At 39.8% G+C, this 144,179-nt stretch overlaps 3 long non-coding RNA genes and 1 pseudogene across 4 annotated transcripts; 2 read left to right on the top strand and 2 right to left on the bottom strand.

The window, feature by feature from the left end:
- Positions 1 to 23,971: 23,971 nt before the first annotated feature.
- LOC134739195 (uncharacterized) lies at positions 23,972 to 40,398 on the bottom strand. Its single transcript, XR_010125775.1, has 3 exons — positions 39,891 to 40,398; positions 30,959 to 31,003; positions 23,972 to 24,024 (listed from the first exon to the last, which is right to left on the bottom strand). It is a non-coding gene; the product is annotated as an uncharacterized LOC134739195 (long non-coding RNA).
- On the top strand, positions 35,180 to 36,870 carry LOC129032653 (uncharacterized). Of its 2 annotated transcripts, none has more exons than XR_008501425.1 (3): positions 35,180 to 35,263; positions 35,595 to 35,658; positions 36,544 to 36,870. It is a non-coding gene; the product is annotated as an uncharacterized LOC129032653 (long non-coding RNA). The 2 variants fall into 2 exon arrangements; XR_008501426.1 differs by lacking the exon at positions 35,180 to 35,263 and adding an exon at positions 35,361 to 35,490.
- On the top strand, positions 38,417 to 38,556 carry LOC129034484 (U2 spliceosomal RNA; annotated as a pseudogene).
- Positions 40,399 to 61,788: 21,390 nt separating the features above from the next.
- On the bottom strand, positions 61,789 to 93,157 carry LOC129032654 (uncharacterized). Its single transcript, XR_008501427.1, has 3 exons — positions 93,020 to 93,157; positions 63,298 to 63,354; positions 61,789 to 62,041 (listed from the first exon to the last, which is right to left on the bottom strand). It is a non-coding gene; the product is annotated as an uncharacterized LOC129032654 (long non-coding RNA).
- Positions 93,158 to 144,179: the final 51,022 nt, after the last annotated feature.

Below are 144,179 nucleotides of genomic sequence, written 5' to 3' on the forward strand. Positions count from 1 at the left end.
ATGATTGCTGGAGTTCCAGCAGCCACTTGTGATCATATGGCAACCATAAGGAGTGAAGCCAGTGCTAAGGATGATGGAGCAGAGGAACAAAAGGACCTAGGCCCCTGGCAACAAGGTAAAGCTTTCTTGTGAACCCAAGACTGTCACCTTCCACATGTTAAGTGCAGAAAAACAGACTTCTAATTTGCTGGGGTCATTAGGGTTTTGGTTAGTGGCAGCCAGATGCAATTCTAAATGACACCAATGGCTATTAGTTCCTTGCTGCCAATCCTGAACACAGTTTCACATATCTTATTACAAATTCTACCAAATATTCCCATGGATGTTGTGAGCAGTGGCTGCATCATGTGCTATCCATATGAAACACTCTTCAAAGAACCATAGAAGATAACGCAGTTTCTGTACCATCTGCAGCTTCTTAGTTCAGTGCTGGTAGATGTGACCCAGGAGGCTTGTGATGGGTTAGTCCTCCTCCTTGTCCTCCTCATCCTTCTCGTCCTCCTCCTCCTCCCATTTTCTTTCTCTTTACAAGGAGGGAGGGCAGATCCACATGACCAGTGGTATGCCAGGCCTAGATTAACTTCTTGAGTTATTGCCAACATCTAGAGAAACAACACTTTTCATCCTAAGGCTACTGAGCATGGTGTATTTATACAGGAAGTACAGATTACAAACTAATTTTGCTCTAATCCCCCACTTCATATTGAAAGACCTACCTTAAATTCAACTTCAAAATCTCAATAAATGTCCCAACTGCCCTTCTTACTCTGAGACAACATCAGGCTCTGTCAAGGTAGCATTCTTTTTTGTTTTTGTTTGTTTGTTTGTTTGTTTTGAGACAGAGTCTCGCTCTGTTGCCCAGGCTGAAGTGCAGTGGCTCAATCTTGGCTCACTGCAAACTCCGCCTCCCGGGATCAAGTGATTCTCATGCCTCAACCTCCCAAGCACCTGGAATTACAGGTGCATGCCACCACACCTGGCTGATTTTTACATTTTTAGTAGAGACAGGGTTACATCATATTGGCCAGGCTGGTTTCAATCTCATGGCCTCAAGTGATCCACCCACCTCAGCCTCCCAAAGTGCTAGAATTACAAGTGTGAGCCACCGTGCCTGGCCAAGGTAGCATTCTCTTTTACCATAGTAAGCAACAAACTCAAGCGTTATCAACAAGTTGTTTTGGGGATATTGTGGGAAGCAGCATTCAAAAAGATAAAGACTAAAAGGAAGTAGGCAAAAATTAAATCCATTATTGAGTGACAACAATGCGACTTTTTCTATAAAAGGCATTGACTTGGGTACAACTGGGAAAAATAACGTTAGATAACTGTATGAAATTGTTAATTTTCTTAAGTGCAATTATGGCATTTGAATGAATGCCCTCATTCCTCTTAGAAGAAGTGTGCTTAAGCATTTGGGGTGAAGTGTCACATCTGCAACTTCCTTTCAAATCAACAAGAAAAATATATATAAATATTTTCAAGAATATAGAAAGAAAGAACTCGAATATGGCACATTTGCATACATAGGGAGAGAAGGAGAGGAGAGAGTGAACAAATATGACATATACGGGGGAAGGAGAGAGACAATGCAAATATAGCAATATGTGAACAATTGTTGAAAACTAGGTGGAGGATATATGTTTTACAATTTCACCTTTTCCTTATGTGTGAAAATATTGAGGTAATAAAACAGTTGAGGGAAAAAGAGGTTGAGGGGGAGAAAATAGCCTCATTCTCCACATGGAGATCAAGTAATTTTGTTGTTTATTTTAGAGACAAAAAAGATTAACCTTTTCTCTAAATAGAGACTAAATAACTTTGTTACTTATTTCTCTAGCCTTTTCTCATGAGCGGAGGCATTTCGAGTTAATCACCAAGGATACAAACTGTAATAATTTCAACTTTAACCAGAAGGATTATTTTTTTAATGACCCTTTTCAGGACTGGTATGTAGTTACACAAACTGTGTCCCATTGACATAGGCACCTTTGGAAGATCACCCCAGGAGCTGTCAAGAAGGATGACCAATGCATCCCAGTTTGCCCAGTGCTGGTCCCAGGTCCAGCACTGACAATCCCACCTCTACGGTTGGTCTCCCCATGTGCACTGCAGAGGGCCCTGGCTGTGTTTTACAATGTTGAACAATGGTGCAAAATTTAGCCCCAAAAGTGACATCAATAGCAGGGACATTCCTCAGGAACCACGACTTAGCCTTTATTGGACAAAAACTGAGGAAGGCCTCTCAAAGCCTCCAATATATGGAGAACAAAAGGCCAACACCAGGAGCCCCACTGGTGAAACTTATTGTTGATACTGCTGCCTTTCTGTGGTTCAAAGAGGAGTATGTTCTCCTCTTAGTACTTATAAACAATTCCATCTTCCCTCATCCTTACCTGCCTCCAACCCTGGGAATAATGTAAGATACCTGGAGAAGTTAAGCCATTTGCCCAAGGTCCCAGAGCTTTTAAGGGCAGGGGCAGGATTTGAGACCAGGTTTGTCTGAGTTCCTACTTCTAATCACTTCATTCACTTTCAGCTCATCACATTCATAAGCAATGAGTTCACCTTGCTGGTTTTACCCTCCCAAGGAGAGTCTGCATTTTTATAGGAATTCATAAAGACAGAAACCCCTATGGGACCCCAAGAAAGGAATGTGGCATTTCCAGCAGTACAGAGCCATGGGAACCTCCATGCCACTGTCAGATGGGCATTCCACACATGGCACAGTTCCTGTGACAGAGTGGTTGAGAGCCACACTTTACTGTGAGATGAACTTGGGTTTAGAAGCTGGCTTTGCCTCCAGAAGCAGTGACCTTGGACAAGACATTGAAACCTCCCTAAACCATAGTTTCCCCATGTGTAAAAGGGGGATAATAATAGTACCTATATCATAAGATTGTTGTGAATTTAAACCAAATAGATAGTCCACTTAGAGTGGAGCCTGGACCACTGTAAGGGGATCTGTAGAAGAACACTCCTTCTAAGATGTCTGCAATACTGAGTGCAAACTGTGGGTTCCATTTTCTTCATAAGATAAATGAACCCGTTTAATTTTCTTTATAAGTTAAACTAACACATTTAATGTACATGCACTTTATTGAAGCCAAGTCTCACAGGGTTTAAACTGAGAGTGGGGTAATATTTTTAACATTCCAATATTTTTAAATTAGAGTTTTAAAATTCAGTCTTTGAGTCTTTTGAAAGAACTTAAGGGTGATCAAATATAATTCTGAATATTCTTTCTAGTATCCTGTTGTCTCTCCTCTCTGTTTTAATGAACCAGCCTTTCAGTAGCTCACCCCAAACCCTGCCCTCATCCCCAACCCAGCATCTCTGAGTCATTCTCTCCCAGCGCAGATGTTGACCACCCCTTCTCTCCTCCCCTTCCCAGCCTCCTCCCCATTCCCTTCCCGCTCCTCCTCCTCCAGGTTCTTTAGCTCCATCCTCCATCGTCCATCCTCTGATTTTACAGGGTAAGAGTGTAAGAGTTATATATATTTCTGAGAAACATACTGATGTATGTGGATGTGAAATAACATGACATTTGGGATCTGTTTTCAAATACTTTGGAGAATAAAAAGGATAAATGAAATATATGTCGCAAAATCTTGACAATTGTTGAATCTGTAGTGAGAAGTGTGATTTTTGTTTTTAACTATTCTCCATGCTTTTGTGGAAGTCAGAAAATTTTCACAATAAAAGAAAATTAAGTCTTGGAATCAGTGTGGCAGAAAGACTCTCCACAAAGTGGGAGGTGAGAAAGGGGAGACGCAGGAGAGAAGCAAGCAGCTCGCTGGTTCAGTAGACGCTTAAGAAGCAGGGGGAGGAAGGACACTTGCTGCCATTTCAACATTAATCTATTTTGCCTGAAAGGGTCTGGAAAACCTCCCAAACAATAACCTGTGGTTGCCCCTGGTGAGTGAGTTTGTGGAAAAGACAGAAGGTCTGACTTTTTACTTAGTACACTAACGTAATAGTATTTATTTTTTAAAAAAAAGCAATTAAAAGAAAAGCTTTTGCACTGTATCATGAAGTCTATCTCCTGTAACTTCTACACACTTGGTCTAGTCCATCATCAATCAAGAGCTCTTCAAATAATTGAAGATTATTATGGAACCCCGTTTTGAATGAGGAACATTTAATGGACACATGAGGTCCGAGGACCTTGCTTTTAAATTCTACTTAATAACATATGCTTTGAATGTTACACATGTTCAGTAAATACTTTAATGTAATCATTACTCTTTTCAGGGAATATTTTTCTAGCTTGGTTGTTACCTTCTTAAAATGTGATTCTAAAAATTGAATAGAACACTTTATATCAATGGTTCTTAACTTAGGGTGGTGGGGGCGGCAGCGGGGGCGGTGATTTTGCCTCCCAGAGAACATTAGGTGATGTCTGGAGACATCCTTGATGGTCATGACTTGAATGGTGGGGATGGTAAAGTCTACTAGTGGACAGAGGCCAGGGATCCTAGAAGGTGCAGGACAGCCCCCACAATGAAGAATTACCTGTGAAGTGTCATTAGTACCAAGGGTTAGGAACTCTGCCTTATGTTCATCTCCGTCCACAGTCCAGTAAAACCATTGTATTTTAAGATCAGGACACTTTCTAAAATGCAATCCATTTTGCTGCCCATTTTCATGATTCTATCACATTCTTGCTTCACATCACACTTGATGCTGAACACAACCTTCCCCCACAAGGAATGACCCTGGGCCTCCTCCACCACCCTACACATATAACATGGATTCTTTGAACCAAAATGAAAGCTTCCTTTCTTTCCTTAAATACCACCTTGATTTCATTCAGTGGGAATTATTTTCCACATGGGATATAAGTTTTTCCTTCATGCTTTGAAGCCATAAATAATTAGATAAGCAGTCTTATGGTACCGTGTTAAAACTGACAGAAAAGTATTGACTAGAAAAGGGCCAAAGTTATGTGTTTTGTGACATATCAAAAATGACCCTCAGCAGATGGACACAGACATGAGTCACTCCGTTGCATGCACTGTGTCCAACCAGAATTGACAGGAAAACTGCCATTCAAGTGAGGGACCGTCTCACTGGTAATGGTATATGCTGTAGACGGAATTGTGTTCCTCCAAAATGTCATATGTTGAAGCCCTAACCCCCAGTGTCATGGTATTTGGAGATGGGGTATTTGGGAGCTAATTAGGTTTAGAAGAGGGCATGAGAGTGGGGCCCCCATGATGAGATTAGTGCCCTTATAAGAGACGAATGGGCAGCAAAATGAATTGCATTTTAGAGAGTGTCCTGATCTTAGTGCCCACTAAGAGACCAAAGAACTTGCTTCCTCTCTCTTGCTGCCGTGTGAGGATACAGGAAGAAGGTGGTCATCTGTAAGTCAGGAAGGGAGCCCTCACCAAGAACTAAATCTGCCGGTACCTTGATCTTGGACTTCCCAGTCTCCAGAACTGTGAGAAATAAATGTCTGTTGTTTAAGCCACCCTTTCTATGGTACTTTTTTTTAATAGTAGCTAAGCTGATTAAGACAGTAGTCTTTGGCACTCTGGAAACATTTTCCTGTTTCTGCCATTTGTAGATCTAATAACCCTATGAAAATGTGCAACCTAAGATTTCTTCACAGGGCACTTCTCACTCGTTTAAATTTCAGGAAAGGTCCTCTCCATGGTTACCTTGTCTGTTTGTAGTATCTCATTGAATCCATGCTACTGTTGATACAAGACACACCATTATTTTGTAGCTATGAAAGAAAAAGAGATGCTTCCCAATGTCGTGATATTAAGAGACGTACAAAAAAATCTCAATTTTAAAGTTGTTGAAATTTTTTATGTGTATTTTGGAATTGAGGAACATAATGGCCCTGAGTACAAGTTGTGGCTCTAGGAGGCAGATAGAAACAAATATTTTTAGATCATTATATTTGTCCTAAAGCTGAATCTCCTAATCCTACTCTAGTTCACATTTAGAGTTGCCCTTTCCTTGGTGGTGTGAATGGGGCAGAGAGATCACTGTGATATCCCCAACTGTTGGGGGAAAGGACTGTTGCTGGGCCATGAAAGTACTGCCTAGTGAAGTTTCAACGCGCTACTCATCTTGCTTTCTGGACAGACCGATGCTATGAGAGTTGTCTCTGTCTGACTAGTGCATTTAATGAAATAGGGACCTTCTCATTCCTGGCTTAAAGCAGAAGTGTGCTGTTGTAAGTAGCTACAAAAGGAAGAGTCTGGAAATAAGGGAGCAGAGGTGATTCATGATGAATGGGAACCAGCACAGAGCTGTTATATATTGTAAACCTCCCAGAACAATCCACACCAGAAACTGAGCTCAGAAGCTGCATTATCCCCCAGATTCTGTCAGGTAGGAACTCACACTCAGATCCAGAATCTAAATTAACAGAAGCTCAGAGGTTCTCTGTCCTGGAGGGAAGCACATCTTGAGAATGAATTCATTCTGCTGCTACTGGGAAAGCAGTGAGGCTTCCTGCTCAGTTTTCTTCTGACACAGTTAAAAACCAATTCATGATTCTGAGGCCCTATGTGCTGAGGAAGCCTCTGCATTTGCTGGTGAGCTGTTCTATTCTCAGCTTCCCTGCAGGGGCCTGTAGGAAGCAGGGATTCCCAGGAGGAAAACCCTCCCGAGGCTTTGCTGCAATTGGAGCCTCAGGAAGCAGGTTAATTTTTGAGAATTCTCCTTCTAGAGTCTCTCACAAAAGAATCTAGTTGGTGCTATTTTGAGAGGCCCAGGCTGGACCCAAGGATCTTTCTTCCCTGCTGTTCAGGCCCCCTCAGGTCGAGTGGGCAAGGTCCTCCCACCTGCAGCAAGAGGGAGCAGTCTCACTTCTGAGCCCTCATTTTGGGTGGCAGCGGCCTCTCGCTTTCTGAGAAGCACACTGCACCACACCATTTCACCCTCGGGGCAGCAAAAGAAATCAACATCATTAAAGCCTCACATCTTCTAAACCCCCAGCTTCACCTTGACACTAACAACACTGGCAGCTACAAAAATCCGTGCTCGGGGCTTCCTTCTGCTTCCAGAGCTCTGTTGTGCACACGCAATCTCACAGCTTTGCCTCCACACACGTCTCTGCCGGGAAGCTGCCCATGGCACGAGGCAAGGGGACCCTCTGCAGTGGATTGTTCCTTTGCCATCACCACTTAGGGGTTTTTGTATCTTTAATTTCATTATAATATTGTCATCTTACCAAACAAGCCAAAAACCTGCAATAGAAGCATTTTAACAACGTCTCTCTTCTCAGTGTAACAATCCCCAAAGATAAATCTAGGAGAGCATTTAAGGTGGGCAGGCAGGGAAGAAGGCACCACAGTCATAATAGCACTTGAACGTCACACTGCAGCTGGCCAGCAGCATCGATCGCTGGGGGTCATTTTGGAAATTTGGGGGAGAACTTTGAATTTTATCATGACAGGAAAGGGGGCTCCTGGCCTTTAGTGGATGGGCTCCTGTTCCAAACAAGAATTTTCCTGCATTGTGGATGACGTATGAATGTAACAATAGATGTTCATGTGAATGACAGGCCTTTATATGTACACAAAACCCAGATTGAGCACAAAATATTTTTTGCAAGTTTTTAACTGACATTTTTGGAAATACAGCTAGCATGTAAATGCACAGAAGGTTATACTTTGTTTTGTACAGAATTTTACCGGGGGTGTTCACTATTTTGGAAAAATCACACAGTGAGTTTGAGATCTTGAGTCAGTCGGTTTGTGTACCTGTAACCTTCCCTGTTGTTCAATGTGCAACTACAAACATCTGACTCCTTCATGTCTTCTAGTGTGATTGTGCCTGGGCACTTACGTGTTGAAATATATATTTATATATATATATAAAAAATATATATTAATATATATAAAATATATATTAATATATATAATATATATTTATATATTAAAATATATATATATTTTTATATATATATAATATATATATATTTCAGAAACTACTTCCCTTTTACTTCTTATAATATAATTAAGACACTACATTGGTATTTTAAAAGTATGTGTAGAAGTAGATTGAAGCAGAAATGCTCCCTCATAAGTAGCTACAAAAGAACAAGTCTGGAAATAAGGGAGCAGAGGTGATTCATGATGAATGGGAACCAGCACAGAGCTCAAATATATTGCAAACCTTCCAGAACAATCCACACCAGGAACTGAATTACTGATTAAGCAAACTTAATCTTGAATTTTACCTTGAGATAGAAAAGAAGTTATCCATTTTCTATTGTATAGAACAAATCACTGCAAATTTGGTGGTTTAAAAACCACACAAATTCATTATCTCCAGTTCCTGGGGTCCAGCATCCAACACAGCTTTAGCTGGGTCCTCTGCTCAGGACTCACAAGGCTAAATTAGTTAAGGTGTTCACTGGCTGTGTCCTCATCTGGAGATTAACTAAGAAAAGATCTTCTTCCAAGCTCACTCAGGTTATTGGCAATGTTTAGCTCCCTATGGTTGTAGGACTGAGGGTCCTGATTCCTTACTGGCTGTCACCAGGGGCTGCTCTCAGCATCTGGGAGCTGCCTGTCTGCATGTCCTTCCAGGGGGCCACTTCTGTAGACACTCCCACAACATGGTAGTTTGTTTTGTCCCAGCCAGATGAAAGCATCTAATACTTCACTTTCTTACAAAGGTCAGGCCCACTCGAGATCATGTCCTTTTTCATTAACTCACAGTCAATTGATTAGTAACCTAATCATGGGAGTGGTACTGTGGCTGTCATATTCATGTTCCTGCCTACACTCAAGGGGAGGGGATTAGGGGATTATACGGGGCGAGTACATAGGGTGGGGTCAGAATCTTAAGGGCCATCTTAGGATCCTGCCCACCATAAGCTGCAAACAAACATCTATTATCAACGGGGGCATTGAATCTCACAGAACTGAGGAACATTGCATGCTACCAAAGGAGTTTTTCACATACATTTATCTTACTTAAGCTACAAAGCCACCTCTTAAGGTAGGTAATTAATTTTTTATCTACCTTCCCCGAAGCCAGTGTGGATTACCGCTTAGGCAAACTTAAAAAATGCTTAGGGCACCAGCACAGCGGGAGCACCAAAAAAGAAAAAGAGAAAATCTGTTTCAATAAACTCATCTGGAATTTGCAAAATCTAAAGATTTAAGGGAATAAAGCTATTATAATGCTAGAGTGTGTGGAAATTTTTGGTTTTAATATTTTAGCATTTTTAATTAAAAAAAATCTCCTCATTGCTTATCGCCTCTAAATTAATTCACCCCACTCTTCCATTTTACAGCTAATATTCATTTAGCAATTACTATGTGCCTAGCATTATTTTAAGAATTTTACACAAAATAATCCAATCCTAACAAAAACCCAATGGGGTAAGTTGTATTGTTCCCACTTTGCAGGTGAGGAAGACAAAGTGACTGGGCTCAGTAACTCGCCCGAGTCACAGAGTCAAAGCAGGAGCTGGACCCAGACAGTCCAGAGCTCATGCTCGTACACACTTCACTTCGCTATCCTGAATGAAAAAACCAAGACTCCAGGAGGGCTGCAGCTTTGTCCAAGGTGTCATGACTTGCCCACAGCCACCCTCTTGGCAAATGACCCACTAAACTCCACCTCCGGCTCTTCTACCTCCAGAGCCTGTGTCTGTATGTCTTCCTTTTGGAGCTTTCTTTCTTGTTATTCTTTATGTTTCAATTTTTAAAATTATAGTCAAATATACACAACGTGAATTTTGGCCATTTTAACCATTTTAAGTGTCTATTCAGTGGTGTTAATTACATTCACAGTGTTGTGCAATCATTACCATTATCCATTTCCAAAAAATGTTTCATCAACACAAGCAGAAATGCTGTACCCATTAAGCAGTAATTATCTATTCCTACTTTCTTCAACCCCTGGTAACCACTAATCTACTTTCTGTCTCTATGAATTTGCCTGTTCTAGATATTTCATGTACGTGGAATCATATATTTGTCCTTTTGTGGCTGACTTATTTCACCTAGTATAATGTCTTCAAAGTGTACTCATATTGTAGCATCTATCAGAACTTTATTTGTTTTATGGCTGAATAATATTCCATTGTATGGTATATCACATTTTGTTTATCCATTTATCTGTTGATGGACACAGGTTGTTTCCTTCCACTTTTTGGCTATTGCAAATAATGCTGCAATGAACATTGGCACACAAGTATCTGTTTGAGTCTGCCTTTCTTTTCTTTTCTTTTCTTTTCTTCTTCTTGCTTGATTGCTTGCTTGCTTGCTTTGTTGCAAGACAGAGTCTTGCTCTGTCACCGGGGCTGGAGTGTAGTGGCCCTATCATATCTCACTGCAGCCTCAACCTCCTGGACTCTTAAGCAATTCTGCTACCTCGGGCTTCCAAGTAGCTAGGTCTTCAGGTGCACAACACCATGCTGTGCTAACTTTTTGTCTTTTAGTTTTTTTGTAGAGATGAGGTCTTGTTATGCTGCCCAGGCTGGTCTCAAACTCCTGGGCTCAAGAAATGCTCCTGCCTCGGCCTTCCAAAGTGTTGGAATTACAGGCACGAGCCACTGTGCCCTGCCTGTTTGGGTTTCTATTTTCAATTTTTGGGGGTATATACCTAGACATGGAATTGCTGGGTTATATAAAAATTATTCTTTCTTTCTTTCTTTTTTTTTTTTTGTGAGTCTCCCTCTGTCACCCAGGCTGGAGTACAGTGGCACGATCCCAACTCACTGCAACCTCTGCTTCCCAGGTTCAAGCCATTCTTGTGCCTTAGCTTCCCAAGTAGCTGGGATTACAGGCATGCACCGCCATGCCTGGCTAATTTTTTTTGTATATTTAGTAGAGATTGGGTTTTGCCATGTTGGCCAGGCTGGTCTTGAACTCCTGGCTTCCCACAGTGGCTCTACCGCTTTACATTCCCACCAGCAATTACAAGAGTTCTGATTTCTCCACATACTTGACAACATGTTATTTTTTGACTTATTGATAACAGCCATCTTAATGGATATGAAACACCATCTCATTGCAGTTTCCATTTACATTTTCTTCCCTTTTTTTTTGAGATGGAGTCTCCCTCTGTCGCTCAGGCTGGAGTCAAGTGGCTGGATCTTGGCTCACTGCAACCTCCACCTCCCAGGTCCAAGCAATTCTTCTGTCTCAGCCTCCCAAATAGGTGGGATTACAGGTGCGAGCCACCACATCCCACTAATTTTTTTGTATTTTTAGTAGAGATGGGGTTTCGCCACGTTGGCCAGGCTGGTCTCGAACTCCTGACATCAAGTGATCCACCCGCCTTGGCCTCCCAAAATGCTGGGATTACAAGCATGAGCCACTGCACCCGGCCTACAGTTTCTTAATGACTAATGATGTTGAGCATCTTTTCGTGTGCTTAATCACCATTCGTATATCTTCTTTGGAGAAATGTCTATCCAAGTCCTTTTCTCATTTTTTGATTGGGTTGTTTATCTTTTTGTTGTTGAATTGCAGGAGTTCCATATCCTGGGGGTTTCTTGACGGATAATTTCCAATCCCCAACCACACACCTGTCAGGAAGTCTTAAAGATCCAGGTGGAGACCAACAGTCCTTTTGTAGGAGCCAGGATGCTGGATGCAGAAGATGGTGGTAGATGAGGAGGGAAGGGAAAGGCATCTAACACTCACCTACCCCTGCCCTAAATCCAGGTACCCTCTTCCACTGAAGAAAAACCCACATTCTGCTTGTGGATGCTCATTACTTTTATCCACAGAAGCTCTGTTAACCTACCCACCACAGGCATGGAGGCCACTGACCTTCATCCCCAGTCACAGCTGCAGCAGAGTGGCAGGAATTCAAGGAAGGAGGAGCATGTGGTGTGGGAGAAGGAAGGGAAGAGGACCTGCACTAGGAGAGGATGTTTCCTCTCAGACAAGCTCCACGGGTGAGGAGGCAAAGCCTGCAAGGAAGAGACAGCTTATAGGAGAAATGACAGTGATGCGGGGAGTGGGAGATGGGAGGGGGAAGGAGGGAGGATGGGAGGGTTGGGTGAGAAAAAAATCAGGAAAGGATGAGGGGGTGAATATCAGAAAGGGGCAGGCAGCTGTAGCCAGATCAGGGGAGAAAGGCTTCCTGGTGCCCCCACACTAAGGAGAGAGCTGCAGACCTCTGTTTTAATGAGTTGCAATCTCACTTTGCCCCAGGCCATCTCTCACACTCCCCTTCCTCTCTGGCTTGTGGTCAGCAATAAGCATTCTTCCTTCATTGTCTATTCATCAGGCTACAGACGGGAGGCTAAGAGGAGAACACAAACACTTATTTGTACCACAAGAAAAGGGGGAGCCAGGAGGCCTGACCCTAATTCTCAGCAGTTAGGGACACACCGGAATAGCAGTGACAGAGAGAGGGCAAGTTTAGTGAGATCCATGCAACACCTGCCTTGTGGAGGGGAAGCAGGGCTGACAGTGGCGTGGCGTTGAGCTAAGTTTAGCTGCCTGTGTGATCTCTGCCAACACTCAGGGATGTGGGAGGGGCTTGGGGCAGGCCTCCACAAGCCTTTCCAGGGACCTCTTACTTCCTTAAATCCCACCAAAACTCAAGGACGGACTCCAACATCAACATAGTCACTGGCTTTTGAGCAGTCTTTTCCAAACAGCTGTTGTGCAATTTACCATGTGGCATTATAGACAGGCTACCCCGCTGAGACTGAAAATGAAATCTTGGCCCAGATCCTCCAGCCTGCAGCACCCTGTGGTGAAAGGGGTGTCTCTGCCATCACAGAGAATGAAAATGGGCTACAGCCAGGCAGTGTGAGGGAGCTGGGGACAGCAGACTGGCTCCCGACCATCCTGGTCACCTAACAGCCTTTTCTCTGATGGCAGCAAAACAGGAGCTTTTAAAGAAAAGAACCAGTGTTGATGAGAAAAAGCTTAGGTTTCTATAATGAAATCAGATGTCCTTTTAGTAAAAGAGCTTCGACGTGAAGATTAAGTTAAAGGAAACAAGCATAACCCTTATATCGATGTTCCCATTTATGCAGCCCCATGGGGATGATGCTGTGGTAATGTGACCAATTTTGTAGCTGCCTGGACAGGTGTGTAGAATAATAATAATGAGAATGATTCCTGTACTGTCTCAGGTTCACTACATAAGTCATTACCACGTGAGGAAAGGGTCCGTCACTCAGAAGATGGTGGGATGTGCTAAGCTGGAGACTCTCAGGACGGAGAAACAGGGTTTGGCTGCTGAAGAGAGGGTGGTGGTCAGGCTGGTGGGGAAGCACATGTCCATGAGGGAGGCAGTATTGGGAGGAGGCCCAGCAAGAGGCCACAGGAGGGAGGCCACAGACAGAGGCACAGTGTTTCTGCCCTGGCAATCCTGTGGGTTACCCAGGCACTAGCTGTCCTCTAGGAGGATTACAGCAGCCACAGGGTTCCAGGAAAGAGGCCAGAAGGAAAGAACCTCTGTGCATACAGATGGTGCCAGTTTTCTGCTGATTTCCCAGTGCCCAGCATGGAATCTGGCATAGTAGGCCTCAATGTAGACGTGTTTAATGGAGGAGTCACTGAGCGAATATGAAGGAGATGCTAGCAAGAATCAAGCAATGATCCTCTCCTAGAGGGATGGGGAAACCAGCTTAGGATCCAGATACAGCCTCAGAGAAAGGGAACAAGTGCAGGTGTTTGGGGAGGTAGGGAGGTGGCTTCTGTGATGGCTAGCAGTGACTGTTGCCTTCTTACATTCATGCCCTTGGGAAATCTCCTCCCCTTGAATATGGTCTGAACTTACTGGCCCGTTTGTAAGAAACAGAGTATAAGAGAAGTAATGAGATATCACACAAAAGATTAGGTCACACATGTAGCAGCTTTCACCTTGGGGACTTTTTCTTCTCTCTTACTTGCTCACTCTGAGGGAAGCCAGCTGTCATGTGATAAGCTGCCCTATGGAAAGACTCCTGTGGGAAGAGACTAAAGGAAGGCTCCAGCCAAAGCCAGCCAGGACCTGAGGTCCCCAGTCCAACAGCCCACAAGGAACTAAATCCTGCCAACAGCCACATGAGTGAGCCTAGAAGATAGTCCTCCCCCAATCAAGTCTTCAGATAAGACAGCAGCCCCACTGACCACAGCTTGACTGCAATCTCTTGAGAGGTCTTAAGCCAGAGACACCCAGCTGGGTCACACTTGATTCCTGACCCATAGAAACTATGAGATGGTAAATATCTGTTAATTTTGAGACGCTAAATTCTGGGGTAATATTTACACAGTAGGGGTTTATAAACAAATGAGAGGTATGAAGCTACAGCTAATTGAACATGGAAGCAGCCCACTCACAAAACGAATTTCATGCTGACTCACCAAGGCACTAAGCCAGTGCTTCTGAAATTCTGCAGAATTCTCCACCTGCAAATATAGACGAACACATAAGGATGGAAAGATGCAGGTTATTTCAACATGAGAACTTTAAAATCCACATGAGTGTCATTCCTTTCAAAGTGGTCACCTTGGCTGAGAGTACATTTATTCTAGTAACACTATTGTTTCAACCACAACGGGAACGATTCTTAGATATTCCAGTGTAAGTAGCAAAGAGGTCGTTGGCAACAATTCAATAGTAACAGATACTGTAAAACAGGAACACTACGACATCTTTCTTTCTTTCTTTTTCTTTCTTTTCTTTCTTTCTTTCTTTTTCTTCCTTCCTTCCTTTCTTTCTCTTTCTCTCTCTCTTTTTTCTTTTTTTTTTTTTTTGATGGAGTCTCGCTTGTTGCCCAGGCTGGAGTGCAGTGGCATGATCTTGGCTCACTGCAGCCTCCACCCACCAGGTTCAAGCGATTCTCCTGCCTCAGCCTCCCGAGTAGCTGGGATTACAGGCACACACCACTAAATCCAGCTGATTTTTGTATTTGAAGAAGAGACAGGGTTTCACCGTGTTGGCCAGGCTGCTCTCAAACTCCTGACCTCAAGTGATCCCCCTGCCTTAGCCTGCCAAAGAGCTGGGGTTACAGGCATGAGCCACCGCACCTGGCCTAAGACATCCACTTTCTGTAGCTGCGGCTAACCCCAGTGAGCTCCAAGGGAGTGTGGCCCCAGGTACAAAGTCAGCAGAGGGCATCTGATACCTATGGAGCTGTGGCTTGAGATCACCTTCTGCTCTACTCCCTGAGGAGCTAGTTGAGTGTGTGTGAGTGGAGAAGACTCCTTGGGCCCAAACTAGAAGAGAGTTTCCCAGCTATAGACTGTATGCAGCAGTACACATGGAGTGTTCCAATAGGTTACTAGTGTACCCCCAATACCCTGATTTCCAAATTCGAAAGCCTGGGGCATTACATGCTGGAGTTGATTGTTGCATACTGGTGAGTTAGAGGCAATGAAGGAAGTGTCCCCCAACCCTCAACCTGAGCAGCTTCATAGCTTTAGAGTACAGTACTGCCTGTCTAGATCAGGGATCTAGGCAGTTGCCAGAGGAGTCTGGCTCCAGGGACCCAAGGTGTGACCAACAGAGAATGAGGGGACAGAAAACCTCCAGGCTTCCTAATCTCTGTCTTGTATTCCTGGGATACTTCTGGCTATTTGCTGCAAGGCAAGCACTCTGACGGTACATGCTCCTTCTGCAAATTAGAGTCCCTTATTTTGAAATGCTTAACCTGAAAATATTCCATTGGATTCAAAATCCATTCCCTTTTCACAGGAAATGTCAACATTCCCTTTGTCAATGAAACAAGAAGAAAAGTTTAATTCTCTTTTGTTACAATTTCAAATGTAACTTTTTGAATGGTTGTAAAACTGGTCTTAAAATTGGTATCCCCTTCCGATACAAAGTCAGTGATGGTGACTATCAAAACCTTGAAGAACTTATCATTTAAGGGTCTTGAGGAATTGTTACAAATCGTTACAGTTTTACAGTTGTAAAACTTGTCTTAAAATTCATATCCCCTTCTGATACAAAGTCAGTGATGGTGACATACAAATTATGTCCATGGAAGCAAACTCAAGCTTCTCATTAAAAGTGTTAGAAGATTTTCTTTGGAAGTTTCATACAAATTCAATAGTCACCATTATATAGGAAAATATAATGAAATTTTTCTCCAACTCTCCTACAGATGCCTCCAAATATCTTTCAGTTCTAGCTTTTACACGAATAGTGGCCTTTTCTATGTAATTATGATATGCAAAATGTTGGGAAGGAATGGGAAGGTATAAAAGTTTCACTTCCCCAGGCTGCCGCAGGCATCTCTAACCACATCAGCTGCCTGGGCCCAGGGTAGCTAAGAGGGCATCCAACAGGCAGCTGGGGCGTTCAACCTCTTCTCCCACCAAACAGACAGCTCCAGCCCCTAACGCCAAGGCCATTTGCTGTTTGTCCCTCACTGCTTCTCCTGGCACCACAGCCTCCAATGGAGGTGGGGAGTCTTCATCCTCTGAGGGTGGATTAATTTCCAGAAGAGCTTTGCATCACCCACAGCTAAATTCAAATGAATAAAACACATTTTAATATACAGCTAATAACATCTGGAATCCCAAAGAGGCATGACATAAATTGATTTTTTATTATTATTATTTTTCCTAAATGGACTCTGGGGGCAAATTTCCTCAGCCAAATGCTTTGGGTTTGCTTATAATAGTCCTGTTGGTCCCCGTGGTTTGTAGGAAAAGTGTCAATTAGATTTATGAGAACTAAGATGCTTAATTAAAAACATTCTCATTGTTTTATAGCTGTGCCTCCTCAGATACACAAAACAAGTTCTCTCAATAGAGGCTTCCAAGAGGCAACTAAATCAGTTTTACTATTGTTTCTCATGAAGTTCTAACAATGAAGCTTATGGTTCATTAATGGCATCAGTCATTTAAGGGATTATCTTCATAAGGGAGTAAAAATGGTATCTTAATGGTGTCAGCCAAGAGTCATCACAAAACATCGACACTCCCTGCTATTAATTCACTTCTATTCCATTTCAAGCTAAAGGTAGTGTGCTCAACCCTCAGCAGGCCTGCAGAATTCTTAGGAGAAACAGTAAAGAAGGAACAATGGGGGCAGGGCCCCACTGCAAAGGCAAGGCTGGGAACACGCTGCCTCTTCCCAGAACTCCAGGGAAATGTCAAGATTTTCCTACTGCTTTGTTCGCTCCTTGTTTGGTTTTTCCAGTTTGTTTAAAATATATGTTTATTCATTCTTAATTATGAAAAAAACATATGCTTGTTCCCCCACAAAACGGAGCAGTCTAAACGAGGAAAGTCCTCCACCCATTTATTTTTTAATATTAAATTTAATTAAAATTTGATCTCCCCTCTGTTTTACTCCATATTTCTGGTTTTCCTCATGCTCTCTGTCTGTCCTGCTCCCCGAGGCCTCCTGGTTGTGCACTCGGGCTCTCAGCCCAGATTTCTTTTGTGGGTTCAGTTGAGCCTCGGGGTCTCGGCGGCCGGCGGCTCCCCGCGGCACTGGCTCCCTCTTGTGGCTCTCTGCGGTCACTGCACACCCGCTGAACGGCGGTCTCTTCCAGCGAGCCCTGGCCTGGGGAGAGCAAATCCGGGGACAGCGAGAGGGACAATCCTAACGCTGCCAGGAGTCAGTAAAGATTCTCCCTCTAACCCAGAAGCCGGCCCCAGGGAGCATTTCGGGTCTCCTCATACATGTTAGGGCTCCTCTGACCCCTGTCGTTCCTTAGATTTCTCAGGTGTTCCCTTCTGTGAGGATTTTCAAGAAGCATCAAGAGTGCAGCCTTCAGGGTCCAAGGAGCGCGGGCGAGAGGGACGGAGAAAGTGTGTGTGTGTGTGTGTGTGTGTGTGTGTGTGAGAGAGAGAGAGAGAGATGGGAGAGTGTGTGTGTGTATGTGTGTCGGAGAGAGAGATGGGGAGACTGTGTGTGTACGCGAGAGAGATGGGAGAGTGTGTGAGTGTGTGTGTGAGAGAGATGGGGAGAGTGTGTGTGTGTACGAGAGAGAGATGGGAGAGTATGTGTGAGAGAGATATGGGAGAGTGTGTGTATGTGTGTGAGAGAGAGATGGGAGAGTGTGTGTGAGACAGAGACAGAGAGATGGGGAGAGTGTGTGTATGAGAGAGGGGAGACTGTGTGTGAGAGAGAGATGGGAGAGTGTGTGTGTGTGTGAGAGAGAGATGGGGAGAGTGCGTGTGTGAGTGTGTGTGAGAGATTGGGAGAGTGTGTGTGTGTGAGAAAGAGATGGGGAGAGTGTGTGTGTATGTGTGTGAGACAGATGGGGAGAGTATGTGAGTGTGTGTGTGTGAGAGAAAGATGGGGAGAGTGTGTGTGTTGGGGACAGTGTGTGTGTGTCAGTATGTGTGTGAGAAAGAGATGGGGAGAGTGTGTGTGAGAAAGAGATGGGGAGAGTGTGTGTGAGAGAGATGGGGAGGGTGCATGTGTGTGTGTGAGAGATGGGGAGAGAGTGTGTGTGTGAGAGATGGGGAAAGTGTGTGTGTGTGTGTGAGAGAGAGAGAGATGGAGAGAGTGCCTGTGTGTACAAGAGAGATGGGAGATTGTGTGTGAGAGAGATGGGAGTGTGTGTGTGACAGAGATGGGGAGAGTGCATGTGTGTACGAGAGAGATGGAAGAGTGTGTGTGAGAGAGAGATGGGACAGTGTGTGTGAGAGAGAGAGATGGGGAGAGTGCGTGTGTGAGTGTGTATGTGTGTGTGAGAAAGAGATGGGGACAGTGTGTGTAAGAGAGACACAGAGAGATGGGGAGAGTGTGTGTGTGAGAAAGAGGTGGGGAATGTGTGTATGAGAGAGAGATGGGCAGAGTATGTGTGTGAATGTGTGTGAGAGAGACAGAGAATGTGTGAGACAGTGTGTGTGTGAGAGACAGACTGTGTGTGTGTAGTGTGTGTGTGCATCTGTGTTGGTGTGTGTTGTGTGCAAGTGTACTTGGGAAGAGAGACAAGAAAGAAGAGTTGATAGCGGCTGCCTCACGGCTTCCCAAGTCCTTTGGGGGGATTTAAAAATTCATTTGCTTAACAAACAGATATGAAGCATCCAGAATATGCTAGCACTGGCGATGCCAGAATAAACCAGATATGCTCCTGCTACTAAGGTGCTCCTTTTATAATTAATGGAAGGAGAGCGTTTAGAAATGCTGGCCTAGGAAGCAGCGCTGAATGACAGAGTATCAGAAGCTCTGAGAGTGAATTCCTCCAACGCCACCCAGTATGGTGACCTTTGAGCAGGACACTTAACCTTCCTAAGTCCAATTTTCTCATCTGTAAGATGAAGACAAAAATACTCACCCTCGTCTGTCTTCACTGCGCTGTTAGGAGGGTCAGCTAGTCTGATACATGTGAAAGTGCTCTGAAAATCACATGCAAATGCAAACTGATGCTGTATTTTCAATACAATTTGAGGGATCCTACCAAAAAAAAAATACCTCAAAATGACTCACAGCGTGTCACTGCAGTTCTCACCCAAAGAGTCACACGGTGAGGAATCTTCTTAACTGGGATAAGGCGTTGTTACCGGGAGAGCACAGTGTTAATCCACAGAAGGTAGTTTGCGGATTAAGCCCTCCATAGGCCACTCCTCCTGGGCAGGGGAGTCTCCTAGCTCTCCAGCTGAAACCCTGCTTCCTGAACATTGCGCTCGCCCAACAGCTCCAGCACCCAAGATCGCACGGCCTCTACCCTCTCTTTCCCTAAGAGATTTTCCAAGTGCTGTCCCCATTTGGGCTGGCTGTGCTCTGGACTGTTTTTTTTTTTTTTTTTTTTCACAGCTATTACCACTGGGGGGGTTCAGGGAAGATGATCCTTAGCTCAGTCTAAGGATGATAGAAGATTATCCTTGTATCTTGTATGGTACAAGATCGTAGTGGAGGCTGACAATGCCGGGTCCATATCTCCTTGGCACTCACCTCTGAATACCAATAGTTCCTTATGTGAACACATAATTTTTCTCTGCTGAGGGCTGTTTTGGGCTTCCAACAAATTAATGCCCCCATAAGCAGCCCTTAAGCAATGACAGATGAGGTGCAGCTGGATAAATACACCAACTTCCCCCTCCCTCAGGGCAGTGATTAACTCTGAGGAAGGCTGCCCAGTTCCCCAGTGGGTCTAAGCCCAGGTGCCCCACTTGCCTGAAAACATGCTCTTTATTGGCTTCCTACCTTCTCTGTCTCTACTAATGCTTCCTGGGTCCCCTTGCAAATAAACTACTTGCATTCAAATCCTTGCATTGTGATCTAATTGGAGAGAACCCAGCCTCAGACAGCTGGGGCTAGAAGTGGTCCTGGGAAGCAGAAGCTGGGGATGGGATTGTGGAATCGGATCACTCACCAGCCCAATGGTCACAAGACCCCATAGTTGGTGTTGAGTGGAGTTTTGAAAGATTCTGTAAGATTCTCATCATACTCATTTTGCAGTTGAGTTCTGTAAGATCCTCATATGCAGTGAACTGAGATGGAGTCCTCTGGAAGGAGACACATCAGCTTATGCAATAGCTCTGGCACTTGAGCAATATGGTAGCAAAAGTCTGTAGAGATGGTTAGTTGTCTTTAGCTGTAATTGGAACCGCGAAAGAAGAAAATGACAGGTTCAGATCAGCCAACCATCCACTTAGAACATAGTGTGGATGCCAGAAGGCTTCCAGGGAAGCATTTTAAAAACCTTCATCTCCTGCAGCTGGAAGGCAGATCAGGAAAAAAAAAACAGGTCCAGGCCCTCTTTTTCAGAGTGTTCTAGTAACAAAGGAAGTTGAATTCACAGCCCATGTGTATCTCCTATGGGAAGTGAGGTCCCTGATAAGAAAGGAATAGGGCCCTGATACCCAAGATGGGGAGCCTGGGGTGATGTTCCTGAGAACTTGAACCCCCAGATTCCCAGGAACCACTGGACTGGCAGAAGTTAGCCCCTCTTAATTGCTAGAGGAGATGATTAGACAAAGACCTCCCCTGAGTCAGGTACCTTCCCAGACAATGTTTGCTGTCCTGAAGATCTGCTCCTGCCTCTCCCCTTTGCTGTAGATCAATTATGGTCAAGTCTCAGTAAGGTTCAGGCAGGGAAGCAGCATCCCTGCAAGGGAGGAAAACCACAGGACCTGGGTAATAAATACTGGCAGGGACTGGGAGAACATGAATGGGAATGGATCTTGACAGTGTTGAGTCAGCGTTGGCAGGGACAGAAAATAAGGCTGGAAAAGGAAGAGCTTAGTGACTGAGGATTAATATCCTGGTAAAAGCAAAGAGAATTCTCCCTTTACTACAGTAATGAGGCGTCCACTAGTTAGGGAGGCATCAGTGTCCCTGAGAAGCTCTGCAGTGGTACTTTTGCAGGAGATGCTGCCTTAGAATTGGGCTTCATACTCATTTATGAGCCTCTATTTTTTTAGGTCTGAAGATTCTACAGCAGAGAGCATTTCTACTTTAAAAGAATGGGAATGCGACCATGCTGGAATACCAAAGTCCAGGTGGAGGCACTGAACCATCAGAGGCAAGGTGGAAGGAATTGTCATAATGGGAAGCACAGCAGAAAGACAACCCTGAGCCTTGACCTGCGGGGACCCATCGGGGTGGCTGATAGACCATGGTGTATCTGCAGGTGAGATCACAGGCAGCCAGTGAGGGCCTGGTCTGACTTATGTCACTGAAAAGATCAAGAGCAAGTGGGCAGAAGGCTGGTGTCAGCTGCTACAATAAAAATCACAATCCCTCACCCAGTTTCTGCATGTGAGTCAGCTCTAAGATCCAGGACTCATTGATTGAAGGGGAGGCCAGGTCCCTTTGATGAAGGATGCTGCAACAAACCACACCAAATATCTGTGGTAGCTCTTCTCCCAATCCTCCCCAGAGACTCCCTTAGCCATTTACCTGAGTAATTCTACACCGGAGAAAGGAGAACCCCTAGATCTTTCAAAGACTATTAGACGTAGAATCTGAGTGGATATGAATGACAGTTGACCCAAGCACCACCATGGCCCCCTGTTAGAGTGCAACATACAGAACCTTGTGATAAATGGCCCATGTCAGTCTCAAAATGGGCCTCATGGGTCCATGAACCACACAGTGGTCATTCCCCCACTCCAAAGGTATGCTGGTAAACCAGCTCTCCAAAAAGAAAGAGGAAAAAAAAAAAAAAAGGAGGGGGAGAAAAAAGCCCTGATTTTCGCACATAGCACTGGCCAATTTCCAGTCCCCAACATGAAGTCATTGAACCTGAAGTAGGAAAAAGCGGCCTTAGTCCCAAGTGTAGAAAGAGGATGGATCTATTAAACGACCAGCAGAACTCACTTGGGAGTTGGTCAGAAATGCAGAATCTCGGGCTCATCCTAGGGTATGAACCAGAACCTGCATTTTAACAAGATCCCAGGAAATTCATATGCACTTAAAAGATGAGAAGCCCCTGCTCCAGAACTATCCACAGATCCCCAAAGAGCCTCTATTTTTTTAGGTCTGAAGATTCTACAGCAGAGAGCATTTCTATTTTAAATGAATGAAGCTGTGACTTTCTCCAATATAGTTATCACTATCCCCATCATTGTCGTCATTACTGACTGTCATCATTACCATCCCCGAGCAGGATCCATTAGACACCTATTTGTTTCATTGTCCGTTTTTTATATTTTAAAAAAAGCCCATACTAAGCTGACAATGTCTTTCTTCCCCTAGCTGAGAGCATTTTGACAGATATTTTTTCAAAGTAATCAGAGTTCTTTTTTTTTTTTTTTCCCCTTGGCTGGTTTCATCCTTTGGCAGGGTTCTACAACTTATTTGCTTTCACTTAGTTTATATCACCGTCCCTGGCAATCTCCACTTTCCCCGACTCCGCAGTTCACTCCTCATCTACCCCAATGCAGCCAGCTCTTCCCTCCCGGCCCCTCCACCTTACACGAAGGTTTCTGCTATTGTCAGAACAGCCAAAGACAACAATGCTTCAACTGGCAGGAAACAGTCTTCACCCTCTCAGGATTTCCTATTATGTGATGTGCAGTCTTTTCCAGAAACACAATTGCATCTAAAAAAAGAAACTGCCTGGATTTACCTTCATCTCAACACAATGAGTCCATGGCCACCGTAGCCTTGAACAAGGGCCAAACACTCCGAAGCGCAGAGACTCAGAATCAATGGAGGTGAAGGAAGCTGCTTCCCAGGGACTTCCAAGCAAGGGTAGGCAGCTCTTTGCTTATTCCCCATTCTTTTGTTATGTCGTTTGATTTTGCCAGTGAAGCTTGGGTAAGAGGAAGGAAAGAGGAAGAGAGGGCCCATGGACCAAGAGGAAGGAATGGAGGGGAAGGGGCTCAGGACGATCAGGAGGTGGGAGCCATAACTGTGGGGTGGAGGGGATGACTCGAAAGAAAAGGAAAAGTGGCAGGTGAGTTGTTGAATGAGGAAGGATGAACTGGAGAAGGAAGAAAGGAGAGCGGAGGTTTCACCATGATTTTTAGCTGTCTCTACATAGCTGGAATGATAGGGACCTCATAGCTGGGTCATGGTTTTCTGAAGTGGAGAATGAAGAGAGTTTCAATGTCAGTGCCAGGTCTGGCAGTTGTTTATTTCCTTCTTTACACCCCATCCCCCACCCCCACCCCCACCCCTAGTAGCATACCTACCTCTGGGAAGAGAAGTTCTCACCTCTATTCTCATTCCCTTCTCTGTGTAGGGAGAGTGCAGGAGAGTGGATGATGGAGGAGGTAAAAACAGTATCTTCAGAACTAGCGAGGATTTAGGTGTCTGTCCCAGTAATCTGAGACAAGAGAAAATAAAATGCAATTAAGTTGTGGGGAAGTAAATGCAGTTAAATAGCATGAGGCAACTGTTTCAGAAGAAATCCAGGCCTGAAAATAAAGACCTGGATTGGATACTGGGAGGAAGTGATCCTGTAAGAGAGATGGGGAGTTTTCAATGGTGAAGCTAGCAGGAGACAATGTGAAAAACATTTCTAATGACCTGGAAATTCAGGGAAAAACAGAGAACTGGTGAGAATCCAGGAGGCATGTGAGTTTGATGTTACCTGAAGAGGAATCTGCAGAAGGCAGCATGTCCTCCTGGGCCTCCAACTCTCACAATTCAGAGGTGAGCAGCCTCAGGCTCTAACCCCAGCTCTTCTTTCCTTGCTTCACCTCTCTAAGCCTTAGTTGGGTTCCCCATCTGTAAAACCCAGACAATAACACCCATCTCATAAGGTGTTTGCGAGGATTACATGAGATGTAAATGAGAAGTTCCACTTCCCATACATTCTCTTCAGGGAATTTATGGGCAGAGTCAAGATTCAGGAGGTGGTAAGAAAATAGTTTTGACCTGAAGTTAGGCATTGGACCAGAGCGAAAAGGAAATGCCAAGAGGCCAGAAGTAGAGTTCAGATCAGACCTGGAATTAAAGATAGGTGAATTTAAAAATTATTAAGACCCTAAGGATCTACACTAGGTAAGAAGAGGGAAAGTGGTGGCAGTGGGGTGGGAGCCAGGTTTTTGTGCACATTTTGCCTTGGGGCCTCACCAAACAGGGGATGTGGGAAGTTTCTCCCACTAGAAGCCTTCCAACCTAATGTAGGAAGATGGATAGAATTAGATTATCACCATTTTGCAACCCCTAATGAATAATGAACCTAGCCACTGATCATTATGCCAGTTATTAATTTATTGCCTCTCAGCACCACATCCACCCTTCAGTAACTGCTCTGTGATAATGGACTGGACTCTTCAAGCATTTCTCCTCTACAGTGAGATCGATGTGAAGCTTTGTCGGTAGAGGGCGCTGGAGGGACACTGCAGGGAGAAGGGGGCTTTTCTTCCTGGTTCCAGGGTACTGACCTTTGTTTTTTCTTGCTCCAGCTGCATGGTCTGTCAACAGTGTGTGTGTGAGTCACCCAGTGGTGCTCTGCCCCAGCCACATACCCAGAATGTACAGTCCCTCAGTGACCTCAGAGCCCCAGACTCGGCCCAGTGAACCTCACCTCAGTCCTTGGGATGTGGATTAACATCCGCAGTGGAGTCTCAACTCTTCCTGGGCACTGCTTTCCAGCGTCAGCTGGCCTGCACCCCAGGATGTTGTTTCCGTGGGCCCACCCAACATGAGCATTGCACACCAGACCCTCCACCCATTGTACACATGAGGTCTCACCTTCCAGACTTAACGCACCTGCACCCACTGGTTTCTTTCCTGCTGGCCTGGAAGCTGTGAACCGGCTCTGGCTGGACAGCCCAGTGAACTTAACTGCTATCTAGTGGGCCGCAAGCTTGCCTACTCCAATAATGTTGGAACCGCAGCCTTGGGGAAGAGCCCACCCCTTCCAGGTTTGCTTTTCCTTGGCTACTCTCCCTTAGACATAGGGTACTCTTCAGAAGTCTCTTTATGTCTTCATAGGTACTCTCTTATCTTATTGTATTCGTTCATTCTCACACTGCTAATAAAGACATATCTGAGACTGGGTAGTTTATAAATGAAAGAGGTTTAATTGACTCACAGTTCCGCATTGCTGGGGAGGCCTCAGGATGCTTACAGTCACAGTGGAAGGCAAAAGAGAAGCAGGCACCTTCTTCACACGGTGGCAGGACAGAGTGAGTGCAAGCAGGGGAGATGGCAGATGCTTATAAAACCATCAGATCTCGAGATAACTCACTTACTATCACAAGAACAGCATGGGGGAAACCACCCCCATGATCCAATTACCTCCACTTGGTCACTCTCTTGACACGTGGGGATTATGGGGATTATAATTCAAGATGAGATTTTGGGTGGGGACACAGCTAAATCGTATCACTTATCTTAATTGTTCTTTTTATGAAACTTCCAGTATTTGAATTAATGAATGGCTTCTGTTTCTTGAATGGATCCACAACAACACAATCACGAATGGCTGCTCACTTCACAAAGAGACAGCCAGAACTATGTGGCCTTGTTGGAAATGTACAACACAATCTTTCAAGTATTCTTGTCAAGACATCAGCCCTGAGTCTGATCAAGCCTTAGATCTAACTAAAAGTATGCAAGAAATACATGGAGCATGGAAACATGTTAAATGACACCATGAGTATAATCAGAAAGTCCACCCTGTGGGAAACTCCATAGGGAAAATAACCAGAATTCTTCAACAAATGAGGGAAATAATTTATAAATTCAGAGACTTAATAGGCACTAATTAAAATCTATGGACTTTGCTAAAGGCATCACACTACCTGAATTTAAAACATACTACAAAACCGAAACAGCATAGTATCAGCATGAAGACAGACACGTAGACCGCTGGAACAGAATAGAGAACCCAGGAATAAATTCACATATTTACAGCTAACTGACTTTCAACAAGGCACCAAACATTTACTGGGGAAAAAACAACCGCTTCAATAAATGGTGCTGGGAAAACCGGATATCCATATGCCAAAAAATGAAAGTAGACCTGGATCTCTCACCAGACAAAATTCAAATCAAAATGGATTAAAGACTTAAATGTAAGATTTGAAACTATGAAACTGCTAGAAGAAAACACTGGGGAAACTCTACAGGACATTGTTCTAGCCAAAGATTTTCTTGGGTAAGATCTCAAAAGCAGAAGCAACCAAAGCAAAAATAGACAAATGGGACTACATCAAGCTAAAAAGCTTTTGCAGAGCAAGGAAACAACCAATGGAGTGAAGACACAACCTATAGAATGAGAGAAAATATTTGCAAACTATTCATTTGACAAGGGGTTAATAACCAGAATATATAAGGAGCTCAAACAACTTAATAGCAAAGATGTATATATATTATTTTAAAAATGAGTGAATCATCCGAATAGATACTTCTCAAAAAAAAATACAAATGGCAAACAAGTATATGAAAAAAATGCTCAACATCACTAATCATCAGGAAAATGCAAATCAAAACCACAACGGGATATCGTTTCACTTCAGTTAAAATAGCTGTTATCAAAAAGCTGTTATCTTTTTGATAACAGGAATACTGTTATGGAATACTATTCGGCCATAAAAAGAATAAAATCCTGGCTGAGTGCAATGGCTCACACCTGTAATCCCAGCTACTCAGGAGGCCGAGGCAGGAGAATTGCTTGACCCTGGAGGCAAAGGTTGCAGTGAGACAAGATTGTGGCACTGCACTCCAGTCTGGATGACAGAGCAAGACTGCGTCTCAAAAAAAAAAAAAAGAATAAAATCCTGTCACTTGAAACAACATAGATGGAGCTGAAAGTCATTATGTTAAGTGAAATAAGCCAGTCAAGGAGCTAATCAGGTGGTTCTTATGGAGGTAGAGATTAGAAAGATCAGACTGCGGGTGCAGGGGATGAAGAGAGGTTGGTTAATGGGTGAAAAAAATACAGTTAGAAGGAATAAGTACTAGTTTTTGATATCACAGCAGGGTGACTATAGTTAACAATCATTTATTGTATATTTCAAAATAACTAGAAGAGAAGATTTGCAACGTTCCCAACACAAAGAAGTGATAAATATTTGAGGTGATGGATATTCTAAATAACCTGATTTGATCATTACACGTCATATGCATGTATCGAAATGTCACATGTAGCCTATGAATATGTACTGTTGTTACATATCAATAACAAATGAATAAAATTTATGGTCCTTAGATCTTGATTCAAACAAATTTTTAAAAAAAGATTTATGAGGCAATGGAAAAAATGTAAACACTGGCTAAATATTTGGTGCTATCAAGGCAATTATTTTTAAAAATGTAAGAGCTAATGAAGAAAATATGAACACTGAATATTTATATCAAGAGAGTTATCTTTCTAAGTGATGATAAGATTGTAGATATTTTTAAGAGTTTTAGTCTTTTACATTTACTTAGTAAAATATTAACAAATGAAATAATGTAATAGGGATTTGCTTCAAAATAATCCTTGCCTGGGATAGAAGTAGGTGGGAGAATATATTGGCCATGAGTAGATATATTGAAGCCAGATGGTGAGTACATGGATTTTTTTTTAAATTTTGATGCTCTTACAAATTGACTAAAAAAAAAAAAAAAAAAAAAAAAAAAAAAAAGCAACCTAACTGAAAAATGAGCAAAGGGTATAAATAGGCAATTCAAAAAGCATGTGTAAAAGTGCTCACCCTAGATAGCAATGAAAAAACAATGAAAGATCAGTAAGAATGTGGAGAAACAGGTATTCCCTCTGGTATTACCATATTGATGGACAATTTTTTTTTTTTTTTTTTGAGATGGAGTCTCACTCTGTCGCCCAGGCTGGAGTGCAGTGGTGCAATCTCAGCTCACTACAAGCTCTGCCTCCCGAGTTCATGCCATTCTCTTGCCTCAGCCTCCCGAGTAGCTGGGACTACAGGCGCCCGCCACCACGACCGGCTAATTTTTTGTATTTTTTAGTAGAGACGGGGTTTCACCATGTTAGCCAGGATGGTCTCGATCTCCTGACCTTGTGATCCACCTGCCTCGGCCTCCCAAAGTGCTGGGATTACAGGCGTGAGCCACTGCGCCTGGCCATTGATGGACAATTTGACAAAAATTTTTTAAAAGATAAAATTTTCATTTTCCTAAACCCAACAGTTTAGCTTCTAGATATCTATATTAGAGAAACAGTCAAATATGTAGACAAAAATATGAGCTTATTGCAGCATTTTTTAGAGTAGTGAAACTTTACAGGCAAACTAAATATCCATCAATGAAGGAGTGGTTCACAAAAAGAAGTAAACAAAACATGGTGTATTCACACAATGGATCCTTTGCAGCAGTTAAAAAGAAACCCTATGCGGGCCAATGTGGTAAAGAATCCAAGATATTGTTCCATGGAAAAAGCATGTTGCAGAGTAATATGTTCCGTTTGATCCCTTTTCTGTAAAAATAAAACTAAACTAAAACATGTAAATAAACCCCTCTAAAAATGAGATACTTGTAATATGTATACATAATTTTGTGTGTCTATACATGTACCATACACTGTGTAATTCTGCTTTATTTTTCATAAGAATATCTTCATACTGCTTGTATAATTTTCTTTTACTTTGTGTTTACTGAATTTTGTAACAAATAAATCATTAGTAATCTGTCCAAGAACAGTTTCCAAAGCATGGCAGAAGGCCAGCTGTGATGAACTGAGGTCCCTACCTGACCTGACCAGCCTGGCCTTGTTAGTATATTGGTAACAAGATTTAAGATCTAAAAGCCTCAAATATTTAAAAGGATTTTCTCAGAAAAAGGAGGGAGGGTTTCCTCAAATGCTTCTTGCCATCAGATTTTAGGGCCAGAAGGATTTTAGAGGCCAATTGGTCCAATTGCTGACTTTTAAGGAAGCTAAAGTTGAGGTCCAGAGAAGCTAGTTTTCCAAGGCCCCCAGACTATTTGGCATTTTTTTTTAAAGGTCTCTTGGCCAGGCGTGGTGGCTCACGCCTGTAATCCCAGCACTTTGGGAAGCCGAGATGGGTGGATCATGAGGTTAGGAGATTGAGACCATCCTGGCCAACACGGTGAAACCCTGTCTGTACTAAAAATACAAAAAAAAAAAAAAAAATTAGCCGGGTGTGGTGGTGGGCGCCTGTAGTTCCAGCTACTCGGGAGGCTGAGACAGGAGAATGGCGTGAACCCGGGAGGTGGAGCTTGCAGTGAGCCAAGATCGTGCCACTGCACTCCAGCCCGGGCGACAGAGTGACACTCCGTCTCAAAAAAAAAAAATAACAAAAAATAAAAAATATAAAAGGTATCTTGCTAAATACCAAAAGGGACAGCCAGAAGAGTATGTCCAGGGGACCTCTGAAAATGTGAGAACTATGAAGAAGTAACTAGGGATTTATATGTTCAAGACAAGCATCTACATGAGAATTCCTGCAAAGTTGCTGACAGTCATGTATGAGTGACAAGCATCAGCAATCATCCACCACCGGAATCAGGAAAATGAATCATCCCAGGCTTTGTTCTTTGTAGAACAGTGCATTTTCCTCTGGCCTCCCCTCTTCTATATCAGGGGATTGTTTCAACTGCAGTCACTGGGCTGAAGGACCCACTAAATTTGGCCTGATTCCTGTCTTGGCAGGCTGCCGTGGCAAGGGTGATGGAGAAGTGTTTACAAGTGTCAGATCCCAGGAACATTTTCTTTGTTCTGTCTGACAAAGCCCAGAGTCAGATAGGCAGAGTGGTGAAAAGAGCTCTGGGCAAGCAGTCAGCCAGCCTGGGGTCTGGTCTTGGTTCCATCACGAACCCAGCTGTGTGAGCTTGAGCCAGTCATTTGAGGTTTTCTGAACATGCAAAGTAAATGGGCTAGCTGTGATTCCCTCAGCCCTTGTGTCTAGGGAAATTGTTTTGGAATGAAAGTAGCTTTTGGCCTGAGTACCCATTTTCAGAATATATTCTCTGAAGCAGAGTGAGAAAGAAGTGCAAGTTCATAGCTATGATTGGCATAGAACTGAGGCCAGATACTAACAAAGAAAAAGGTCGACACTGACATTCCATCTCTAGGGAGAACAAATAGATTCATCCTTGAAGCCAACTATTGTGGTGGCGGCCTGGAGTACTGTGTTGAAAAGGATTTGAGCTAAACCTAAGCTCAAAGGAGTTCTGTGATCCATTAATAATGTCTGCTACAGGTAAGGGAGCTAGAACAAGGTAAGAGTACACCAGATTTTTGCTACTCCTGCACCCAATTACCACATTTAGGTTCCTATAGCCATGAACCCATGAACCTAATGCAAAGTAGGAAATTGCATGTGATGAAATCTCTATAAAGAAAATTTCAGGAAGCAGGCTTATTTAGGATATAATTAACAAGTAAGAGAGCAGCAAATCGGGATGCCTGAATTCTGTTCTTTGGACCATCATTGGATAATAATCTTGGACAAACCAACAACATGTTGGAATCCCTACATTCTGGCTCTGTTATGGCCTGAGGCATGGTAAGGAAGGCACTGAAGGGTCTTTGCAAGTGGGGGTGGTATATGGACAAGCCCTGGTGATCCTGTAGCCACAGAAAGTGCTTCTCGGGGGCAGTTTGGTGCAGTTTGGTCTTATTTTAATTAATGCTGTAATTTTATGGGATTTTAAAAACATATAGTGAATTATATACTTTCCACTGTGACATGTTGAAAAGGGCAGCAAAAAGTAATCAAAAGAAAATTACCTATATTCTTATCATTCAGATCCAACATTTGACACCTTGTATTTCCTGGAAACAAAGATAATTTGATGTAAATGTTTTCCTTCATAAGTAGTAAATGTACTTTTTTTCTCTCACGTTAGGAAAGTAAATCACAAACCAGAACTGGGATACATAAAAAATTCACAAAAATAATTATACTTTAATAAAATTAATTTATAACTACAAGTCATTATTACTGAGTGGTGAGCCAGGGCCAGGTTAAGGTAATGCTCTTCATGCCATCATCACTTCTAAGTTTGCATATACAGTTGAGGCAAACCAGGGTCCTTTTTGAAATGACGTGCAAAAATGAGTAAGGACCAGAAAGTAACAGTAAAGATACATAAACTGTTTTTAAAAAATTGGGATTAACATTGCTACATCATCTATTCAATAAAATAAAATAAAAATCACTTGCAAATGCAAAGGCAAGTCATAGGATTCCTTTCAAAGGGTGAGGGGTGGAGCAGTGTTGTATACTGTACTGGTTAAGCCCAGTGGCTCTGAAGTCAGACTGGCTGGAATTAGTTGGCTTCCCCAACTAATGAGGATAATAGTGCTACCAACCTCATAGGATGGTTGTGAGGAGTAATTGGATTAGCACATTTTTGGACTGTGCCTAGCACATAGTAAGGACTCAATAAATCTTGCTATTAAGATGCACCCTTTTGGGCCAAACATGATGAAGACCATTACTGTCTCATGGTCTTACCCTTTTCATCCCAGTGTGCCATTTTGACTTAAGTTAGATGAGTCTAACACAAATTCATTTATTTATGGTTCAGATGTTACAGGTGATCACTCATGAAAACCCTTTGTGGGAGGTCTTTGGGAGTGGAGAAATCTGAGGCTCCAGGACTTGAAAATCATTTGCCCAATATTATGGAGCTCACGAGTGGAGAGATCTGAATCTATCATGTTCCTCCTTGCTCCCTCCGTTTTGTCCCTTTCTTCTCCTTTCTCAGCATCACTGAGGTGCACCAAATCTGCCTTTGCCCATGCTGTTCCTCGGGTGTCCTCTGCTCCCCACTGCTCATCTAAACCCCTGTGTGGTATGAGTGCAATAGGAAAGGAGAGAAAGGAGCAACTAGCACAGGCTGAAATCATGAAGAAACGAAAGGAGGTGTAAGCTGGACCTTGGAGGATGTGTGGGATGTAGGATTTGGCTAAGTGTAAAGTGGAGAAATTGGGCTTGGACTTGAAGAGGGATGGGAAGAGTTGATGGATGCCGGCAGTGACCAAAATAGGCCATTGACCTGTAGAAGGTGGGATGTTAACTTGGCTACACAAGTCTAGGTCTTATTATGGAAAAACAAATGACGTGCCTGCCCTCAAGCAATTATCTAACTGGGGACTTAGAAACAAAAAAAAATAATAATTTCTCTTTAATAATTCCTCATGCCCAGGCACAATACTGGGCACAGCATAGTTTCCAAAATTCAATACCAGACTGATTGGCTGCCATTCTTCTTAACTCAGTTGAGAGACTCCAAACCTTTCCATCTGCTGGCTCCTTCTTTGTATACTAAGGCCACATTTTCCATTTGCCTTCAAACAGTTTAACATTTTTGCTGCATTACTGAGGCCATTTTAATTTATCACTTTGTTTTAAAGCACTGCACCATCCAAAAATAGCACAAAATTACTCATTCTATTCAAGGGTAGATGGTACTGCAGCCTTATATGAGACATGTAATCTTTCACTGATTGGGCCAGTGTGAACACAGGCCTGGTTTTCAGAGTTCTAACAGTCCCGGATGGGAGCTGCTTGTTTTTTTGAAGCAAGTTTTAAGCTTTTTGCCACCAGAGCCACTGAAGAATGCCTGACCAGCCACAGAGAGAAGCTATGCAGCTGGGTTCTGAATTCCTTCCTTGTCTAGAGATCCAGGCTGAAATATTTTAGAAAGAGTTGATTTACCAAACTTTCTTTCTCCTGGTTTTCCACAATGTCATTTCATGTACCTATTTTTAAAATGTTTAGTTTTACATTGGATTTTGTGTTTTAAGCCTATAAAAAACTTGATTTAGGATTTCACTGGAGCCTGGCAGAATAATCTAAAGGGAGAATTTCTTGAGAAATGGAAATCAGTACTGGTTTTTCCAAAAGTTTTGTTGGGATTATTTGTGATTGCTCGTATTTTTATAGTGAGTACAGCCCCTCCTTCCCCTTGCCTTCTGCCTCTGTTTTGTATGCATGACAGCCTCATTCTGGTGGCCTGTCTTAAAAATCACCATAATGGAATATATATGAGGATTAGGCACAGAAATGTCAGGCCTTATTAAATTTCAGTAGTCAAACTCGCTTTTGTGTTTCCCATTACCTCTCTGGTCTTTGAGACTTTCCAGAGAGGAAGAATTCTCCATGTCCCATAGGAAATGTACCCCCTCCCCCAGTTTTAGCAGAACCTTGCCTGTTGTCAGTCATTATTGGAAGACTATGATGTTTTCCACCTTCACTGACTTTTAAAAAATTCTCTTGCAAAGAAGACCTTTGGGTGATTCATGCAATCAAATTCTGTTAGGGAGGAGAAAGTCTAGCTGTCAGTGGTATTATTAAATGCCCGGTGTAAAACCACAGAATCTGGGCATTCATACCCCCACTCCCCAAGGAGCTCAGTGAGCTTTGGATGCGTTACTTTCCTTTATTCATCCTCACAAGGGAACTCGAAGAGGAAGAGGGGGGCCAGGCTTCTTTGAACAATCTTCCTAGCATTTGTAGCTGCTGTAGTATACGTGGTACAGTAGTTCCCCCATCGTAATCCACAGTTTTGCTTTCTGTGGTTTCAGTTACCTGCAGGACACTATTATAAGATATTTTAAGAAAGAGAGAGAGACCACATACACATAAATTTTATTGGAGTATATTGTTATAAACGTTCTATTTTATTTTTAGTTATTGCTGCCAATCTCTTACTGTGCCTAGTGTATAAATTAAACTTTATCATAGGTATGTATAGGAAAATATATAGTCTGTATAAAGTTCTGTACTACCTGCAGTTTCAGGCATAATCCTGCAGATAATGGGGGCTGCTGTATATACATTGTTTTTCACTCCAGGTGCCTCCAACTAAGTAGAAGTGTGGAGACTCGACAAGGTTTAGAAGGAACCTAAAATAGCTATTAAAGGTAGAGCCACCAGATCAGCGCAGCTGTCAGGGTTTGAAGGCACCCCTGCTTTCGGAGCTGGCAAAGACCTAAGGAATCCACCGCAAGGAGAGAAGGAGGGGGCATGGACACACACAGGTGATTTAGGAGCCTGAGGATACACCTCACTCCCAGGCAAGCTCTCCCACCCTCTGCCGCCAAGGAGAGTGCTGGCACATCTCTCTGGCAGTCTTCCACCTGAAAGAGCTAATCTGCCAGTCATTGCACACTCATCTTCCTGTGGGCTGCCAGGAAGAATCTGGGTCAGTGGGAGTTTACAGCTGTAGGAGCAGCCAGACCAGGTCATGAACTATGGTTCATCTACTTTGCAGAAAAGATTTAATGAATCCTTTAAGGCTATGTTGCCTCTCCCAGGGGTATTTGCATTTATAAAAGAACCAATGAATAAAACCATTGTTTTATATGGGAAATTGGCAAATCAAGTGGAGGAGGCATTTAAGGCCTAGTACATCCCTCACCTAGCCATAGATTATACCAGAAGTGTGGTCGATAACTACTGTACCTATTCAACTTGCAGGGCATAGGAACAGCATGGAGACCGGCACGGAGGAGGGCTGAATTCTCAGAGGGCTGCCGCCAACTCAACAGTGAGGGGCTCAGACCCTTCACCTCTGTGGGTGTCAGTGTGCTTCTCTGTAGAATGAAGGGTAGGAAGAAGAACCAGTCCACACCACTCCTTCCACCACCTCCTCTCCTCATCCCTCTTCCTTCTCTTTCACTGTTGGGGCAGCTGTGTGGATATCAGAGTTCAGCTGTACAAGCCAGAGTGGGAAGTTTTGGCTGATTGTCAGTTTTCTTCCGAATTTCTCTACAGGTTGAGTTAGGGAGCAGCAAGCTGGTGGCAGGGAGGAACCAGTGTTTGTTGTGCTTTCCATAAAATGAGATCCATCTCTTCCAAGCCACCCTTTTCTCCGGTACTGACTAGCTGATCTCCAAGATACCTGATGGTCTAGTTTCAGGATTAGCCCTGTGGTCTGACCCACTGGCTACTCCAGATGGACCTGTCTCCAGGCTCTTCTGTGCGCTTGGCCTTCCCTCTGGGCAGAAATGCACCAGGGAAAGGACATAACTAAACCGGTTGTATCAGAGCAGCCTGCCTGAGACAGATCAAGCAGGGCACAGGTAAAAATGTTAACGAAAATTAAAAATAGAACCTGCAGAACAGGTATTGCTATTTTTCAGTTGGCAGAAGCCTGCTGCCAATATCAGAGTGATCCCTACCAATGTGATGAGTGTGGGGAAAGCCATAGAAAGGACCGGTGAGTGCTGGCGTGATGTGTGTTATTTTAACGTTTCTGAAATCCTGTTCTTAGTCTGCACACCTTGTCCGAGGCTCCGATGTTATCCAGGTGACTCATCATTTAATGCTGTTGGCTTCAACATGGATTTAATGGTAATTAAACCAAGTGCACACTATGTGAAGATCTATTCACTTGGAGGTCCTTCATTTCAGGTCACCAGGTATGCCCCTGGGCTCCTGCCGCAGCTGATCATGTGCTAGGTGTTGAGGATACACGGTGAGTTCCTTCTCTCCCCTAAGGGGCAGGTGTCTGGATGGGTAACTTTAATATGATGTCGGATACAGAGAGGGCCAAAAGAGCATGAAGGAAGGCCCTTGACCTCCCAGGTGGTGAGCTGGAGATCTCGGGGAGATAGAGTGAGGTGCAACTTGCAGGAAGAAAGGAGTTACCCAGGTGAGCGGGAGGAAGGGAATGGCATTCCCAGTAGAGGGAGCTCTCTTTTTGTATATTGTGGACAGGAAGGAAGTGGGAAGTGGAAGGTGGGAAGAAGGTGGTCAGAAGGAAGAAAAGGAATTGCATTCTCTCCCTTTCCCACCCATCTGCTCTCTTATTGCTGCAGAAATAGAGAGAGAAAATCCACATCTAGGGATGGTTTTTATCAGCTTAAAGGAGGTAGAATAAATTTGGAGTACTGTTTCTAATAGCAACAAAACAGACAAATCAGAAAACGCAACCTGCACACAACCTGAATGTCTATCCATAGACATTGCTTAAACAAATCCAGTGAAAACATTCATATATATTATGGAATAATATGTAGTTTTTTTTTAAAAAAAATAGCTTTATATGTACAGAGAGATATCCAAGAAATATTAGTAAATAAAAAAGCAAGTCATAGGAAAATATATATAGTGTATATGTTTCCATTTATGTAAATAAATATATGCATCTTACTTGCGGTCATGTATTTTTGTGCATCTATATACATGCACTTATATAAACACATAGAAAAAAGGTCTGGAAAGATTCTTAACTTCTGGGGAGGGAAGTGGGATTGGAGGATGGCAAAGAAGGACTTTCACTTTCTGCTCAATTCACTTCTATATGGTTTATATTTTTACCCGAGAATGTATTACTGAGGTAATTTTTTTTTTCTTTTAGTCAGGGAGAAAGCAATTGGAAGAAATGCAAAGCTCTTCAAAGGAGACCTATAAAGTCATCTTTGTTTTGTTCACTCTTCTCATGTTTCTGCATTCTGGGCATTCTCCTAAATTGAGGAGAAACCAAAATGCCCAGAAGTCAAATTCTGCAACTGTCATCATGCAAAATGTCAAATGAGAGAACCAAAGTATGCTGGATTCTATATTGTTAGGAAGGGATGGTTAATTTGATTGACTCTCGGGAGCTATTTTTCTAGCATTAAGTAATTCTAGGGAACCCTTTTGTGATCATCTCTGAGTAAATAAAGAAGTGAAATTGCAATTCAAATAATGAATCAACTTTAATGCTCTCATAGAGAATATAAGCCAAATTACAATGTGAATTCAAATTGTAATATGTCAGAGGCACATTATCCCAATGGCAATATTTTCTAAAATGTCTCTTTTTTTTTTTTTTTTTTTTTTGAGACGGAGTTTTGCTCTTGTCCCCCAGGCTGGAGTGCAATGGCTCGATCTTGGCTCACTGCAACCTCTACCTAGGTTCAAGTGATTCTCCTGCCTCAGCCTCCCAAGTAGCTGGGATTACAGGCATCCACTGCCATGCCCAGCTAATTTTTGTATTTTTAGTAGAGATGAGGTTTCACCATATTGGCCAGGCTGGTCTCAAACTCCTGACCTCAGGTGATTCGCCTGCCTCGGCCTCCCAAAGTGCTGGGATTACAGCCGTGAGCCACCGCGCCCAGCCTAAAATGTCTCTTCTTACCCAGCTTCCACCTCCAAGCACACATGCCTCTCACACATCTGTGATTTTGTTATCTAGTACTAAGCCAACAACAAAGCAGAACATCAGCACCAACAAATGTTTAGATGATACACTGTTAGAGCAGCTCCCACCAACATCAGATAGGCTTAGGGGTCATTTTGCTCTTTAGCCTCTCCCCTACCGAAGCCTGCAGAAAATTTCTAAGCTTATCTGGTGCTGGTGGGAGCTGAGTTCAACCCCACTAGACCACAGAGTCCCAGATTGTATGTCCCAGATTCAACCTCTGGTTCATGTCAGATCTAGCAAGAGTTTGGGGCCACCTTAAGTTTTCAACTAGCCAGGGATAGAAATTGTGGATGGCCTTTCCCAGTGTTTATTTATGTGGGTCAGGTCACTTAACCTGGATAGGCTCCCATTTCCTCACATCCACAGGGGCGCGCAGTTTCTAGACCAGAAAATGTGTTTAAACCCCATGTGACCCTTGAGGAAAAAGCTCTAATAGTAAAGAAGATCCTCTTTTTGAAGAGAAGGGCAAGGCAGTCTCACACCAAAACAAAGCAATCCATATAAGACCCTTTTCTTCTGCCTCAGGAATTCTTTCTTTTCTTTTCCTTTTTTTTGGGAGGGTGGGGGTGGGGGACAGAGTCTCGCTCTGTCTCCCAGGCTGGAGTGCAGTGGCACGATCTCAGCCCACTGCAACCTCTGCCTCCCGGGTTCAAGGGATTCTCCTGCTTCAGCCTCCCAAGTAGCTGGGATTACAGGCACCACCATGCCCAGCTAATTTTTTTTTTTTTTTTTAGTGGAGACGGGGTTTCGCCATGTTGCCCAGGCCAGTCTCGAACTCCTGAGCTCAAGCAATCCACCCGCCTCGGCCACCCAAACTGTTGGGATTACACTGTGCCTCAGGAATTCTCTAAGTGGAGAATTAGTGGTGGGAATGTTACACCTGATAGCTCAGAGGTCTCCACATTCAAATTTGTCCAAGGTTTATTACTGGGGTCCCTGGACATAATCCAAAGGGTTCACAGACTAGTTGGATTGGGGGAGGAACCGCTATTTCCACTAACCTCTCTCTGAAATTTAGCAAGTTTTCTATTTTAAATATGGTAACATCGCTTCTCGGCCTTTTAGCTAAGATCAAGTGTAGTATCTGTTCTTACCAGTTTAAATATGGTAACAAACTACAGTAGTCTTATTGGTACCTGTGGCTTAGTCACCAATAGAAATCAAGATAATTTCATATAACATTATAGTTACCCCAGATATCTCAAAATATTTGCCCTGATCACTATTGCAAAATTATGGAAGTTACTTAACTTGCCATTAGATCTTTTTGCATAATGTTTAATAAATAAGAACATATAAAAATCTTTATCATAGACTTTAAAAAATATTTTAATAACTGTATTTCAGTATGCCCAGATGCATTTTTAGCTCAATGTATTTTCTTTTTATAACCCAATTTATTTTCTTTTACTGTTTTATATAAAGATAGTATTCTGAGCGGGATGCATAAACCTCACCAGTCTGCCAAAGGAATCCATGTCCAATAAAGATTAAGAACCTCAGCTCTAAGTGAGGTTAGAATGGGGTTTGCAAATGTTGCTCAGGGTCTGTGTCAATGTCACTTTATTTAAACATTCCTGAGATTCAGCCTCCAGCTCACTGAGCTCCTCCTAACCAAATATGTGAAGGAAGAAGCTGCATCTGTATAAACATCATCCAGCTAAAGTGTCGGGTTTCCTTCTCTTCTTCACAGTTGTTTGAAGCCAACAGTTAAAGGCATTAGAAGGATCAAATATCCTGTGTGGCTGGAAGAAGAGACAAGAACTTTGGAATTACAACCCAAGCATTTGGTTTAACTCTGCTACCTTGTTTTCTTTGTTTGAATTAAGTGCAACCAATAAGAGCTCAAAAATTGAAAGAGTAAGTCATAAACCTGTAAGTTACTGGTTTAATTTTCTCAGTAGGGCATCAGGGCATCACCTAATAGCTGCTTAACAGCTTGATAATGAAGAGTCATGGCTTCTGATCAGTGCCTAGACATGGCATGACGAATGCATTTCACTGTGATCTGATCCAGTTACCACTGTGTTGGGAAGGGCTCTGAGGCCATCTCCAGGTCTAAGAAGGGGAAAGGTGCTGTGGTAGATCACTGATGTCTGCTATGGTAAAGGGATGAAGCTGTGTGCATGCCCCATAATTACCCAGAGTCCAGCCCTAACTGGTGCCAGTGGCCACCTTTACTTGAAACCCAGGTAGAAATATATTCCTGAACGTTCCTTCCATATCTCCACTCTATGCTGAATAGAAAGGGTAACCTCAGTTCCTGTAACTATTTTGCCAACTAACTGCATTATATTGATGAACAAGGAGCATGAAACACATGATATTGTATAAAACTGTCTGGGATGCAAAAACATTATAGCACAATTGATGAGAGAGAATTTACTAAAAAATTAATAAATTGATCAAAGAAATGGGATTCCTGTGCTTCTTCCTATTAGTATTACAAAATTTGACCTCATGACTTCTGCTTGGAAATACTCAAACTCCCAAATCCAGTGCTTACTGACTCAGTTTACCTGGCTGTGTTTCTTTTGTAGGCTCTTATTGGCAGGAGGCAGTGGGAGGTGGTGTTAATGCTACCCTGAACATACAGAGGACTTTCTAAAACACTTCTCCTGTGGTGCCACCCAGCAGGCAGGAGAGTCTCCGTTGTAATCATTATTTCTATTTTGCAGATGAAGAGACTGGGGCTCCAGGAACTGACTTTCCCAGAATCCCATTGTCACTTCAGAGCTCTCAAGATGTTGCCTTCCAGAATTCTGCTTGCTTGTATCAGGTTCTCCTAAAGAAAGGAAGCCATTAAACAAGAAAACAAACCAACATTCCATAATGGATTAAAAATATGCTGTCATTCACCTATTAGCTCTTCTACATTGGCCAGGATGGAGGTGACGTTTCTGGTTTTCTTATCTTTCCTCTTGTTTTAGCAGAATTTGAGGAATCTGCTTAACCATTTGTACTTTGTTCTACTGCCAGTCCAAACAATTTCAATCAATGGATTCCCAAGCCAAGCTTCTAACTACAGCTCACCAGGCATCCTAGTTGGACTGATTTTGTTTTTGTTTTGAGAAATTATGAAATAGGCAAGTTGTCTTACATGTAAGTATTGACCATTTGGGAAAAGCTGTTATTTGCCTTCAGTTAAAACATGCAAGAAAAGGAGATGGATGGGTTTGGGGACTTGCCTTGGAACTAAACTAATCAAGATGGTAATTCCTAAGTAATTCATGGTTCCTAGCGGTCTTGTTAAATCAGTGAGTGGGATTCCTGGCCTCATATTTTGCCCCAGCTACTAGTCCAATTCTCTGATCTCTGTTCACCCACACCACAGCCCTGGACTCTGGCTGCAAGAGTAGAAACATTCTGTTGTTTCCTCTAATCTTGTATGTTCATTTATGCATCAACTATGTGCCAGTCATCCTAAAGAAACTTACAGCCAAGTTAAAGACAGACAAGTTAAAGGGCAATTTTATATTAAAAAAGAGAACTCTACGGAGTGCATGTTTGTGAACCCTGGTCTTTGGAATTCAGGGGAAATTTTCTGGAGGAAGGGACATTTAAACTAAGACCTTAAAGAAGAGTAGGAGAAAGCAAGGGGAAGGAGTGAAAGAAGGCATTTGAGGCAGAAGAAAACTTGTGCAAAAGGTAAGTAGGCAAAAGAATGAGTTCAAGTCTAGAGCAGAGAATGTAAGGGATGGTATAGAGGTGGGGAGAGGTGGGAAGAATATGGCTGGGAAGGTAAACAGGAGCCAAATCATAAACAACCTCACATGTGAACTAAGAATTTGGGGCCACATCCTGAGAGCAATAGGTAGTCACTTTACTATTAATTTGATCATGATTGCTTTGGCTGCTCTTTGGAGAATGGAATTAAGGGAGCAATATTGCAAGCAGGGAGGCCCACTTCAATCCAGGGAAAGCTTTCTGGAAGCCTGAAATATGATGGAGAGAGTAAAGATGGAGAAAAAAGAATTCCAGAATCACCAGGTCAGCATTCCAGTGTGGCAGGTAATTATTGCTAGGTCCTCTTTATTGGATTACCGTTTGATGTTTCTGGCTTTAAGCTGTTTCACTTACCCCTGAGTTGCAGGGACTGAGCATAAATGAGCTCCACTGTTAGAAAGAACAATGGTTGACTAAGCATGGAGAAGGGTTCATTTTAGGTCTCAAGTCCAGTTAACAAGTTCCAACATTTGTACATATGTTTCATTATAGACACCAATTATGATGACCGGGGCTGAGACAGATGTAGGAAGTTTATTTTAGGATGTGCAGGGAAGTAAGGAAGCAGAAGAAGCCATCTTAACAGTGGCCAAGCCAAGCTTCATAGAGCACTGAAATGTCCCTTAAGGCATCACAGTAACCCCAGGGACTCAAGAGAAGTCTGGCAGCCAGCATTTCTCTGCCTCTGCTTTTGTGCCAACATCTCAACTACCAACTCCCTGGACATCTCATAGCTTCTACTGCCTCGTGGCTTCTGCTTACTACTGTGTGTGTGTGCTGTTCCGTTTTAGTCTCTACTGTCTCTATTGCTGTAGGAGGGTTTCCCCATACCTTGACACCCTGAGCCCCAACCCAAAGACCTGAAATTATCTTCCCTGATAGCTCAAGGCAGAAAACTCCTTGGGAGAATTGTTATTGGTTTTGTTTGGGTTATTCATCTATCCCTGCTCTAATCACTGAGGCCAGGAGGCCGAGGATACATGTGTAGCCAGCAATTTGGGGATCCCATCTCAACCACATGTCATGGGGGAGAGTTCTTCAAGAAAGTGGTGATCCACTAGCAACCTCTGGCAACTTTTCTGAGAAGAAAAAATTGTCATTGGCAGGAATTTTGGGTTTCATGGCTTGTCCCGAAGGTAACATTTTTCTAAATATAGGTAACTACGTTAACAACTTCAAGTTTTAACTTTCTCTGCTGGAAAATGCGTTTGTCAGGATGTTAGTTTTAAAAGAAATCTTACATCTATGGAACATTCATAAGACTTTGTGCAGAAAGGAATAAAACAAATTATTACACGCTATCTTTTTCTTTATCAAGAGTCTTTTAGAAAAACAATGATACCAGATATATTCCTTTGGTTGCAAGCAACAGAAATCAACACTGGCAAACCTAAGCAAAGTAGAAATGTACTGAGAGAATATTGAAGGAGTCAGTCACTGGAACATCTGCAGTCTATGAAGCAGGAATCATAGAACTGACTGACTTGAAAGCAGGAATAGTATGTCGGAGCATACCTTGAGGATGAAAGAGCTCCAGATGCATACAGGTAGTAGAATTATAAAGAAAAGCAAGAAAATCATCCTCACAACAGTCAGGATAATGGTCACCTTAAGAGTGAAGGCAGAACTAGCTATATTAATTTGTGGGACTCAGAGCAAACTTAAAATGCAGGGCCACTTGCTCAAAAATTACAAAAAATTTCAAGAAGGCAACTGCAGACATTAAACCAAGCATGGGACTCTTCTGAGCATGGAGCCCTGTATGATTGCACAGGTCCCAAACCCATGAAGCTATCCGTGAGGGAAGAAGACAGTTTTGACTGGCGAAGAGCATACAGAAGGCTTTGGTGGGTTAATAAACTGGACAATGCTGCTACATAGGCATTTGCTTTCGGTTATTTGCAAATCTTTCATGCCACTTTTGCATTTTTCTTTAATTGTGTGATATTTCACAATTTTAAAAAAGCTAACTGTATCTTCTGTCCTTTTGTCAACCATACAATATTTAATATTCCAAGGAATCTGAGTGGCAAAGTTTAGGTCAAGTACCCTTGTCCTGGCTCTGCAGAGGATAATACTACTACTAATAACAACAAAAATGAGAAGGCAAACAAGAAGAGGATGAAGAAGAAGAACAAGTAGAAGAGCTAATATTAGCAGTTGCCACATGTTTTATATGTTATTTCTAAATTAACTCATCAAATATACTCATAACAACCCTATGAAACAGAAACTTTTCCCTTCAGCTTTTGAAGTGGGAAATGGGTAGTGTACTTGGACTTTTTGACTACTAAGAGCTCACGCCATGAGAGGAGATCATGCTGTAACAGGAAGCAGGGTTTACTGGGATATCGAATGGATTGTGAGTAGCCACGAAATAACAAATGTCTACTACACAGAGGGTCAGAGGACTTTACTGCAATCTAGTGCAATCTAGTCCTTCTTTTTTTTTGGAGACAGAGTCTTGCTTTGTTGCCCAGGCTGGAGTACAATGGCATGATCTCAGCTCACTGCAACCTCTGCCTCCTGGGTTCAAGTGATTCTCCTGCCTCAGCCTCCTGAGTAGCTGGGACTACAGGCGTGCACCACCACACCTACCTAATTTCTGTATTTTTTAATAGAGACGGGGTTTCACCATGTTGGTCAGGCTGGTCTTGAACTCCTGACCTCAAGTGATCTACCCACCTCAGCTTCTGAAAGTGCTGAGATTACAGGCGTGAGCCACCATGCGCGGCCTTCTTAGTAACTGAAAGTTACTAAGTAACTGCTTAGTAACAGAAGCAGATGAGTCTAGGACATGTCCAGGGCCATCATGACCACATCACACATCACATTGTCAAGGTAGCTTCAGTCCCTGCAAAGATGGACTCAGAAAACTAAACTCACGGTAAGTCTGCCCTCAGATTTAACCTGGCCACAGCCATCATCACTTATTTGCCAAATTGGAACAGCTGAGGAGCACGGCTACACACAGACATTAGATTCACAGATACGCAGGGCTGCCAAATGGGACTCACGAAGAGGCAGAAATCTGGAAATCCCATTAGCGACAGATGCAGCGCAGCATGCGTGTCTAGGGGGGCACTGGCCCCAGCCCTTGGGGAAAGGCACATCCATCTTGGATCATGACAGCCACTCCAAACCAACCTGAGGCCAGCGTGAGGGTGAGACGTGAGTAGATGGCAGTTAGCAGCCATCTACTTGCCCCAGAGTAGGGCAAAGACTCCTTGGTTTCCGAGAGAAATGAGTTCAAGTCCTTGGAGGGCCTCTAATTTGATGTTTGAATGGGAACCAGAGTGCTCAAGTTTGAATCCTACCTCTACCACTTCACCTTTGGCAGGTTCCCTCACCTTTCTTTTTCTTCTCCGCAAAATGGATGTGACACATTCTAGGATTGTTGTAATAATTAAATGGGAAAATACATATATACTGGCAATAGTAATTATGGTTAATTGTGTCCTATATAAAATGAAGAAGTTGAATGAAAGATTCTCTTTGTTTCTTTCTAATGCTAACATTCTGTGATTATCTTAAAAGTACCTGAGATGAGATATCCCTGGTTCATTCCTTTTGCTCTTAACAGCATCTAAACATTTATAATTTTGGATTTCTATACAGAACTAGCTGTTTGATTGAAAGTATGACCTGTGTGTCTATTTTCACTTCCATTTTTATGCCTATGAAAATCTCTGATGATATTCGTGCACTAGCTCAGGTAAAAGACAACTACTTTTATCTAACCACTTCAACATTTGTAATCAGTGTTAACTAGGGAGGGAAACTTGGAGATTTCACTTGCCTATTTTCACTCAGTCCTACCTTTCACAGAGAGCTCATTCAGGAAGGGATGAATTGAGGCTGAAAGGGGCACACATAAATGTGAATATAGTCACATGACAGGAGAATTCTAGATTTAGAAGTTCAACGTGGGGATTACACTTGCTGAAAATAATCTTAATGTATATTTTAGTGGTAAATTGTTAACATTCTTTCCATATTTCCTGACCTCAGCTATTCGCTTTCCTCCGCTGTGGTTAAGGGTAAAATTCAGGAATGGATAACTTTCAGAGAACCAAGGAGACAGGATTTTGCCTGTGGTCAGGAAAAAAAAAAAAAGAAAGAAAGACATTTCAGTTGCTTCGAAGCTGGTTTGTGAGAGGTCAGGGGTGGGGAAGGCAGAGGGAGGAGGCCTCTCCAGGGGCCCAGCCGAGGCTCCAGCTCCCTTTTTGTTTTAATCTGGTTTGTGGTCCTGCTGGCCCAGGGAAAACATGGACTTGCACTAATGTAGCCCAGGAAAAATATTGGAAGGAAAAAAGCTTAGACACTTTGTATAAACTACAGAAAATAAAGGCAATAAACTGCACAAGCAGATGAGACTTTACTGATGGAAGTACTGTGATTTCTCAAAGCCAATAAAAGAGTCCTCAAATACATCCTCAAAGAAACTTGATTGTTTATTGTGGTGTCACATTTATGACCCACATAAGTAGCAGTCAATGAATATCTTTATAAAACTCTGATTTATAGGTACTTTGATTGGGCTTTTCTGCTTACTGGGACCCCAAAGGTGACAGGACCACCTCCCTATTTGCGTGAGGAATTCTTGTTGTTATTGAGGACTGTGGATGTCCAGTAACCAGGATGGTTGCTGTTGATGACAGTTTTACGTATTCCATTTTTCCGAGGGGCAAAAGTCACATGCATATGACTGAATTCTTGGTAGAAACTCTTTCAATTTTCTTCATGGTGATGACCAGAGACAAAGAATTTCCTTAGGAAAAGATGTCTAATAAAATTATGGATAAATCACTTGGACTGATCCCAAATGGAGAAATCAATTTGATTTGTAGAAGCTAAGCCCTTTAGATTCTTCCGCAACATTTTGGTAAACTCATTTTTTAAAAACAGCAGCAAACCACAAATTGGTCCTGTAAATCATGTAGATCACTAGATTTGGGAGACTAGAGGACTAGGAAAAAATGACAACAGTAATCCAGCAAATGTTTAATTTCTACCCCCACCCCCAAAAGGAACAACTACCCTTTCAGAGCCAAGTCCTGACTTCCGGGCTGCCCACAGTCTTGCTCTCTAAAAGCCCTGTAGAAAATTAGAGGGGCGGAAGACAATCATTTAAAATAGATCACATTCAGTTTTATTAAAAAACCAAAACAGCTGGGGTATTGATTTGCAAGCTCTGTAATGCCATTGGTATGCCCAACCTGGCCAAGATATTAAAAAGATATTTAAGGAAATGTCAGTAAGTGTCTCAGGCACAAGTTTTGGCATATTCAACCAGCATTGTGGTGCTGTGGGTAATTCGTCTTCCTTTATGTTTTGCTATGCAGCACAGAGGGGAGGGGACATTTACAAAATGATTTACTGTGACACATCCATTATAATGAAAGCATGTGCCGCTTGCCAGCACTCCTGGCCCATCTTCTCCCTCCCAGATGCTCGCCCATATGTCCCATGCTTGGCGTGAGCGACAGTTGTGTTGGTAGAGAAGGAGTCCTGGGATCTCGGTGTTTTTAACAGAAATCCCAGAAAACTCTGAGGTTGCTGGCTCAGGTAAGAAAAGCAGCAGGGAAGGGCCCATTGTCTGGGACTAAGTGTTTTTAAAGATGCTTCAGTGGTATAACCACAGGATGGAGTGAGATTTACTGTCTCCTCAAGGCCAGGAGGATTGCTGAGAGAGGAGCTCAAGCTTCACTTGGGGAGTTTTCCACCGTTGCTGGCCTCCCAGCTCAAGTTCTTTTTCCTTCCTCACCCCTCCACAAGATAACTGGCTGCTCTATCTTCTGGCAGCAGCCCATTCCTCAGTTACCAGGACCTTGCATCCAAATTCGAGCGGCACGCATTACTGCCGCTTCGTGAAAGCAGCTGCTACTTTGACCATGTGGATCTCCTGGCTCCCCAACTATTGCAAACCTAGCTTAATTGCCTCTGCTCCTGGAATAAAATCAGCACTTACTGAACACCTACGTATGGAAGACATCACGCTAGGCCCTGTGAAAGAAAGAAAGAAATTTGGTATACAGTTGGTTTTGCCTTGAAAAGTTTACCATCTAGTTGTGAATTAGTACTCCCATCTACGTCCTGGCAAACCTTGGGCAAGTTTCTTAACCTCTTTGCACCTTGATTTCTCCATCTGTAAAAGAGAGGATAATAGTATATAGGATTGATGTAAATCAATTAATATGTATAAAATGCTTAAACCAGTACATGACACACAATAATCACTCAGTAAATGTTAGCTAAATTTGGCCCCTAGTTGGAGGAAAGAAAGAAGGAAAAAAGAGGAATAAAATTATATTTATGTGCTGTATCTTGTAATAACATTTTATATATGTTCACTGAATTCTCACAATACCATGTAAGGTAGATATTACTGTTACTCTTTAATTTTTAGTAAATTGAGGCTCTGCTAGGTTAATACTTTGTCCAGGTGTTCAATGTTGACAAAGCTTACAGTCAAGGCCAAAACTACTTAGTGCCAAAGCCCATGATTTTGAAAAGACAAATAATTTAAAATTTAAATAACGTTTACAAGACACTAGAGGTTGTCTAGCAAAGGTCAATCTCCGATTGATTTCCCGATAAATTGCATGAGAAGACACTGCCTAAGAGTTCACTTCGATATGGAGCTGGCAACCACAGGGAGCTCTTCCCACCACTAGACCTGAATGAAGCATCGAGGAGCCATTCTTGGAAGCCAGGGAGGGGAGTGGAAAGGAAAGGGCTGCCTGGCAGGAGCTGTATCTCTGGGTGGAGGGACACAGCCAACCTGCGAGAACCAGCAGAGAAGGGGCCAGGAACATACTCTGATCTTACCTCCTCCTTCCTCTCTCCTGCCAGTACTCTTGGGTAAGCAAACCCTTTGCTGCTGTCTAAATAGGTCATCCTCCCTGGGCAGAGAACAGGATGGAAAAGAGTAGAGAGAGGACCCGGGGGTGCAAATGTAAGATATCCAACACAGGAAGTTTGTTATAAGATTAGATAACTTACATGGCACTGTATCTGCTACACAGAAGATACTGACCACCTGATGGTTACTATTCTTTCTTATTGTTTGTCCTGCTTTGGTTGGCTTGGTATTTATGTGTCCAGCTCAGATCCTCTGGCCTCACCACAAACAAAAGAGTTTTCTAATCCCTGTAGTAGCATGAGAAGTGACTCACTAAAAAGTCAATTAAGTTTCTTGTCTATAATCTTTTGCCTCTATTTTTTTTAAAGGAAGCTTTCAAATGGGGTTGGGGGTGGGGAACTTGGAAATCATTTTTTTAAACACAAGCTTTGTGATTTGTCTTATTGGAAGTTCTTAACAGAGGAAAGGGGCCTGTTTGTTTAGATTGCTATGCAACAGGAGGCATTGAGTAAATGGTTTCCCAGTTTTTATTATTTTAAACTTCACCCAGGAGAAAATTGATCCAAGTTTAAGAAAGAGAGGAGGAATGGAATATAGACTCTAATGTTTCCAAAATTCTAAATGGCACTGCAAATAATAGAACCCTAAAGCAAACATTCACAAGCAGAAAATTACCTTTGTATTTCTCACTTTCAAGGTAAAATCCCTAGAAAATATGTCTTCATCTATTCAAACAGAATTTTTTCCAGCTAATTTATACACTACATGCTAAATAAAGACTGAAAGTTGAAAGTTTATCACTTTCTACCAAATATCAGCAAAAGGTTAAGTTGCTGTAGAATAATTACTTTTTATCTCCATTCTTCACCCACAACATGCAGAAAGCACAACCAGGCAGAAGCCATCACTGACCAAGAGGAAAGAGGGGCAGATGCCTCCTAAAATTCTTTCCCTATCTCAAACTCAGTCATCAGTTTTTACAAAAGCTTCAAATTCCCCCATCGAGCTATTTTTTATTAGGCCAAGAGGTTTTGGGTTGATATTCATGTTGGTGCTGGCTCTATCAGGCTGGCAGGCTTAAGGCAGTTTCTGAATTTCCTGTTCAAGTTAGAGGGGAAAATGCACATGCGTCAAGTGCCCTGAACTTGGTGAAATCAGACATCTGGAAGCCAATGGTGGGGAAAGAGAGCAAAGGTTACAAGAAAAATAACACTCAGTAGCAACCAGCAAAACAAACTTTTGTCTGGAGCAACAAGAAGGCACAGCAAACACATCAGTCCATGTGGCACCAGCTCATCTTCTTAAAAACAGTGTCTTACTGCTTCTCCTAACGTCAGGAGTTCCAAAAACATAAAGAAGTAAATAAAAATAATTAAAATGCCTCTACACAATAATTAAATGCCACTACTCTAACACTGTGATATATTTCCTTCTAGTTTTTTACACACACATATTCTATAGGTATATGTACATAAGTAAGATTGCAAAGAAATACGAAGAATATTTTAAAACTAAAAAACAGAATTATTTTGTATTTGCTGTTTTATGTGCTGTATTTTAAGTCTACATTATTTTTATACATTTCCTCATATCATTACATATTGTCAGAATGGCTATTTTTTAAATTAGCTACATAATAGTTCATCCTACAGATGTAGCATAATTTGACCGAGCTCTTGTTGTTGGCATTCATGCTCTTTCCAATTTTTTTACTGTCATGAATAATATTTTGAAGAATATCTTTGTAATTCTGCCTGCAGAATAAATTCCTGGAAGTGAAATTACTGGGTGAAAAGCACTCACTTAAAACATAAAGCCCAATCTGCCATCTAGAAAGTTGTGGCAAGCCTTGGTCTTGTGAGTAGTTTAGGAAAATATCTATTTTACTACACCCTATCGACCCTGAGAATTACCATCTTTAAAATTCTTGGCCTATTTGAGAGGTGGAAATGGTGCCTTAATATTTAAAATTTTTATTTTTCTTACTTAATAATAGTCTGAACATGTATTGAGCATGCCAAATCAGTTTTTGTCATCTTTGAAAACATTGACTTCCTTTTGACTGGACTTTAAAGTGCCAGTTCCCACAGAAAAGTCAACTTCCATGGATGTGTGAACACAGCCCTCTTAATATAAATATTACCAACTCCATATCAGCCTTAATTTTAATAATAACGCCAAACAATGGATTCTTTTCTGTCACGTTTTGCAATATAATCATGTCAGTTTTCAAAGGCTGGCACACCCTGGAATTACAAACATAGTCTGTGGCAAGAGATATTGGCAGCTCTCCAGCCCAGAATGACAAGCAAGCATCCCTTCATTCTGAGCCCACAGGATGATGGTGCAGGGACAGGGGACCTAGTGACATGGGTATCCATTGGCAACCTGACATCGTTGACCCCTCACATGTCAGAGTTCCTAACTTTCATGCCAAGGACCCCTCTGACAGGTGAGGTCTACAGATCCCTTCTCAGAATAATGCCTTTAACTGCTTAAAATAAATACACACATAGAATTATAAAAGAATCCAATTATATTGAAATATGATTATCAAAACATTTATAAAAATCTGTGGTATAGTAATATAGGTGCTTATTAAGCACTATTTAACAAAATCTAGCAGCAGATCTAAAAACTACCATCATAGCAAAGTGATAAAAAAGGTAAAGATATTTCAAGATACCTGCAACAGCTAATATAATGTGAAAATGTCTATTTCTATTAGTGACAAAGTCCAAAGACTGCAAACACTGTTGTGGTTTGTTGCCTACATTCATAATAAAGGTAATGATGCTTTCAGTGAGAGTTCAGTAAAAGATGTAATTTTTTTTTCTTGCCCTGGAATGCCTGAGTTCTCTCCATGGACCCTAGGTTAATAACCCGTAGTCACATGAAGTGTTCTGAAAGTAGAAAGTTATGTAAATGCGTTTATTTCCACCTCCTCCCACTACTAAGAAATGTTACATTTTCTCTGGGTCCTATTTTTTTTCTTTGCTCTAATTACTACCATTCTGGGAAGCTGTTGGAACAGTGCAGTAGGGTTGGCTACAGTGGAAGAGCTTAGTCAAAGGGTTGAAGTCACCGTGTTAAAAATACCTTACTTGATGAAGTTGCAGACCTGTGCTCTCTGATCACGTGCCACACGTAGCACCATTACACCACGCTGTGATTTAACAACCCATGCCTGAGAATCAGAAGCCCAGGGTTCTAGCTACAGCTTTGTCACTAAGCAGCTGTGTGACTGCGAAAAGGCCCCTTGACATTCCTGAGCCTTAGATTTTCATAACTAAAAAAAAAAAAAATTGGAAAAGACCATCTCCCGTTTCAAGTTCTCACAATATTTGACTTTAAAACTTTGTAACTTCCATTGTATTTTGATGATGAGTGTATCCTTCCAGAAGAGTTATTTAGCATCCAGAACAGACAGATAGGCTTACCTGTTGTCTAAAATAAAGTTTCAATCCCCTTCTTTGTCCCCGCCAGTCTCTCTTTTCCATTTTTCCCTCACCCTCTTTGTAAAACAAACGTGTTCTTTTCCTTAAAGCAACAGAACCTGAATTCTTCTGTTGGTTCTAAAGCAGAACTTAAAGTTTCTCTGGATCTTCTGTTTGTCACACGACTTCTCCAGTCAAGTCTGAATGCCCAGGCCAGCCAGTGTCAATTTCAGTGTTGGTTCCAATGTTCCCAAATCTCCGCTCATAGAGCATTCTTCCTTCCTCATTAGGTAAGCTTTCCTAGGTCTTAGGCAGGGATTTCTTAACTTTCTATGTGTTGCTTCACTGAACAAGGTAAAGTATTCTGTTCTCCTACTCATATAGAGTTCACAGAGTAAATATTTCTCAGAGATTTTCCTTCCTAATCACGCAGCATTTTTAAACACTTGGCATTGTGCTCCGTTCAAGTTGTCGAGTCCAGATTCAGGGAGAGCCCTGAGCTTTTGGTGTCAGAGTGAACAGGAGTGCTGGGTGAATGAGGCGGCCTGGCAGGGACACCATAGGCCTGTTGGACCCTAAGAATACTGACAAGGCTTAAGAGAAAGACACAGAGGCAGCCTGCTCTTGGCAAGCCCAGGCAGGGTTCCCTTTGATGTGAAGTCTTGTTTGATATTGCTTTGTGTGTCTGCATTTGTCCTTGGCAGGCGGAAGACAGTTCCTTTCCAACAATGAGGTGCCCTTGTGTATTGCTGCCATCCACCAAAACAGTGATGCATGCAAACAGCTCCCAGGGTGATGAGGTAGGCAGAGTGAGGTTGAGGCTGGTGAAGGGGGTGGGGAGGACACTCAAGGAGAACCCAAGTGCCAAGGTGAAGATGTTAGCAAAGAAGCTGTGACAGGCCTGAAACTCTGCACCAGGGCTCTCAAAACATTTCACTGATTTCACCTTGAAGTAGGAACAATTTGAGACGGATACAGAGTAATTAGGAGCAAAATGTTGAAAGTGATTTATTTTGATTGAAATACAAAGAGGTTTAGAAAGGCTGCCTGCAATTGCCTCAAGTTAGTCTGGGTCAAATACTAGCCTCTGAATGTTAATCATTACAGTTGGGTCTGTGGACATCATTAGTGCTATTCTCTAAACATTTCCAGTTCCCCTTCCTCTCAAACACAAGGTAGATTGTAATTCCTGGTCTCTTTGGTCAGAACCATGTGACTAGTTCTAGCCAATGAGCAGAAGTGATGTGGGTCTCTTCCCGGCTGGAATATTGAATTATTGATGCAAGACGCTCCAGAACTCTTCCTCTCTGGAATGAGGGTCACTGGTATGGGGACTCTATTATGTCAAAGTCCTCCTGCCAACCCACATGGGAGAAGTAACATAAGCAAGAAATCAACATTTTTGGTTTAAAGCCACTAAGATTTGACTGTTGTTCATTATAGCAGCATAACCTAGATTATTGTTAACTGCTACAGGCCCCAAAGACTCCCTTCCTTGTCCAATTGCACTCACAGAGATTAGATAGTGAAATGATCCTTGACTTCTTTGAGAAAGCACTCCTGCCTTATTTAAGCAAGGAACTCTCACAGCCAGGGAATTTCTCCTGGGGAGTAGCACTGGAAGTCAACTGTCTACGGTTGATTCTCAAAACCTCAAGCTTTGGGAAGCCCAAGATGTTGTAGATAAGAGCCATAATAGGTCCCAAGAAAGAAGCCAGAAGATGCTCGTTGAGTCTCGCTTAGCCTAAAAGAAGCCATGAGAGAAATTCACCAACAGACTGCGTTAAGTGTCTATTTGCATATATTTCTGTGGTCAGAGGTTGTAGTCCCTAAGCAGCTTTTAATGTAAGAGTGGAAAAAGTGAAAAAAGAAGAATATGGTTAGAGAAAACTCAGACTCTAAAGGACCTAGAAAGAATACTGGCTAAAAATCAGAAGAAACACAGTTTATACTGAACAGAAAATAATTTGCAGCCCTGGTAAGGCACAGAAGAACGGACATTGATTGGTGCTTCCTGTGAGGAGCGTGAGAGCTGCAATTAATCCAGAAATGCTTCAGGGAGGTGTTGTTTTAAAGAACGACTTGACATTTAGAGGGAAAGATAGAATGGTGGGTCAGAAGAAGGACAGGCAATACAGCCTGCAGCCCTTCCTGGAAAAGGACTCAGATACAGGTCAAGGTGGCTTTACAAATGGTTTTTGTTTTTGTTTTTGTTTTTGAGGCACAATCTCACTTTGTCACCCAGGCTGGAATGCAGTGGCATGATCTCAGCTCACTGCAGCCTCTGCCTCCCAGGTTTAAGCAATTCTCATGCCTCAGCCTCCCCAGTAGCTGGGATTACAGGTGGGCGTCACCACACCTAGCTAATTTTTGTATTTTTAGTAGAGATGGGGTTTCACCATGTTGGCCAGGCTGGTCTCGAACTCCTGGCCTCAAGTGATCTGCCTGCCTCAGCCTCCCAAAGTGCTGGGATTACAGGTGTGAGCCACTGCACCTGGCCAGATCAAACTTCTATAATGACCATTTGTAGGCCAGGCATGGTGACTGACACCTGTAATCTCAGTTCTTTGGGAGGCCGAGGTGGGTGGATCACTTGAGGCCAGGAGTTCAAGACCAGCCTAGCCAACATGGTGAAACCCCATCTCTACTGAAAATACAAACAATTAACCAGGCGTGGTGGCAGGCACCTGTAATCCCAGCTATTCGGGAGCCTGAGGCAGGAGAATCACTTGAATCCGGGAGGCAGGGGTTGCAGTGAGCCAAGATCGCGCCATCATACTTCAGCCTAGGCAACAAGAGTGAAACTCTGTCTCAAAAAAAAAAAAAAAAAAAAAAATTTGATCTGAGGGACTCAGTGGGGTGTTACATTTTCAGGTAAGTTGAGAAGAGAAAAGTCAGGTGGCCTGAGGTGGACTGATAAGAGAAAGAATTTTTAAAATAACTAATGCTGGCCGGGTATGGTGGCTCACACCTGTAATCCCAGCACTTTGGGAGGCTAAAGCAGGAGGATCGTTTGAGACCAGGAGTTGTAGATCAGCCTGGGCAACATAGCAAGAGTCCATCTCTAAAACAGTAATAATCGTAAATGAGCCAGGTATGGTGTAGCACATCTGCAGTCCTAGCTACTTGGGAGGCTGAAGCAAGTGAATTGCTTGAGCCTGGGATTTCAAGGCTGCCGTGAGCTATGATCACACCACTGCACTCCAGCCTGGACAACAGAGCAAGACCTCATCTCTAAAAATAAATACAAAAAATAAAAGTAACTAATGTGAATAGAAGTAGTCCAGGCAAAATGCTTCAGGAAAGGATAACAGGCCAAAGTGACAAAATCTGATATCAGCAGAAGCATTAATACCTGGAATGAGGGTGGCTTTGGGACCTGAGATGCCAAGAAAGAGAAAACTGCACACTTCTGTATGAAGGAGGACTGGCTAGTTACAGTTATGTGACTGAGAGTGCTAACTGTCCTCCAATACTCATTCGCACCTTCTTCTTCAGGAGGGAACCCCCAGTTTTCCCCTAAGTACACAGCTGCTCAGAATAAAGATTGCATTTCTCAGTTTTCTCTTCAAATAGGTATGACCACAGGGAACAAAGGGACATAACAAAATTTCACATGTGACTTCCTTAAAGAGAGGGGGATATGTTCTTACTTTTCTTTCTCCCTTTCTCCTGGCCGGAATGTAACATGAGAGAGTGAGCTAGAGCAGTCATCTTGGGCAATGAAGTGTAAGCGTGTGTCAAGAATAACAGAACTGTAAGAGAGAAGGGGCCTGGATTCCTGATGGTCTTAGAGCCACTATCCCTGGACTACTTACTCCTGAACTTTTTTATGTGAGAAACAAAGAATGAAATGTTTACTTTAAAAAAAAAATTTTTTTTTTGAGACTGGATCTTGCTTTGTTGCCCAGGCTAGAGTGCAGTGGCATGATCATGGCTCACTGCAGCCTCAGGCTCCCAGGCTCAGATAATCCTCCCACCTCAGCTTTCCCAGTAGCTGGGACTACAGGCACATGCTACCATGTCTGGCTAATTTTTGTAGGGTTTGCTTGTTTGTTGTAGAGACAGGGTTTTGCAATGTTGTTCATTCTGGGAAATGTCTACTTAATTTAAGTTGCTTGTACGTTGAGTTTTCTGTCTCTTACAGCTTAACCTCATCTTTACTGATTCAAGAAGTTATCTCCCACTAGTAAAATTACAGATGCTTTTTATTTCCTTCTTTATAATTTTCTGTATTTCCTAAGTTTTCTACAATGAATATATATATATATTTGTAAATTGGCAAAAAAAAAATGGTTTCTTTTTTTAGGTAAGTAATGGAGAGGCTGGAGGACAAGGCCTGCATTGACACAGACTGAAAGGCACTTTGGTGCCCTTTGTAGTATAAAAGAGCCTTGGACCTGAAGTATTTTTCTTCAGTCCCACATTGACTTGCCTTTGAATGGCTTTCACCTTCTGCCATGCAAGTTTCCTCATCTTTTGTTCCTGTAAAGATTTGGTGCAGGAAATAGAAAAGGGTTTAGGTATCTCGAGTAGAAAGGAATTTAATACAGGGAATGGGGTGGCACAAAATCGTTGGAAGAGCTGTAGAAATGCATGTGAAGAGGTCCTGTTAGACTTACAGATCATGCTGATGCTAGGTTATAAGGTTATAACCCTGAAGCTATGAACCAGAGGTCAGGAAATCATTGTCAACACGCAGAGGTCAAGAAACTGCTGCCAGTTTCACAGTTGCTTCACATTCATGAAGCTAGTCACTATAGGGTGATTGTGAAGTCTGTCCACTACAAAATGCATTTCTGCCAGGGCTTACCACTGCCGTAGAAATAAAAACGGGCTCCACCAGCATTTCACTTTCCAAATCTCATGGGAAGGATCTTATTTCCTGGACTTCACCTCAAACCCTGGCAGCAAGGGAGCCTGAGAAATGTAGTTGTTAGCCTTCCAGCCCCTGTGACACAAGAGTGTGAAGAAGGGGGTAGATGTGAACAGTGAGTGCCAAAAGAGCATGTCTGGCTTATCTCTAAGCTGTCAGACATTCTCAATACCTTTTTTGATGGCTCTCCTGCTTATGTATTTTTCTATAGCCAATTAAAAACTATCGTTGTACAGTTATTATGTGCTAACACTGTGTTAGGCACTTCAGAATGTACAGAATGATAGCATGGTTTGGATCACCTGACACCTCATCCACTCAAAAAACTTATGTTTAATGTCTATCAGGTACTCAAAAAACCATCAATAGCTCCTCGTTATCTATCAAACAAAGTCCAAGGGCCTTAATTTAAACCTAACAGACTCTCCATGTTTTCATGACCTCAACTCGTGTTTTAAACCTTATCTGTCATTTCTTTGCTTACTGAGCTCTTGTGGACCAGGAAAACTGGATGATTTTCTATTCTTTATACATGAGCCTCTTTTCTGCCATCAGCACTTTAGTTACAATGTTTTTCCTCCCCAGAATGTCCTTCTTTCCATCTCCCTGTGGTAAAGTACTGCTGGCCCCTTAATGTCCAGCTCAGATGTCACCTCTGCTGTGAAGCCTTTCCTGACGCAGGACAGCTGGAGATACTCTTTTCTTTCCAGAATCTTGGGAACTTGTTTTAATCTCCTGTGTGAGATTTAGAACAGTATATCCTCTATTACGGTTTTTTTGTTTTTTGTTTTTGTATAAACATTATTTCTTCCAAAGTAGACCCTGGTCCACAGAGGAAAGGAAATTATTTCTTATTTATTTTTGATCCCCCACATAGTGCTATAGTGCTTATTGAATGAATAAATGTAAAACCAGAGGACAGGCTTTGCTCTCAAATAATTTATAACCTAATAGCAAAAATAGAAAAAAAGCACCAATCACTCTCTGAATAGTATCTAAAATTCTTTGTCCAGAATTTCACACTTCCCAGATAACTGACATCCCAGTTCTTAATTCTTTAATTTTCTGTGCGAATAAATAAGCTTTTTCGTTATTGCCACATGTCAATCATCTTTCATTTCCTGTTATTCTTTCAATTAAGTGTAATTTGTGTCATGTAATTTTCCATTTGTTACTAAACCACCAATAAGATGAAAATGTCTCCTTATGTCTATAGCAATAAAAACAATTCTCAAATTGTGTTTCTGTGTTTCTAATGTAAACCAACAATTAGTGCAAAAGATGTAGCTTGAGTATAAATGATGAACATATTCACAGATGCATTTAAAAATTTCACATAGGGAAACTCCATTCACCAACTCTCTTCATTTATTAACACCTCCAACTATAAAGCAAGTCATAAACCTTAGCTCTTTGTAATCAAGCAAATACCTTAAACATAGAATTGGACATCAAAGCATTATAATTAAATTGTACCTTTTTCTTCCAAATGTAGAATTACCCGTTATTAAAACAACAGTGTTTATAAATGTTCTGGTTTCCTTTCTCAGATATGTTTTTTATGCTCCTCCAGTTCATCTAGTTCATACGTTCTTCAAGGGAAGGCACATATGTTTCTTCCTTTGAGCTTTTAACCTCTAGTGTCTAGTCCATTACACCAAGTATTCTGGTCTTCAAGCAGTGAAAGTTTAAGTAATGCTTGATATTAGGTTGGTGCAAAAGTAATTGCGTTTTTTTTGCCAATATTTTGATGTCAAATAATTAGTACTGAAAAAGAATGAAATAAGTTGTCATTGATTTCTTCGTTCAAAGTTGTCCCTCCAAATATTACCTAAGCAACTACTATTCACTGTTCAATAAAAGGATATTTTTTCTAAATATTTCTAAATTTAGACCCAAGTCTGTTATATAAAAGATAACATGATCAGGGGCTACAAAATGAGTAGGCTGATAGCCAGCAAACTACATAAATATGGGCTGTACATACCATCATAGAGTTAAAGACAAACTCTAAGGGAAGATAGTGGAAAGAATAATTACCTCTTCTTGGGGCTCACCTCCACCAGTCTAACCACCAGTGATCGTTTGTCTAACAGGCACACGTCTTGGTTATGCTTCTGAATTTTTATAAGGAGCGTTTAACCCTAGTCTCTCCCTGGTTGGTTGTCAAAGCATATGTATCTGTCCTTATCAACAATGCAGGCTTTTGTGCTCCAGGTAAGATTGTGTTAGAGATTACAGCCTTTAACTCCCTGTGGTCCCATTCTTATTCAATGTCCAGCTGTGAGAAATAATATTTATGGAAAGGTGGTTCAAGGGCATTGCTGTTCATACATGACTCTAGATAAGCTAAATGTTACCGTTGGATTAAACTAGATCATAACAAGGCTTTGTACTTGAATACATTGTTTTGATTTCCTGTAGACCTGCCTTCTCCCAGTTTGTGCCTTGGTCTAAGCCATCAGCCTACAGAGAGAACCATGAAACTCCATGATACATGATAGAACTCACTGCTGTATTTACTGTATAGATTGACATTAGGGCACGGTCTGATGTATCACACAGTATCTTCATTTGATGACACCCAGGAATGAGGTTGCTCAATATCAGGAAAAACTGTTCATATCTTTTGTAAAAGATACTAACCTAATGCCATCCCCAAGACCCTCCTTTGCCCTCCTTGCTCTAAAAAGGTCAAAATGGCAGACACTAATTTAGCAGTCTCTCTTGTAGCCAGGGTGTTCATATGATCCAGTTCTGGCCACGAAACATAAAAGGAAGTCTACGAGGGGGTTTTTAAGGTGGCGATTGCTTCCTGATGAAAGCTACAGATGGAGAAGAGCTCTCTAGTCTTCTCCCTGCCTTGGTCATGGATATGATGCCACAAGTTAGCAATTCACTTGAGACAATGAAGCTACAAGTATGACGGAAACCAACATCCTAAGGATAGCAGAGACGACAGATAGAAAAAACCTGCATCATTGGTAATATGACTGAATTACCTCTGGGCTTCTTGCTATGTTAGAAAAAAATCCTAACAACGCCTGTAAGCCACTCCTAGTTAGGTGTTCCGTTACTTGCAACCTAATGTATCCCAACCAATAATCTAACAACCAGATTAGTTTTTATTTTATGGATTGTTATTAGTCTTGCAATTGAGGCTACTTCATCTTAACTTTAGCCACCAGGAAGTTACAAAATTGTAACCTATGTCTACCATGACACTATAAGTTCTGCTAGTTCAACTTCCTCAATCCTAAACATGGGTTGATGTTTATTTTCCTAAAATATTTATTTTGGTTTTTTGTATTATATGTACTTTTATAAGTCAAAATTTTTCTAGAGGATGGCAAGGTGTAAATAAACTTATAAACAAACCCCCCAAAATTTAACTCCACTGGAGGATTGAGAAAGTAGTTGGTTTATTAAAGTTTCACAGGAGGATGACATCTGGGTCCCACTCTTTTGTTCAATTCATGAATTCAAACCATTCCTAAGGTTTTAACTGAAGTGAATTTGTACGTAGTTTAAACAGTGGCCTATTAAAAATTATGCATCTATTAAATTCAGCACTTACTATAGGATCTTAAACTAGGGGGCCCACAACTGAACTTGAGGAAATCTATAAACTCCATGACGTAAGCAAAATTTTTATTTTACACACAAATGTGTATTTTCCTGGGTGAAGCTCTGAGGCTTTCAGCAGATTCACAAAGAAGTCTATTATCCCAAAAAAGTTATGACCTACTGGGCTAAGTTACATTTGCCTTTTTTGAGTCCCTGTCTCCCAAATCACCATTTTATTCATCTGGGTTTTTGCTTTCTGTCAAGACCCTAAGGTCTATCAGAAGGCTGATGCCTGCATCATTCTGAGAGTACACATTCAATAAATGTTAGTTGACTTGTATTGATATTTAATTATTTACACTGCTTTTGGTGTCTTTTGGAATAGCAGTGTCTGGTTGATCATTCTAAAGGCTCTGAATCCTCAGTTGCATCCCAGTGGGCTTAGCGTGTTGTAAACACACAAATCAAAGTAGTGTGAGGGAGGAGAAAAATCATTCCTTTCTAGGATAATGCATTTTTCATGAGAAACAGGTCATTACAGAACCAACCATTGCACCCATGCATGCTCTCATTCTACCTCTTCATCTCCTCTCTCTTTTCAAATTATCTCACCTCCTCCCCCTTCCCTCACTGTGTTCCCCTTCCACTTTATTATCCTGTATTTGATTGTTTTACCATCTCCTTCTTTAGTATATTTTAATGACTTCTACATAATATACATCTTTGAACTACTTTCCTGTGTCTTTGAACTACCTGACTCTCTGTTCCCCTTTTCCTCATGTGGCACCTGTCTCTTCTTCAGCTGCTGTACATGATACTGTCATGCTCCAAGTTGATCCATTGCATATTTTCACAAATTTCAAATTCCTGACACATAAAAAGGCAATATTCATACCCTGTTTTACCATGATATTTTGGTTCTCCCTGAAGATTTAATTTTATTGCAATTTTAATCTTTTTCCTATTCCTTTTCACATCTGTGAATATAGACCCAATAATTTACTTGTACCAATTTTCTAGTTATGCAAATTCTGTGGAAATTTCCACCCAGTTGATACATGTGAAGTGATCAATTCATCACATTTCATAGTTCAACTTTCTCTTCCCTGGTTAAAATTAAAAGTGGGTTTAAGTAAGCCAGAGATTTTTGAAGAAGATTTCTGTCATGAAAAGGATGACTCTATGGGGAGAAAGTCTCGGTGAAAATTTCACATGTCTGCTGAGAGTTGAGGTTTTTTTTTTTTTTTAAGAGCAGCTAAGTCACAATTTTTACCAACATTTTATTACATGCAGAGAGTAAACATCTGGAAATCATCCTGGGTAATCAGTGTGAATTTTTGTGGTGAAATAGAGGCTTATATTATATGCTAGAGTTTAGCGATTATAGTCTTAATGATTTGTACATTATTCATAAAATGCTTTGTTTTAAATCTGTCTTTAAAAAATAATATAGAATTCAAGTTATTTGTGAAACAGGAATCCTGCCACTTTATTTTTTACTTTACATACATCTCCCTGGGACAGTCTGGTTGTTGGAGAAGGGAGTTTAGTATTGGTTTGTTTTTGGTGTGTTTGCTTTTCTTCTTTAACTCATTATTTGTGAAATTTAAGAAGCAGTACAGATCCTAAGTCAGGCAAGTAAGCTAGAAAACAATCAAATTCAAAAATTACCCAGGCATGAAATCCCCTTGAACTAAGGAATGCTTCCAACATTAAGTTCTCCGTAAGCTTGAACTATAAATGATAACATTTCAAAAATACTTTTTAAAGGAAGATTCATATTAGGAAACTTGATCACCTAAAATTAGACAAACCTATCTTCTCTCACTATCCTAAAATAATAGCCTACACCCTTACCCAATATGATCTAAAAATAACAGATTGTATATCACCCCTAAAGTAACTTGGCTTGGGCCCAAGAACTAATACATACATGACACTCAGAATTGCATCCAAAAAAAGAAATGGCATTTTCTTTCTTGTGAGTTCTCACAGCACAGTAAGCCTCCATGGCACTATAATCCTAATTAATGTTCATCTTCTTCACTGTGTTCAAGTGTGAAAAATGCAAAGCAGCAACACTCTTCACTGGAAATCAGGCTCCCAAGAGCCTGCAGTTTTAGAAGGTGTGTCTCAAACTCGATTTTAAGTCTTCCAGTCTAATAGGGATTATGTGTCTTCACTCTGAAAGCTGATAACCTGAGGAATTAAAGAGCTGACACAGGAAAGGAAAACCAATGCAAGGAAAATGCTAGTTTTTATGTTATTTTATTTTTTCACTTAATATGAAGGAGTCATATGGATATAGGCCAAATAATGCTAGAAGTAGAAGAATACTAGGAATTACAACAGTAAAGAGTGGGGTGAAGGCAAGGAGGAGATGAAGATGGAGAAAATAACAAAAAGGGAAAAACAGCAGCTCAAAGGGGAAAGGCAACAGGGCTGCATCCTGACTTTTGTGGGCTTCTTCCTCCACAAAAAAAAATTAAAATTTCTATTTTACTACTGCATTGGAATGAAGATGAATACACTTATATTATGTATAAAAATATTTTCTTCAACCTGAAAGTTCATCTTTTTCTTCTGATTTTGAAAGAAATAAAAACGGGAGGGGGGAGGGATAACATTGGGAGATATACCTAATGCTAGATGACGAGTTGGTGGGTGCAGTGCACCAGCATGGCACATGTATACATATGTAACTTACCTGCACATTGGGCACATGTACCATAAAACCTAAAGTATAATAATAATAATAATAATAATTACAATAAAAGAAAAAAAAAAAAACATTTTTGTGTGCTCCTAAAAGTTCTGCGGGCCTAAGCACTGGGCCCACTGTGTCTAATGGTTAAGTCATCCCTGGCAGATAGAAAGAGAGGGAGGGAGGAGGAACTTTCTGCTTGGAAATGACAGGTGAATTAAAGCAAGCAAAAGAAAAATTAAATAAGCACATACGTGGAAGTGTATTTTCATCATTAGATATAAATTATATATTAAATTATTTATAATCATGCCAGGTAACCTTTATTGAATACTATGTGCTAAGCACATTACATTATCTCACTTATTCCACACAATAACCTTGAAATTAAGCAGAAGAAGATGTACCTTGATGCTTTAGGGCCTCTTGGGTCATAGGCTAGAATTCAGAATTGAATGCAATCACAAACGTAAGGTGCATAGAACTCCATTCTCAACCTACTTTTCCCAGGCAGTCTCTGTAACATCCCTGGCCTTAGCAGTCACCCATTGGCTGGTGACTACTAAATATATAGCTCCAGCTGTTTCTGTTAGGATATTTTCAATTGTCAATAACAAGACCCTTATCCTAATGATACAGGTGGCCAGTAAGCCATCAAGGCTAACCCCAGTATCCTTGGAATCACCCTATTTCACCCGCTTATCTCTCCTTACTTGAATTATTGCAATACCATCCTACAAGGCCTCCTTACCTCAAGTCCCCTTTGACCCATGTCCCCATTGCTACCAGAAGTATGCTTCCAGGTCGCCTAATGAGGGAAGAGAAAAGCATGTCACTATTTTATGTAACTTCCTGTAGTAGCTCCCCTTTAGCTTCTGGATATGGTCCATGTATTTTTTTATTTGGCAAATACTCATTGGGATCTCCATGTCAGATTTGGGTTTGGTGATATGGATGAAAGATGAACTAAATAGATGGGGTCCCTGCCTTCATGGGCATGTACATTCTAGGGGACCCTAGAGGGAATGGATGAGAGTACCTAGAGTGAAGTCCTGATCCAGAGAACAGAGCCACTAACCTGTTTTTAAGGAAAATCAGTTTCATGAGCTTGGAGGGGAAGGAGCTGCTAAAGAATCAAATAGTGATGTTCCCAGTGCTCTTCAGTGTTCTCAGAATTCCTTGAACCTTATTAAATTGCTCACCATAGTGTCTTCATAACTGTTAATGTCCCAGCCTTTCCCCTGGGAAAGCTAAACTTTTTTTCCTAATGCCTAAAACTTCTGTGCACATTATTTCATTTTATTTTTCTGCTTATTTATACCCTGCCTTGGTCCTCCTCCTGCCCCCACAAGAAAATATCTGGAATTTGGGATTGCTTGACCCATAGTAGAAACTCAAAAATGACTGAACACCTTGACAAGTGAAAAAACTGAGACCCAGAAAAGTTAAACCTGTTGCCCAAGGCCAACCAAATAAATTTCCTCTGAAAGCCACATAAGGTTGGAAGGCTTATCATGAAAGGTAAGTTCCGCATCATAGGCAGTGTCTGACAACAGAGTGGATGCTATGGGTCATAGATCATCCTGAGGTCCTCGTGGCCCTGTTCAAGCTGTGGTTCTGCAAAGCACAGAGCAGGTTGGCAACTTGCAATCCCTTGCAGAACTTCCTAACTTTAAATAAATTTTACAGCAATTTTATCTAAGTTCAAGATTTTAAATATTTTAGAGAATTTTTGGATAATGCCTACAAATCTTTTAAAGAAGTTTAATACGTTCTAGACAAATATACATTCTAATGAGAACCCAAAATTATATTTATCTATATAATATAATTTAGCCTTTCAGAAAATCAGTGTGCTATAATAAAAGCATAACACATTTTGTTCTTTTATTTATTGATTGATTTTTCTCTCACCTTAGACCTAGAAACACATTTTGTCCAGGAAAGGAATTTCAAGTGAGTGAGTTACGTTGAATGCCCTGAAAGAATAATGCAACTTCTGGAAATCCCATGGTATCAGCCAAAGTTGTCAATGAATCAAAAATCAACTTTGAGGAATGTTTTGGTATGTAGATGCTTCTAATGAATATGCTGAAATCATGTGAAATAGCCCTCATCAGCATCAACAAATATTTGTTAGGCTTATCATGTGGATGGATTAATGAGGATATGAAAGCCTTAAATGTCCAAAACTGACATTGCCTCAGGGTGCCCTCTTGGGTTCTTAAGCCTAGTTTTTATTTAACTAGGGTCCTCAGCTTTTTATTGGGCATCGTACCTTCAAATTATAATAAAATTAATTATAAAAATATTATTATTCTTATTTTAACTGTGCAACCCAAATTTCTGGAATATACCTGGCATAGAGCAGGGTGAAATCATACTTAGAAAAAAACAAACCAAAACTTTGAAGACATTTTGGTAGGATTCATCCCTCCTGAAAATCTGCTGGTCTATTCCGTGACATTGCTGACCAGTGTTGCATATGTTCAATTCAACGGTTTAATCAGTTATTTTTTAACTTAACACTGAGCATTTTCCTACCTCTCTAGAAAAGCCAGAGAGGAATCCAATCTTCTGTAAGCTCAAGAAATGCGTTAATATTTTTCTTATACCACCTAGTCAAATATCTTTTTTCCCAGACAGGTTCCGCTTTGTGGAAATGAGCTGCAAAGACCTGCCAATTCAACTTTCAATGATAAACAAAGCCTACTTGTCTTAAAATTTTGTCAAGGCAGAATTTTAACTGTAAATTTCATTTCAAATTGTACAGATTGCCCTATGTTTGCAGAAAAAAACCCAGCTTGTTAACAGTAGGACCCAAATACTAAACTTACAAAGGTAGTCCAAGAGGAAGCACCCAAGACAAACAGAAACTTCCAAAACCTAACACAATGTGGACATGCACATCACACTCAGATCTTTGCCTTCACTAAAAAAAGTAAACAGTGTGATGACATCATTCACAGCCAATTAAAGCACAGCCCCATGGCAAAGGAAGTGCTGGGAGATCCTTCTGCAACTGAGCATGAGAGTGAACATGCAATATGTTTAATAAGCTGTCCTAGTACATGTCCAGGTGTTCTAAGCTGTATTTACAAAACAGCATTTGTTGCTGCTTCAAAAACAGCTGAGGGTGGCCAGCAATATATCACATTCCACAAGAGGAGCAATTGCAGTGATGGACACAGGATGACCAGGAACAACCTTTGTTCGTCGTTCCATCACATGGCTCAATAATAAATATTACTCATCCAGTGTACACATAGGATGTGGTGAGGCAAAACCCTCTCCCAGAGGTCAGAGTTCACTCCCTTTTCCAGGCAGATCCCTTAATCAAATTTATTGTCTTTACTTTGGGGAACCACAATTTTCCCATCAAGTAGAAGGCAACCTTGGAACAGCAGATTGGGGCCTATTTATTATAGTCACTTTCAAGTTCTCCTTTTTTTCTTCTGAGTCCCAAACAGTTCATGGTCCCCTGGTCTTGATTAAACCAGTCTTGTATTTTGAAGTTTTGCTTTCTCTCTTATCTAGCCTCCCCTAAGTTCCAAATGATCTCACTTTGTAGTTTCATTGGCTAGAGATACCACAAAAGTCAGAAGTCACTGATAATGTACTTGGAGGCACAGGCCCATTTTATGAGATTCTATCGTTTTGGTTCTTCATGAGAACACAGTCTTTTTTTTGACACAGGGTTGTAGATGCATTACTAGGCATTAACAGAATTATAAAATAGTATTGTGCAATACACAATATAATCAATTTAACACAAAATATTGTATTATTTTAAAAACACAATATACTGCAGTTTTGACTTTTTTCTATAAAAAAAAAATAGCCCTTTTTTTTTATAGAAATTCAAAGTATATAGAAAACATCACACTCTATGCCTTCGTATGCAGAAAAGCCATAAAGAAAGAAAACTGGCCTGGCATGGTGGCTCATGCCTGTAATCCCTACACTTTGGGAGGCCAAGTCAGGTAGATCACCTGAGGTTGGGAGTTCAAGACCAGCCTGACCAACATGGAGAAACCCCGTCTCTATTAAAAACACAAAATCAGCCAGGTGTGGTGATGCATGCCTGTAATCCCAGCTACTTGAGAGACTAAGGCAGGATAATCACTTGAACAGAGGTTGCAGCGAGCTGAGATTGTGCCATTGCACTCCAGCCTGGGCAACAGAAGCAAAACTCCACCTTAAAAAAAAAAAAAAAAAAAAAAAAGAAGAGAACTGATAGAAAGAACTGGCACTCAAATGCCTATCTTGGACTTACCAAAAAAAAAACCAAACAGACAACATTTGACACAGAGTACATCCTCTGAACATCTTTATTAACTAACAATAAACTCATTTTATAAATACTGCCTCACTGAGGACCAAGTCTGAGCCAAGTTAGATACCTTCACTATGAATGATGCCTTTCCAAGAAGGACTACAAAGATCAGAGAAAGGCCAGTCCTCGTCTGGGTAGTCTGGTGTCTGAAGCAAGACTTTTTCTTAGTGCTTAACCCATGACTCTAGTCAAGTACCTCACACTTGTTCTGATCCTCCTAGTTGGAGGAAAATATTTATTATTAGAACTCACTGGACATCTGTATTCTTTTGATGATATGGTTTGGCTGTGTCCCCATCCAAATCTCATGTTGAATTCCCACGTGTTGTGGGAGGGACCCGAAAAGAAGTAATTGAATCATGGGGGCAGGTCTTTCCCGTGCTGTTCTTGTGATAGTGAATAAGTCTCACGAGATCTGATGGTTTTAAAAAGAGGAGTTACCCTGCACAAGCTCTCTCTTGTCTGCTGCCTCCCATGTAAGATGTGACTTGCTTCTCCTTGCCTTCTGCCATGATTGTGAGGCCTCCCCAGCCATGTGGAACTGTAAGTTCATTAATCCTTTTTTCCTATATTAATTACCCAGTCTTAGGTATGTCTTTATCATCAGCGTGAAAATGGACTAATACACTTGATATATTTAAAATTCCTCCTCTTTCAATAAAAAGCTGTCTCAGGGACAATGGCATGTAATAAAGTCTACACCTACCTCACTCCGAAAATCCAGGCTTCTTCTTGACCAGAAGTCACTCAAAAGGCTGAGCAGTTTCAAAGATCAGTGAGGGTTGGGCATGGACAATTCCATTTTACCTCTACCTTAGTCCTCAAGCTAACTATCACTGTTTACTTACCTTTACTTGCCTACATCTCTCCAGTCTCTGGGACATCTTCCTACTTACTGATATTCCTCTTTTCTCTGGAATGTAGAGATTGTATCTCAGACTCCCAACCATACATGCTGTTACAGTCAGGACCAACAAGAAGATGCTAAGATTCCCAAGTCCAACTCCCTCCCCTTGTGTTTTCCCCCACTAGGATAGCCGCTCTGAGGCCCTTGTAAATTTGCCCAGTGGATTTTTATTTCGGTCCTAAAGTTCAGAGTTTAATGGCGGGAAGTTAAGGAAGTGTGGGGCTTTTCTCAACCTTCAAACCCTATGGCCCCCAATAAAAAGGATTCCAGATAGCTTTCAATCTTTTCCATTTGTACTCTCAGTCCAAGAAGAGATTTTATCTGAGCATCATAAAAATCATGCCAAACAACAAGCCCTTCTCTGTTTTGGTCAGTTCAAATCAGTTAGTGATTTTTGCACTTTCTAATATTTTAAAGGACTGTTGAAAGAGTGTCCTAACATTTCTTTTGACATTGTTAAGAGAGTTTTTTTGGAACAATTCCAGAAATGATTCCAAGTTGGGGCTGGAGGAAAAGAGCCAAAGGCATAATATGGTTTGTATTTAAAGTTTCTCCATATCAGATGAGATTATTGTGTAGAAAGTTCCTTTTTCCTATGTATATTTTTAACCTACATTTTGCCTGCTGAAATGTAGCCAGTGGAATTATTGAAGCCCCAAACTTCTTTCTGAAAAGTAGCAGGAAATGCACTTCTTAGACAGAAATGACATTTCTGAAGTGGAAGAATTGGTGGAAATTAAGTTCCTCAGAGGGAAATTTTTTCTCACAAAGTTGGTGGCCCAGGCTCTGGTGAGCCCCAGGCCTAGCCTTTGGTAAATTTGAGAAATTGTCAAGCTGAGCTTGGGTGCAACCTCCTGCACATCCACACTGGCACACACAGCACTAAACACTTTAGGTCTTTGTCTGACCAATGCCAAGAAACCCCCAGAGAGTGCCCTACTGGACTTCTCTCTTCTCTGTGAAAATGTCCTCTTAGGAGGTTATCCTATTGTGAATAGAGGAAATAGGGTCAAATTACAGAATGTTGAATGCCACTGGAGGCAACGATTTTTAAAAAGATCTTGAAAATCATCCAGTAGGGTTATTTCCAGAACTGTTAATTTTTAATATTTTAGCTGAAAATTCCTGTCTTCAAAAAAAAAGTTTCAAAAAGGCCTAAGTATAAATAAGTGAACCAAGAGCTACTGGTTACAGCTCCTTTTCTTTCCAGAGGGAGAGCCTGGAAATCCCCAGATATTTAAAAAGCCATTACTGTAATCCAGTCCCTTCAATTCACAGATGACAAACTTGAGCCCAAAAGTGAATCAACTTATCCAACATTACCAAATGAAACAAGGACAAAAGTCAAAAGCTCCTCAAGGGTATGTCTTTACTGTCACTGGACCTGACACAGGCCCTCAAAAGCCCTGCAATAAATGCTAATTACCTGAATTCAACAATTTGTGTTATGGTGTTAATGACTGATCCAATCTTTAAACATTACCCCTCTTAGGGGTGTTTGCTTTCATTTAAACAGGATTCAGTTCCTTAGATCAAACAAGGAATATCTAAGAGCAAATATGTAGATGTTGTCAATAGGCTTGTTGGTACAGGAGAAAATTGAGGGTAGTATAACAGAACCTCCAGAAATAGACTCTCTGTCATTTGACAATAATACACAATTACATAATTTAATTGTGTGCATGTTGGGTGAGGGACAGGAGAGGAAGGGGATAAAAGCAATATCTGTCATTTTCATAAAAGTACCTAAAATAAGAAAACCTAAACCAAATCATATTGACTGGTGAAGTATGCTGAAGTTTGAATGAGAACACATTGAGAGTTGGTCCTACATTAATTCCGGTTGGAGCACGTCTGTTAGCTACTTCTGATGTCATCATGCATGTGTGTAATTTACACTGCTCTGTGTCTTACCATGAGAAGAATGTTTTCTGTTTTAAGATGAGTATAAGTTTTATTTTAATTTAAAGTTTGCCTTGATAAAACAAAAATACGGCTTTCAGGCCCTATCAAGTTATGCCTTGATAGCGTGATAATAGGAGCTTTTAGGCTTTCAAAATGTATTTGTTTCTTCCTCCATTTCTTCTAGCCCATAAGATGAATACATCATGATTACAGAAATAAGTGGATTATTAAAGTAAATTTGTTTAGATTGGGTAATGGGTTCCATTAAACGGCACCAGGTATTATGCTGTGAGTCAATGTGTAAATGAAAAATAAAGAGTAATTCCATTTGTCAGAGATCTAAAAAGCTTGACTCCCTGGAAAAAACAGCTACACCACCCATCACCACTATCAGCTTCATTCATTGCTCAACCAGCCAGACCAGACACTTTCCCACAGTACGCCTCATGATTACATTATTATTATTATTTTGGAGGTTAGTTGATGATGACAGGAGAAAAAAAAAAGGAACTCACATGAATTATGGTTTCACATTTACTGCAAAGGAAGAGGTTCGATTTTCCAATATGCTGCAAATCCCAACAGTCCAATGTGACACTGTAACTGTCATTTTGACAGACACATGAGTCAAAATCACAAATATCTAATTTAAAACACTATGGAGTTGCTTATTTTTCTGCAAGGCATAAATGTTGGCAACACATGAAACTGAATAATACAGAATTCATTAGGAATTCACAAGGGTGGTGAAAGTTTTCTATCTTGAAGTTAGGAGTAAAAAAACACCAAACCACTTTACATTCTGCATCCTGTCAAAACTATACTTGATGAGAAAATCGAGAGGAGATTCCAAAATATTTCCTCATCCAATTCTACCATCAAATGGCAAACATCTGATTTTGCCATCAATCAAATCATTGCCCTTTTCAGCCATTTTGGTGACTCCATCAAAGGATATTCAGCTCAACTGTTTGCGCATGTGCAATTGTGACTCAAGATGGTACGGAGGAAGAAATCCTGCTTTCTTACCTCTCAGAGACTATCATTAAGGATTACAATGTCTTTAAATTTGCCCAAAAGAGCAGAAATGATTAGAATACCCACGGAAGGTTCTCTAACAGTCAGAATTTTTGTGGAAAATAAAATAACAAAAGTTACCTGTTGTTGCCAAGTGTCAACTTCCACATATGGCCTGGGCATCTACAGAAAGACCTCAGTCTTGCTCTCAGAACACCAGATTGTCTGCCTTGCATTGTGAAGATCTGCATGCTTATCACATAGTTCTAGCCTTTGTTAAGCTCTAGGTTTGTTGAGAAATCTAGTGGGCTACATTCAAGAATTGAGAGATACAGCTGCTCGATTTTGGAATACAGAGAAAGGACTAGGAATCATTCTTCAAAATATTTAATAACTAATATGGCATAGGCACAGACAAGTCAAGACTGACACTGGCACAAATAATAGGTATCACTGCATTGGAGCATACTTACTGTACAATTATTTCACCCTTCAGAAATAACAATGAGATCACAACATAGGTATCAACATAGAAAGATGTCCAAGTTATAGCCAAGTGAGGAAACAAATTTGTGTAACACGAGGTATAACATGGTCCAATTGATAAATGTTTAGAGGAAACTGGTGAGACTTACAGATTACCCCCACAGGATTCTGGCAAATAGGTGTAGAACCTCAGGCAAAGAGATCTCCTGAGAGTCTTATTCCTGAGTTCTAGTCCTAAATCTACCATGTTGCTTAACCCTTACATGCCTCAGGTTCTATGAAATCAAGGAGTTAAACTAGAAAATCTTTATGCTATTCCAGTTCTCATTTGCTACGAGTGTAAGAGCAATTCTTTCTTAGGTCACTTTTGTGAAAGAAAGGTTTAAAAAACCTACTTCAAAGATTATTGCAAGGCTTAAAAAGAGCAGGTTTGTGAATACGCATTGTAAACTGTGAATATAGTATAATAACAATAATAATCCATAGCTTGAAAAAGCTATGTACTACATAAATTGTAGCCTGTACTACAATTTATTAGTTGTTCGTACTAGTTCTTCTTAACTTCAGCTCACTTGGGGATATTATGTACACAAATTCTTCATCAAAAAGTCCAGAGCCTTATGTTTAAGGTTACTTTAGGGGCTAAACCATATCAAATATCAGCCTCAGGGGTAAAAAATAAAAATCTGTTGCAGCAAAGTTGACTTAATTAAACTTCTGAAAAGTGAATCCTATTTTCCCACTGATGTCCTTGATAAAATCAAAATCACGTCTCCTAGAAAATATTTCAGTGGATTAGGTTGCAAACTCATTTTCCTATTTAAAGAATTATAGAAGTTAGCTAAATATCTTTGAGGGGTCTCTGTCAACTAAAATAGTCTATGGTTCTGATTCTGTTTTAGGATTCAGTCCAGGAGTTACCATTTCTCAAACTGGGATGCCAGTGGGTGTGTTCCGCTCAGATTTTCATGGGGTCTTAGGAATGTGTCTCCCCTCTTGATGTCAATCTGGTAAAGCGGGGTTTACTCTGAATTTGTTTCTTTTTTAACTGTATGGCCACCAAGGACAGAAATAGAATTTGGACTGATGTCACGGAAGGAACAATTCAACGTAAAAAACTTTCTAACAACCAGAGCTCTCTAATAAAGAAGTAGCCAGTAATCAAAGGAACTGAGTTACTGTGGCAGGAGAAAAGAAATAGGGGGAGCTCACTGCTTATTGGGGATAAGCATCCATTTTAGGATATTTTTGCTCATCTTTGATCTCTTCTAATTGTAGGCACCCTGAGGACAGCTTTTTAAATTTTGTTGCTTTCTGCATCTCTGGACATATTGTGGATATTTAATAAGTATATTTTTAATGATTGAAGGAATAACACAGAAGGGAATCCTGCATTTATTGAGCAGGGCATTGGAACGCAAACCTTTAAGATACTTTAACTGTGAAATTCTTGGAAGCATTCATCATCCTGTGGAAAGCTAAATTCAATGGTAAGTGGGCAATGTGTTAGTAAGTATTTTGCAATTTTTAAGAACCCTTTTCTATCTCCAGATTGTTGTCAGTTCCTTCTTGCAATTCTCTATTTAGAAGATTTTCTTTCTTATCTAAGGCTCCAACTTTATACTAGAGCCCCCAGAACTGAGAAATCACTATTCTTCTCATTGCAAAATGTCTAATATTTAAAAGAGCTATGCTGCCAAATTGTCTTTTACCAGCATAAGCCACATGCTAATTGGAAAAATATCTGATTCTGAAAAATTTGAAGTTTTACATTATGACAAATAAAACACAAATTTGATAACTTCTGGATTCTACCAGACTTGTTTGTTTCAAATAAAATATACTTGAATTTCATATTATTCTCGAGTACAGTCAGCACCCTGATTTGTTTATGTTTGTGATTTTGACTCATACTCTGAGTCTCAATTCTTTTGTAGGTGGTAAAATCAATTTAATGGATTAGAACACAGAATTAAAAAAAAAATAATACAGTGAAATGGAAAAATATCAGAATGCATCATGCCTACTAAGGAGAAGTATTTTTTTTTTTTTTTTTTTTTGAGATGGAGTTTTGTTCTTGTTGCCCAGGCTGGAGTGCAATGGCATGATCTCAGCTCACTGCAACCTCCGCCTCCCGGGTTCAAGGGATTCTCCTGCCTCAGCCTCCCAAGTAGCTGGGATTACAGGCATGTGCCACCTCGCCTGGCTAATTTTTGTATTTTTAGTAGAGATTGGGTTTCTCCATGTTGGTCAGGCTGGTTTTGAACTCCCGACAGGTGATCTGTCCACCTTGGCCTCCCAAAGTGCTGGGATTGCAGGCATCAGCCACTGCACCCAGCCGGAAAAGTATTTTTTAAATGAAACTTCCATTTCAGTAATTTAGATTTACATGTTTGCATATGTGTGTTGTGATATCAAATGTATTTCTTACAGTAGATCATGAGCAAAGAAAAGTTCTGAGACCCTTTAAAATAATATCTGCAGTATGTCAATAGTATTATGTATAAATAATATCCACAGTATATCACTATCCAATTTTTTCAGGAAATCATTTTGATAGATAATCCAGCTCATACATGTGAAATTACTCAGTTCAAACTTTCTCATTAGCACTAAGGGGAACAGATGACCCAGTTCTCAAGTTTCATGCACTTCAGTTAACTGGAATTAAAATAAGTGGGGGATGCTCTTTATTTTACATCATCCACAGAGGAACTGAAGGTCAAGTGCTTCGCAACTCAAGGGTCCAGACGTATATGCCCCTGCTTCCTTCCCCAGGGTCAGTGCACAGGCATTGTTCCTTTCCTGGAGTTATCTTTGTTGTCTTCTTTCCACCTTTATAGCCCACTATTATTACTGTCTCCTTTACTTTTTTTTTTTTTTTTTTTTTTTTTTTTTTTTTTTTTTTTTTAGCACTTGGCAAATACGTGAGGCAAAGTTTATAGGAGTTAAATATTTCTAAGAATATTGCTCTTAAAAGGTTTGTTAGAAAGGAGTCCTTTCTTCTACCCTCCTTACTTTCCTCCCCTTTCCCCCTCTTTTCTCCACTCTCCCAAGACCACAAGATAAGTGTTTAAAGCCACTTTTGTTCTCCAAAGTGGTCTCTGTCTCCTTTAGAATGGGGAAAGTTTCTATGTATGGTGGCAGTGGTTGGAATAAGTCAAAATGAAAAAGGTTAAGAGAATGTAAACACTTTTAAATTGTCTTTTTCAATTTTCTTTTAGTAGCTTTAAATAGCTATAAATAATATACACTTCATACACAGAGGAAAGTTAATTCTTATAAATATTCTTTCAGGAGAAATGAAATGTTAGATGCTTTTCACTTGGTAATATATTTTCCATTTACTGATTCTTTTCTAAAAGACTCCCCCTGCCCCCAATTTCTGTCTTATCAGTATAGTCCATAGAGAATATTTGACTTGAAGCTGAATCTGTTTTCTCAATTTTTTGAGTGACTATTCTCTAAAGAAAGTATTATTAAAAGCAGACTTCCCCCAAATTGACTTTAACAGCAATTATTTTCTTTGAATATGAGAAGGATATTTTGATTTCCCAAATGCACATTAACTGAATTTTTGAACTGGATATTTTATGGCTGAGTTTTCTCTATTTTTTTCTGTAATAGAAACATTACATTACATTGTCTCCCTGAGAACCCTAAAGCTGGAGGTCCCATGGTATGTGTCTTGCATAAAATAAAACAGCAGATGACAGCAAATTCATTTTTCTACTCTGCCATAGCTCCTATAGCTCACTAACTTTTGAACTATGGCTGTGCTGAGTGAATTTTCTTGTCAGGCCCTGTAAAACTACTTTTCAGAGAGAGCAAAAGCAACTTGAGTTTTCTCAAAGGGACCTGTGATAGTGGACAAGTCACACTGCTTTTCTGGGCATCAGTAACTTCTACTGTATAAATAAGAACTTTCAGATAGAATAATCTCCACGGTTTGTTTTTTTGTCTTTCTAGCAATAAAAAAGTATTGACTCTGTTAACCAATATTTAATCATTTTAAGTCAAACAAAACTAATTTTTACATCATTGTAGTGTTACAAATGTATTTGGTTTCTTTTATACTGTTTAGAGATAACTTCTTAAATATATATTGGATTTCAGTATTCTATATATAAATTTGAGCATTTCTTAATGGGGGAAAAAAGATTAAAACTCATATTGGCTCAATTATACTGGAGCAGGGTGAGAGCATCTCACAAGGCAAGAGCAAAGACAGCCCCGAATGTCTCCTCCCCTTTGTTGAAATATTACCAGCAAAACCCGAGTGATCAAAAAAGACTCACAAATTATATGGCAGTCCACGCCCACAAAACATGATACAATTCGGTCAAGGTACACTAGGTCAGTTGCTAAGAACCTCATGTTTCTTCTAGTAGTTACATAAACAGTTAGATGTGTTTGCTTTTTTTTTTCAAAGACTAAGGAAAAGGGAAAATTGCTGACACAATTACCAAAATAATTAATTAAAAGCCAGCCCAGTCCGTAACAGCTGCTTTCAGTTGTCTGGAGTTTGCCCTGAGGCAACAGCACCTTACAGCTCCTTTCTCAGGCAAGGAATGCTGCCATTATCTCGTTCTCAATGGAAAACCACCTCCCCTGCCACATCCCTGTAAATTGTTGAACCTAAAGGGCTTTTTTCTCCACCCAGAAAAGAAGGTAATGGAAACTAAAGTAGGCTGTTCAACCATAAGCCTTGGGAAGCTTCCCAAAGCCTTTATTCTTGTCCAGAAGCTTCTAAAGAGGAGGCCTACGATTAGGGAGATAAGCAATACTATCAAATTTTTGGAGCCTGGAAATGCTTTCCCCAACCCCATTTGTCTTTTAAGTAAGGGACCCAGAATGAGAAATAAATATTTGGGAAAAACACAGGAACTACATTTCAACCTTATAAATCCTTTTTTTAACTTTACGTGTTGAAAAGTTTTAGACACATATAAAAGTAGAGAGGATAATATAATGCACCCCCATGTATGAACCATTCAACTTCAACAGTGATGAACTTGTAGCCCATCTTGTTCATTATTTTGAAGCTAATCCCAGCCATCACATTATTTTAGAGGTTTTAGAGATTTTTTTTATTTGTTTGTTTTTTGTGACAGGGTCTTGTTCTGTCACTCATGCTGCAGTGCAGTGGAAAGATCACAGCTCACTGCAGCCTTGACCTCCAGGCTCAGGTGATCCTCCTACCTTAGCCTACCTTAGCCTCCTGCATAGCTGGGACTACAAGAATGTGCCACCATACCCAGCTAATTTAAAAAAAAAAATTTGTAGAGAGACAGTCTTGCTATATTGCCCAGGCTGGTCTCAAACTCCTGGGCTCAAGTGATCCTCCTGGCTTGGCATCGAAGTGCTGGGATTACAGGCATGAACCATCACGCCTGGCCTAGAGACACTTTTGTTAACCTAAAATTGTCTTCCACTTTTCAGAGGTCAGGAAATCCAAATGAAGGAAGAAAAATGAAAACTTCAGCTAAAATCATTACAGTGGTTAAGGTAAGTTATATAAACTTCTTATACTCTAAGTGGACTTTTCATTTTAGCCTCAAAGTTCACACTTGTCAATCATGAGTCAACAAATATTTATTGAATGTCCCTTAAGTGCCAGGCTCTATCACCACAAAACCTAAAAATAGATCAATGGGGGATCTATTTTTTAAGTCTCTCTAGCAACAAAAAACTTTTGATTCTGTTAACTAATATTTAATCATTTTAAATCAAAACCAATTTTCACATTGATAGGGACAGGAGACAGGAAAATTCTGTGCAGAAGAGGGCAGGTCCCCAGCGAGGGCCTCACCTTCAAGCCTGGAACTGTGGCCCAAAGTGAGAACATACATCCCTGTTTTCCCGCTTGAATATTGCCTTTTCCAAAACCACCCATGGCCTCCCCTGCCCCCATCCTGTGCCCATACAAACCCCAGGCTCAGCCAGCAGAGAGAGGAGAAGAGGAGATGCAGCTGGATGTCAGAAACTACCGTTGGAGAGAAGCAGCTTGACTTCAGAGGCACAGCTTGATGGCACAGCTTTGGAGAGGGGTTTGGCCATCCCCAGCCAGACTCCAGAGAAAGATTACCTTCCCCCAATCCATCCCCTTTGCAGCTCCCCTTCCTGCTGAGAGCCACCTTCATTGGCAATAAAATCCCCCACATTGACCATCCTTCAAATTCATTTATACAACATTCTTCCTGGATGCCAGAAAAGAACTCAGGTGTGGGTGCAAAAGGCTGTCATACTGACCCTCTACTGAGCTGTTAACACTTAAGCTGTCCATGGATGGCAAAGCTAAAAGAGCACTAACTACAACACTCTTTCTGGGGCTTCAGCGGTCACGGGCACCCTCAAGACACTGCCACAGGACCGGTACAAAGTTTGTCTCTGCTTGCACCCCAAAACGCCCACCCCAGCTCGTGCACCTCCTCACCTGCATACTCCCTTCAGCAAGGGGTTAAGCACTGTGGGTTCGAGTGAGTAGAGCTTGCCCCTGCCGGTGCTGAAGCAGCTGACTAGTTCCGGTGCCTGCACTCCAGTTCCTGCCCACAGAGGGGTCAGGGAAATTTCCTGCTTCAACATCATTGAGGTGCTACAGATGTACTAGGTTTATTAATAGTGCCCCACAAATTAAAAGTAAAGTTATGCCTGTTTTTCTATTTTCTTAAAAAAAAGTTCAATGGCCCCGATATATGAATACACAATTATTTTTCTAGGAACAGACATAAAAAGTGGGAATGCATATGCATTCCTAGAGAAACAAATTTTTGTTGTCACAAAGTAAACAAGCTTATATTATTTGTTAGAGCTCAGAAACAACATGATAACTTTATCAGACATTTAAAAAAGAACTAACACCAATTCTACTGAAACTACTCTGAATAATAGAAGAGGGAATACTTCCAAATTCATTCTATGAAGCCAGTATTACCCTGATACCAAACCAGACAAAGACACATCAAAAAAAGAAAAGAAAAATACAGGCAAAATCCCTAATGAACATTGATGCAAATATCCTCAACAAAATACTAGCAAACTGAATTCAACAAAAAAGATCATTCATCATGACTAAATTGAATTTATCCCAGGGATGCAAGGATGGTTCAACATACACAAAGTAATGAATATGATACATCATATCAACAGAATGAAAGACAAAAATTACATGATCATTTCAATTGATACTGAAAAAGCATTTGATAAAATTGAATATCTCTTCATGATTAATAAAACCTTCAAAAAATTGGTATAAAGGAACATACTTCAACCCAATAAAAGCCAAATATGACAGACCCACAGCTAGTATCATATTGAATGAAGGAAAACTGAAAACTTTTCCTCTAGGATCTGTAATATGACAAGGATGCCTACTTTCACCACTGTTATTCAGCATAGTACTGGAAGTCCTAACTGGAGCAATCAAACAAGAGAAAGATATAAAGGGCATCTAAATTGGAAAGGAAGAAGTCAAATTATTCTTGTTTGCAGATGATATAATCTTATATTTTGAAAAACCTAAAGACTCCACACACACACACAAAAACTATTCAAACTGATAAATTTGGTAAAGTTTCAGGATAAAAAAACAACATACAAAAATTAGTAGCATTTCTATATGCCAACAGCAAACAATCTGAAAAAAAAATTAAGAAAGTAACCACACTTACAATAACTACAAAAAATAACTGAGAATTAGCTTCACCAAAGAAGTGAAAGATCTCTACAATGAAAACTATAAAACACTGATAAAAGAAGTTGAAGAGAATACACAAAAAATGAAAAGATATTTCATGTTCATAGATTGCAAGAATCAATATTATTAAAATGTCCATATATCCAAAGCATTCTTCAGATTCAATGCAACCCCTATCAAAATACTGATGACATTCTTCACAGAAATAGAAAAAAATAATCTTAACATTTATATGCAACCACAAAAGACCCAGAATAGCCAAAGCTATCCTGAGCAAAGCAAACAGAACTGGAGCAATCACGGTACCTGACTTCAAATAATACTACAGAGCTGTGGAAACCAAAACAGCATGGTACTGACTGGCACAAAAACAGACACATAGACCAATGGATCAGAATAGAGTATCCAGAAACAAATTTATACACCTACAGTGAACTCATTTTTGACAAAGGTGCCAAGAACATACACTGGGGAAAGGACAGTCTCTCCAAAAAACAGTGCTGGGAAAACTGAATATCCACATGCAGAAACTAGACCCCTATCTCTCACAATATACATAAATCAAATTAAAATGGATTACAGACTTACATATAAGACCTAAAACTATGAAACTACTAAAAAAAAAAAAAAAAAAGAACATTGGAGAAACTCTCCTGGACATCGGACTGGACAAAGATTTCTTGAGTAATGCCCCATGAGCACAGGCAACCAAAGCAAAAATGGGCAAATGGAATCGCATCAAGCTAAAAAGCTTCTGCACAGCAAAGGAAACAATCAACAAAGTGAAGAGACAACTCAAAGCATGGGAGAAAATATTTGCAAGCTACCCATCTGACAAAGGATTAACACCCAGAATATATAGGGAGCTCAAATAACTCTATAGGGAAAAAATCCAATGATCCTATTCTAAAATGGGCAAAAGATCTGAATAGACATTTCTCAAAAGAAAACATATAAATGACAAACAGATATATGAAATGGTGCTCAACATCATTGATCAACAGAGAAATGCAAATCAAAACTACAATGAGATATCATCTCACCTAAGTTAAAATGGCTTATATCCAAAGACAGACAATAACAAATGCTGGCAAGGATGTGGAGAAAAGGCAACCCTTGTACACTGTTGGTGTGAATGTAAATTAGTACGATCACCGCAGAGAACAGTTTGGAGTTTCCTCAAAAAACTAAAAATAGAGCTACCATATGATCCAGCAATCCCACCGCTAGGTATATACCCAAAAGAAAGGAAATCAGTATATTGAAAAGATGTCTACACTTCTATGTTTGTTGCAGCACTGTTTACAATACCTAAAATTTGAAAGCAACCTAAGCATCCATCAACAGATGAATGGATAAAGAAAATGTACATATACACAATGGAGTACTATTCAGCCATAAAAAAGAATAATATCCTGTCATTTGCAACAACATGGATGGAACTGGAGGTCATTATGTTAAGTGAAATAAGCCAGGCACAGAAAGACAAACTTTTTCATGTTCTCACTTATCTGTGGGATTGAAAAATAAAAACAATTGAACTTATGGAGATAGTAGAATGATGGTTACCAGAGACTGAAAAGGATAGTTTGGCAGGGGCGTGAGGGGTAAGTGGGGATGGTTAATAGGTACAAAAACATAATTAGATAGAAGGAATAAAATTTAGTATTTGATAGCATGACAGAGTGACTACTATCAACAATAATTTATTGTACATTTAAAAATAACTAAAAGACTATAATTGGATTGTTTGAAACACAAAGGATAAATGCTTGAGATGATGGATATCCTATTTACCCTGATGTGATTATTATGCATTGTATGCGTATATCAAAGTATTTCATGTACCCTATAACTATATAGATATACGATGTACTCACAAAAATTTAAAACAAAACAAACAAATAAACAAAAAGTTGAATTCAGTTTATTAGAATTCCCAAACATGAATAGAAGATCTAAGATAACTCTTTTTGCCATCCTGAGAAATTTGGTAAGGTTTTCTGGTAGATTTTCTACACAGAAAAAAAAATACTCTTTGAAGGAAAAGAAGAGCCTTTATGACTTTAATAGGACAACCCTTTTCCAGAGTCTCTCAGAGGCTAACATAATCCTGTATATACAGATTAACCTGTGCCTATATTCCTGAAAAGACTGCAGTAAAGGAAAATTCAGGCCTCATTATAGGGTCATTTTACATTTCAAACTGCAGTTTTCTTTTTCTTTTTTTTTCTTTTTTTTTTTGAGATAGAGTTTTGTTCTTGTTGCCCAGACTGGAGTGCAACGGTGCGATCTCGGCTCACATCAACCTCTACCTCCCAGGTTCAAGCAATTCTCCTGCCTCAACCTACCAAGTAGCTGGGATTACAGCACATGCCACCACGCCTGGCTAATATTGTATTTTTTAGTAGAGACGGGATTTCTCCATGTTGGTCAGGCTTGTCTCGAACTCTTGACCTCAGGTGATCCGCCCGCCTCAGCCTCCCAAAGCGCTAGGATTACAGGCATAAGCCACAATGCCTGACCTGCAGTTTTGTTTATAATCGAAAAGTCCATCTTTACAAACTAGCAGTAAGGCTCAAACAACACCACCACCACCACCACCACACACATACACACCCCAAAATTATTGCCTAACAACAAACATCCTGATATCTACATTTATTTTTCTTCCCTTTACTTAAAATTCTATTTTCCGACCAGTTGAAGAGTCCTCCTGTCCTAACTTAGTTCATTAAAAATATCAGTTTCTTTCCATGGCCTCCAAAATTTTTTTTTAATTTGAAAAATTTTTACCTCAGTTCTGAAAGGACTGTCTCCTGAAAACATTCCCACTTCTGAGTGCTTCCTACTTTAGGAGAACAAAAGTTCCAGCTTTCAGTATCCTTAGAGTACACAACTCTCTGCCTCAGATGGACCCAAATTCTCACAAAAACAAAAGAGAGACATGGGATGAGACAATGAATTCTCAGTTGGCCTCACTGCCAGACTTGTATACAATCCTCTCTGATGTCTTCTAGATCTTGGGCAGCTTGAACACTTGCTTTATTGTATATATTTAAGATGTACAGCACAATGTTTTGATATACACATACACAATAAAGTGATTACTATAGTCAAGTAAACTAATATATCTATCCTCTCACATACTTTTGTGTGTGTGGTGAAAGCACCTAAAATCTCTCTTAGCAAATTTCCAGTGTGTAATATTTTTAGCTGTCTTCCTCATGTTATTCATTAGATCTCTACACTAATCCATCCTATATAACTGCAACTTTGTCCCCTTTAACCTACATCTGCCCATTTCCCCCGTCCTCCCACCCCAATCGCCATTATACTCTCCATTTCTATTTATTCAGTGTTTTAAAAGATTTCATATATAAGTGAGATCATGCAGTATTTTTCTTCCTGTGGTCTGGTTTCCTCAAATGTCTTCAACACAAACTGTATATTTGCTAAATAATGCTTTGTGGTCCTGAGTCAAATATTATTAAAACTTGATATGTTGGGAACTCCAAGCCAAGAGGAGAAATACTTCTAGACCTCTCCACAAGCTGGTATGTCTTCAAATGGAGTAAAAAATGTAAATAAAAACTTATTTGAGGTCCATATGGAATGTGTGATTTTCTTTGGAAAATAATCATTCAGACAATTACTTATGAAGAAATCTCTTCAATGCCATCTTTGCTAGTAACTGCCAGGCTATTTTCCATTCCCACCTCTAATATTAACATACCATGACATACAATTCTATAGAGCCAAAAAGATATTCAAAAGCCCCCAAATAAAAGAACTTGAAAGTCAAAAGGGGACCAATTCTTACAGAATATTTTGATAATAAATGTAATTCCAGACACCCAGACTCTTTAGGGACTTAAAGTCCTAAATCTCTAAGATTGTAAATGAGAAAATTGCAACCTGAGATATTATGCCAATGGTCTAAAGTTTTTAGTGGCAAGAACCACTTATTTATTTCAACAAACATTTACTGAACATCTACTCTATAGCTGGCAAAAGAAGACATTTTGGAATAAAGAAATGCAAGACACAGTTCCTGCCCCCACCTCTGGTTGTTCACAGTCCACTGGGGATACCTACCTAGTGAGCAGAGACACAGAGTGATAGGCTCTTTGATAAAGGCAGTCACAAGGTGAGGCCCCAACTCACAGAGCAAGAAACCAGAACAAACTTTCTGGAAGGGATTTGTCCTGAGCTGAGTCTTGATGAAGGTGAAGGAGCTGCTTAGGAAAGAAAGAGATCAAGAGAAAAGGGCCTGGCTCTCTAGGTCTTTCCGCATTCACATTAGACTAGTGCACTCTTAAAATGTTTTGGTTTTGAGTTTGGTTTTGTCCGTGAATTATTTTATCTCTAGGTCAGAACATAGTGCTAAAGGAGTGAAAGCCACACCAGACACCTTAAAATGTCTCACACTAACCACAAGGGGGAGTAGGTTAAAGATGGCTGAATTCAGGTGAATCACTCATCACCATCACTAAAACCCACCAGCAAGTAGCCTAGTGTTGCGGGGCATGGGCCGAACCTCCCTATAAAGGCAGCTTTGCTTACTGAGTTATTCATTTTATCAATCTGTGTACTTTTCAAAAATCACTTTAACATGTAGGCAGAAAATGAGAAATATTCAGTAAAAATATGTAAAACAAATTTATTAATTCAAGTATTTATTGAGTTCCTATTATTTGCCATGTAGATATTACAATAATATTCTAATCATACATTTAAGCCTTTGTAAAGAGGTTTAGGGCTTTAATTTTTTCCTCATTTACTCATTTGTTGCTCTAAGCCTGAATTTGGAGGTGTTCAAAGACTAGAAAGACAGGCATAGACAAGGGTATATTGATGTATAGAGGAAGGGAGAAGGATGGAGAAGGAATGGTTTGAAAGTATCTTCAGAACAGGCTGCATAAGTGACTAAAGTTTTCAAAAGTGGGGTTTGTGGATATCTTAAATTTGTGTGTAGTGCCACAGTTTGTAGAGTTGGAGGATGATGGTCAGAACTCACCATTTATTCATTCATGGTAGCTGTGGGTTCTTCCCTTTCCTCTAGGCTCTAAACAATTGGTTATCTTTGGGACCACTGAAAGAAAGATCATATTTCTGATCAAAATTTAGGATCCATGGTCTGCCACATATAAGTGTTTTTATAAGGAAAATGGGATAAACATTTAAAAGCAGGATTGTCACTTTTTTGTCCCTTTTCAGTGTTAAAGATGTCAAAATAAGAACATCTTGGTGGGTCCTCTGGTGAGATCTCTCTCTCTCTCTCTCTCTCTCTCTCTCTCTCTCTCTCTCTTCCCCTCTTGGTTCCCAGGACTAAGAAAAGGATAGATCAAAGGGACAGTAAATACAGCCTATGCCTGGAAGACTTAACATTGTAGCTGTTTTGTTGGGGATGGAATCTGGAGGTTGCAATAGAGTGAAAGGAAAAATGATCTAGGAGTCAAGACACAGGTAAAATTCTGGCTTTGCTGCTAAATATCTGGATGTGTTGGGCAAGTCATTTAGTCAACCTAGGCCTCAATTTCTCTATCTGTAGGAAATAATGATGGCTGAAATTTGTTAAACATGTTTTACGAATCTATCAACAGTTCTGAGAGGCTTATTTGGAGGGGGATGAAGAGATCAGTGGTCTTCAAACTTAACTTTTGTGCAAGGGAATCCTTTCGTAAAATGAAGTCTTGTATGGCTCCCCAATACATAGCACAGATAAAAGTAGTATACCTATTTCATAAGTTACTGTGTATAGCATTTCCTCATGAGACATTTGAAGATTATCATGATCTATGATTTCCACCACATCAAGCTTTGATCTGTAACACATTTGAGTAGTAAGAATTTTTTAATTTAGTTTTTCAAATAATAAAATAAATGCAATGAAATGTGTGTGGATCCCTAGAACACAGTTTAAAAGCCACTGAATGAGTTTATCTCTGAGGTCTCTTCTGAATCTGATGTTCTCCCCATCTGAGCCTGGCAAAAACTCCTGCCAAGAACACATACACACCAGTCACTTTTCTCCCCCATGAAGGAAGATGCCTCTTATATTTCCCAGCAGAATCAATGCCTAATATTAAAAACATGTCAGTGTGACTAGTTCTAATTCAGTCTCTCCTTCAACAGGTTTTGGGGCCAAAGGTACTGTTACATCTGTGACAGTTGTAACTGCTTTGGGATTCTACTTGGACGCACAATGTGTACATCTGAATATTCCCAGAAGTATCTGGTCAAGCTCAATAAAATTTTGAATGTCAGCAGACCTGAAATCGAGTATATAAGAAACCTGAACTAATATCACATAGTGAATTTCAACAATGCTGCTTGGATGGTAAGAGAGGTTCTCATCACTCTTTACCTGTGTGACCCTGGCCACTTTTCATTTGGGACCTAGTTTCTTGAACTAGAGATCAACGTTATTTCCTTTCCAGCTAAAGTATTCTTTATTCTCTAGTTAGTTAACATCCTTCTGTGATCAGCTATACTGCCTGTATCTCCACCACTTCTCATTTACCAGCTGGGCTGTTTTCATGGACATACATTCTGTACAGATTTTCCACTGTGTAATTCTGGTGATTCTACATATGAATTAAATGTTTTATGTTTGCACTTAAAACTGGAATTGCATGATATGAGATGAATGGTAAAATTTACATTTTAATTTTTAAACTCAGAACAACATTAAATAGTAAATAAAAGACATAAAATATTTATGTATACATTTAACAAAATATCTATAAGATCTCATGGGTACATGAAGAAAACTACAAAACTCTAATGAAAGAAATCAAAGTAGATCACTAATAAATGAAGAGATATTCCATGTTCATGGATAAGAAGACTCAATGTTGTTAAAATATCAGTTCTTCCCAAGTTGATCTACAGATTCAATGCAATTTCAATAAAGTCGTCCAGAAAGTTACTTTGTGGTGACCAACAAACTGATTCTGAAGTTTACATAGGGAGGCAAAAGACCCAGAATAACCAACAAAATATTGAAGAAGAACAAAGTCAGAGGACTGACACTATACTTCCTCAAGAGTTACTACAAACTGCAGTAATCAAGACAATGTGGTATTGGTGAAAGAATAGACAAATAGAGCACAGGAACAGAATAGAGAATCTGGAAAAAGACCCACACAGTATTGTCAACTGATCTTTGACAAAGCTAAGTTAATTCACCGGGGAAAGGATAGTATTTTCAATAAATGATACTGGAACAATTAATCATCCACATGCAAAAAATGAATATAGAATCTAACCTTATACTACACAAAAATTAACTTAGAATGGATGACAAACCTAAATGTAAAACTATAAAACTTCTAGAAGACAACATTGGTGTTAGATTTCATTACAATAAAACATTTCTGCTCTGTGAAAAACTTCATTAAGATGATGAAAAGATAAGGCACAGACTGAGAAAAAATATTTGCAAAGGACGTATCTGAGAAAGGACTGTTACCCAGGATGTACAAAGAACTCTTAAAACTCAACAATAAAAAACAAACAATCTAATTAGAAAGAGAGCAAAAGATCTGAACAGACACCTCTGCAAAGAAGATATACAGCTGGCAAGTAAGCATATAAAAAATGTTCCACATCATATGCTGTTACAAATTTGCAGATTAAAACAAAAATGAGATACCACCACATACCTATTATAATGGCTAAAATCAAAACGAGTTAAAAACTTATGCCCACACACAAAAGAACTGCACATGAATGTTTACAGCAAATTTATTCACAGTTGTCAAAAATTGGAAGTAACCAAGATGTCTTTTGGTAGATGAATGAATAAACTGTGGCATATCCATACAATGAAATTCAGCAATAAAAATAAGCTATCAAGCCATAAAAAATCATGGAAGAGAAAGCTTAAATTCATATTGCTAAGTAAAAGAAGCTAGTCTGAAAAAGCTACAAATTATGTAATTCCAACTATATGACATCTGAAAAGGCAAAACTATAGAGACAATGAAAACATCAGTGGTTTCCAGGGATTGGGGAAAATAGTGGGGAAATGATACAGAAGCGAAGCAGAAGGAATCTACTTTTTTTTTCAACTTTTTTTTTTTTTTTTTTTTTTTTGAGTCAGGGTCTCCCTCTGTCATCCAGGCTGCAGCGCAGTGGTGCAGTCTTGACTTACTGCAACCTCCACCTCCTGGGCTCAAGTGATCCTCCCAACTCAGCCTCAGTAGTAGCTGGGACTACAGGTGTGCCCACCATGCCCAGCTAAGGTTTTTGTATTTTTTTGTTGAGACGGGGTTTTGCCAGTGTTACCCAGGCTAGTCTCAAACTCATGGACTCAAGTGATCCACCCTCTCAGCCTCCCAAAGTGCCAGGATTATAAGCGTGAGCCAACATGCCCGGCTCCAACTTTTATTTTAGACTCAGAAGGTACATGTGCAAGTTTGTTACCTGGTTATATTGCATGATGCTGAAGTTGGGGGTAAAAATGATCCTGTCACCCAGATACAGAATAGTACCCAACCGTTAGTTTTTCAACCCCTCCTCAACTCTCTAATAGTCCCCAGTGTCTATTGTTGCCACCTTTATGTACATGAGTTCTTGATGTTTAGCTCCCACTTATAAGTGAGAACATGTGGTATTCGGTTTTCTTTTCCTGCATTAATTTGCTTAGGATAATGGCCTCCAGCTCCATCCATGTTGCTGCAAAGACCACAATTTTGTTCCTTTCTTTCTTTTCTTTTTTCTTTGAGACAGAGTCTCACTCTTGTCACCCAGGCTGGAGTGCAATGGCACGATCCCAGCTCACTGCAACCTCTGCCTCCCAGGTTCAAGTGATTTTCCTGCCTCAGCCTCCTGAGTAGCTGGGATTACAGGCACCTGCCACCATGCCCGGCTAATTTTTTTTTTTTTTTTGTATTTTTAGTTGAGATGGGGTTTCACCATGTTGGCCAGGCAATTTTGTTCTATTTTATGACTGTGTAGTATTCCATGGTATATATGTACCACATTTCCTTTATCCAACCCTTCGTTGATGGGCACGTAGGTTGGTTCTATGTCTTTGCTATTGTGAATAGTGCTGCAGTGAACATGAAAGTATTAAGTGTCCCTTTGGTAGAATGATTTGTGTTCGTTTGGATATATACCCAGTAATGGGATTACTAGATCAAATGGTAGTTCTGTTTTGAGTTCTTTGAGAAATCTCCAAACTGCTTTCCATAGTGTCTGAACTAATTTACATTCCCACCAACAGTTTATAAGCTTTTCCTTTCTCCACAATCTCACCAACATCTGTTGTTTTTTGACATTTTAATAATAGTTATTCCCACTGGTATGAGATGGTATCTCATTGTGGTTTTGATTTGCATTTCTCTGACGATTAGTGATGATAAGCATTTTTTCATGTTTGTTAGTGACTTGTATATCATCTTTTGACAAATGTTGGTTCATGTCTTTTGCCCATTTTTTAATGGAGTTGTTTGTTTTTTGCTTGTTCAACTCTTTAAGTTCCTTGAAGACTCCAGATATTAGATCTTTGTTGAATGCACAGTGTGTGAATATTTTCTCTCATTCTGCAGGTTGCCTGTTTACTCTGTTGATAGTTTCTTTTGCTGTACAGAAGCCCTTTAGTTTAACCAGGTCCCACTTTTCAATTTTTGTTTTTCTTGCAATTGCTTTTGAGGATGTATTCATCAATTCTTTCCCAAAGCTATGTCCAGAATGGTGTTTCCAAAATTTTCTTCTAAGATTTTTATAGTTTAAGGTCTTACAATTAAGTCTTTAATTCATCTTGAGTTAATTTTTGTATATGGTGAAAGATAGGGATCCACTTTCATTTTTCTGCATATGATTAGCCAGTTATCAAAGGATATTTTTGATCAGTGAAAATATTCTGTATGATACTGTAATGGTAGATATATAACATTATGCATTTTTCAAAACATGTAGAACTATACACATTAAGAGTGAACTCTAATATAAACTATGGATTTTCGTTAGTAATTATGTGTCAATATTGGTTTGTCAGGCATAACAAATGTACCACACTAATGCAAGATGTTAATAATAGTGGAAACCTGGAGGGAGTAATATGAGAACTCCACTTTCCACTTTCTTCTTTTTTCTTTTCTTTTTTTTTTTTTTGTAAATCTGAAATTGCTCTAAAAACCAAAGTCTAGTAATTAAATACAACACCACCATCACAAGCTGAGAGAGAGCATGAAAGAGAATAAAAAGCTTTTTTTAAGTACCTTTAACAGCACTTTTTTTTTTTTTTTTTTTTGCGTTGCTTTCTGAACAAAGGGTCCCACATTTTCATTTTGCTGTGGGGCCAGAAAATTATGTAGCCCTGTTTATCACTTTGTATAAATAATAGCTAATGTTTATTTAGCGCATATTATGCAACAGGTATTACGGTACCTACTTTCACATATTACTTCATTTAAAATTCACAACCCTACGATATTTTATATATTTTATAATGATCTCTTTTACATATTTTAAAATATTTTATAATGATATAATTAACCCCATGATAATATTTTCATGCCTATTTACAAATAAGGAAATCAAGGTTTAGAAAAGTTGAGTGTGTTGATCGAAGTCACTTAGCTGGTAGGAGAAAGGGTCAGATTTGAACCCAACCATCTGATTCCCAGCTCCTAACCACCAGCTATAACCACCACCATGTTAGATTTCAAGCTCTCTGAAATCTATGCTATGACCACTAAATATAAACCTCACTGATTACAATGCTTAGGCATGTGCCCAAAGGATAGCCCTGCGATTTTAATCATCCTGGGTGTAATGTGAAATATTCCCAGCCAGCAGATACTTTTAACAAAACCCCTCAAATTCTTTGGATGATGCAAGCTGCATAAATGCACAAGAGTTATACGAACATTATGAACAGTACTTCTTTAGAGACTTATAAATTACGAAGAATTAACTTTCTCTTAAAAATATGCACTATGTATGTATGCTTTTATAAAGCAGACCTGGGTAATCAATTTTGAACTGAGAAGGCACACACTAGATTTGAACATCAACAGCAAAAAATCAAAAATAATCCTCTTAAGCTTGTTTGGCTAAGTTCTTTGCCATACTTGTTCCTGCTTTCTTTCTGACTTGCTCAGCACATAGCTATGGGGTTAAGCAAAGGAGACCTTTTCATCTGTGCGGGTTATGAGGCGCAGTTGTCTGTACAAAGTTTAGGGCTCTCTGCCAATTCCATAGGCCTCAGCTCTGCAGCACAGATGTATGCCTCAACTTACCAGATAAACTAGGCTCCAGTCTCTCTCATATTAACAACTGATCTTAAAAGGAATCTGAATGAACATGTCTGCCAAAGTTGGCTCTGTACTTCTGACTGAAAACCACATCTAACTGAGTGGTTAAAGCTGTCATGGAGGGACTCGGGTCTTGGGAGGTTTGAAGTACAGTAGGGGGTTTTAGTCCTGCTGTGATGAAGCTAGCTAGTCCATGCATCTCTTCTTCTTTGGCACATGGTGGAAGCATGAGGGATATGTTATGATAAAAATCCCAATTATGCCTTCTACCATCTGTTAATAGCATGTGCTTGTGTACACGTTGCCAGGAAATATCAAGAACAAAGGAATGAGAGGCCCTCATTCCAGAGACATGGCTCTCAGCTCCCACTGAGGTTCACTGGTTTGGTTACAGATGTGTCGATGTCCTCAACACCCAGGCCCACATAACATGGAAGTCCACGGTCCGGGGCAAAGCTAGACTCATCCAGGTCTGTTTGGAAAGAGGGATCCAGTGGAATGCAACATTGATGTTTTTCTTATAATGTCTCAAAAATACAATTAAAATGGAGATAACCAATTAGCTCCCACATCATACATGTACATGACACTGACTTACAAAGTCATTTGAAAAATACAGATCTCCTTGAAAAAAAGGCACACATGGCATGCGTTAAATCAAGTTTTATAAAACGATTAAAGTTTAAACTTTTATTACATTTTAAATATGTGAGTTGGAACCATTGTACTTTATCACATCAGGGGATTTTTTTTCTTCAAGATGAGTGAGAATAACTATAATAGTCGTGAAACTGTTGTAGAAATAAGCAACAACTTTGTACAGATATTTGGAACCCAAAGATAAAGTAATATACTGAGCCATTAGTTTCTACCTCTTTCTAACTACATTAGTGTCAGAGTTAACAACTAATAAAAATTCTACTAGGCTGGGTGCTGTGGCTCACACCTGTAATCCTAGCACTCTGGGAAACCAAGGCGGGTGGAAAACTTGAGTTCAGGAGTTCGAGATCAGCCTGAGTAAAATGGTAAGACCACGTCTCTGTGAAAAATACAAAAATTAGCTGGGCTTGGTGGTGAGTGCCTGTAATGCCAGCTACTTGGGGTGTTGAAGCAGGAGGATCGCTTGAGGTTGAAGAGGTTGAAGCCACAGTGAGCAGGGATCACCCCACTGCACTCCAGCCTGGGTGACAAAATGAGACCCCATCTCAAAAAAAAAAAAATTCTATTATATTTTTAAGATCTTTTTTATAATGTGATTCTAGAAAATAACCTGGACCTTAAAAGATGTGTTTAAAACATTACTAAACAAAATTTATTTAGTTTCAGAGTAATCTTCTAGTGAAGATTCCTGATTTTCTTATTATAACACACAATCAGGGATCTCATCATACAGACTACATCCAGAAATTCCTTGGTAGAAGTTAGAAATGTGTCTGTGAGAAGCAAGGATTCTTTATCTACATATAAAATAAAACAAAAGTGGAACCATATTTTTGTCCCCAAACATCCCTTTGATACTACCATTGAGGTTTCACAATTGGGACAGTTTTCTTCCAGCACCCTCACTAAACGACACCCCTCTACTCTCATCTTGCACAGTTCCCTTCCTTCCTCTCCAGCAAACATTCCTCTACTTTCCTTTGCCAGGTGAGTCTTATGCTGCTGCACACCCACCCTGAGAGCTGGCTGCCCTTAAGAGGAAGTTCACTTAGAACATCTTGATTAAAATGAAATTTGTGCATTGTTTTCTAGTGTGGCCTGCACACATTGGAGATGAAAAAATTGATGCTCAAAAAGTGAAATGACTGTGACAAGGTTTCTTAATATAGCTGCTAGGGATACAATTTCTGATCCCTATTTTAGTATTCCCTTTTCCTGCCTCTCTCTATTCATTTGTCTTTTGCTTCTCTACTCATTCCCTCTGTGACCCTAGCTGAACTCCTAGCTCCAATTTAATCATAATGGTTTCTCCTGAATCCTTTTCTCACAGGACTGAATGAGTTAAGAGAAAGTCCTTCTCTTCCAAACTTTCTTCCTGTAAACCCTTCCTCTGTCATTCCCGTACACAAAATTTAAAAATGTTAATACTTAGGTACATTATTTTTACTGGGTTTTTTAATTAAGAAAGCAATGCTTATAGAATACTTGAAAGATATAATGCATGAAACAACAGTTACCTGTAAATCTACAACCCAAAGATAACCACTGTGAAGACATTAATGTATTTTCTTTCTTACAATTTTCTATATATAGCTATATGTTTTAGCATTTTGGGGACTGTACTGGAGCTATAGTTTTGCTACCAGATTTGTTTCTCATGTCACTAAAAATTATTGAAGAGCATAAATGCAATGAATGCCTTATAGTTTATCATACACTCTAAAGAATTTTGGACTACTGGCTAATCATTTTTAATTGACTCTGTCTTAATGGTGTGCTGGTAAACTGGCTCTCTTAAAAAAGAGCCCTGACTTATTGTATTTGCCAGATTCCATGGTGTAAGTGTTCCTACCATGGCAAATTTCAACAATCGGCCCACAAAAATTCCTAAAAATGTAATCAGTTATTGTAAGCTGGTATGTGCTGGTCCCAACAAACCACTGACTATCAAATATTATAAAGGTTACATATTTTGGCTCTCAAGCAGCCTACACCTAACTAGGGCCCTTGATAAACAAGGAAATGACCTTTAAACCCATAGTTACCTCCATTTTCACCATACTGTATTTCATCTAGCTGTGTTCCTAGTTGACAGCCTTCACTTCCGAGTGACTATCTCCAGTAATGACCTTTAGAGTGTATCATAATGGCAGACAACTTGGAATATGCTTAAATAGTTTTCTTTACATTCCTTACCCTGGTTGTTCAAAATCACTTTCCATAGTCTTGTGCTTCCTGCCTCTCATTGCTATTCAATCCTAACGGTTTCCAGATGTTTAACTTCCATTCAATTACAGTTACATATGGTTTGAACATGGAAGAGGACAGTTAATCTGAAATGAAAAAACAAAGTAAAACACTAACGTGTAACTAACTTTGCGGGTAGGCAGGATGAGCTTTCAAGCCATCTCTTCACTGACTGCTGACAACTTGCTCCTTAAAAAAAAGTCCTAGAACTGTGACATAAAGATCAAATAAATAGCTTTTCTGAAAGTTTTATTACCTAGAATGGGATTCTGTAGGCCACCACCTTCAGAGTAAATGTGTCAAATTTGAATTTATAATATTTCATCCATCATCACATTATAATAACCCTCGGTCTTCTTAGCTAAGTAAAAAGTTAAGTAAAATTTTCAGATTCCATCTAAATTACATCTCTTGTTTCCCCACAAAGCTTAGTGCAGTGCTTACCTGTGGTGACAATTGTCAGTACACATTTGTTGAGTTAATGAAGACTGACATGGGCATAAAATGTATTGCAATAGAGTAAAGGCTGAATATTACGGGGCTACTGTATCACAAATAAAGCTTAGGAATTGAAAGGACCTGGGCTGAAATCCGAGCTCCTTATTTGCCAGCTGTGTGAACTTGAGTAAGTTATTTAATCTTTCTGAGCTTCCATTTCCTCACCCAAATATTTGCATAACAACATCTTCCTTTGTAGGGTGGTTGTAAGGTGTTTCAGTTATTTCTTGCTATGTAACAAACTACTCAAAACTTAATGCCTTAAAACAGCCATTTATTTTGCTTTTGCTATTGTTGATCAGGAATTTGGGAAGGGCTCAGCTGGGTAATTTGTCTGTGTTCCACGTGGCATCAGTTGAGTTGGCTGGAGGTGGAAGGTTTGAGATGTATGGCATGTTTATATACTCATACGTATTAGCTCCTTGATGCTTCCTGGCCTCTCCCTCTTATCCTCTAAGGGTGGGCATTGCAGACTTTTCCTGTAAAGGTCCAGATAGTGAATATTTTAGGCTTCAAGGATCTTATGATGTCTGTCACAGCTATTCAACTCTGCCATTGTAGCATGAAAGCAGCCACAGACAATAAGTAAACAAATGAGTGTGACAGTTTCAATAAAATTTTATTTAAGTTTCATATACTTTTTACATATGTCAGACTGTTGTTATTCTTTTGGCTGCCCCTCCCTGCCATTCTTAGCTAGAAAGAATGTGATGAGCCAGATTTAGCCCACAGGCTATAGTTTGCTGACCCTTACTCTCGGGCCTTTCCATACAGCTTGGGTTTCTCATGACATGGTGGTCCCAGAGTAGTCACATTTCTTACACAGTAGCTAGGTCCCCATAGCAAATATTCTGTGAGGCAGGAAGTGGAAGCAGGTAAAATCATAAGGCCTGAGTCTTGAAACTGGCATAATGTCACTTCTGCTGTATTCTCTTGATCAAAGCAGTCATAGGGCCCACCCTTATTGGATGGGGTGGAGAAATTGAGGGAGTGGAGATTGGAGGGGTTGGAGAAAATCTCTTCTTGATGGGAGATTGGCTAGGTCACATTGCAGAGGAGCACGTGGAAAGGAGAGATTATTGTAGCTACAAATACAATCTGCCACGTGAGGATTAGGAATAATATTTATAAAGTACCTGCTTCTCATGATATGCACCCAATGAATGATGACTCATATTGCTATTAATAGTGTCATTATTAACTTTGAGGGGGGAGCAATTAGCACTGAGATTCATATTGACCTTCTTAGAGGAAAAAGGTAGTGAAAAATTAGGCTTTTAAGAAATTCTTACTTGTGTTTCCCTCGTCTGCAGTAATGGGGCCCATAACAGTAACTGCTTTTGAGTTGTTTTAAGAAGTTTATTGAAATAAAATATGAAAAGTGCGCAAGTAGAGCACATTTGGCATGAGTGTCAGAACTGTTCATTATTACTATTTTATGTCATGGTTGAGAAATAACGTATTGTTTTTGATTATCATAAGCTTTTCTAGGACTTCCAAAACCTAGACTCTAAAATGCATTGGCTGGGCACGGTGGCTCATGACTGTAATCCCAGCACTCTGAGAGGCCAAGGTGGGTGGATCGCCTGAGGTCAGGAGTTCGACACCAGCCTGGCCAACATGGTGAAACCCCATCTCTACTAAAAATACAAAAATTAGCCAGGGGTGGTAGTGGGCACCTGTAATCCCAGCTACTTGGGAGACTGAGGCAGGAGAATTATTTGAACCCAGAAGGCAGAGGTTGCAGTGAGCCCAAGATCATGCCACTGCTGCACTCTAGCCTGGGTGATAGAGCAAGACTCCATCTCAAAAAAAAAAAAAAGCATCAAGATGCCACATCACAGGATTTAATAATTTCAGGAATTTTATAACTGATACATTCAAGAGAAAAAGTTTTTAAAAATTGGAGCTTGCATTATTAAAAATTACATATATAACAATATAATAGATATAGGTAAATACATCCATTCATGTACACATCGCAGTCAAATTTTGAGGTAAATTTTCCATTGGATTTACATTTTTAAACAACTAGCCAAATATGATATAATTATATTGACCACTATAGGAACAATCACATAAGAAGGGAAACACTAAAACAGAAAAGAAACTGATTCAGAATTGTAAATAGGGTGCAAACTGGGGTTTTGTTGATTGATATTGGTTTTAACTGATGAGTTTCTAAAATAAGGCAGCAAATGGATAAAAGGATCAGGACAACAATGAAAGCTCTAAACAACTGCAAATAAATTAGATTCCTGAGTAATAAATCTTGAATCTTGCTGTTTGATCACCCTTATCAGGCAGAAGCCTGAGAAAATAGAAGAGCTCTCCATCCTGCCCAGAAGGTCAAGGACACACTTGGCATCATCAGCTCCACATTCCTAAGGGGAGGACCCTCCACCAAGAATGCAAAGAATGGCTTCTTGGTCTGGATAAAACCACTGCTTCTGGGGCTATATTTCCACTGGCCCATGGCAAGGCAGCATGCAGCAGTTTAAGAATAACACACTTTGATGCTATTCAGCCATTTAACAGAATCTTTGCTGACATGTGAAAACAGCCCCCAATATGTTGTTAAGACAAAAACAGGCTCAAAGCTGTAAATATAATGTGATACAATTTTCATCAAGCAACATAAGATACATGAAAAAAACATTATAAGGCTTTGCCAAACATAATGGAAGCCACCCACGTGCGACAGGATTTGGGGTAACTTATTTTCCTGTTTCTTTTGAGTTTTTATTTGTTTTCCAAATTTTCTGCTATATGTGTTATTGCTAAAGTACACATATAGTTATGTCTTAAAATAACTATATGTGTTATTTTAAGACATAACTGAAGTAGAAGAAGGCAACAATAAAGTGATACTGAGAGTAAATAAAACATAATATATTTGTCAGTGCTTAGTAAACAAATCAGTGCCCTACCTCAGCACATAATATTTCAAAGTAACCACAACATGCTATGTTAAATATTTAATTTAAATTTTTATATGAGGCTGAATTAGGAGGTATTATAAATATTAGGTATTATAAATATTAGGTATTGCTATACTTCATTAGCTAATCAAAATTTATCAAGACAAATGCACATGAAATTGCAGTTGCCAACATATAGACTCATTTAAAAGTCTTGAAAAGAAACACTGTCATGTTAGAGACCATGACATTATCATGTCTGAATCGTGAGGTCTATTCAAAGAGGCTGTGGTGGAATCAGGTGGCAAGGTGGGGGAAGGAAATCCATTCGAATCAACCAATATACAGTAATCTCCTGTTATCTGTGGGGAATACGTTCCAAGACCCTCAGTGGATACCGGAAACTGCAGATATAAATTCTATATATACCATGTTTTTCATATACATTAATACCTATTATGAAGTTTAATTGATAAATTAGCCACAGTAAGAAATCAACAGTAATGAATAATAAAGTAGAACAATTATAACAATATGCCAGCATCTCTACTCTTGCACTTTGAGGTCATTATTAAGAAGCATAAGAGTTACTTGAACACAAGCACTGCAATACCATAACAGTCCATCTGATCACCAACATGGCTACTAAGTGACCCACAGGCAGGTAGTGTATCCAGTGTGGATATGGATACCCTAGACAAAAGGATGATTCATGTCCCATGCAGGGCTGAGTGGAATGGTGAGAGATTTCATCACCACAAAACAATGGGCAATTTAAAATTTATAAATTGTTTATTTCTGGAATTCTCCATTTGATTCTTTTTGCCCTCAATTGACGACAGGTAACAAACCACAAATAAGGGGGAACTACTGTATGTGTTATGCTTTTAGGGGAAAAAAGCCATTGAGGATGGAATTTCTGAGCTTCCCTTAGGTTGTGTTGGCATGACGAAACCACCCTTCCACAAAGCAGTGGCTACCTCCTTGATTTCTTTATCTCCAGTGCCTAGTGTGTGCTGCAAGGTATTGCCCAGTAAATATCTGTGCCATGAAGAGGGCCAAAGTCTTGCTACAAGGTGGTGAATGTGCTAAAAGTAATCCCAAGGTCCATATTGTAGAAATACTACTTTGAATTAGAGTCTTGCCAACACAAAGCACACTTGCTTACTATTAAACTGATACGATTATCAGTATTGGTAAGAAATAATTATCATTTCCTTACACTTCCTCTATACTTGCTTACTCACTAACTAGTCATCAGTCATAGGCTGTAAAGTCGGAAGGAAAAATGAACTGCTGGTTCCTGCTGTAAATTCTCTAACAATACTTGTGAAGTCTTTTTGTTTTGTCTCCTTTAACTTTTAGAAAGCCCACTTTGTCCAATCAACTAAAATAAGACCGGCTTTTGGTTTAGCCTAGTATTCCCTGAATTTATAGGAAAGAGAATGGCTTTGTGTCTAACTAGATCTGTATGCCAACTTGGGAATATCAATTCTCAGAAAGCATTATTTCAGTCTCTTCGTATTTGATTTTGTTTGAATCTCCTGTGCTGCCTCACCTATATGGTTACTTAACAAGGGCTGTTCTGAACGCCCAGTTTGGTTGCTGAAGGTGATTGATAAGTGATACACTTTTGTCCTTACAGAGTTTGTCCATCAAACTGTTTCCACATACTCTGTAAATTGGGAACTTGGCTTGTAAGTTCCAATCCCCATGAATCCTCAAGAACAAGGAACTGACCCTGTTGTTCCTATATTAAAAGCAAATCCGGAAAAGAAAGAAGCCTTCATGTGCACTTGTCCATTTACCTCATTCCGGATGGAGAAGCACATGCTGATCACTTGGGGTCCCTTCCAACTTCACTGAAATTTGCTATTTATTCCTTTGTGCATTGTTTCAACAAATATTTGTTAAGTGCTAACAATGTACAGAGCTCTGCAGTAGGTTCTCCAGGGATATACGGTTGTAAAAGACATACCTCTAACCCCCAATAAATTTACATTACATGCCGATTTGCAATCTAGTTAGTGCAGGCAAATTCTCTTCCAAATAAATAATACACATAGGAACAATTCCATCCCAAGCCAGTGGCCTACCTATTTAAAAAAATATTAGAAACTGCCTAATTTCTGTGTGTTTTTTAAAAGATGTATCTGCAGAGTCACATACAGAAACATTCAAATTGTTAATTCCTAAGTACAAGTTAAAGTTCCTGCTATTCTTCCTTAGGAGACTAGGTGTTGGGAACCTGAGGTCAGATTTTTAAAAAGGAAGCTTGACCCACGTGGATGGTGTAACATGGCTTCACTACAGTAAATAGTAATTCATCAAAGTAACAGGTGAAATGATATAACACAGCTTCTAGGACATTTACAGACATAGGCTTTGTGTTTCTTATCCATACTCAGATTTTCCTTAACCAATTGAATATTCCAGTTCTTTCTTGTTTTCTTAATCCCTTAGCCCACTCTCCATGACATTCCTACTCTTCTGCTTAGTTCTCTGATATTTTTGGCAACACTGACTAATTTCCTTCAGAGACCATTGAAGGCTATTAAATGTCTATTCCAGAAACTCCTCCAATGCACATGTCATCAAGGCATAGAGAGGTATATTTGCAGTGGACAGCCCCTCCACCCCCTCAACAAAAGGAGAGAGTCCTCTAACAAACCAAAATATTGGTGGCTGATAATCTCAGCCCAATTTTTTCATCATCTGGGGTTTTTTTTCCTATTCTCTTAATTAAATTGAGCCACACACTATGGCACGTTGTAAAAGAGTTTCTGAAGGGCAGAATTTGTGGCAGAGAGAGAGAGTTCCAAACTGGAAGACTCAAGAAATAAACAAAGATACCACAAATGAGAGCAGATAAAATGTTCACATTCTAAATCTTTTTTGAAAGAAAGAAACAATCCTCAGAAGTAAAAATAATTATCATTAGTGGCAAAAAGCAAAACATACACACACAACAAAGGAAATTAGACACTAAAACTGGGAGCAAAAAGGCAGTGGAAATAAGTACAAAAGTAAACATAGAAAATGTTGTAGTAAAGCAAATGAAATAAGAAAGGCATCAGATTGAACCAAAAGAAAGGCAGTGAAAGGAGGATTATACAAAACTAGAAACAGAAGTCAGAAACAAAAGGAAATTGAAAACTTCAAAATATAGGGACTTAGAAGATGAAAGGATAACTAGAAGAAATGTAAAGACGGGGGAGTGGTTTAATGAGGTCTAAAATAATTCTTAATCTCACCACCCCATCATTTATAAAAAGAAAAAATAATATTTTGCATAGAATAATACTTGCAATGGAAGTTTCAGAGTTACACCTCCTATATGTTTGCATACCCACTGAGCTACTTCTTTCCTTAATTGAAGTTTCACAGAAAAATTATTCCTTCTGAAGAAATCTTTGACAAGAGATTATGGCAGTATCTACTTTTTACATTAGGAAAATTATGCTACTTTTGGGAAAACCAAGGATTCTCTATTTTGGGGGGTGGGGGTGGGGTGAAAATCTCACCACAGCTGCCTGGAATGAGACAAAAAAATAAATTGCTTTTACTAGGGTTCAGCACATGCTAATCCCACCATCAATTTAGTTAGTCTGTCTTTCTGTAGCAACATTCACTCTGAGGCATCTGCACAGGGTCTTGGTGTCATCAGTGTAACTAGGGTTGGTATTACTAGTTGTTGTTTGGATATGCCCTGTATGTCTCTAAGGTCTGAACCTAGTGAGACAGGACAAACTCCATAGTTTAGGTTAGGACATTAGAAGAGTACAGAAGCCAATCACGGGCATGCATGGGACACTAAGGGAAATGCTTCTTTAAATAAATGTCTTCCTTCTCTCCCACTCATTTCAACTTCACCCATTCTACACACTAAAACTCACTGTACTGCTGCAGTTCGAATCTACCCTCAAGATGAATAACTGGAACGCATAATCGTTGAGTAAAACCAATCATGTCACATTTGGGGAAGCTGTAGCCTCAGTTTAAGGTTCATACTCAAAGTTTTGATGATGCCAGCATAGGTCTTGTGACTGCATGGTAAATGGTGGCCTCTGGGGGCAGCAGAAGGGCCAGGATGTTAGGCTTCACTAGTTCAAGCTTTAGGTTGTTTTCCACTATGGAAATGGGAGGCTTATGGGAAATCCCTAAGGCTCTGGCCAACAGCAGGGCTTAATAAAATTTGGCTAGTGAAATTAATAAATATATGATTTTTATATCTTCTCTCGAAGCATCAGCTAATTGCAGTCAGCTCCCTCATCTCCTGATCACCCCCAGTCCACTATAGTAAAGTCAGCATAGGCAATAATCTAAAGACAGTAATATTTTTACTTGCTACTCCTGCATTTATCACTTGCTCTTACCATTTGATAAAATCATTCTATATGAAGTATAAGGGACTTATGTGTGTCCTTCATGTATCTTTTTTTAAAGCAGTTTTAAGTTCATATCAATATTGAGCAAAAGATACAGAGCGTTCTTATATGCCTCCCACACATGTACAGCCTCCCTGACTATCAAAATCCTGCACCACGGTGGCACATTTGTTATAATCAATGAACCTCCATCGGCACATCATTACTACCCAAAGTCTACCATTTACACTAGGGTTCACTCTTGGTGCTGTACAGTCTATGGGTTTTAACAAGTGTGTAATGGTATGTATACACTGTTATAGCAACATACAGAATAATCTCACTGCCTTAAAAACCCTCTGTGCTCTGCCTATTCATCACTTCCTCCTCCTAACCCCTGGCAACCACTGATCATTTTACTGTCTCCATCATTTTGCCTTTTCAAACAAGTGACATAGATGGAATCGTACAATATGTAGCCTTTTCAGATTGGCTTCCTTCACTTAATAATATGTACTTAATGTTCCTCCATGTCTTTTCATGGCTTGATAGCTCATTTCCTTTTAGTACTGAATACCGTTTCATTGCCTGGATGTACCACAGTTAAATTTTCTATTTACCTACTGAAGGACATCTTGGTTGCTTCCAAGTTTGGGCAATTATAAATAAAACTTGTATAAATTTTAACTTCTTTGGGTAAATAGCAAGGGGTGCAATTCCTAGATCTATGGTAAAAATGCTTGGTTCTGTAAGAAACTGCCAGACTGTCTTCCAAAGCAGCTGTATCATTTTGCATTCCCAGCAGCAATGCATGAGAGTTCCTGTTGTTCCACATCCTTTCCAGCATTTGGTGTTGTGAGCGTTCTAGATTTTGGCTGTTGTGATAGGTGTGTAATAGTTTCATTGTTGTTTTTATTTGCAACTCCCTAGTGACAAATGATGTTGAGCATTTTCTCATATGCTTATTTTCCGTCTGTAGCTCTTCATTGGTGAGGTGTCTGTCCATGTCTTTTACCCATTTTTTTATTCATGTTGTTTTCTTATTGTTGAGTTTTAAGAGTTCTTTGTATATTTTGGATAACTGTTATAGATTTTTCTCAGATATGTCTTTTGCAAATATTTTCTCCCAGACTGTGGCTTGTCTTATCATTCTCTTGATCTTCATGTATCTTCAAATGGGAGCAACAGAAGAGACGCTTAATCCAAAGCAGGGTTTCTAAACCTCAGTCTGCACTATGGGCACTTTGGGCTCAATAATTTCTTTGTTGTGGGGGACTGTTCTGGGCATTGTAGCATGTTTAGCAGCATCCGTGTTCTCTATCCATTAGATGCCAGGGACAGCCCCCATCCCAGTTGTGACAATGAAAAACATTATTAGGCAAATATCCCCTGGTGGCAAAATTATCCCTGGTTGACAACTTCTAATCCAAAGGAATGAATCTGTAATGGTGAAATTTAAGTCATCAGTAAGGAAAGGGAGGTGCAGAAATATTTTGGCTCAACATCCTTTCCAGTCCACCAGCAATTGCAATGGTAGATTTGAAATAATCTGAGCCTGTTAGGTATGGTGATTATGCATTCTAATTTGTCTAGTATATATTTACACCTATAGTCCTGGCAAAATTATTCATTGTGTCTTCTTTTTCTCTCAATTTTTCATTTATGATCTCAGTTTAGATCATAAATGAAAAGTCCATCTGGAACCTCTAAGAACTGTAATTTGAATTTGTGCTCCCCTTGGTGGTCCTCTGGACTGGAGTGTCTGAGATAGTAAGCAGTTGATGAGTGTAGCCACAGATCTGGTCATTCGTATGCTTTATATTCATGTGCGTTTCCATGAAGCAATGGAGAATCAGAAACTTCCAGAAAGTCTTGGCTGTATATTTTACATGGCACTAGAGTAAAAGACAAAAGAAAGAAGAGTGCATCAAAGTATTTTCTGTGTGTGTCTGATTTAATGAGTACTCATCAATGCCTAGATTCTGATTTCCTTCCTTGTGTATGAGCAGCAAATTCACCATGGTGTAACTCTACACTGTGTGAAGGAACAATTACTGTGTGATTTTAACAGCTGTTGAAATCTGTAACATTAGACTATGTACACTTTTCTCCTGTTTATATCAGAATATAATATAGGTCAGAGCCAGGACAGGAATAAAGCAAGTGGCTCAAAAAGTTCTTGTGTATTAATTTCAGGTATATTTATGTGCAGGAATTGCCCTCTTTTAATTTTTATTTTTGGAATGCAAAAATCAGACAATAACATTACAAAATGCTCTTAAACATTAGCACTTTTTTCGTAAATAACTGAGAGCTATTATTATTGTTAAACTCAGGATTGCTACTATAGCCAAACATAAACCCTGACTTTTTGATAGGCAAAGCAAAGAATAAAATAAGAATTAAAAACTAGTCACTCACCTGTGTTTATGATATTAAAGTTAAAGGAAGCCTATTAGTTAATCAGGAGGGCACATTTCTGTTTTTCTAGCTTGAGTAATCTAACATTAATTTAACAAAGGCTTATTTACTAGACGGGACATTAAAAGGTAAAATAAGCAGTATCTTTAAAAGTAGTTTTACAAAAATTGCAGAAATGTCTTCCTGTAGATACAGTAAATTCTTATATTGTTCCCAATAAGCACCAAGAGCAGTGTGCAAAAGCCTAGTGATCACAGGTAATGGGACCGAGTAGTGACTACGTCCAGCACTACAATAAGTGCTTTGCCTGCTTTGACTCATTTGATATTTACAAATAACTTATGATGTAAAGGTAGGATTCAAATGCAGGAAGTATGCTGTGGAGCCCATGTCTTGGGCATTGCTACTAGATGCTAAGGTGACCTATGGAATTCGAATGCGTCACTTCCTGGTGCTGGGACTTGCTGCAGGGTCAGAAATTATTGATGCTAGAGAAGTGAATTGTTAGCACACACTACAGATTCTTTTTCTAGATTCTAGAATTTCGATGCTCTCAAATACTTTTGTGAGAGTAGGCATTAGCTGAAAATTCAAGGGTAAACTTTCTGGTATTCATCTAAATTGCGTGTTTAATTGGATTTTCAATTTAGAGTCAGAAGGCACGGTTCTGACTTTGGAAGACTTCTAGAGGCTCTTGAAAAGGGGCATGTGTGTCAAGAAGGCTATTTGGACATCACACAGCTCTTACGAAAGAGGGCTTTCCTAAATTGAGTGTAAATGAGGTAGAAACATAAGGATTACACTTCTTTTGAAAGCAAGGATTTAAAAAATCAGTAGAACAATTAGTGTGGGAAGGGATATATGCTACCCCAGATGGCTGGGTCATGTCCCACTCCCGAGACAAAGTCTATTTGAGTTCTCTTTTAGCTGTGGCAGAGGGAAGGCCTGCCAGGCTAAGTGAAATTCCAGGACACAAAGCTGATAAAAGTAGCAAAAGAGAATCATGAGCAATAAAATGAAATTGTAAAAAAATTGGTAGGAAGCCTTAGTGTCGTTAGATACCTACCTGCTATGAATGGAGTAAAGCTATATAAATTGTGGGTGTGGGAACAGCCCTCTGGTTTCTGGCTGTTTAGGTGGTTGAATGCCAACTCTGAGAAAAGAAGGCTAAGGTGGAAAGGGCAATTCTCCTCCTTAAATATCCCAAATCCCTGTAGCACATGGAAAAATGTTCACATTATGCTGAACTACTTTTCTGTTTATCCTCCAAATTAGCTGTGAATTCTTTTCTTCCAACTTTAAGTCCTCCTAGGCCTCTCAGTTCCGCTTGTCTTCTTGGATTAGATTCTCTTCAAGGCCAGGACCCCTGGAATCTTAGCTTTATTTCCAAGGTAATTTCTGCCGGAAGGCAAAGTTTGGCACGTCAGCTTTTAATATATGCTGTGGCAGTTGGTGGAGGCAGGGAGGAGGGAAAGGGAGAGGAAGAAGAACACAATTCTACTAGCCTTGGAAATTCAACTGGAACTTATGTTAGTTACATTTTTGAAACTTATTTATTATCCAGACATATGACAAACTCCAGTGAAGCACTAAGACTTCATACAATAAACTTTGGAAGACGACCAAAACTCAAAAAACCCTCTTCGGCAGCAGGGACTCCAGAATGTTCCCCTGAGACTTTGAGGCTTTTTCAGGTAGGTGGTAATTCAAGAACATAAAGAGGGTCAATATGGGATGTGAACACTGGAGTTCTCTCTCGTGTTCCCAGAGCCTCAGAATGTGGCCTTGGGCTGGTAGAGGAACAGCAGTGGCGAGAGCCTGGCGAAGGCTTGGCAAGGACATGAGCCTCCCAAGGAGACCTTGAATTCCTAAACAATGAATGGTCTGAGGTTAAAGATAGGATTTATAAGGGAAAGAAATGGAGCGCTAAATCAGGCTTGTCAAAGCTGAGTCCTGCCCAGGGGCAGCAGCCAGGTTGCATCTCAGCTGTCATCAAAGTAGGATCTAATCAGTGGGGCAAGGTCAGGAAGGATTTGGTGAGGAGGACGTGGAAGCCTCCCGTGGATTGCATTCAGGCCGGCACACTTACCAAGGCAGATGACGTGCATGAGATCTTGGTGACATTTGCTCAGGTGAAAAGTGCAGGGTGTGGTGTTATCTACGCTTTGTTTGGCTGGGCAGTCATAATTCTTCTGACATTACAGGAGCTTGAGTGTCAGATAGCTTGGTTAGGAAAGCTAGGGGATGCAGCTGCCCTCTGTTTGGGAATGTCTTTAAGGGTCATTCTAACTGCTATGTAAATATAGTACCAGGAAAATATTCATTTGTACCCATTGTACAGTCAGTTAAGCATCAAAAACAAGATTATTCTGAGTAAAAATTAAAGCCTCATGACTAACCTATAGTAGATCTCTGATGACTAAATTTTTTTCCTTTCCATTATTTAGAGAAGTTTTTTGTTTGTTTACATATATTAAATTAACTTTTGGGGGGGTGTACAATTGTGAACGTCTTAAATGCATAGTCATGTAACCATCACCACAATTAAGACACAGAACAATTCTCTCACCCCACGTCCCTGATCCTTCCCCTTTAGAGTCAAACTCTTCACCCACCCCCAACGCTTGGCAACTCCATCCTATAGTGTTATCTCCTCCAGAATGTCATATAAATTTAATTACGTATTATGTAACCTTTTGAGTCTGGCTTCTTTCACTTAGCATAATACATCTGAAAATAATCAATATCGTTGTACATATCAACAGTCCTTCCTTATTGAGTAGTATTCCATTGTATGAATGGATCATGGTTTGCTTATCCATCCACCCATTGAAGGCCATCTTAATAGTTTTCAGTTGTTGGCAATTATGAATAATGTTGCTATAAGCATTTGGATACAGATGTTTGTGTGAACTTGAATTTTCATTTCTCTAGGGTAAGCACATAGGAGTATGACTGCTGAGTCATCTGATTTGTGCATGTTTAATTTCATAGGAAATTGCCAAACTGTTTTTCGGAGTGCCTGTACCATTTTGCATTCCTACCAGCATTCCATACATTCCCAATGTATGAAAACCCAGTTGCTCCATATCCTTGTCAGCACTTGAAAATGTCAATTTTGTTTTTATTTTTAGCCATTTTAATAAGCATGTAGTAGTATCTCATTGTGGTTTTAACTTACATTTCCCTAATGACTAATATACTCCAGTACTGTTTCATGTACTAATTTGCTGTCCATATACCATTTTTTTGTGAAGCATCTGTTTAAATATTTTGCTCAGTTGTACTGGGTTGTTTGTTTCCTTTTTTTTTTGTTTGGGACAGGGTCTTGTCACCCAGGCTGGAGTGCAGCGGTGTGATCTCAGCTCACTGCAACCTCTGCCTCCCAGGTTCATTCTCATGCTTCAGCCTCCCGAGTAGCTGGGATTACAGGCCACAACGCCCAGCTAATTTTTGTATTTTTAGTAGAGACAGGGTTTCACCATGTTGTCCAGGCACATCTCGAGCTCCTGGCCTCAAGTGATTCGTCTGTCTCAGCCCCACAAAGTGCTGGGATTACAGGCATGAGCCACCGTGCTTGGCCGTTTTGTTGTTGTTGTTGTTGTTGAATTTTAAGAATTCTCTATATATCCTGGATACAAGCTCTTTATGAATATATAATTTCTGAAAATGTTGTCTTAGCCTATAGCTTGTCTTTTCATTCCCTTTAGAGTGTCTTTTACAGAGCAAAGTTTTTAATTTTCATGAAGACCAGTATATCCATTTTTTCTTTTGTGGATCATGCTTTTGGTGTTTTATCTAAGAACTCTTTGCCTAGCCCAAGTTCATGAATATTTTCTCCTATATTTTCTTCTAAAAGTTGTATAGTTTTACTTTCTACATTTTGATCTGTGACCCATTTTGAGTTAAAACATTTTTTCAAACTTTTTGACCGGGTTACTTGTTAATTGAAACCACCACGCCCATTTACATTTGGTCCTTGGTGTATAAACTTAGAGCTACAAGATATTTTTATCAGAGGTATATCCAGCATTTGATATTCTTTAATCAATCAACAAATATTTATTTGCCATGGCATTTCACTTTCATTACCACATTCGGAGCACTTTAGAACAATCCTGGTTGGACGTCCTGTACTCCCAGCTCACATCCCTGGATTTCATAGTCCTCACAGTTATTTCCATGGAACCAAAGTTACTTTCATTAGCTCCTGCTGACAGATATATAGTCAAGGAGTTTGGAGTCCAAAGAGGGGAGTAAACTGTCTTGTATCTATTCTCAGGAAAATTCAACTGATTTTCCTCCTCAACAAAAAAAAGACTTCGTGTACACAAGCAAAGTGAAGAACAAAATGAAAATAATTGGTTGGATAATTCAAACTTCAAAAGTTCTGCCAATCCTCTTCATCCTGACTTCATGGATATTAGAGTTTTACATAGAGCTGAAAGCAGCTTAGAGGTCACCTTGTCTTAGTCCTTCATTCGACCACTTAATCAAGTCAACAAATATTATTATTGAGACCTCCTGTGAACCAGAGGCTTAGTACATGCCAGATGAGAAAATCAAAGTTCAGCAAAATGAGGGCAGCTGCCCATAGCTCCAGGCTTATCCAGAGGGCCCTGAAGTCATGGTTCTAGAATTTCTGAATTTCTGCCTCCAGCAGCCTCTCCACGTGTCTCCACAGCCTCCAAAGTTCATAGCTTCCTGGTCTCTTCTCTCCATGAAGCACTCCCAGCCCCATTACTGATTGTAGGACATGTGTGTCTTTCAGTTCCAAAAAGTAAACTATAGTTTTCAGGAAAGTGGATTTTGGAAAAGAAGCTGGTTTAGGAAATGAGTTTTAAAAGTTTTGAAAGGGAGAATTGTGATTTGGAGGATGAGGTAACTAGAAAGGCCAGGGGGTGAGGTCTGGAAAGGGAGATTAAAGAAGAGAGGCTATGATTTAGGGACTTTTTCAGAGGAGGGTCTAGAGTTATTGAGTGGGGAATAGAAGAAAGAAGGCTGTGGTTTCGAATAAGGGGATCAAAAGAAAAATTAGAACAAAGAAAAGTAGTTTGAAGAAATGATCTCTGGATTCGGGCCACAGTTTACTTGTCTTGGACTCCAGGTCACATATAAAATATATACATTTCAAAAATGTACCCAAAAGAACAAAAATACAGTTTTGAATATTATACAGTGAGTATTTTTAAACAATAAATCTGAATGTTTCCTTCTTTGAAATAAATATTTAGGTAACATTCTGATGCATTGATTGTGCAAGATTGCCCAGAGTTTAGAGTTTTTTCTCTTCTGATTGTGGCAGGGTGAAAATCCTGCCTTTTTCAAGACAGCCCTGAGCACAGCAGTGCACATGTGAGACCTGGAATCCTCCCTGTAAAATAACTGCCCAACCTGACACATGCAGGTGGCAGCTGAACCTTGTTTGTACAGGGAATGAGGGGGCAATGCCTGCTCTTAGATTAAGAAACTACCAAACAGAAACCCAGAAATGGATCCACTTCAGAGCCTGCAAAAAGAGCAAGCTGGCCAAGAACAAGCTAGTCCTCAAAGAGTGTATAAAGGTTTTTGAGAGCTAAGCCAGAGTGAAGCCCTAGAAAGACTTCCACATTCATTGGTAGAGAAGAAAATATTTGAAACTTCATTCACTCAAGTGGGTACTCCTGTGTATTTATTTAAGATGCCTATGGGTAAATAAATGTTTTTAGCAGCATTATTCATAATAGCCAGAAGGGGGAAACAACTCAAATGTCCATCAACTGATGAACAGATCAACAAAATGCGGTATATCCATACAATGAAACATAATTTGACCATCAAAAGGAACGAAGTTCTGATATGTGCTACAACATGGATGAAACTTGAAAACATTATGCTAAGTGAAAGAAGCCAGATAGCACAAAAAGATTTTCTGAAGTTAAAACAAAAACATGATTACTCAACTAAAAAATCCAATAGAGAAACTCAGTACGGTCGCTTTGAGAGTTGACTTAGAAAATCAAGTAATATGCAAAGCATAGCTAAAAATGTGAGGTGAAATCACAAAGATAAAAAATTTGGGCCAGCCGTGATGGCTCATGCCTGTAATCCCAACACTTTGGGAGGCTGAGGTGGATCACTTGAGGTCAGGAGTTCACGACCAGCCTGGCCAACATGGTGAAACCTCGTTTCTACTAAAAATACAAAAATTAGCCCGGTGTGGTGGCACGCGCCTATAGTCCCAGCTACTCAGGAAGCTGTCAGCACATATGATTCCATTTATAATAAAATGTCCAGAATAGGCAAATCAGTAGAGTCAGAAAGTAGATTAGTGCTTGCCAGGGTCTAGGGAGAGAAGACAGACTGTTAATGAGTATGAAATTTCTTTTGAGGTTGATAAAAAATATTCTGGAACTAGATAGTGGTGATGGTTGCTCTGATTGTGCACTTTTAAAATACAAACTTAAAAAAAAAAGATACCCATGGATATATATCTCTTTCTATAGTTAAAACAAACCCTGTCAGTTCCGTAGCTGGCACTTTCCCTGCACAGGTACAGATAGTGTCGCCGGGCTCCTATCTCTACCCTCCCCTCCAACCAGACAGGAGCAGGTAATGTCTCCCAGCTCCACACTTTTAAGCTAATACATCCACTGATACCCCCTCCCATTTCCTGCCTCTCAAAGTCCTTGACCCTCTTGAATGCCACCCACTCCAGGAACTATTTTCCTCCTGTAAGTCTCCTCTGTATGCTCAGACTTTCTGTAGACACTTCTCCCACAATCCACAGCCAACTTCTTCCAATATTATGGGATTTGTGACCTATGCAACCCTTACTTTGCCTTGCCTTAGAAGCCAATTGAGTCACAGCACTTGTATTTTCCATGCTAGTGCGTAGCCTGGCACATGATAGGAACTGAATAGAGTGGATTCAAGTGGGCATACAAAGCCACACTAGTCCTGGCCCAACTCCCCTTTTCTACTGTTTCTGATTATAGGCGGATCCTTGTTTCTATCCCTCAACCCCTTACAGTTTCAATCCCCACAGGAGCAATGCGGGGTCTCAGCACCAACTACATCCCTCACTCTACCCAAGGCTCCCTCAGCCTCTTGGATTACATAAAACTCCTTCTGATAGATACTCAAGTTCTATGGTTAACTCTGAAAATAATGAAACCTCTTGCATTCTGTTCTTTGAGCACTAACACTAGGCCATGCACCCGGCAGCAGAGCATCATTCCCCTTTTCTCACATGCCTCACCGTCCACTGGTCCCCATCACAGCCAAGGCACTTATGAATGAGAGAAAGCAGCAAGGCTTGTTGGAGAGGGAGAAGGGGTGAGGTTAGGGGCAGGAGCAGCAGAATCCCTGCAGCAGATCCAGCTCACCAGGCCTGATAGAGATGTCAATGGGCAAGAGGCCGTCTCTGCTACACGCATATCCCTATTTTGTGGGCAAGGGCGTTCCATCACCATAGTTTACTTTTCTCATTTATTGGTTCCAACCTGGATTAAAAAGCTAAACCAAAGGGTGTGTAAATAATTTTATCCTAATTTACAAAGTTTGAATTTACATTTCCCTTGTTATTGAGGCAAATTATTGAAAACTGAATCAGATATGGAGGGCAAGGGAGCACTCTATTAAAATAACCACGTGGCAAATCTATTTGTAAGATGAATGGTCATATCATAGTTTACTTGTTTTTAAGTTGAGGATTTTTGTGCACTGAATTGTCTTCTAAAGAGGTAAAAGTTTTTATTAGAGATATGAGGTAGTCTTTGAAAAATAGCTCTTATTACAAAAGAAACAGATGTTCGTATAGCATAAGTGTTTTAAAATACAAAAGAAAATACTTGTGAGAATCTGTTATGCCTCAGTCATGGAAACCACTCAAATGATATCTGAATGAAGAATCAAATGAAAGAGAAACCCCCCACATTCCACCATCTAGAGGTAACCACTGTTAACTTGGCGGTATCTAGCCTTCTAATATTTTTCTGGGCATATTTCAAGTGTACTGCTGTTTTATATGCTGTTGTTTTCACTTGACAAGGTGTCATAAACATTTTCCAGATCACTAGCTGGCTGCAAGGTACTCCCTGCTCAGCTGGATCAAATCTAACTGTACCTCAAATGCTGACCCACAGGCATCCTAGCCAAAAGAATGGGAGGGAGCATTCTGAATTAAGCTCCTTTAAATGGATCGAAAATTACACTACATTAACACTTTTTGGTCCCACCCAAAAGTATTAAGCTGTCAGAGAAAACTTCACAGCCCTAGCAAAAGGACTGCTAGAGCCAGGCTGTGAACACAGTCCCAGCAGCAGGGCGTGTAGCCTGTCACCTGTCACCTGCCATGCTCTACCTGTTGGGTGACCTAGCTTTTTCTTTTTTTTTTTTTCCTTTGCTTTGCTGGTTTTTTTTTTAGACTCAGAAGTTCCTTTAAGCCTCTGGCTGTTGGAGGAGCTGATGGCAGCTTGATTGGGCCTCTGCCAACCATGAGGAGGAAAGAAAAAGTCCCATTCATATTGTCCCTTATCACTGGGGGCTGAGCCCCATAGATAAATACTGGTTTCCTCCCTCACTATGTGTCACGGATTACATACTCACAGTGTTTCAACTGAACTCTGTGATTGAGAGGGGACAGTTCTTTCCCAGAAGCACTAAATCTGCTTTGGGGGTCCTGCAAGGGGGCTCAAAGACTGCAGTATGCCAAGCAGGCTGCTGCATCCAGTCTTTCGTGTTATTCTGTTACTAGGTGTATACAGTTTAATGTGTATACCATATGCACAGGAGGCATGCAACTCAAAGCTATCTTTCCAGGGTGATGTTCAGAAATAGTTTATATTCATGGATAAACAGAAGAAAAAGAAGCTACAATAAATAAGTGGATCTAGCCTGCTCCTTGAGTATATTAAGGGTTAGAATTTCCTTAGGTTTGGTTAGGTTTTCCTTATGGGAGCCAAACACCTTGGTTACTGCCATTACTAGCGATGTGACCATGGGCAAGCTCCTTAACTTCTTTATCACTCAGGTTCCTCAACTTTATAATAAGGATAATAACTACTAGTCTATATTTCAAAGTGGATGTTTTCCATATTGAATTATGCACAGTAGTTAACCATAAGCACTCCATGAATGTTAACTATTATTATTGTCATTGTAATTGAGCTCTTTGTCTTCTTATAATGGTAAATTATGGGTGTCTTATGATATGGGATTTCACCTCAGGACATATATCTTCTAGATAAAAACACATAGACTATATTCAGTTAACCAGGGGATCATCCTACAGACAGGTGAGAAGGCATAGACTAGTTTCTGTGACATAAACTAGAAGAGAATTAATGAGGTGGTTGAGACCAGTCCAATGTTATTTGTAAACTGACCCAGTTTAGCAGTTTAATGAGAAAGAGGCTTGATTCTGAGGCTTAAATGAAATTTAAGAACTACTTGTGGCTTTGCTTTACCAACCCAGTTTTTGTTGCCCCAGTAACTCAGAATGTCTTGCTCCAGAGCTGCTGCCAGCCTCAGAGAATGCGGTGAATAGTCGTTGCTGACATGCATATCCTCCCCTCTCCTCTTTCTAGCACACACACCTTATGCTGCCCACCCACCTGATGCTCTGTTCTTACCAGTCCTACCAGTTCTCATTTTGCCTGAGAACTTCATAGACTCAACAGCTGGGCCCAGTCTGAATTTGATATTACTGTGACTTGGCAACTTCATGTTAGTAGATCCAAACTCCCCATGCAGTCAAGGGCAGGGATGGTCCTAGACTCTGATGGTTTTAGAGCTGCCAGAAGGAGCATGAGAGCTGTGGTCCATACTCATCCTGTCCTCACTTTCCTTCTGGGTGAATCCAAAGTCGCAGAAAGCAAAGAAAAAATAATTCTCTTTGTTAAATACTGATCTAATTTATTAGAGCCCATCCAGAGTATACCTGCCAACTGTCAGAGTCAGGAATTATTTAGTGGAATTTTAGAATCCCTAACAAGAGCTAGTCTCTCATTCTCTCCTAAAATTTACGTTCCTGCCATCGCCAGAAATAAAAAAACAAAAAAAGCCATAGCCAAGCATGGTGGTGTGTGTCTGTAAGTCTCAACTACCCTGAACACCGAGGTGAAAGGATCACTTGAGCCCAGGAGTTTGAAACCAGCCTGGTGAACTTAGTGAGACCCCATCTCTGAAAAAAAAAAAAAAAAATGTTTAAAGCCTACGTTCATAAACTCATGTGTCTTATTACGAAGGTATCCCCAAAAGATAATTTTGTTACCTTGGAAACTTCAGGTAACAATATTTCCCTTGGCAAGTCTGTCCTTTTCCTTTCTTGCTTCCTACCTTTTGGTGTAACCTAAACCTTTCCTGATGTTATTTAGGCCCATAGGATCAGCTCATGTTAAGTTTATGAGATCCTTGCCCAGTCCATGCACATCAGTCCATCAACTCTATGCTCAGTATTTTCTATTTAAGTTGTTCACTGCTCACTGCTTTTACAGGCACACCGTGTGTGTTCTAGTTTAAACATTATAAAGTGGAGTGAGGATGTCTTCTTACATTGGAAGATGATCTACAACTTATCAAGTGCTCACCATTGAAATTATAATTACTTCATGCCTCATTACAGATAACATGAAATATCTTGTTTAGCATCTATGGAACAGCGATAATTATATCTGCTTGAATATATCTCAGTTAGGGCTTTCCAAAAAAAAGATTTTAACAGTGGAACAATACTCAACAGCTATAATAATTATAAACTAGATGTATCCTAGCCCTATTCTATTTCATTATTTGGCAGTATATGCATGAGTTCATTTTATGATTTTCCAAAATCTATCAATGATAAGGAAATTATTAGACTGCTTCTGAATTTTCAATTATAGTTCTTTTCCTAATGATGTGTATTCTCATTGGGTTCCTTAGCTCACCAAAACTTTTTTTCATCATAGCCAAATTCTGACAGAACTATGTTTGAACTACACTTACCCTTTAAATTCTAAGGCTAATTGTAAATTTTTCATCATCCTTTTAATATGGCAAACCTTATTGAGAGGTAAAGAATCAGTTAAATTAAAAAAATTTTAATTATGAATCATTAGGGCAGCTGAGACCTCAATAAACCATTTTCTACATGAATTTGGAAAGGAACTATTTCCTCCAAGCAGACTCTGCCCTCCCCTGCCTGCACCCAGGGTACAGGGCTTCGTGAGTGGAGCACAGACAGGATGTCAGTGCCCTTGAGTCCCCTTTGTAGAGCACAACAGCACAACCATGCCCAGCGGCTCTTGGAACAGTGTTGAAATTAGCTTTATTTACAAAGTTACTCATCTTTATTTACTAAGTTGATCCAACCAGTTCAAACACACTTCTAGGACAAAACCTAGAAATGAGCATACTGACCAGAATGTCAAAGTAAAGCCAAAGTAAAAAATGAATGAGGAGTATGGTAGAATCATGAGTTAGTCAGTTATCCTCAAATTTATGAGGATAACTGAAAGAGTAAAACCAAAATTAAGTTACCTACCTCTGGTATGGAAATCAATGGGGTATAGACACTTTTGCTTATCTCTTAAGTTAGTTTCATGGGACTTCTGATTTTGACTATTTTCTTTAAAAAAAATTTATGGAGATAAAAATTGATAAAGTCTTCTCACAGTGTGGTTTGCAAGCAACTCTTAGAAATTTGAATGGGCAAATCTTTGGCCCAGCAATTTCATTCTAAATACCTGTCCTAAAGAAATGTACATATTAACAAAGAGTATAAGGATTGTAACAATATTTCCAATAGCAAAAAAAAGACTACACAAAAATTCATCAATAATGGCTTGATAAAACAAATCGTTGTGTGTCCATATTGTGAATGTAATAATCATATGATTCTATTTGAACTGACAAGGAATAAGACCAAAGAAAATATACTAATGAAGCAAAAAAGGCAAATAGCAGAATAGTAGAAATCCCATTAATGTAAGAAAAATGTGTGTGGTAAATGTGCAGATGTATGCATGTATGTGTAAACACATAGAGAGGTATTTAGGAGGACATATTCCTAAGTGGTCATTGCTGAGGAAGACTGTGAGATTTGAGGAGTTGGAATAGAGATGGGAGGGTAGAAAATTGGGAGAGGGGATTCATAAGGGACTTTTAGTTTCTGCTCTATATGCCTTTGCAATTTTTTAAACAATAAGCATGAATTACTTTTGTAATTTAAAAGTAATTTTAAAGAATTTTAAAGATAAAAAAAAGAAAGAAAAATGATTACTCATAACTGCATCACCCAAACACAACAATTTTCATTTACATGTATTGCCTCCCAAACTTTTAATATGAGTTTAAGTATGGGGAAAATATATAAAATTTCAAAATTACATAATAAGAATGTTGCTATATAGTCATTATAACTTTGAATTTTATATTTTTAATATAAACTACATAACTACAGTATATGAAGTGCCATTTTGTTGCAAATAACTATCATCTGGTATTGATGCATATACATACAATTATTGTACCAGAATGTAATCAACCAAAGCAGTATGTTAGCTGCTTTGGACTTTATGCTCTTCTCATAAACGATGCAGAAAAAAATAGCTTATAAGGTATTCTCCCTTTGGATTGTATCTTTAAGGAAAATTATAAGTTGCAAAGTGATCAAACTAAACAACAATTTAAACATTACATGACTCTTAATATACATTGCCAATTTTCTTTTCAAAAGTATAGTTTTAACCTTATTGCCACAAAAACTGTATTAGTTTTACTTCATCTTCACTAGCATTGGGTATTAATTTTTTAACTACTCTGGCCAAGTACAACAATATATTTCTTGAATAAATTATAAATTTGAACATTTCCCTTGTGTTACAACTGCAGTTGACTGTTCAGGTCATTTTTGATTTATTTAACAATTTTGCTTTTACTAATAACAATAATAGGTAACTCCCACTGAGTGTTTATCAAGTGCCAGGCAGTGTTCTAAGTATTTTACATATATATCACATCTAAACCTCACAAAACTCCAAAAAGTATTACCATGATAACCATTTTACAGATGGAGAAACTGGGACCCAGATAAGTTTATATCATAGGAAGTCTAACATCAAAGCTGAGGCTCTTACTGTCACCTCACTATATAGCTGTACATGAATGTATTAAATAATTAAGATGTCATCCCTTTACCTGTCATACTTACCAAAAGGATTTTCCCAGTGTTTTGTATTTTTGTTGTTCTTGTGTTTTTATATATGCAGAACATATTAATGTTGTTATAATCAATTGAGCTTTTTCTTATTTTTGTAATTATTTCTATCATTTCTAAGCTTATAAAGGTGTCTCTGCTCCAGAGACTTGAGAAATTTTCAATTCTGTTTTCTTCCCATGTGTACATACATGTGTAGTATGTATGAATATATGTATGTGAATATATTAATGTATTTGTACGTGTGCATATATACACATAAACACAGACATATGTACATACTCCTTTTAACCCATGCAGACATTGTCTTGCTGTACAATAATACAAGGCATTTGGGGCTGTTTTTCTGACCCTGACACTGTTGCTGGGCTGAGAATTACCCTGCCAGTGTCCAGATGAGATACTGAGCCACCAGGATTTAAATCTTCAACTTACCTTTGCTCCAAGTGATATGATTAAGCAGAGATTACTTAACCCAAGCCCCAGTGAGTCATTCCAAACCCTTGAATCAGTCTGACAAATCCACAAAGCTTCTGTTGAATTACTGCCTTGGAGAATTCTTTGCCTGACTGGTTGAACACTGGATGACTGCAAGCCTGATGATTTATAGAAAGGCACAAGTCTGACCCAATGGGCACACCCATTGTATTTCTACAGAGAAGAAATATCTTTGGAGTTAAATTGGTAGGTCCCAAATGAATCAATAGAACAGCACATGTGGTATGCTATTACTTGTGGAAGAGAAAATATGTGTCTTCTGTATATAGAAAAAAGGATAGATATAGATTAAGATATGGATATATAGATATGATATAGCCATATGGGAGGGTGAGGACTGGCTGAGACTTTTCATTATCCTTTCATAACTTTTTAAAATTTAATTTAATTTTTAATTTCAACTTTTATTTTAGATATGGGGATATATGTGCAGATTTTTTACATGAGAATATTACATGATACTGAGGTTTGGAGTACAAATCCTGTCACCCTCGTAGTGAGCATAGTACTTGATAGGTCATTTTTTAACTTCACCATGCCCTCTAGTAGTCCACAGTCTCTACTGTTCCCATATTTATGTCCATGTGTGCTCAATGCTTATGTCCATGTGTTCTCACCTATAAGTGAGAACATGCAGTATTTAGTTTTCTGTTCTTGCATTTATTTGCTTACAATTATGGCCTCCAGCTCCATCCATGTTACTGCAAAGGACATGACTTATTCTTTTTTATGGCTGCATAGTATTCCATGGTATATATGTATCACATTTTCTTTGTCCAATCCACCACTGATGGGCACCTGGGTTGATTCCATGTCTTTGCTATTGTGAACAGCGTAGCACTGAACACATGAGTGCATGTGTCTTTTTGGTAGAATGATTTACTTTCCTTTGGGTATATACCCAGTAATGGGATTGCTGGGTTGAAATGTAGCTCTGTTTTAGGTTCTTTGAGAAATCTCCAGACTGCTTTTCACAGTGGCTAGACTAATTTACATTCCCACCAGCAGTGTATAAGCTTTCCCTTTTCTCTGCAACCTATCCAGCACCTGTTGTTTTTTGACTTCCTAATAACAGCCATTCTGATTGAGATGGTATTTCACTGTGGTTTTGATTTGCCTTTCTGTGGTGATTAGTGATGCTGAGCATTTTTTCATGTTTCTTGGTGACATGTATGCCTTCTTTTGAGAAGTGTCTGTTCAGGTCCTTTGCCCATTTTTCAATGAAGTTATTTGTTTATTGCCTGTTGGTTTAAGTTCTCCATAGATTCTGGATATTAGGTCTCTGTCAGATGTATACTTTTCAAATATCTTCTCCCATTATGCAGGTTGTCTGTTTGCTCTGCTGATAGTTTCTTTTGCTGAGCAGAAGCTCTTTGGTTTAATTAGGTCTCACTTTTCTATTTTTGTTTTTGTTGCAACTACTTTTGGAAACTTAGCCAAAAATTCCTTGCCAAGGCTGATGTTGAGAAGGGTATTTCCTGGGTTGTTTTCCAGGATTTTTATAGTTTGAGGCCTTACATTTAAACCTTTAATCCATTTTGAGTTATTTTTGGATACGGTGAAAAGTCAGGGTCCAGCTTCGATCTTCTGCATATAGCTAGCCAGTTATCCCAGCACCATTTATTGAATAGGGAGTCCTTTCCCCATTGTTTGTTCTTCTTGGCCTTGTCGAAGATCAGACGGTTGTAGGTGTGTGGCTTTATTTCTGAGTTTTCTATTCTGTTCCATGGGTCTATGTGTTGTTTTTGTACCAGTACCAAGCTGTTGGATTACTGTGGCTTTATAAGAGCCATCTATGAAAAACTTACAGCCATCATTATACCAAATAGGCAAAAGCTGGAACCATTCCCCTTGAGAACTGGAACAAGATAAGGATGCCCATTCTTACCACTCCTATTCAACATAGTACCGGAATTATTAGAGAAATCAGGCAAGAGAAAGAAATAAGAGGCATCCGAATAGGACAGGAAGAAGTCAAACTATCTGTCTTCACTGATGATATGATTCTATTCCTACAAAATCCTGAAGACTCTGCCAAAGGCTCGTAAAATTGATGAATGACTTTAGCAAAGTTTCAGGATACAAAATCAATGTACAAAAATCGGTAGCATTTCTATACATCAACAACATCCAGGCTGAGAGTGAAATCAAGAACACAATCCCTTTCACAATAGCCACAAAGAAAATAAAATACCTAGGAATACAGCTAACCGAGGAAGTGAAATATCCCTACAAGGAGAGCTATAACACGCTGCTGAAAGAAATCAGAGATGACACAAATAAATGGAAAAACATTCCACACTCATGGATTAGAAGAATCTAAATATTGTAAAAATGGCCATACTGTCCAAAGCAATTTACAGATTCAATGCTATTCCTATCAAACTACTAATATCATTCTTCATAAAATTAGAAAAAAGTATTCTAAAATTCATATGGAACTAAAAAGAGCCCAAAGAGCCAAAGCAATCCTAACAAAAATGAAAGAAAGCAAAAAACAAAAACAACAGCAACAAAAAAAAACAAAACAAAGCTGTAGGCATTAAACTATGTTTCATAATTTTGAATTTTGTTTCATGTGCCTGTATTACCTATTTATTAAAATTTTTATATCAAAAATAGTGAAGGTCAAGTTCAAGAATTTCATTAATAATACAGTAATATTTTCTAGTCACCTTATGACATCATTACAGGGTTGATCTCATAAAGGGCTAATAATTCCAAAGCAGTTTGGCAACATCCTTCATTACACAAAACTTAAATTTGTTGTGCTATGCAGCCCACCTGCAGTTTGCTCTCTTAGGAATCCAGTACTCTGCTTTGGCTGAAAGAAACTACATTTCCCAGGTTGCTCGGACCTCTGGTCCAGCTAGCTATAGCCAATGGAAGGCATGAGCACTAGAATGAGGGGTAAAAGGAAGAAAGAAGCCAGGGTATGTTTCTCTCTGTGTTCCCTGTGGTATTTCAAGCACCAGTAATGTCCCCTCTGTGGTCTCAGCTCCAACTGGAAAGTCTCTACTATGGTTCTAGTCTCCACAGAATGGCCCTGGGCTCTGATAATGCCACTTTCTGCTATTGTTCTTCCAGTCTTAAAGTGAGAGAAGGTTACTAATCTCTGGAATTCTCTCTGCATTTCATGTTTGGCTTCTCTGCTCTTCTATTTCATAGGTAATCAATTCTTTATGTCAAATTTACTGTCAGAAAAACCTGGAATGGCTTGTTTTTCTGGCCAGAGGGCCTGACTGATATACTTCACATTTTCTGTTTCTTGCTTTGAAACACCCTTCTCCATGAGAAAGAAAAACAGCTCAGTAGTTTTTCATATAACATCTAACCTTAGATTCACATTGCAGAACTCCTAACATATTAGCTTTATGTTAGTTTTTTGCACCCCGCCCCTATATTTCATAACTACCATTCTTTATCTTTGCTTAATGCTATAGATGCCTTTTAAAAGGACAGTATTTGTAGATACATGCATAGACATAATGGCCACTGCATTCTTTTCAAAACAAGAACACTTAGAGCATTAATTGTGGAAATTTCTCTGATCAAACTCCTGGGGCCAGAGGAGTTGCCCAAGCTGCCTGGGGCCACAGAAGTCACACAGGCTGAGCTATTAGAGAAGGCTCATATTCAGAGTCTGCCTCCCACAGAGGTTTTAGGGGAAAATGACTGAGTGGTGCTCACGTGCAGACTCTACATTTCTCAGCTGGCTTTGTCTCAAGCTCTTCTGGTGTAAGAAATCAAAATCTCATTTCACTTGTTCCTCAGGAAAGACAATTATTCTCAACCAAGCCAGTGGCCTTTATTTAAAGGTCATGGGCTTATCTCTTGTCACCACAGAGTGCTCACCAGAGTTTATCCTAAGCCTAACTACTGCAGATTATAGGTTCATGTGGAGTTTGCTAACACATTGTTCTAATTCATCTGAAATGATTGGGTTTTCTCAATTCCTATGCATCCAAATCACACTCTGGCCTGGTGAGTGTTATCCTTCTTCATAATTACAGGCTGTGTCTCACTCATGGCTTCTGACTTATTCATGGCCCCTTACATCATGCCTTTCTGAACTCGAGGGGACTCCACCCCTTCTTACCGCCCCTGCACCTGTGGCCTCTTTCCTCCACCTGCTGCAGGTGAGAATGAACCTTTCTTCCTTCACAATCCCCTTTTCTAGTGCTGGCCTGATCCTTCTACCCGCTAATCACAGCAATGTGGAGCTAACCTAAACCCTGCACTCTATCCCACCTCAGCTATAGAATCTGTCCCCATCCCCATCCCTCTACTTTTTGCTTTTGAGCCAGTCTTACCCATCCTTTCACCACTCCTGTTAATGTCCCACATATGGCCCCATCCTGCCACCCCAAAGTTCCTGTCCCTCTAACAACATGCCTTTGACTCTGACTGTTCAAGGTCAGAGTAACACCATCTCTGGCATGTGAACAATCATAGCTGTTGAATGTCCCATCCCCCTACATCGGCTATGTTAGGGGCCTAGTGTCTATCTCTCTTAGTCCTTTAACTGCTCCCCAACAAAGCTTCAACTTCCTCTCACAAATCTCCCACCCATCCATCCATTGTTACCCCTGGCCTGGCCCTGCCATAGCTATAGAGATAGATTTACCAAGGACACCAATGAAGCCTAAACTTCGGATGTCCTAGCTTGCAAGGGCCCTTTGCAAGGTCTCATATCTAATTTTGTATTATTCTTCTTAAAGAGGGCCCCCCGAGTGGTCTAATCTTCAGGCCACCGCAAAGCCTGGACCTGCCCCTGCTTAGGTGGTAGCTCCCTTGATTATCTTGGAATTAGGGAAACGTTCCCACTCGCATTTCCATACTGCTTCCAGGAAAAATGTGCTTGTGGATAGAACCTGAAATTGAACTTTGAATGCCCTCAACCTTAAAAACATTGTTAAACCTAGTGGTTAGTTTTAATTATAAGACAAGTGCTTGGTTTTAGCTGCTTTATAGGTTAAATAGGTTTTTTGCTGATCGGCTTTGGAAACCTACCATTGAACAAGTGACTTGTAAACAAACTTCTGGAATGTAAACCACTTCTAAATTGTAGGCTTCAGGGACTTTGCATTAACAAAAGCCCATAAACCACAGCATATGTACCCTATTTTATAACTTGTGTGGAAATTTATGTACAAATAGTGACATTTTGACACATGAAAGAAATTACCCATTAAATTCAACCAAAAGATGTAGTAATATGCAACTAGGCATGACTTATAACTATAGCAATCAGTCAACCTAGATTTTCTGAGGTAGTTCAATAAGAAATATTCTGCTCTATGATCACCATGTGTGACTCCAGTTCATTGTCGTATGCTCAGAAACTAATACAGTATCTGGCACACAGTAGACATTCAAGCAATGCATTCAAAATTAATGATTGTGTAAGACTGGCAAACTATGTGCCCTGCTTTTGGTTTTAAAACTATGGTCACTGATTATAGTTATAATAAACATATACAAGCAATTTAATATTCCTTTTTATTATTTCTAAGTATACATTGCTAACTATATAAATTTGTATAATTTTTCAAAACTCACCTCCAAAATAAAATGGCTTGGATTTCAATGGAAAATGTATACATTAATGATTCTATCCTCAGTGAAAAAAAATGCTTTACCAAACAGTTGCACAGCTTCTTACACAGAATACTACATGTTTTTTTTATTCATTCAGAGGAATGCTTTTATATCAACTTGGCATGTAAATCATTTTATTTTTAAAGAATCAGTATGGTTACAGCATTCTAACCTCCCACATAGTTCTGCTAAATGTTACAAATATGTTACACACACTCCAATTTTTAGCCTAAGAACTTATTAACTTTTAATGAGACTATGGATTCCCTCCAGCAAGTAGATTAACCAGGTGAGTTTGATAAAGAAACCTTTTCATATAGATTATCTTAATCCTTCTAAGAATCCAAAAGAATTAACTATAATAGAGGGGTAACCAGAAAAGTCTTTGATTTCTGGATTCTGGACTATACTAGTATTACAAACTGCCTCTCCACTGCCTCTTCTGCTTCTCCTTTTATCCATTCACCACCACAGAAGAGTCAACTGTTGGTGTTTGGGGAACACATTTCGGAAAAAAAAAAAAAAAAAAAAATCTAATTTAGATTGAAAATGAATTCTTGATTCTAGGAAAATTTATAGCACTGGCACTAGTTTGGGGATTGAGCTATTCATTTCTCCATCAGAATACCAGTCATTAGAACAAAGATATATTCTCATAATACCATTTTTCCTTTTTCTCCACCTCACCTCCCACCCACCCAAGAACACTCCAGAAGACTACTTTCTCCTGTCTTTATTTTATTTATTTATTTATTTATTTTTGAGACAGAGTCTCGCTCTGTCACCCAGGCTGGAGTGCAGTGGCGCAATCTTGGCTCACTGCAACCTCTGCCTCCTGGGTTCAAGCGATTCTCCTGCCTCAGCCTCCCGAGTAGTTGGAACTACCAGTGCCCCCCACCATGCCTGGCTAATTTTTTTGGTATTTTTTTTTTTAGTAGAGACAGGGTTTCACTGTGTTAGCCAGGATGGTCTTGATCTCCTGACCTCGTGATCCGCCCACCTCGGCCTCCCAAAGTTCTGGGATTACGGGCGTGATCTCCTGTCTTTTTTAATTTCCACGACAAGCACATGTCATCCTAAGTCGCACAAGAGCATGTCAGGAAATCTCTTGGTTCTGAATTGCAGCATGTGCATGAGTCCATTTCCTTCCCTGTTAAGAACACCCCTTCCACTTGTACTCCTCATCCTTGACCAACAAAGTAAAGGACACAACCAACTCCCTTCTCCACAGATCATGGCTTGTACTTTTCATGGCTGGGAATTTACCCAAAACAGACACCAACTACAATAGATGTTATAGATGATTATTTCTGTAAGTACATAAGTGCTCTCCACACAATCCGGGAAAGTTGTTGAAGTCTGGAGACGTTTTCAGGGTACCTGAAAGCCAGATTCCACTTAGCAGTTTTTGAAGAGGAAAATTCCAGACATTTCAAAGGGGCAGATCATTCAGACACCCGGTATTCCTTTTGCAAACCAGCTTCTATCCCCTCAACTCACTCCTTTTAAACACCATCAGAGGGTCATGAGAACACTGTTTGAAATGGTGGCTCTTCAGAAAATACCAGGTTCTACCACTTCAAACACAATTAACATAGTATTACTTCTTCCTGTGGTGTTCCTCCCTACCAGACATCGATGGAGGCATTCCCGCCTTTCGCATCTTTCTCTAATCTGTCCAAGCAGAGGGAGAGGACTTTTTCCTTCCTAGTCCCCTGAACTAGCTCAAAGAATATTCCTTGTGAAGAGCACTTCAGGCAAGATTTCATAAGATCTCAGGTCTACTGCTTTATTGTACGGTTGTGGGCGAGAAGTGGGAATTGTGGGCAAGGAAGGCAGAGGTGAATTTAGTGCTTTAAAAAACCAGGACACACAATGTGAAGTAACTCATTTTCTCTCTTTCCCTGGGGCTTGATGCAGCCTCGTCATGACCTTGGTGTCCAGGTACAAGAGGAGAAGGGAGCAGTTTCATCTAGCTCCATGGAGATGGTCACGAAACTCTTTACTCACTTAACTTTCAGCAATTTGGGGTCTTTAATTACCAGTTCGTGCTCATAGAAAAGGAGAACTCAGCAAGCAGCTGGGAACCAGAGTTCTAAATGCTAAGTCCTTTTCTGCCTAAGGCTTGCTAGGGCACTTGATGAATTCCTGACCTTGTTCATAAACCTTGTTTCCAGCAAAGTCAAATGAAGCTGCTTAACACTATTGAATATTCTACTATATTAACCACCTTGGCTTTTAGAGCAACTTTCCACTTACAGCTGGAACTACCGTCCTTCAGCCCTGGGAGAGAAAACTAAAATCTCTGTAATCCAAGTCAGGAGAACAGAAGCAAATTGTCAGCCACCTCAGAACACTTCTTCTCAATTCTTCTTAGCCCTTCTCTAAATAACTGAGCACAAGCTCTGCGTCTTTGCAGAAGCCATTCTGGGATATGGTAGGGCCTTCTCCAAAAGCTGTATGATCTTCATGCTGTTTGCCACAGAAGGAGCCACTCAGCTTGCTCTTTAAAATAAGTGGGGGCAGCTGGGCGCGGTGGCTCACGCCTGTAACCCCAGCACTTTGGGAGGCAGAGGTGGGTGGATCCCTTGAGGTCAGGAGTTCAAGACCAGCCTGACCAACATGGTGAAACCCTGTCTCTACTAAAAATACAAAAATTAGCTGGGCGTGGTGGCTTATGCCTATAATCCCAGCTACTCAGGACGCTGAGGCAGAAGAATCACTTAAAACTGGGAGGTGGAGGTTGCAGTGAGCTGAGATTGTACCACTGCTCTCCAGCCTGGGCAACAGAGTGAGACTCTGTATCAAAAAAAAAAAAAAAAGGTGGGGGGTGGGGCTGTCACCATCATTAGTCATCAGAGAAATGCAAATCAAAACCACAATGAGGTCCCACCTCACACTTACTAGGATGGGTATAATACAAAAGACAATAACAAGTATTGGTTCAGACACCTGGTGTTCCTTTTGCAAACCAGCAAAAGGGGATGTGGAGAAACTGGAACTCTCATACACAGTGGTGGGAATGCAAAATGGTACAGTCACTATGGAAAACAGTCTGGCAGTTCCTCAGAGTTTAAACATATAGTTACTATGTGACCCAGCAGTTCTACTCCTAGGTATATACCCAAGAGAAATGAAAACATGTCCACACAAAAACTTGTACACAAATGTTCTAGCAGTGTTATTCATAATAGAGAAAGATGAAAAGAGCTCAGCTGTCCATCAACCAACAAATTGATAAATAAAATGTGGTATAGCCATATAAGAGGAAATCATCGACCAAAAAAGAATGAAGGAGTGATACATGTTACAACATGAATAAACCTTGAAAACAAAGGTTTTCAAACAAAGTGAAAGAAGCCAGCCACAAAAGTACATGAAATGTCCAGAATAAGCAAATCCATAGAGATGTAAAGTAGTTAATGATTGCCAGAGGTTGGGGATAGAGGAATAGGGAATTTGACTGCTATCAGGTACACGGTTTCTTTTTGGAGTGATCAAATTGTTCTGGAAGTGGGTATTGGTGATAGTTGCACAAACAACTATACTAAAAACCACTGAGTTATATTGTGGGTACACAAATCATATCTCAATAAAGCTGAAGGAAGGAAGGAAAAAGAAAGAAGAAAGGAAGGAAAGAAAGAAGGGAGAAGAAAGAGAGAGAGAGAAAGAAAGAAGAAAGAAAGAAGGAAAATAGAGAAAAGAGGAGAGAAGAGGTGAGGCGAGGAGGGGAGGGGAGAGGAGAGGAAGGGAAGGAAGGGAAGGAAGGAAGGAGGGAGAAAAAGAAAGAAGGAAAGTATGGAGGGAGAGAGAAAGAAAGACAAAGAGTAGGGAGTAAACTGATTCGGGTAAACACTGAGCTATTTAATCTTGCCTCTCAATGTCTCTTTCCCCCAACAAACCCCTCCCAAGAGTCATGAAGGGGAAAGGCCCTCCTTCTAGTGTTGGCCAAATTTGCCCCCAGGAACGTAGCCTTCATTTTGAGCCTCTTTGTAATTCATGAGGCTAACCTCACCCATATCTGCTTGCCATGAACTCCTGACCCAACACAGCTGCTTGGCCACGCTGATGAAGAAGGCATCCTTCAGAGACCTGTCCTGGGTCCTCTGCTGCCCTAAGAACTGGCTGTTGGGATGACACTGACAGAGCCCTGTCGAAGTTTGCTGATCATCTCCAGACCATCAGAGCTCCCCACTGCTGTACAATTGAGAAGGGCCTGGCCTTCCACCTGGGAAGGTAACAAGAGCCCTGTTGAAATTTGCCTGGCGCTGTCTCTACTTCAGGTAGAAGAGTGAACTGGCCCCTGGACTTGTGCTTCCTTTACTGACCTGACCTGTGTTTGGCTTTCCCATCATCCCTCCCTATTGGTGTTTTCCTGTAATCATCATGTTTACACAACCCCATCCTTCCGTGAGTGTGCTGGGAAAAGCTATCTCAGCAACATATACCTAGCATCTCCTGTTCTCTCCTACTCACCCCAAGTAAATTCAGGGTGGCTCCTGCTTAAACTTTAAAAGAGTTGGTCCTATGAGCCAGGTGCTTAATATATGTTAACTCCACTTAATCTTCACAACAGCTCTGTAAAAAGAAGATACAATTATCCCCGTCTTTCAAGATGAGGAAACAGATTCAAAGAAGGTAAGCAACTTAATCAAGGTCATGTGGATTCAAATACAGAACTGTCAAGGTTCACTGTCTCAAATAATAAGTTCTTCCCTTCACTGAGCATCTATCATATGTCAGGCAGTGTTCTAGACAACAATATTATTTCATTGACTCTCACAACAATTCCATGAGATAGGTCTTAGCATCCCATATAACGGATGGGAAAACTGAGGTTCGGAATTATTAAAAATAGACATGCTAATCACTATAATTTGATCATTACACATTGTATACATGTATTGAAATATCACTCTCTAGCCCATAAATATGTAAAATTACATGTTAACTAGAAAGAAAATAAAAAAAGAATAAATAAGTAACTCTTTTGAGATAATATGTATTTATTACTTACCGAATGCCTGGGAGTTTGGGAAGATGTTTTCTTTTCCTGATAAATGTGAAAGATGCAACTGGTACATCTTTCATCTTCCTCTTTACTTGAATTTGGATGTGATGATTGAAACTTGAACAACTATCTTGGAATCATGAGAGAAAAGCCAAAAGAAAATTCAGTGAAATATTTTCCCAAACATCATTAGCCTGATAAACAACAACCCACCTTCGGATCTCTTGTTATATAAGAAAACTGAACCTCTGTTTATTTTTATTATTTTTCAAGGCCACACAAATAGTACGTGACTGTGGACTATTTATACTTTTCCCTCATTCTTCTCTTAGTAACTGAATTTTCCAAATTTTAGCTTAGCACATGCCTACCCAGCAAATGGTCACATTTTTCAGATCTCCTTGCAGCTTTTTGGGACAGGTGACTGTATTTTGGTTAATGGACTGTGAACAGAAGGAAAGAATGTGATTAACTTCCAGGTCATGCCCTCCAGTTCCTGTTTCCTTCTTCACACTAGTGTTGAAAGTAAACCAGCTGGTCCAATCACATGGACCAGAACCACACTTTAGGGGTGGCAGACCAACAAGATAAAAGGAATTTGGATTTCTGAATGACCTCAGAGGTAGAGCTGCCCTCCATTCTGGAATCACTATCAACTTGGACTTCTATGTGGGGGAGTATTTCTTTGATCTCATTTAAGCAACTATGTTTTGGTCTCTCTTAAGACCCTATTGTCTTAAGCAATACTGTGGCCAACTAATTTTCAAACAGGTCTGTCTAACTCCAAATCTGAGTAATTTCTACTACAACTCTCAATACCTAAACTGGGGATTGCAAACTCAAATGCCTACAGAAGCTAGGTAGATAAATTAGTGAAGAAGTCTGAGTAGGAGCTATGGTGAGCTGGAGAATACATATGTGGTTGCTATGTGCTTAACAAACTCTGTTTCCTTTTCTTCCTGCTAGACTATATTTCCCAGCTTTCCTTATAATTACTTAGGGCCATGTGACTGAGTTCTGGCCAATGGAATGTATATAGTAGGAGTGAGTGCTCCATCCAGGCCTGGTCCATGAAAAATCTCCTGCTCAATTATTCACTCTTTCTTTTCCCCCTGCTGAAGTGAAAAAGATACCCCCAGGAGATGATCTTGGGAGCCATGCAACGAATACAGCAAAGCCACAGATTAGAAGTCTAGGTTCCTTGGTCATCACTCAAAGAAAAGCTACCTAAATTACATTGACACATGGATTTTGACATGAATAAAAAACAATGTATTCCTCTGATGATTTATTACAGGTTTGGGTCTGTTGTTAGGACAACATAGGATAGCCTACCTGGACCGATACACAAAGGAAGCCCCTATAGAAATGCAGGCCCAATATTGCCAGGTCTTTCGATTTATATTTTTAGGAGAAGACAGAAATGTTTAATATTATGAGGAAACTGTTCATTCAGTGTTAGCCAATACCATGAAGGTCAAACAAAACACGACTATATTCCAGACTATATTCCAGCTTCAATATCACCCTGACCCTGAGACTTCAATCAGCCTCCCTTACTGGTCCCAGTTTCAACTGGTACAGATTCAACTGCCCCTGAGAATCCAATTAAGGTTCCCAAGTCTTTCTTCCATTAGGTCATGCAGGTTTATTAAACTTTAAGCCAATGGTCATTGGAGTATAACTGTGAAAAGTAAAAACTGTCTACTTCTACAGCTCTTCTCTCATTTGATAAAAGTAGCCTTGCCAAGCAATTGCCTAGAGCTCCAGTGTTGCTTTTTCATTCATATATTCTTAAAATTAGAGCTACTAATCCTACGTATCCAACTACGTTCACCAAAACGAAACAATTTCCAAACATTTCTCTAGTTAGCCATCTATCAAATTCTTTCCACTTATCAAGGCCCAACTCAAGGTTATCTCCTACATGGGGTATTTTCCATAAAGGTCTTTGCCTCTTCCTAAGTGAAATTGACTCATCTGTCTGCTATGCACCCCTGTGGGGCTCCCTCACCCTAAGTAAGGAGCATGTTCCCCTTCTAAGGTGTGAGGTCTTGAACAGAGACCAGAATAATATTATCTTTATATTATCAGTTCCTGATTATAATAAGTGCCCGATACTAGGGCTCAATATATGTATTAGATGTTTTGTTGTTGTTGTTGTTGTTATGTTATTTTGTTGTTGTTTTGTTTTGTTTCATTTCGGGTTCACTTTAATCAATGGCTCATCATAACTGTGCCCTGCACTGGGTGGAAAGAGGTTGGCAGGGAGAGTTGGAACCAAGAGCAATGTCTACAATAATTGAATTTAGAGAGGTCAAATACCTTAGCCATTTAGGAAGACAGAATTTGGAAGCAGATTGAGTTTTCATCCCATTTACTAGCCATAAACTTCGGTCTTTTGTTTGTTTTGTTTTTTGAGACAGAGTCTTGCTCTGTCATCCAGGTGGGAGTTCAGTGGCATGATCTCAGCTCACTGCAACCTCTGCCTCCTGGGTTCAAGCAATTCTCATGCCTCAGACTCCCGAGTAGCTGGGATTACATGTGCCCACCACCACGCCCGGCTAATTTTTTTCTATTTTTAGTAGAGATCGGGTTTCACTATGTTGGCCAGGCTGGTCTCAAACTCCTGACCTCAGGTGACAGGTGAGCCACCCGCCTCAGCCTCCCAAAGTGTTGGGATTACAGGTGTGAGCCACCACGCCAGGCCAAACTTCAGTCTTGTTACTTAACCTTTCTGCCCTCAGTTTCCTCAACTTTTAAATGAGGACAATAAGAATAGTACAATTATATTAGTTTACAAGAGCTGCTGTAACAAAGTATCATAAACTAGATGACTTCACAGAAGTTCATCTCACAGTTCTGGAGGCTAGAAATCTGAATTAAGGTGTAGGCAGGGTCGGTTCCTTCTGGGGGCTGTGAAGGAAGAATCTGTTCTAGGCCTTTCTCCTTCACTTGTAGATGGCATCTTCTCTCAGTGTCTCTTCTATTCATCTATCTACATGTGCCTGATCTACCCTAGTGACCTCATTTTAACTTGATTACTCTTGTAGAAGCTCTATGTCCAGATAGGTCATATTCTGAGGTATTGAGGGATTAGGACTCCAGCATATCTTTTTGTGTGTGTGAGGAGGGACATAGTTCAATCCATAATGACCATATTATCTAATCAGGTTGCTGTGAGGATTAAATAAATTAATACAAGTAAAGCATTTAGAAGACTGTCTGGCACGCTGCAAGCACACAAAAACATTAGCTGGTGTTACTATGTTTCTGAAACTCTTGTTACACCAAGATGTTAAGATATCGGCCTTAAGAATAAGCCAATAAAAATTACGCTGTTTGAGTATATTCGTTTGTTTTGGGGGAGTGGCTGGAGAGTGGAGGTTTTCAACCCTTGCTCTCAGAATACAGAAAAACAAAAGAAGCCACAGTTCCTGACACTGACAATATATTTTTTTAAAAAGGTATGACAAGACATAACAAGTCATTGCACTCATGATAAGCTTGAAAGTGACTCAATTTGACAGATATGTTGTATATTGAGAGGCATATCACAGTTAGTATTTGTCCTTTGATTTATTGTTAGGTATTGTTAATTCACTTTTAGCAGTAATCATTAAGTCAGTTATACAATATAAGATTGTAGTTTGATTTTGCAGTTCTTAAATTTGACCTCTCCTAAAGTTAGGGGTTGGTTTCAAAGTCTTCTTAGATACTCCAGGCTTAGAATTTTAAAATAAGTCTCTTAGGCCAGTTGGTCGTTGTGTGACTCAAACATACTAAAATATAGCCCAACAAGCCATTCAAGGCACAAGATTTCTAAACACTGGCATTTCTCAATAATGCCCATGGATGCAAATTCCTGAATTACAGGGATTCCCAAAAAAGAATGGACTCTTTCTAATGGATAACATTTATCCTCCTTTTAACAAAGAGAGAATACAAAAGTCAGTTTTGTATTCCAATGTTTTGCTCTCATTCTCTTAAGAGTACGTCAAAATTTTACTTTCAGTCCATCTTCCAGATCATTCATTAATGCAGTTCTGTGGTGATGTGGTTTTTACATTCCGTTCAATCCTGACAGCATTTTAAACTCTGGCTTCTGAGTAAAAATCTCAGTACAGGTCCCCTTGCATTTGTTGATTTTACAAATGAATAGATCCTCAGTAGGGAGAAGCCAGCCTTCTCTCAAAAGCCTTCTTCAAAGCAGAGGCTGCCTGGGTGGTATGGGTGATCTGAATATTGCCTGTTTAAATGGGCAGTTAGTGATGCACATACCATCCAACCACATGTGTAACTTATTTCTGAATTATTATACCAGGGCAGAAACCTACCTCATGAGTTTCCACCACAGTAATACTGAAAGTTCAGCTATCCAATTTCAATTATATTCCATCTGCAAATCCAGACTATATCCAAAGTCATGATTCCACCATTTGTGAGCGTTGAGAAGGGCAGAAGAGTATATACCTGAGGCCTCTTCTCTCTGCTCCCACCTCCTTCTCTATACCCTCCCCACCAATATTTTTACCCACTCTCCTTCCCCTTTCTCCATCACATTCTCGGCCCTCTCCATTGAAAGATTTTAGTCTTTTCATCTCATGTATAGTCATTAGCTCTAGAGTTAAAATTTATTTTTTTACTTACTTTTTTTTTTTTTTGCTACTTTCAACATAGTAAATGGAGATTCAGAAGAAAGCTTCATATATACACTTTAAAAATAAATTATTTTCTTATTACGTAAGTTATGTTCATTGTAGGAAATTTAGAAATAAGGATATATTTTTTGTTTTTGTTTTTGCGGCGGGGTCTTGCACTGTCGTCCAGGCTCGAGTGCAATGGCACCATCTCAGCTCACTGCAACTTCTGCTTCCCAGGTTCAAGAGATTCTCCTGTCTCAGCCCCCTGAGTAGCTGGGATTACAGGCGTCCACCACCACGCTCAGCTAACTTTTTGTATTTTCAGTAGAGAAGGGGTTTCACTATGTTGGCCAAGCTGGTCTCAAACTCCTGACCTCATAATCCACCCACCTTGGCCTCCCAAAGTGCAGGGATTACAGACGTGAGCCACTGCGCCCGGCCGGATATATATTTTTTTAAAGGAAAGATAACAACCCATATCCTGAAACCCAGAAATAAGCATGGCTACTATTTTGGTGCATAGTATATCAATTTGCATATACTTTTAAAACTCTGAACAACCATGCAATTAGATCACCCAACTAGTATCTGGAGGAAAGCAGATGCTGAAAGAGTCAATTACCAGATTAATGACCTTTCTCCCCTGCCCTCCCACTGCATCTACATCCCAGGACTACTCTGAGAGGACATCAGTTTCTAAACACGTGCAAGAGTTTCTGTCCCAGCTACTGAGTATTCTCATCTGGCTCTGGTCATACATTATCCAGTATTGGTCCCTTGGCTTCAGATCATCAACTGACATGCGAGATATAAATATACAATAAAAAAGAAAAGAACTCCCAAATTTTTGAAAGAAGAAAAATTTCTCTAAAGCAAATTCGATGCAGCAGTTGGTCTAGTTCAGTGAGAAAGTACATATTCTGAACATGTGAACTCCATGTTTTGAAAACTCAACTTACACTGAAGAAAGTTGCATTCTACCAAAAGGAAGAATAATATCTCTTAGTAGATTTTTAAAATACCAACCCTTGAGAAATGTACGTCCATGGACACGTCCACACTCATTACCCACACAAGATATACACAAACTTGCACATTTTAAGAATACATACTAAAAAATAATATTTTAACTATAAGAATTATCTCTGACAGAATTTAAAAATATTAAGATTATAATTCAAGAACTGGATACTATAAAAAAGGAATGACCCAAAATAAGAAAGACCTCTTAGAAATTAAAAGTATAGTGATTTAAGCAAAGTTTTAATAAATTGATTAAAAGATAAAATCAAGGAAATCTCCAAGAAAGTAGAAAATACAAGTAGATTAAAAATATGAAAAAAAGGCTAAATTGTAATGTACAAATCCAGGAGGCTAATGTCTAGTGAATAGAAGCTCCAAAAAAAACAAACAAAATGAGAGAATACAAACAAATTTTTAAAAGGGAATTTATCAGAGCTGAAAGACATTAGTCTCTAGACCGAAGGAAAAAAGGAGGAAAAAAATACTAGAATACTACACAAAATGAATGAAAAATTACCCATATTCAGTCACAGAATGGTGAAATTTAAGAATATCAAAGATTTTTTAATCCAAAAAATATTCAAAGCAAAAAAAAATTGCCTTTTTTTTTTTCCAAAAAATCAGATTGTCATCTAACTTCTCAGCAATACTGAATTCTAGAAGACAATGAAACATTGCCTTCAAAGTTCTGAGGAAAAATGATTTTAAATGAAAAAGTCAACATTCAATCAAATTATCAATATAATTGGAGAGTAAAATAAGGTTATTCTAAGTCATGGAAGGACTTAGTAAGTTTACCTCCCATATACCTTTCTTATAGAAGTGATTCAAGGATGTGTTCCAATAAAACAAGAGAGTAAACCAAAAAAGAGAAAAATACGGAGTTGAAGAAACAAGCCAAACAGGAGAAAAATGGAAGGAAGACATGGCTTAATTGTCTCTTCCATTTTAGCTTTTCAATAAATCTAGAGAAGAAAAGTCCAGTTTGGATCTGGCGGGACAAGGGCTTTAAAAGGCAGGTATCTGGAAAAAAAACTGTATATGAGCTGAAGTAATCCACGGATTTGATTATATCTTTAAGAAATTGGAATATCAACTTGTAAAAAAAATCACAGTAATGCAAAAGATGGGGATGGAGAGGAGCAAATAATTAGAAATTCCAAGAAAATCACAAAGCTATGAAAAAAAGATATAAAATCATAGTATCTTATGCAGCTAAGCAGTGAATAATCTTTACATAGTCATAATGTAATCACTGCTGATCAATTTTCAACTCTTAGAATCAACCTACGGGGTCAGCCTAAAAAGGAAGACTTAGGGGTAGTTGCAGAATGAGGTTCATGTTTTTTGTTTTCTTTTTTCTTGACAACATAAGTTAAAATTAAGCATTTGGTTGAGATTAGGAGGAATCACGAAATGAAGGAAAGGGTAAGGGCTTTCATACTTTCACCTCACGAATCAAAGAATTAAAAGGTACTGTCAAATGGCTGATGGAATTAGAAGTAAGAAAGTGAGTGTATTTTTTGTAGTTACACAGGTAACTGTTAATAGCAGAAAAAATCTAAAACTAGTGGCAATTTATGGGGAAGTGGAGAAAAGAAAGGCCAGATTTGGAAGATGAAAAATAAGTGAGTTAAATCCATAGCCAACATTATAGAAATCAGCAGATAATGTCTAAACTTGTTGACTAAAGAAACAGGAAACTAATAATGTATTGAAGAGTTTATAACAAGTAAAAGCAAAATGTATGACAATTGTAGCACAAAGGCTGGGAGGGAAAAAATAGGCATACTGGGGGTTCATACACTACACATGAAGTGGTATTGGATCACTCAAAGGGAGACTACAATTAGCTAAAGAGGTATGTGATAATTCCACTTCCAGTCGAATGGAGTAAGGATTAGATTTACCATCCTGCCTGAAACAACTAAAATACCAGATAAAATATATGAAACAATGGCACTCAGGACTTTGGACGCCCCATGATAAACAACAATGATCTCTGAGAAAGGAAAAAGAAAAGAAAATGTAAATCTATACAAACACTTGTGTAAAAATCTTCATAGCAACTTTATTGTGATAGCCCCATACTGGAAACAACCCAAATGTCCACCAAAAGATGAATGAATAAACAAATCATGCTGTATCTATACAATGAGATATATTACTTAGTACAAAAAAGAATGAATTAGGTACATGCAACTAAATGGTTGAATCTCAAATTAATTACGCTGAGTGAAAGAAGCCAGAAAAAAATAGCACATACTATAAGGTTCCATTTATTTAAAATTGAAAAATGAAAACTAACTTATAGTGACAGAAAACAGATCAGAGAGTATGGAGAGAGGTGGTAGGGAGTATTAAAAGGAGCATGAGGAAACTTTCAGGGGTGATGAATATGCTCACCCCTGAAAGTTTCCCCTTGCCCTTTTTAATAGCTTCACTGTGGCTTATATGAAAGTCAAAATTCATCAGACTGCTCACATTAAAATAAACAGTTTCACGATATTGATTCTTCCTACCCATGAGCATGGAATGTTCTTCCATTTGTTTGTATCCTCTTTTATTTCCTTGAGCAGTGGTTTGTAGTTCTCCTTGAAGAGGTCCTTCACATCCCTTGTAAGCTGGATTCCTAGGTATTTTATTCTCTTTGAAGCAATTGTGAATGGGAGTTCACTCATGATGAAAATGGCCATACTGCCCAAGGTAATTTACAGATTCAATGCCATCCCCATCAAGCTACCAATGACTTTCTTCACAGAATTGGAAAAAACTACTTTAAAGTTCATATGGAAACAAAAAAGAGCCCACATCACCAAGTCAATCCTAAGCCAAAAGAACAAAGCTGGAGGCATCACACTACCTGACTTCAAACTATACTACAAGGCTACAGTAACCAAAACAGCATGGTACTGGTACCAAAACAGAGATATAGATCAATGGAACAGAACAGAGCCCTCAGAAATAATGCCACATATCTACAACTATCTGATCTTTGACAAACCTGAGAAAAACAAGCAATGGGGAAAGGATTCCCTATTTAATAAATGGTGCTGGGAAAACTGGCTAGCCATATGTAGAAAGCTGAAACTGGATCCCTTCCTTACACCTTATACAAAAATCCATTCAAGATGGATTAAAGACATAAACATTAGACCTAAAACCATAAAAACCCTAGAAGAAAACCTAGGCATTACCATTCAGGACATAGGCATGGGCAAGGACTTCATGTCTAAAACACCAAAAGCAATGGCAACAAAAGCCAAAATTGACAAATGGGATCTCATTAAACTAAAGAGCTTCTGCACAGCAAAGGAAACTACCATCAGAGTGAACAGGCAACCTACAAAATGGGAGAAAATTTTCACAACCTACTCATGTGACAAAGGGCTAATATCCAGAATCTACAATGAACTCAAACAAATTTACAAGAAAAAAACAACCCCATCAAAAAGTGGGCAAAGGACATGAACAGACACTTCTCAAAAGAAGACATTTTTGCAGCCAAAAAACACATGAAAAAATGCTCACCATCACTGGCCATCAGAGAAATGCAAATCAAATCCACAATGAGATACCATCTCACACTGGTTAGAATGGCAATCATTACAAAGTCAGGAAACAACAGGTGCTGGAGAGGATGTGGAGAAACAGGAACACTTTTACACTGTTGGTGGGACTGTAAACTAGTTCAACCCTTGTGGAAGTCAGTGTGGCGATTCCTCAGGGATCTAGAACTAGAAATTCCATTTGACCCAGCCATCCCATTACTGGGTATATACCCAAAGGACTATAAATCATGCTGCTATAAAGACACATGCACATGTATGTTTATTGCGGCATTATTCACAATAGCAAAGACTTGGAACCAACCCAAATGTCCAACAATGATAGACTGGATTAAGAAAATGTGGCACATATACACCATGGAATACTACGCAGCCATAAAAAATGATGAGTTCATGTCCTTTGTAGGGACATGGATGAAATTGGAAATCATCATTCTCAGTAAACTATGGCAAGAACAAAAAACCAAACACCGCATATTCTCACTCATAGGTGGGCATTGAACAATGAGAACACATGGACACAGGAAGGGGAACATCACACTCTGGGGACTGTTGTGGGGTGGGGGGAGGGGGGAGGGATAGCATTGGGAGATATACCTAATGCTAGATGACGAGTTAGTGGGTGCAGCGCACAAGCATGGCACATGTATACATATGTAACTAACCTGCACATTGCGCACATGTACCATAAAACCTAAAGTATAATAATAATAAATAAATAAATAAAAAATAAAATAAACAGTTTATTGTGTGTCCATTATACTTCAATGGTTAAAAAAGAAAAGAAAGATATGGCATAAACATGTTATGGAAAAAGATAACAAATATATTACATATATTTATATGTATATAACAAATATCTAAAATATATATCAAATAAATAATAAGCATGGCATAAACTTATTTTAGGAGTATGGAAGTAACTGCCAAAGAGCTATAAGAGAAACTGTTTAAAGTGTTTCCTTATGTGAGGAAATGCGGGGAAGGAGAGAATGAGGGGAGGAGCTGTTGCTTCTTCCTATAAGCCCTTCTGGATTTGCTCATTTTTAACAGTGAGTATGTATGTCAGTTCAGATGCTCAGAGAAGCAGATGCTTAGATGGGACTTGATGTTTAATGCTTAGCCTGTGAAGGATAAAGGGAGGAGGAAGCAGGAGTAGACAGGGAGAGAGCTGGGATTGAGATCAGGTCTGCCACCTGTGAAGAGAGAGGGCAAGGAAAGGCTGGATAGGAAGAGACTGGGAACCCAGAGCAAGAGTCTTTCTCTTTCTGAGAAAGACTTGCCGGGCTGATAGGGAGCGTCTAAGCAAAAGTTGCCCATTAGCAGAGTTCTGTGTCAGGGAGGATGGGCGTGTGCTGGCATCCTAGCACCACTGCAGTGTTCAGTCATTGGCTGGGAGCAGCCCAGAGGGCTATGGCTCAGCATGAATGCCGCAGTAGATCCAAAGATGTGGCAGCTAGGGGCTGTCATTCTGCTATGTGCCCCACAGCAGGATTTTGTTTTTTTGTTTTTGTTTTTGTTTTTGTTTTGAAATGGAGTCTCGCTCTGTCGCCCAGGCTGTAGTGCCCTGGTGCGATCTCGGCTCACTGCAAGTTCCGCCTCCCAGGTTCATGCCATTCTCCTGCCTCAGCCTCCTGAGTAGCTGGGACTACAGGCACCCGCCACCACTCCGGGCTAATTTTTTTTTTTTTTTTTTTAGTGGAGACGGGGTTTCCCCGTGTTAGCCAGGTTGGTCTTGATCTCCTGATCTTGTGATCCGCCTGCCTTGGCCTCCCAAAGTGCTGGGATTACAGGCGTGAGCCACCGCGCCCGGCCGCAGTTCCTCTTAAAGGGACATCTGAAGAGCATATTTTCCTGGCAGCTACAGCAGGCATTGATTTGATTTTAAAATTTCAAAAGTGTTTTTAAAAGAAGGATAAATTCCTCTGATCAACAAGTAAAATGAATAAACATTCAGAGAGCAGCACAGTTTTTTATAGAGTTGAACACTCACCTGGTTGGTGCTATATATTCTGCATTCTTTTTTGTTCAAAAGTGTCGAGTTGAGTAGGTTAAATCTATTTGGTTCTTTCCTAGTTGAAGGTCACAGTAGACGATTAAAGAGGCAGCCATTTTCTGCAAAAAGTATCTATAGAGTCAATAAGCGGGGTTCTGTGAGCACAAGGAGGAGTGCCACTTGAGAACCTATGGATTCTGATGAAGCAACCCTGGGAATCACATAAAACCATTTAGAACACACTGAGCTCATTAGAAATGCTCTCATTCTGTAACCCTCACGGCTCTGAAATTTCCTCTGACTTAACAAATAAGGCTAGCAAATAATAAATTATGTTCACAGTACAAAGCAATTGAAAAAGCTGTTAAAATATATATATAAATACACACAGATATATATTTATATTAAAATATATTACGTATATATTTGCAATTCAGAGACAAAGAGGTATATCCAGGTTTTTAGGTCCTGGAATTTACACAATTTTTCCGGCTCTGTTAAAAAAAAAAAATCATAACAATAAAATGCCCTCACATGACCACTTAGCACCACCCTGCATAAAGGAAAGTATATGTGTGTTGGGCTCGGGGGTGGGGCAGAGTGGAAAGATGTAGCAGTCTTAACCAATTGTGATTCAAATTTTTTCATTTTTGCAAATTTTGCAAAAACATATAACCATCTGAACATTTTGTAGAACCCCTCTCAGGGCCTTGGAGAGGGTCCTGATGCCTATACTTTGCCAGCATTGCAACCCTCTATGAAGAGCAGAGAATAAGGGAGTGTTGATTCCCGTAAGAAATTTGTGGATATAAATATAAGTTAGTGGGGGACAGGGGTTGGCCCTTCACACACATGTTAGTACTGAAAATAAAAAGAATACGCACAGAGGGAACTGCCTGTTGATGTAAATCATCTTCCCTGTGTCTGGCACCCTGGGCACTGGTCACTCCATGCCAGGGCCTGGCTCCAAACACATGACACCCTCATGAGCCATCTGCACGCTAAGGACATAGTTGCATCTGATTTCTCTGAGAACCTGTCACTCGGAGCAGGGAGCTGAATGACAAGGATGAGCAAAGCACGTTATTGGGCTCTGTTATTAAAGGAAGTGGATTTGACTTGGTGAAAATATGCTTATACAGCATATGATCACAACTACTTTTTTAAACACCCTGAAAGAAAATATAGGGAAGTACACTCAAATGTGCTAACTATAGATGTCAGAACTATGGGTGTTAGAACTATGGGTAATCTTTTTTAACGTTCCCCTCACATTTTCTTTAATAAGCATATATTGTCTTTAAAATTGAAAATGAATTTCAAAAAATGTTTAAAAAAATGCATTAACTTTGTATATATGGATATACACAGATATATGTATTAATTAATGCAAGCAATGTGCAGGAATCTGGAGAGATTTAAAACTTCCCATGGCTTCCAGTAAGAATATTTCACATGGCAGCTATTACCAGTGTGGTATGAGAATCAGAGAATCAATTAATCTCACTTTTGAAAGGGTCTTTGTATTAGTTATCTATTGCTCCATCACAAATTACCCCAAAACCTTGGCGGCTTAAAACAATAAACATTTATTATTTCACACAGTTTCTGTAGGTTAGGAACCTCTGAGTGACTTAGCTGAGTGTCTCAGGCTCAGGGTCTCTGATGGGGTTGCAGTCAAGCTCTGTGCAGGGGCTGCAGTCATCTGAAGGTTTATCCAGGGCTGGAGCACCTACTTCCAAGATGGTCATTCATATGGCTATTGGCAGAAGTCCTCAATGCCTTGCCACATGGGCCTCTCCATGGGGCTGCCTGACTGTCCTCACAACACAGCATCTGGCTTCCCCTGGATGGAATGATGTGTCTATGTATGAGAAAGAGAGAGAGAGGAGCCACAAGGTCTTTTGTGATCTAGCCTAGGAAAAGTCATACCATCATTTCTGCCATATTCACAGACCAATCCTGATGCAGTGTGGGAGGGGACTACACATATCCAAGGCAGGGATCATTAGAGGCCCTTAAACACCATCATGTCCAATCCCTATGAGATCCTTGAGAAACTAAAATTTTTCCATAAAACAAGAAATATTGAGATTGTTAGTCACAGTCATTTAAACCTATTAAGGAAATAGGTATTTGAATCCTATTTTATATTCTGACTCGCAGAAATGGCTCTTCTGAAAACAGTGTATTAGAGGTTATGAGTGTAATGTGACTTTAAAATGTTAATTGTTTTTCACTTCTTGGAAAGTTACAAAATTTTATTTCCTTCCTTTTAGAGAGGTTTAGATAGGCAAAACAGATTTTTTTTAAACAAGCCTTTGTACTTTGGTGGTATGGCTGCAAGGCAAAAACAAGTAAACAAACAAAAACCTTTTAGTGGTTGTTTTCAGCCTAGCTAGATGTCTAATTGATTTAAAAACAATAATAATCTATCTCCCCCAATAGGTCAAATGTCTTTCTAATACAATCCATGGATTTCAACACATGGAAAAGGAGGCTCATGAAATCAATATAGAAACTATATTGTTAAAAAACAACAATTAGTCTGGGCACAGTGGCTCATGCCTGTAATCCCAGCACTTCAGCAGGCCGAGGTGGGAGGATTGCTTGAGCTGAGGAGTTCAAGACCAACCAGGGCAACACAGTGAGACCTTGTCTCTACCAAAACAACAACAATAAAATCAGAATGAAAACTCTGTCTGACTTGGGGAATTTTCTTTTTTAATAAATGAGTTTATTTAGGTTAAAAAAAAGCATTTCAAATAACATCTTATGTATTTAATGAATTGCCTTTACTAAAAAGAGTAAAATTATATGAAATTTGAAATGCCTTTAAATTAGAGACATAAGATTATAGAAATGTGGGGCAATGCATCTTCCAGGCTGCTCCTCTTAATAAGAATAGGAAGAGGAAATTTGTCAGTGTTTGAAATTACCTCCAGACTCTTTAAGCGATGAATTCTCCTGTATTCATCTTTGAATCCCAAATGCCAGCAGAATGCCAGGCACAGACAGGTCATGAAATATTTGCTGAATGAATGAAGAAGGGAAAAGCACTCGATTGTTTTGGAGAAATGATACCACTACAAAGCCCGTTCTCACCCTAATTTCCATTCCTCCCTTCACCCCCTGTGTTCCCAACATCCCCTGACTTCAAAGAGAGTCCCCAGGAAGAGAGCTGGCCTTGGCATGGGTAAATCACCAGTTTCCCTAATGGCTCATGACTTGTCAACCCAGCAAGTCCAATTAATTCCCTGTTCAAACTGACATTTTAAATTCTGGTCCATAATACAAAAGAAAAATGAATCTGCCCAACTTCTTGTTTGGGCATCTATTATATTTTCAACGCCATCCCATAAATTCTATGCATTCACTCCCTCCCCCAGTGCAAGAATTAAACACGGATCTGCAGCCGGATGGATTCTGTCTCCTGTCTTTTGTCCAGCTGGAAAGCTACTTACTAGTTCTTTATCGTCTTTTGGTAACAGATCTTCTCCCAGGAATCTGCACTCTCACTGTTAAACTTCCCAGCAAGTTCAAAGGGGCTCTCATCTCTCCAAGATCTGCTAGTTAACTTACTGCTGCTACATGGCATTGCCTTTGATAATTTAGCCCCTCCCAGAGGCTGATTTTTCTCCATCTCAGGGTAAAATAAGGTGCGTTTTTTGTTGTTTTTGTTTTTGGAGACAGAGTTTCGCTCTTGTTGCCCAGGCTGGAGTACAATGGCGCAATCTCGGCAGACTGCAACCTCCAACTCCCGGGTCCAAGTGATTCTCCTGTCTCAGCCTCCGGAGTAGCTGGGATTACAGGCATGCGCCACCATGCCCGGCTAATTTTGTATTTTTAGTAGAGACGGGGTTTCACCATGGTGGTCAGGCTGGTCTCGAACTCCTGACCTCGGGTGATCCGCCCGCCTCAGTCTCCTAAAGTGTTGGGATTACAGGCGTGAGCCACCGCACCTGGCCTAAAATAAGGTTTTATCAAGTTGTCAAAGCCCTGGACTTTGGCACTATTTTCAAAGGGTGTTAAAACATTCCCAAAGGATGAACCCTCTTGAACTAAGGAATCACTGAGGGGAAAGGAATGCAAGCAGGTCTGACAGGATCTGCAGCTTTCCCCTGATTTATTGCACCTTGCTTTAGAGGAACTAAATGCTCATTCTGATGAGTTTAGTGAATATGAGACACTCTCTGTGGATCCAGGATTTCACCATATGCTATTGGGTCATACGTCTCAAAACTCAGGTGTGCTCATCGTTGAACTAATAACCTCAGTTATTCATTTGGTTTCAAAATGCTTATCCTGGCACGTACAGTACTGTTTTCTTTTAGGGCTGAGATTTTATCTAACACAATTACAGTTTCTGATAAGCTATTCTGTGTTTAAAGCACATATTTTTTAAAAATCAGAGGTCTGCATCTCCAAGCACAGGGCAGTCCAGGATAAATTAGACCCACTAAAAATATAAGGACTATAGCTGATCTTTGTATTATTGTTGTTAGAAAGGTAATTATTCCAAATTGCAGAAAGAATGAAAATAGAAAAAAGAAAAATATGACAAGTAATTCTAGGCTATTCTTTTGATGTGTTTCCTTTTAGTCTTTTTAAAAAAAGATAAAATTTTGAATTTTTTTTCATTTAACTTATCACAGATATTTTGCCTTTATTTTGCCACAGAGTCTGCTTCACAACTATGGCTTTTAGAGATCGCTTTTCAAAGGGACATGTTTTAGTGAACACTATCAAGCTGGAAATTTTAAAAAGCAAGAAATCCAGATCATCACACATTTTTTCATTATTTTTTAATCATCAAATTATTTTTCATGTGTATTTCAGAGGATTGCTCTTCCAAGAAATACTCTGTAATACACTGTATGCATTTGAGAGACAACTCTGAACTTGTTGTTAAAGTTTGCATATTCAACCAGGTATCAATGACACTTTTTCATCTTTTTTTTTTTAATTACTAAAGAATCCAGTCACATCAAGGATCATGAGCTTCCAGAATCCTGAGTTCTATAGGAAACCAATTAGTTTGAACATCTTTCCCAAGGTATAAAAGTATTTCGCCAATCCCAATACAGGGTGAGAAGAGATTATGAGAATTGAATGAGTGAAACAATGCAGATAGTCTCTCACCAACATCCCCCATGGCCTCACAATTCAAATGCAGCATTCCACTTGCTTGGCTTTAAAATTTAATAAAGAAAAGTAAAGCGATGGGTTGGAAGATTTTGGAAATTGAGCAAAGATGAAAGAGGCAGTATTGTACGTTTGTGTTTCTTTCATATTTGATGTCCTTCCATGTTAGGGAGAAAAAGAAAATATGCAAGAGTACGAAGGGCAATGTTTTTAATAAAACTTTGGCTGCTTTTCTG

The sequence above is a fragment of the Pongo pygmaeus genome, chromosome 2 (assembly GCF_028885625.2).
Source record: "Pongo pygmaeus isolate AG05252 chromosome 2, NHGRI_mPonPyg2-v2.0_pri, whole genome shotgun sequence".
Lineage (NCBI taxonomy): Eukaryota > Metazoa > Chordata > Mammalia > Primates > Hominidae > Pongo > Pongo pygmaeus.